The 116,815-nt window shown below is 49.7% G+C and overlaps 5 protein-coding genes, 1 long non-coding RNA gene and 2 other non-coding genes across 11 annotated transcripts; 4 read left to right on the top strand and 4 right to left on the bottom strand.

Annotated features, from left to right (window-relative positions):
- Nucleotides 1-9,200: 9,200 nt before the first annotated feature.
- On the top strand, nt 9,201-9,320 carry LOC129651952 (small nucleolar RNA SNORA26). Its single transcript, XR_008714441.1, has one exon. It is a non-coding gene; the product is annotated as a small nucleolar RNA SNORA26 (small nucleolar RNA).
- A 24,687-nt stretch (nt 9,321-34,007) lies between these two features.
- Nucleotides 34,008-36,596, top strand: EIF1 (eukaryotic translation initiation factor 1). Its single transcript, XM_055575890.1, has 4 exons — nt 34,008-34,203; nt 34,908-35,071; nt 35,216-35,317; nt 35,746-36,596. Exons 1-4 carry the CDS (start codon nt 34,173-34,175, stop codon nt 35,788-35,790), a joined length of 342 nt encoding a protein of 113 aa, XP_055431865.1. The 5' UTR covers nt 34,008-34,172; the 3' UTR covers nt 35,791-36,596.
- Nucleotides 36,597-41,240: 4,644 nt separating this feature from the next.
- LOC129648992 (uncharacterized) lies at nt 41,241-48,629 on the bottom strand. The gene is made up of 3 exons (XR_008712935.1): nt 48,488-48,629; nt 48,025-48,087; nt 41,241-41,919 (listed from the first exon to the last, which is right to left on the bottom strand). It is a non-coding gene; the product is annotated as an uncharacterized LOC129648992 (long non-coding RNA).
- A 4,600-nt stretch (nt 48,630-53,229) lies between these two features.
- Nucleotides 53,230-55,551, top strand: GAST (gastrin). Its single transcript, XM_055579912.1, has 3 exons — nt 53,230-53,282; nt 55,006-55,221; nt 55,365-55,551. Exons 2-3 carry the CDS (start codon nt 55,011-55,013, stop codon nt 55,466-55,468), a joined length of 315 nt encoding a protein of 104 aa, XP_055435887.1. The 5' UTR covers nt 53,230-53,282; nt 55,006-55,010; the 3' UTR covers nt 55,469-55,551.
- A 2,231-nt stretch (nt 55,552-57,782) lies between these two features.
- On the bottom strand, nt 57,783-58,667 carry LOC129651209 (cytosolic iron-sulfur assembly component 2A-like). The gene has a single exon (XM_055579911.1). The coding sequence runs from the start codon at nt 58,632-58,634 to the stop codon at nt 58,152-58,154; it is 483 nt and encodes a 160-aa protein (XP_055435886.1). The 5' UTR covers nt 58,635-58,667; the 3' UTR covers nt 57,783-58,151.
- A 5,049-nt stretch (nt 58,668-63,716) lies between these two features.
- Nucleotides 63,717-74,342, bottom strand: HAP1 (huntingtin associated protein 1). The gene is given in 15 exon segments (XM_055579613.1): nt 63,717-65,398; nt 66,640-67,013; nt 67,751-67,789; nt 68,084-68,193; nt 68,293-68,448; nt 68,723-68,797; nt 69,176-69,306; nt 70,588-70,654; nt 70,728-70,814; nt 71,200-71,373; nt 71,492-71,677; nt 71,997-72,076; nt 73,173-73,633; nt 73,961-74,138; nt 74,228-74,342. Coding segments are annotated over 15 exon segments (2,280 nt in total). The 3' UTR covers nt 63,717-65,351.
- A 15,363-nt stretch (nt 74,343-89,705) lies between these two features.
- On the bottom strand, nt 89,706-115,723 carry JUP (junction plakoglobin). Of its 4 annotated transcripts, none has more exons than XM_055575886.1 (15): nt 115,526-115,723; nt 103,388-103,603; nt 100,704-100,963; nt 100,231-100,469; nt 99,271-99,472; nt 98,296-98,440; nt 98,066-98,169; nt 95,962-96,300; nt 94,606-94,761; nt 94,278-94,397; nt 92,349-92,499; nt 92,121-92,242; nt 91,295-91,334; nt 90,847-91,012; nt 89,706-90,505 (listed from the first exon to the last, which is right to left on the bottom strand). In XM_055575886.1, the coding sequence occupies exons 2-14, from the start codon at nt 103,593-103,595 to the stop codon at nt 90,861-90,863; spliced, it is 2,238 nt and encodes a 745-aa protein (XP_055431861.1). In that variant the 5' UTR covers nt 103,596-103,603; nt 115,526-115,723; the 3' UTR covers nt 89,706-90,505; nt 90,847-90,860. The 4 variants fall into 4 exon arrangements, with proteins under 4 accessions (XP_055431861.1, XP_055431862.1, XP_055431864.1 ...); XM_055575887.1 differs by having other exon boundaries at nt 103,388-103,600; XM_055575889.1 differs by lacking the exon at nt 115,526-115,723 and adding an exon at nt 115,442-115,459.
- On the top strand, nt 91,891-91,963 carry TRNAG-UCC (transfer RNA glycine (anticodon UCC)). Its single transcript has one exon. It is a non-coding gene; the product is annotated as a tRNA-Gly (tRNA).
- Nucleotides 115,724-116,815: the final 1,092 nt, after the last annotated feature.

The raw sequence follows: 116,815 nt of genomic DNA, 5'->3' as shown, positions 1-116,815 counted from the left end.
GCAGACACCTTCTGGGGGCCCTGACCCAGGCTCTGGACGCTCCCCTGCCCCGGAAACCCAAAACCTAGGCCTTTGCTTTGGATAAACACATGAGCTAATGCCCATCTAATCCAGACCTGCCCTCCAAAGCCTGAAGTTTGCAAAACAGAGAAAAGAGGCTTGTTCATGCAAGTGTGCCAGCTGCTGGGTGCTGGGCTGGGAGGTGGAGGACATACACACAGGGCTGACCTAGCTGGAGGCAGAGGGTCCTGGGCAGGGATACCCCCTAGGTTGGAGGGGGAGCCTCACTCAGATGCCCCAGGGATAGGGTCCGGGGTGAGGACGGTGCAGGGGGCTGGGGCCCCAGGGAGTGGAGGCCCCCAACAGCAGCTGCTCTGCTTTGCTGCTGGCGCAAAGAATCCCAAAGAAGCCAGACCTCTGCCCACTTAGGAAGCTGGATCTCAGGATTTGACTGAAAGTCCTCCTGATCTTTTAAATGTAGAAACTATTCCAAAATAACATTCTGGGCAGATCAAACACAGCATGGATGTGAGAGAGTTCCAGGGGCCTGAAGGACAATAGAACCCAATGGCCTCCTTGACCAAGGAGTCCACTGAGGCCCAGAGAGGGAATGGGCCTGCAGACAAGAATCAAGGTGGGCCAAACCCAGGCCCCTGACTCTCCCAAGCTCACCCTGGCGCCCCCAGCCACCTCCCAGGGAACCCCAGGAACAGCAGCACAGACCTTCCCACCACTCACCTCCCCCACCACACAGGCCCCATGCCCCTGAGGGGGAGGAGCTGTGTCCCTCACTAACCACCCCCCAGCCGGCCTTGGCGCCCTGCCCTGCTGGGTCCCAAGGTATCCCATACTCTTCAGACCTCAGAGCTGCAGAATTGTTCTCCCACCTATAGACAAGGGAAACTGAAGCCAGAGAGGCCAGACCACTGCCCGGGTTTCCTCAATGACAAGTCCCAGGCAGTAGGGAGGGGGCTCTATGCCAGCCTGCAGGAACCTGTAACTTGGGCCCCACTGGGAGGGCTGACTTGCAGGGTGGGGAGAGCAGGAGTGAGTCAGAGGCAGAGCTAGGCAGGTTCAGAGCAGCCCGAGCACAGGGCCAAGTCCAGAGAAATCAGAGACTCCCTGTGCCTGAAACGGGGGTTCCCCAGGGGCCCGGACACCCTGAAAGTCAGGGGTGAACATACCAGACGAGAGCAGGTGCCAACCTCGGCTAGTGGGAGCAGCAGCAAGTGGGTTGCTGAGGACCCAGAATGTCAGCGGCCCCCCACACCAGAGACCCCTCTCTCCCTTGTGGCACTTTCTGCCCTCCCCACCCTTAGCCCACTTCTAACCCTGGGCCACAGCCAGGTGTGTTAACGCTGGACTTCTTGGGGGGCAGCAGTAAGAAGAAACACCCCACACACACATTGTCTGGTGCCCTAGGGCCTCGGAGGTCACCCCAAGGACGATGAGGAGTCACGTTCATGCCGAGATGTTCAGCGCTTGCTCTGTGCAGGTCCCAGGCCGGGAGACACGGATGCATGGCCATGGGCCTGATGTCAGGGAGCCCCAGCCCACAGGGAGAGTGGAAACCAAAACCCCACAGAGCAGCCAGGGCCTTATCAGCTGCCAATGGGAAGAGGAGCATTCCTAGGCTAATATGCACAAGATTCTTCTAGACATTCAGTCTGGTCTTTTTCAACTTAATGTACAGAAAAAAAAATGCACATACAGAGCAGTTCATAAAATAATCCCTCCATGTGGTATTATTACACATTAAAATTACCTTGTTAATATATAAAATGCAAAGAGAACTCAATGAAAACTTTCTTTTCTTAAAGACATGTAAAAAGCAAAGTTCAAGGATTTAGAATGCTAGACATCCCAAAATACAGACTCTCTTTAAAGGCTTTTTTTTCTTTTTTAATGTGGATCATTTTTTAAGTCCTTGTGGAATTTGTTACAATATCACTTCTGTTTTACCTTTTGGTTTTTTGGCCATGGAGCATGTGGGATCTTAGTTCCTCGACCAGGGATCGAACCCACACCCCCTGCATTGGAAGGTGAAGTCTTAACCCCTGAACCTCCAGGGAAGACCCTAGACATATTTTTAATATAAATGATCTGAGGGACAGACATAGTGTAGATGCTTGGTCCAAAAAGTGAACTTTTCTAAATTATATTATTGCCATACTTCTTACATGGTAAATGTAAAATAAATATTGAGTAAATCAGTAAAAATTAAAAAAAGTAAAGAAAGAAAGAAAAATGCATGTACAATCTCTGTGCAGCTCAGTGAATTTTCACAAAGTGAAACCAGCACCTGTATAACCAGCACCCAGATAACAAAACAATTTGAGCATCTCCCAGAGCCCCCCACCCTCCATCCCATGCTCTCTTCCAAGTACTAACCCCCTCACCCCGGGTAAGCATTACTAACAGCAGAGACTCATAGGACTGCTTTTGTGCTTCACATGATTGGGCTCATAATACAGCTCCTTCTATGTTTTCTTGCTCACTGCTGGAGAGAATCCTGCTGTCTGAACACACATGTGTGGGACTGTGACGGAGCATGGGAACGGGCATTCAAAGTGGGGGAACCTGGTGGGGAGGCAGGGCAAAGGTAAGGAGGTGAGAAACAGCCCTAGGGGAATTTGAGGGGGAGGACAAAGGCAGGGAGGTGAGAAACAGCCCAGGCCCCAGGCTTGCTCCCACAGCAAGTGTCCAGAGCTTGGAGAAACTCACAGGCAACCCTTTCTGATCCAAAGAGGGTCAGTGCTTTATGCCAGACCTGCTCCTAGGATGTGCCTCAGCCAGGAGCTAGGCATGGGACTGCAGCCCAAGGCCTCCCCAGCACCCTGGCCCTGTGTCCTGTCCACTGCTCCAGATTCCAGCCTGCTCCAACCCCACCTACCCCCGCCCCCCACTCCTCCACTGTGTAATCTGCAAGACGAAAGGCACCAGAGACAAGGTAATCACATGCAAGTAAAATGTAAATGAACGAGACTCCCTGTATCTACCTGGACAGTGGCCAACAGGAGTGAGAGCCAGACCTCCAAACTCCAAGTGGACAGACCAACCCCTACCACTGACTCAGTCTTCCCACTAGCTCCTGGGATACACAAGCCCCACCCCCAAACCTTTACCCCAGAGCTCCAGTCTCCTGCTCTTCCCTTCACCTCCTAACTCAACTCTGAGTCATGGGGCCTGCAGTATGGTGGCCCTGAGGTGGGCTCAGCCCCTGCCTTTCAGAACACAAACACAACCAAGAGCTGGCCTCAGGATGGCGATTCTCAGCCTTGAAATCACCTGGAGACTGGGGAACTCAGCAGTTCTGGGTATGGCCCGAGACTCTGCATTTCTGGCCAGCTCCCAGGGGACGCTGAAGCTCCTGGTCCCAAGACACACTGCAAATAGCCAGTAGCATAGAAGTGTGTGCCATGCTGTCCCCAGGAACACAAAGCGGGGCTCGGAGAAATGCAGGCAGGAGAGTAGTTAGAAGCAGCAGGCCAGGACCAAATCTCAGCCCTAACCTGACTCTCGGTGAGCACGTGTCTCCCCATCCCAGAGCTTGAGGTCCTGAGCCGAAAGGTGCCCATGTATAACAACTGACAGGACTTGCCTGGTGGTCCAGTGGTTAAGACTCCACACTTTCAATGCAGGGGACCAGGTTTGAGTCCTGGTCAGGGAACTAAAAGCTCATATACAGCAACTAGAGAAGCCGTATGCCCCCAAGAAAAGCCCACTCACTGCAACAAGGTCTAATAAACAGAACAACTGCCACCTCCCCACCAGGTTCCCAAGGCTTCAGTGAGACAGGACTTGTCCCTGAAGCCTGGCACATTGCAAGTGCTTGATAACTGGAGACATTAAAAAAAAAAAATCCAAGGTTGACTAGGAAAGTGTCCAGGAAAGCTTTTGGAGGTGAAGGAAATATTCTCTATGTTGATAGGGTGGTGGCCCCTTGGGTAAATGCATTTATCAAAACTCATTAACTCTGCACTTAAGATGGGTGAATACTTCAGTACCTCAATTAAAGTTGAATTTTTACAGAGAGCAATGAGATTGGGCCTTGTAAGGTGAAAAAGACAGAGATTTCATTAGGAGGAGGCAACTGCCCAGGTAGAGGCATGGAGGTGGGCAAAATGCAGCCACGGCCACGGGGAGGAGGAGAGGAGAGGGAGCCCCTTAACTGACCACTTCTGCGAGGGGTTTAGGAGACCCAGAGCCAAAACCAGGAGGAGAGTGTCCTGCCAAGTCCTCCCAGGGCTGCTGAGCACCCACTGTATGCCAGGCACTGGTGTGGGACTTTACCTAGATCAGGGGTCACCCTGCCCAAGAGCTAAGGATGGTTTTTTACATTCTTTAGTCTTTTTTTTTTTTTTTTTCAATAAAAGAACAACATATGAAAAGTGGATGAAATTCAAATTTTAATGTCCACAAGTATTTATTGGAACATGGCCACACCCATTTGTTCAAGAGTTACTTCACACTTGGAGACCAGAATTGAGTGATTATGGAAGAGACCAGATAGCCAGTAAAACCTAAAAAAAAGTTTGTTTCTTAAGCCTATAAGGTAGAGGTTGCTGCTGCTGCTGCTAAGTCACTTCAGTCGTGTCCGACTCTGTGCGACCCCATAGACGGGAGCCCACTAGGCTCCCCTGTCCCTGGGATTCTCCAGGCAAGAACACTGGAGTGGGTTGCCATTTCCTTCTCCAATACTGCACTATACGAAAGAGAAAGAATGAAGGTGCCACACAGCCTTCCTCCTTTGCTAAGGTTCTGACCTACGCCATCTCCAGGCAGGGCTGACCCCGTCTCCCTAGCCCTACTTAGTAAACCCGACCCTCCGCATCCGAGCACCCAGTAGAGCCTCAGCGCCCCTGCCGGCGGTCGGGGATGGGACGGAGCAAGTTGAGCCCCGACCCTTGTCGTCTACCGCCACCTGCTGGCCGTCTTTGGACGTGCATACAAGGGGTGGGGTCCGAGGGAGGGCGGGGCCGTGCGGACCCGTATGGCAACGAGCGAGGCCAGCCCGCAAACTCTTCCAGGCCGACTGAAGTCTTCAAACGTGTCCACTGACAACGTTTCAGGTCGTCCCTGATTATTTGATGGGTGAGAATACATATGGAAGTGCCCAGCAGGGTGTCCAGATGCTTAAAAACGTTAGGTGTTAATTGTGTCTTTGAGACTCGGGGATGGGGGACGGGCGTTGGGGGGAGGGGGGTGTGCCCTGAGCAAGGAACAAGAGCCGCAGCCAGAGGGTGGCTGGAAGATACTTGAAAGATCATCAACTGACCCAAATCTCCTGACCATGCATTGGGCTTTGCTTGCTTCTTTCATTCTTTCTTACCTTCATTCATTCCTCATTAATTCTTTCAAGAAACCTTTCTTGAGCACCAAAGGAGGCACCCCGCTGCACTGAGAACAAGACAGTGTTCTGTCAGGTATATCTGACAGTCCAGCGGGGACAAGTATTACCCGTTAATTTCTGTAAGGCATGCGCGCTAAGTGCTAAGTCACTTCAGTCGTGTCTGACTCTGCAACCCTATGGCTGTAGCCCACCAGGCTCCTCTGTCCAGGCAAGAATACTGGAGTGGGTTGCAATTTCCCCCTCCAGGAGATCATCCCAACCCAGGGACTGAACCTGCGTCTCTTGTGTCTCCTGCATTCGCAGGCATATTCTTTACTACTGAGCTACCTGGGAAAGATCAGTAAGGCATGAAGAGGCATATTTAGGGGGAATGGAGAAGCTTAAACCAGCAGAGCAGCACTCAGCGCATTGGGGAAGGCTTGGAACGGCCTGAAGGTGGGTGAGTTAGCCAGACAAGAGGCAGTGTGCATGTGCAAAGGCCCAGAGGTATGTGTGCCCAACAAGTTGCTGAAGGAAGGCCAGAAAGGCAGGAACACAGAGAACAGCCGGGAGAGGAGGCAAGACGAGGCTGGAGGGAGAAGGGAACCATGCCAGGCTGAACCTCCAATGCTGTGTGAATGCGCTGGGGGCTACCGGCAGCCCCTGCAAGGCCCACAAAGAGGCAAATCACTTCTGCTCCTCAGATTCACCCTTCCATGACTGGGCAGTTCTGATTGCTGCCAAGTCATTCATTCTGGGATGAATCAGCCAGCTGTATGCTCCCCTGCCCACAGGCTCCTGTCCTGCTCAGGCCATGCGTAGGTGGAGCCCCCAGAACAGCCTCTCACCCCCTCACATCCTCACTGGCTCTTCCCTGAGGGAGGCAGCCTCACAGGGCAGGTGGGGAAGGCTCCAGGTGCAAATCCCAGCTCATCCCCTTAAAGGCTGTGTGACTTTGGGCACCTTACCTAACCTCTCTGAACCTCAATTCTCTCCTCTCCCTGCTCACCTCGGAGTGGGCGCACTTACAGGAATGGAGGCAGGACGTGCTCCCCCTCCCGGACGCTCCCCCAGCGCCCCGGGCTGACCTGTGACACGGGTGGTTGGCGTTGGTCATCAGGGGACACTCCTTGTTTGCCACTTCACTCCCACTACAGTGCCTGCCACTCAGTGGGTGTGCAGTAGTGTGAACTGAATAAATAAATGAGTGAATGAATGATTACTGATTACAGGCAAACCCACAATTGCCACTTGGGACATAAGCCAGCACAATTACAAATGGTAACAATGCCCACAGCTCCCCAGCTTAGCCAGCAGTTACCCTCACTCCCATCACATCCAGGTGAGGGTTGTGGTGGTTGTTCAGTCACTTAGTCGTGTCCGACTCTTTGTGACCCCATGGACGGCAGCATGCCAGGCTTCACGTGCAGAGGCCCAGGAGACATCCATTAGGAAATCAGTCCTGAATATTCATTGGAAGGACTGACGCTGAAGCTGAAACCCCAATACTTCAGCCACCTGATGTGAAGAACTGACTGGAAAAGACCTTGATGCTGGGAAAGACTGAAGGCAGGAGAATGGGATGACAGAGGATGAGATGGTTGGATGGCATCCCCGACCCGATGGACATGAGTTTGAGCAAGCTCCGGGAGTTGGTGATGAACAGGGAAGCCTGGCGTGGTGCAGTCGCAGTCAGACACAACTGAGCGACTGACCCGAACTGAACTACGAAGCTGGAGGAAGCTCAAGGCTGGGCTCCGCGTGCTCGCGGCGCCCTCTGCTGGTCAGACCCGTCTTTGCGTGCCCCGGGAAGAGGTGGAAGGACACACAGTCCCTACCCAACCCAGCTCTCCCTGAGAACTGCTGGGGGTAATCTCGCCCCTTCACCACACAACTCCTCGCCCCAGGGAAGCCCCAGGCTGTCCCTGACCCTCTCCAGACATCTTTGCCCTTCCCCTCAGGCACACGCATTTCAGACATCCCTAAATTACACTGTCCTGCCCTTGCTTTCTCAGTTGGTCTCAGTGGTCAAATGTTGGAGCGGAAAGGACTCCGATCAGTTCAGTTCAGTTGCTCAGTCGTGTCCGACTCTTTGTGACCCCATGAATTGCAGCACGCCAGGCCTCCCTGTCCATCACCAACTCCCGGAGTTCACTCAAACTCATGTCCATCGAGTCAGTGATGCCATCCAGCCATCTCATCCATCCTCTGTCGTCCCCTTCTCCTCCTGCCCCCAATCCCTCCCAGCATCAGTCTTTTCCAATGAGTCCAATAATAAACAGCAATAGCAAATGAGGTCTTCCCTGGCTGTCCAGCAGTTAATACTCTGCCTTTCAATGTGGGGGAGGGGCGGCGGGGTGGGGGTGGGATCCCTGGTGGGGGAACTATGGTCCCACATGCCTAGAGTGCAGCCAAAAGTTTAAAATTAAAGTCCCCTCTCTGTTCCAACATCGCCCATTTTCTGGCACCTTGCCCCTCTTCTGGGCCACACAGAATCCCAGAAAAGCGGAGACTGTGGTGACTGTCAGATAATTAGTGCAATCATCATTTCACCTTCCGAAAAATTGGGGCAAGGGGTCTGGGAGAGAGCCAAAAGTGGAGCCTCCGTGGGCATTTGCCGCGAGCTGGACTTTGTGATCAGTTCGTTCCTAGTACAGACACTTGCCCGAGGCCGCAGCGCAGAACTAGGACCAAACCTGCCACTCCCTCCCCGGTGCTCCTTCCATCCTACCCGGGTCTCCCTTGGAAAACGGACCTTGGGAGGGGGCGGTACAGGAAACCCACGCACACCCTCACTATAGGCCTCCCACCGGTGCCCCCACCCCAGAACAGACGCCCCCAGTCCTAGAGAGACTACTCTCCTCCACACACTTCGAGGGAACCGGGTTGGTTTTTAGGGCCTTGAGTGCAGGGAAGACCGGGGAGCATGGGAGGGGCGGGAGCCTCACCTGTTCTGAAGCCTGGTCTATGCTGCCATCTTGTGTCCATAGCAGGAAGTGCGCCCGTTCCGCCGCTCGGAGCAAGTTCCCGAGTAGACCGGGGTGAGCACTGCGCTCCATCTCTTCCAGACACAGGAAGGAACAAGGTACAGCCCATTCCTTTACAGTTCATTTGCAGCTTACAGTCTGGCCTCGTGGCCTCCAAGTGACGTGACCCAAAACTCAACTCAGCACCGAATACTCACCAAAATAGAAGGTCAGCAAAAGTTTCCAAAAGATAGAGAAGCATCAGGAAAGTGATGTTGAAGCTGGACAGGTAGGGGGCTTCCCTGGTGGCTCAGTTGGTAAAGAATCCACCTGCAGTGCGGGAGACCCAGGTTCAATCCCTGGGTTAGGAAGATCCCCGGGAGGAGGGCATGGCAACCCACTCCAGTATTCTTGCCTGGAGAATCCCCACAGACAGAGGAGCCTGGCGGGCTACGGTCCATGGGGTCACAGAGTCAAACACAACTGAGCGACTAAGCATAGCACAGCACAGGGACTTCCCTGGTGGCTCAGTGGTAAAGAATCGGCCTGCCAGTGCAAGAGCCATGGGTTCCATCCCTGGCGGATCCCACGTGCCACAAGGATTGAGCCTGTGCTCTAGAGCCCGGGAGCCTCAACTACTGAGCCCATGTGCCACAGCCACTGAAATTTGCGCACCTTAGGGCCACTGCAATGAGAAATCTACAAACCACAATTGGAGAGTGGACCCCGCTCACCGCAACTAGAGAAAGCCCAGGCAGCAACGAAGACCCAGTACAGCCAAAAAAATTATAAACAAACAAGAAAACTCTCTGAATTTAAAAAAAAAAAAAAAAAGAGGTGGGGTGGGCAGGTAGAACTGGAGGCAAGTGAAGATGAGAGAAGGCCCTCCACACCCTTTTCCTGTGCCCTTTTAAGGTTCGCAGTGCCTTAGGAGGCTAACACAGAAGGGTAAAGACAGTCTCCATAAAATCCAGAGAAGAGACTGTGAAACTCCTCTTTGGATCTCGGCTGGAGTCACAGCTGACGGGGAAAAAAAAAGAAGAAGAAGTAGTCACTCCAGGTAGAGAGACTAGCCTGAGCAAAGGCAGGGAGTCAGGAAAGCATCGTTTCTAAGGAATCCAGTTTGTCCCAAGACTAGGTCAGGGGTTAAGGCGTTAAGGGCAAGATCATGTGGGAGCCTAATGGGCAAGGCTGAGTTTGTACTTAAAACCTTACGCAGTGGTCTTCGAGCAAGGGCAAGCTCCAGCATGTATGTCTCCAGGAAAGAGCAGTATAACTGCAGAGGAGGGGACTGAACAGGACAACTGAAAATGGTTGAAGGACGTGCAGTGCTGAGGGTGGTACCCCTGAGAGCGCTGATGAGCCAGGGCCACCGGGAGAGATGAGGGCTTCAGCTTGAGTTGCTCTCCGTGAACATGTCCTTCATGCAACTAGGAATACTAAATCATTAAAAATGGAAGCAGTAGCAGTCACGCAGGAGACTACATAGTAAGCAAAGTACTTTAATTCATACATGCCTTTGACCAGTGTTTACTGAGCCTACTATGTGTCGGGCCCTGCGCTAAAGGGCTTGCAATCTATCAGTAACTGATGGTTGATTCCAGTGAAGGAGATGGGCATTAACAGCCCTGATAAATAGATAAAATACGTGGTGCCCTAGAAGGTGCTAACGGAAAAAAAAAGAGCAGTGATGCAGGAAAAGGAGTATGAGAGGACAGGGTGGAGGGCTGCAGCTTAAAACAGGGTGATCATGTGACTCCCCTAGTGGTCCACTGGCTAAAACGCAGGGGGCAGGGGTTCGATCCCTGGTCAGGGACTAGATCCCACGTGCCACAACTAAAAGATGTCACGTGCCACAGCTAAAAAGATACAGCATGCCGCAAGGAAGATGGAAGATCCTGCGTGCCACAACTGAGGCCTGGCACAGCAAAATAAATAATAATAATAAATAAAACAGCATGGCCGGGAAAGGCCTCTGTACAAAGGAGACATTTAAGCTAAATCTTGAGAGGAAGGAGAGCAGGAAATCTTTTGAAGAAATGTGATACAAATGGACTTATTTTCAAAACAGACTCACAGATATAAAACAAATTTATGGTTACCAAAGGGGAAAGGGGGTTGGAGGAGGGATGAACTAGGAGGTTGGAATTAACATACACACGCTACTGTATTTACCATAGATAAGCAACAAGGACATACTGCTTAGCACAGAGAACTCTACTCAATATTTTGTAATAATCTATAAGGAAAGAGAATCTGAAGAATTTATTTATATAACTGAATCACTGTGCTGTATACCTGAAACTAACAGATATTTTAAACCAACTATACTTCAATTTTTGAGAAGTTTTTTTTAAATTTACTTCTCCTTAAAAGGCCTATATCCCCCCTCCCTTCCCTTTTTCCTATTAAAATTATATTTAAATCTGACTTCTAAGCCACCTCGGGCTTCTCTGATAGCTCAGTTGGTAAAGAATCTGCCTGCAATACAGGAAACCCTGGTTCAATTCCTGGGTCAGGAAGATCCCCTGGCGAAGGGATAGGCTACCCACTCCAGTATTCTTGGGCTTCCCTTGTGACTCAGCTGGTAAAGAATCCGCCAATGCGGTAGATCTGGGTTCAATCCCTGGGTTGGGAAGATCCCCTGGAGAAAGGAAAGGCTACCCACTCCAGTATTCTGCCATGGAGAATTCCATGTACTACAGTCCATGGTACTTCCCTGGTGGCTCAGACGGTAAAGTGCCTACAATGCGGGAGACCTGGGTTCGATCCCTGGGTTGGGAAGATCCCCTGGAGAAGGAAATGGCAACCTACTCCAGTACTCTTGCCTGGAAAATCCCACGGACAGAGGATCTTGGTAGGCTACAGTTCATGGGGTCGCAAAGAGTTGGACACAACTAAGTGACTTCACTTCACTTCACTTCACATCTAAGCCACCATGAAGTCACTCATTTTTTTCCTGGTTACCTCCCCTGTATGCTGGAATTATACATGTTAATAAATATTTTGTTTTTCTCTTTTAATCTGTATTTTATTATAGGAATGTCAACCAGAAACTTAGAAGGACAGAGGGAAAATTATGTTTTCCTCCCCTACAAGACTTTGGGGAAGAAAGCCATGTGACTGTCTGGGGAGAAGCTTCCAGATCCCAAAGTGGGAGCATTTCTGGCATGTTATAGCCCAGCAAGGGGGCTGGGGTGGCTAGAGTGGAGGGCCGAGGGTCGTGGAGTTGATATGAGCTGGGAGAGGTGATGGGGGTTGATACAGGCGGCCTCATAGAACATGTGAGGACCAACTTTTACTTTTGAGCAGAAGAGCATCGCAACGGGACTTCCATTTTAAGGAGCTTTCTCAGGCTGCTGTGTGGGGACCAGACACCAGGGATATGTGCACAGAGCCCAGAGTTTCCTAAAGACTGGATGTGGGGTGGGAGAGGAGAGACTAGTCAGGATGCTGTCTCCATGAGGATGGAGTTGCCATCAGCCAAGATAGGGTGTCTATGGCAGGGGTAATTTTGGTGGTGAGGGGAGATCTCAATCTAGGGCAGGCTGAGTTTGGGATGTTTATTAAACATCATAGGGAGAATAACAAGTGAATTAATTTCAATCCACTGGATAACCATGTGTGTGTGCATTTGTATATGTGTGTGTTTTATTTTGGGAAGATACGCAAACCATAAAATTTATTTTAATCATGTTTAAATATATTGTTTGATGGCATTAAATAGATTCATATTGTTGTTTTACAACTATCTTTCATCATCATTATCCTCATAACAATCCATCTCCAGTAACTTTCATCTTCCCAAACTGAAACTCTGTACCCATTAAAAAATAACTCCACATTCTCCCTTCCCCCGGCCCTGGCAACCGCCATTCTATTTCTACAAATTTGCCTATTCTGTGTACTTCATATACATGGAATCATCCAATATTTGTTCTTTTGTGTCTGGTCTATTTCATTTAGCATAATGTCTTCAAGGTTGATTCATGTTGTAACATGTCAGAATTTCATTCCTTTTTTAAGGCAGAGTAATATTCTATTATATAGATATTCCACATTTTGTTTATCCGTTCATCCACCAATGAACATTTGGGGTTTTTTCAGCTTTTGGCTAATTGTGAATAATGCTGCTATGAACACTGGTATACATCTGTTCGTGACTCTCCTTTTAACGCTTTTGGATTGGTACCCAGAAGTGGAATTATGAGTCATATGGTGAGTCTATGTTTAGCTTCTGCTAAGAGGAACTGCTACACTGTTTCCCAATCTTGTGTGATGTTTCCCACTTATCCACAGGAGGGACTGAGAATCAGAGAGGGGAAGGGACTTACAGGAGGTAGGGATCCCTGAGCCAAAGTTCTCTTGACTTCTGTGATTCTGACACCCCTACTAGAGAGAGACTCGGAAATAGAAACTCATGGAAGCTGAACTGAACCAAGGTGCAAACTTGGAAGCCATCTTCATAGAGCGGGTGGGGAACAAGTTTGCCGCAGAAGAGAGGAATGTGAGACCAAGAGAGCAGGAAGCAGGAGTTTGGGATGGGGCGTGAGTCCAAAGAAGGAAGGGGAGCTAGTAGAGAAAGCAAAGGGAGAGCTGCCCCTTAATACAATTCCAAGCCAGGCCCTCCAATCAGAGCTTACTAGCAGCTGTGTGACCTTGGGCAGGTTACTCACCCTTTCTAAGCCTTGGTCTCCCTGCCTATAAAATGGTGGTACTAAAAGTCCTTGCCCCATTGGGTTGATGTCACAACTAAATGTGATGAACCAGGATTTGTAAAGCCTGTGGCCAAGATATGAAAGAGTGTCACAGAGCCCAGGGAGAGAACAGTTAGAGAAGTCACTGGGAGAAAGGGGACAAGCCCGCCCTCAGAAGGGCTGCTGGAGGAAACATGAACCCATTTGTCTCTGGAGGGCAGTTTGGCAAAAACCTTAAAGATATGCTGATCTGTTCACCCAGAAAATCCACTTAGGGGAATTTATTCTCAGAAATCTTGAAAGACATGCAAGTTGAATTATCCGCAAGGATGTTGATCCAGTGCTGTTGATGAGAACAGAGGATTGGAGATGATGTCAATGTCCAAGTAAAGGAAACTGGTAGCATTATTTCTGCTTCATGCAGACAAAAATTACATAGCCACTAAAGATGCAGTTGATGTAGTTGTAGAATTAGAATTCTGTTTATCAGTCCAGAAAGAGGCTCATGTGCATACATATACATGTGTGGGCTTCCCTCGTAGCTCAGTGGTTAAAGAGTCTGACTGCAATGCAGGAGACTCGGGTTCAAGCCCTGGGTTGGGAAGATCCCCTGGAGAAGAAAATAGCAGCCCACTCCAGTATTCTTGCCTGGAGAATCCCATGGACAGAGGAGCCTGGCAGGCTACAGTCTATGGGGTCACAAGAGTCAAGACACAACTGAGCAACTAAGTATGCGCCTATATATATGTTACTATTTTATATATATATAAGGTTATTGTCTTATTTAACTTATATGCGGAGTGAAAGTGAGGTGAAAAGTGAAGTCGCTCAGTCGTGCCCGACTCTTTGTGACCCCATGGACAGTAGCCTGCACCAAGCTCCTTTGTCCATGGGATTTTCAAGGCAAGACTACTGGAGTGGGTTGCCATTTCCTTCTCTAGGGAATTTTCCCAACCCAGGGATTGAACCCAGGTCTCTCACATTGTAGACAGACAATTTACCATCTGAACCACCAGGGAAGTACAGAGTACATCATGTGAAATGCCAGGCTGGATGAATCACAAGCTGGAATCAAGACTGCAAGATTGCCAGGAGAAATAGTAACCTCAGATCTACAGATGATACCATTCTAATGGCAGAAAGTGAAGAAGAACTAAGGAGCCTCTTGATGAAGGTGAAAGAGGAGAGTGATAAAGCCGGCTGGGAAACTCAACATTCAAAAAAACTAAGATCATGGCAACCAGTCCCATCACTTCATGGCAAACAGAAGGGGAAAAAGTGAAAGCGACAGAGTTTCTTTCTTTTCTTGGGCTCCATAATCACTGCAGACAGTGATTGCAACCATGAAATTAAAAGATGCTTGCTCCTTGGAAGGAAAGCTATGACAAACCTAGACAGCACATTAAAAAGCAGTGACATCACTTTGGTGACAAAGGTCCATATAGTCAAAGCTATGGTTTTTCCAGTAGTCATGTATGGATGTGAGAGTTGGTCCATAAAGAAGGCTAGTTCAGTTCAGTTCAGTCCCTCAGTCGTGTCCGACTCTTTGCGACCCCAGGAATCGCAGCACGCCAGGCCTCCCTGTCCATCACGAACTCCCGGAGTTCACTCAGACTCACGTCCATCGAGTCAGTGATGCCATCCAGCCATCTCATCCTCTGTCATCCCCTTCTCCTCCTGCCCCCAATCCCTCCCAGCATCAGAGTCTTTTCCAATGAGTCAACTCTTCACATGACGTGGCCAAAGTACTGGAGTTTCAGCTTTACCATCATTCCTTCCAAAGAACACCCAGGGCTGAGCTCCTTTAGAATGGACTGGTTGGATCTCCTTGCAGTCCAAGGGACTCTCAAGAGTCTTCTCCAACACCACAGTTCAAAAGCATCAATTCTTTGGCCCTCAGCTTTTGTCACAGTCCAACTCTCACATCCATATTTGACTACTGGAAAAACCACAGCCTTGACTAGATGGACCTTTGTTGGCAAAGTAATGCCTCTGCTTTTGAATATGCTATCTAGGTTGGTCATAACTTTCCTTCCAAGGAGTAAGCGCCTTTTAATTTGATGGCTGCAGTCACCATCTGCAGTGATTTGGGAGCCCAAAAAAATAAAGTCTGACACTGGTTTCCACTGTTTCCCCATCTATTTGCCATGAAGTGATGGGACCAGTTGCCATGATCTTAGTTTTCTGAATGTTGAGCTTTAAGCAAACTTTTTCACTCTCCTCTTTCACTTTCATCAAGAGGCTTTTTAGTTCCTCTTCACTTTCTGCCATAAGGGTGGTGTCATCTGCATATCTGAGGTTATTGATATTTCTGCTGGCAATCTTGATTCCAGCTTGTGCTTCTTCCAGCCCAGTGTTTCTCATGATGTACTCTGCATAGAAGTTAAAGAAGGCTAAGCACTGAATAATTGATGCTTTCAAATTGTGGTGCTGGAGAAGACTCTTGAGAGTCCCTTGGATAGCAAGGAGATCAAACCAGTCAGTCCTAAAGGAAATCAACCCTGAATATTCTTTGGAAGGACTGATGCTAAAGCTGAAGCTCCAATACTTTGGCCACCTGATACAAAGTGTTAACTCATTGGAAAACAACACCCTGATGCTGGGAAAGTGTGAAGCAAAAGGAGAAGGAGGCAGCAGAGGATGAAATGGTTAGATAGATGGATGGTGATGGTAAGGATGACTGACTCAATGGACATGAATTTGAGCAAACTCCAGGAGATAGTGGAGGACAGAGGAGACTGGTGTGCTACAGCCCATGGCATCACAAAGAGTCAGACACAACTGAGCAACTGAACAACAAAAACTGTTTTATTACAGGAGTTTTTTAACATGCACCAAAGTAGAAAAAAATTATATAAAAGATCCCCATGCACCCACCACTCAAAGTTAACTACTGTGAATTCACAAACCACCTTCATTTATATCCCCACCCACCTCCTCCCTCCTCACTACATATTATTTCAAATAAATTCCAGGAATCATAGCATTTCACCCTTAAATATTTCAGTATGTAGCTAGCAGCTAAGGACGCTTTTTCTTTAACATAACCTCATACAATTATCACACCTAAAATAATTAATCAGTTCAGTTCAGTCACTCAGTCGTGTCCAACTCTTTGCGACCCCATGGATTGCAGCACAGCAGGCCTCCCTGTCCATCATCAACTCCTGGAGCTTGCTCAAACTCACGTCCATTGAGTCAGTGATGCCAACCAACCTCTCATCCTGTCGTCCCCTTCTCCTCCTGCCTTCAATCTTTCTCAGCATCAGGGTCTTTTCCAATGAGTCAGTTCTTCGAAGCAGGTGGCCAAAGTATTGGAGTTTTTGCTTCAGCATCAGTCCTTCCAATGAATATTCAGGGTTGATTTCCTTTAGGACTGACTGGTTTGATTTCCTTGCTGTCCAAGGGACTCTCAAGAGTCTTCTCCAACACCACAGTTCAAATGTATCAATTCTTCAGCACTCAGCTTTCTTTAAGGTCCAACTCTCACATCCATACATGACTACTGGAAAAGCCATAGCTTTGATTAGATGGACCTTTATTGGCAAAGTAATGTCTCTGCTTTTTAATATGCTGTCTAGGTTGGTCATAGCTTTTCTTTCAAGGAGCAAGTGTCTTTTCATTTCATGGCTGCAATCACCATCTGCAGTGACTTTGGAGCCCAAGAAAATAAAATCTCTCACTGTTTCCATTGTTTCCCCATCTATTTGCCATGAAGTGATGGGACCAGATGCCATGATCTTCATTTTTTGAATGTTGAGTTTCAAGTCAGCTTTTTCACTCTCCTCTTTCACTTTCATCAAGAGACTCTTTAGTTCCTCTTCACTTTCTTCCATAACAGTGGTATCATCTGCATATCTGAGGTTATTGATATTTCTTCCAGCAATCTTGATTCCAGCTTGTGCTTCATCCAGCCTGGCATCTCGCGTGTTATACTTTGCAATAAGTTAAATAAGCAGGGTGACAATATACAGCCTTGACGTACTCCTTTCCCAATTTGGAACCAGTCTGTTGTTCTAACTGTTGCTTCTTGACCTAAATTTTAATTATTAAAATAATTAATAATAATTCCTTAATAAAGAAACATGGTTTCTCTACTCACAAGACTTCTGACAATAAATGTGAGGATTTTCCATACCAAGCAATTCTGACACTAACTACCCATAGTTAGTACAGACCTCACAGATTAAAGGTTCAGTCCCCCTCTTCAGACATCAATCACAAGTGGTGGGTCCTAAGGGACCCACAGTTCTGTCCAACTCTGGTTACAAATTGGGGGTTCCCTCAACCTCCTCCTTGGGTTCGATAATTTTTTATAATGGCCCACAGAACTCAGGAAAACAGTTTACTACTCACTTACTCGTGTGTGTGTGTGTGTGTGTGTGTGTAAGTCACTTAGTTTGCAACACCATGGACTGTAGCCCACCAGGCTCCTCTGTCTGTGGAATCCTCCAGAAAAGAATACTGGAATGGGTAGCCATTCCCTTGTCCACGGGATCTTCCCAACCCAGGGGTCGACCCCGGGTCTCCCACAATGCAGGCAGATTCTTTACCATCTGAGCCACCAGGAAAGCCCTTACTATTACCGGTTAATTATACAGGATAGTATAACTGACAGAGATGAACAAACAGATGAAGAGGAATACAGAGCAAGGTGCAGAAGAGTCCCAAGTTCAGGGGCTTCTACTCCCAGGAATGAGTGCACCACCCTCCCAACACATGGGGGTGTTCAGCAACCTGCACCCTGCTTCCTAAAGTTTTTATGAAACTTCCATTACATAGGCTTGATCGATTCAATCCTTTGGCCCCTGGTGACTAATTCCATCTCCAGCCCCTTCCCCTTCCCCAGAGGAGGCTAGAGAATGAGACTGAATGTTCAAACTGTCTAATCATGTGATTGGTTCCTCTGGCAACCAGCCCTCATCCGGAAGTTATCTAGGGCCCACAGCCGCCAGGCATCACATTAACAGACAAAAAGACACTTATTGCTCCAAAGACTTGAGTCTTAGAAGCTCCTGTGTCAGGAACCAGGGACCAAGACCAAACATTCTAATAAAAAAATTATTCTAGCACCCCTATCATTCAGGAAATTACAAGGATTTTAGGAGCTCTGTGTCAGGAACTAGGAGCAGAAACCAAATATATATTTATTTCATCACAGTACCACACAACATAATAGAATATCTGGTCAAGGACTTCCCTGGCACTCCAGCAGTTAAGACTCCACACTTCCAATCGTAGGTCCGATCCCTAGTCAGGGAACTAAGATCCCACAAGCCACCTGGTGCAGTCAAAAAAATAAATAAATAAAAGAAATCTGGTCAGTGTTTAAATTTCTCTCTAAAGAATCCACCTGCCAATGCAGGAGGTGTAAGAGACAAGGGTTCAATCCCTGGGTTGGGAAGATCCACTGGAGAAGGGCATGGCAATCCACTCCAGTATTCTTGCCTGGAGAATCCAATGGACAGAGGAGCCTGGCAGGCTACAGTCCATGAGGTCTCAAAGAGTTGGACACAACTGAAGTGGCTTCAGCAATACGTGAACCGTGAACTTCCAGATGTTCAAGCTGGTTTTAGAAAAGGCAGAGGAACCAGAGATCAAATTGCCAACATCTGCTGGATCATCAAAAAAGCAAGAGAGCTCCAGAAAAACATCTATTTCTGCTTTAATGACTATGCCAAAGCCTTTGACTGGGTGGATCACAATAAACTGTGGAAAATTCTGAAAGAGATGGGAATACCAGACCACCTGACCTGCCTCTTGAGAAACCTATATGCAGGTCAGGAAGCAATAATTAGAACTAGACATGGAACAACAGACTGGTTCCAAACAGGAAAAGGAGAACGTCAAGGCTGTATATTGTCACCTGCTTATTTAACTTCTATGCAGAGTACATCATGAGAAACACTTGGCTGGAAGAAGCACAAGCTGGAATCAAGATTGCCAGCAGAAATATCAATAACCTCAGATATGCAGATGACACCACCCTTATGGCAGAAAGTGAAGAGGAACTAAAAAGCCTCTTGATGAAAGTGAAAGAGGAGAGTGAAAAAGTTGGCTTAAAGCTCAACATTCAGAAAACTAAGATCATGGCAACTGGTCCCATCACTTCATGGCAAATAGATGGGGAAACAGTGGAAACAGTGTCAGACTTTATTTTTTTGGGCTCCCAAATCACTGCAGATGGTGACTGCAGCCATGAAATTAAAAGGCGCTTACTCCTTGGAAGGAAAGTTATGACCAACCTAGATAGCATATCCAAAAGCAGAGATATTACTTTGCCAACAAAGGTCCATCTAGTCAAGGCTGTGGTTTTTCCAGTAGTCAAATATGGATGTGAGAGTTGGACTGTGACAAAAGCTGAGGGCCAAAGAATTGATGCTTTTGAACTGTGGTGTTGGAGAAGACTCTTGAGAGTCCCTTGGACTGCAAGGAGATCCAACCAGTCCATTCTGAAGGAGATCAGTCCTGGGTGTTCTTTGGAAGGAATGATGGTAAAGCTGAAACTCCAGTACTTTGGCCACGTCATGTGAAGAGTTGACTCATTGGAAAAGACTCTGATGCTGGGAGGGATTGGGGGCAGGAGGAGAAGGGGATGACAGAGGATGAGATGGCTGGATGGCATCACTGACTCGATGGACGTGAGTCTGAGTGAACTCCGGGAGTTCGTGATGGACAGGGAGGCCTGGCATGCTGCGATTCATGGAGTCACAAAGAGTCGGACATGACTGAGCAACTGAACTGAACTGAACTGAACTTAAGTGACTTAGCACACACGATTATAAATGATACTTTTTTTTCTTTTGAATTTGGGATCCATATAAGGTACACACAAAACAACTGGTTGTATATATCTTAAGTCTTTCAAATGATAGGAACCTCCTCCCTGTATTTTCTTTCCGCTCCCAATGAAAGTGTTGTAGAAAAGATGATTTGTCCTGTAGATCCAGACTGTTGGTCAACCCGATAGCCAGTGTCTTATCTTTGCTGATTGCATTCTCATGGTATAATTTAACATGTCTTGCTGTTCTCTGTGTTGCTTGAAACTTGCTAGTTTGACCTAAAGTCTTGATCAGATTTAAGGTTGTCTGCTTCTCAGCAGGGACAATTTATAGGTGGTGCAGGAGAAATGTGTTTCTCTGTTGGCAACTTTAGCAACTGTAGATGATCAATGCCCAGATCTATTCATTCATTCATTAAGAGCTGAAAAATGGCAACAGTCTAATTGTATCATTCCTTTGTTTCGTAAGTAATTTTACTTATTTAGGTTGGCTGTGCTAGGTCTTCGTTGCTGCCTGGGTTTTTCTCTAATTCCGGTGAGTGGGGGCCACTCTCTAGTTGTGGTGTTCGAGCTTCTCATTGCACTGGCTTCTCCTGTTGGGGAGCACAGGCTCTGGGGTGTGAGGGCTTCAGTAGTTGAGCTCCCGGGCTGCAGAGCGCAGGCTCAACAGCTGTTGAACATGGGCTTAGTTGCCCCACAGGATGTGGGATCTTCCCAGACCAGGGATTCAACTCGTGTCTCCTGCATTAGCATGTGGATTCTTTACCACTGAGCCACCAGGGAAGCCTGCCTTCTTCACTTATTACCTAGACTACTTCTATAAAGAGAATTACATCCCTCCCCTACATCTACAATCAGTTTCCACACCAAAGACACAGTTCTTCCACGAAAGGCAAGTTCACAAAGTAATGATTTTCTAACATCCTCCAAAGGTGACTACTAAGGATTTTCTTTAATCATTACAAACTTGTGAATTTAAATATATCTAAAATGTACATATTCGATATGCTTTCATCTATTGCATTTATTGGGCTTCCCTGGTAGCTCAGTGGTAAAGAATCTGCCTGCAATGCAGGAAACTCGGATTCAATCCTTGGTTTGGGAACATCTCCTGAAGGAAGGCATGGCAACACACTCCAGTATTCTGGAGAATTCCATGGACAGAGGAGCCTGGTGGGCTACAGTCCCTGGGGTCACAAAGAGTCAGACACAACTGAAGCAACTAAGTAGCAACAACAGCATTGCATTTATTATTCTTATAATTATGTAAAATATAAACATGGTTCCCAAATCAAATGTCCAAAACAAGATAAAGTCAAGGAAATCCAGTTTCTATTAATATTCCCATCCTCTCTACTCTATATCCTATTTTCCTTTATGTCACCTTTTTTTTTTTTTTAGGATCAATGAACACACACATCCTTTTTCTTACTAAGACTAGGGTACCTCCTTCTCTATTATATGACAAAAACAAGTTATAAAAGAGTTTGTACAATTTTAATTTGTTTTTAATTGTTTTTACATGTATTGTAAAAACAAATATTGTTTTTAAACAAACAAATATATTGTTTTTAAATGTATAATAATAGGGAAAAAAAACACATCTTTGATGTTTCTAACTGTATTCTGCTCTCTAGGAGCCCTGCAATCCCACATGCCCTTTGCTTTGCCAAGTGGAGCTAGGTCTTAACTGCACTCATGTCAAGCATGGGGCAGAGCTGAATTGCAAGATCAAGGGGGCAGGAGTTTAAGGCCTGGAACTGGGAATGGCTCAAAGTGGGAGATGAAGGAGCCAGAAAGAGCTGCATAAGACAGGCCAAGAGGGGCCTGCACAAGCTGACTTTTGAGCTAGACTGTCCTCACTCACTTTTGTCAAGGGTCACGGGGTAAAACTTACATCGTTCACTAGTGTTTTAAGTAAGAATGGATTCTTTGGGGCAGATCTGAAGCTATGTCAAAGGCGTGAAGAAAATAACAGGGCCCAAGGCAGAGGGACACTCAGAGCAGTGGACAAATTCATAAAAACCCATGCAAACAGATGGAAATGTGCCAAGAAGGATCCTGGTCATCCCCAGGTAGTAACTGATTTAACAGGTGTTTTAAGAGTGGGGGTCATTTTTCTACTTTTTAAATTTGTATGCAATAAGAATATGTTATTTTATAATTCAGGGGGAAATCATCTTTATTTTAAAACAAAATATTTTAAAACAAATTTTAAAAATTTTTTTTAATATTTTAAAACAAAACATAGAGATGCTCAAAGAAATGAAGGAAATGGGTTCATTCAAGGGCCACCACCCTGCCCTGGGCAAGGGTTCTATGCCTCCCCCAGCCCTGGGAAGAGAAGCCAGAAGTGACTTCAGGGAGTCTGTGGGGGGCATAGCCAGGGCAGCTGTACCCTCACAGTTAAGGAAACAGTTTCAGAACTTGAATGCAGCCCTGCAACTTACCAGCTGTGGGCTTGCAGAAATACTTCCAGCCTTCTAATTTAGGCATCAGTTCACTTCAGTCACTCAGTCGTGTCCAACTCTTTGGAACCCCATGGAATGTGGCACACCAGGCTTCCCTGGTCATCACCAACTCCCAGAGCTTACTCAAACTCATGTCCATTGAGTCGATGATGCCATCCAACTATCTCATCCTCTGTCATCCCCTTCTCCTCCTGCCTTCAGTCATTCCTAGCATCAGGGTCTTTTCCAATGAGTCAGTTCTTCAATGAATATTCAGGACTGATTTCCGTTAGGATGGACTGGTTGGATCTCCTTGCTGTCCAAGGGGCTCTCAAGAGTCTTCTTCAACACCATAGTTCAAAAGCATCAATTCTTTGGTGCTCAACTTTCTTTATAGTCCAACTTTCACATCCATACATTCAGCATACTCATCTATAAAAGAGAAGAGCTATTCCCACTGGGTGAGATGTTGGGAGGATTGAACGAGACAGCAAATATAAAGTGCTTAATGCCATGCCCATCCCTTGGAAGCAGATAGTAAATATTTCTGCAATGAGCCATGACCTCCCTGTAAAGTAACCAAAGTGCCACAGTTTCTCCCATGCAGATGCTCAGGCCAGTCTTGAAGCAAACCCAAAACCTCACTCTCCCCTAAAGAAAGCCCTCTCCTCAGCCAATGAGCAATCACTATTTTACCAAGGATTTGCTCCTGCAGTAAGGAGGGGCAGGTGGGACACACACCATGGACAAAGTGTTCCTCCCAAAGGCCACCTGAGACCCATCGGTTCTCCCAGCCCCTCCCTCTCCACCTGTCCTCATCGAACGCATGGCCCCCGGCCTTGATGGTGCACTTACTCCTTCCCTGGGGTTTCATCCTCAGCCCAGCATCTCAACTCAATGAGCTTCCTCCACCTGTCCCCTAAGGTCCCTCATGGCTCTGAAATTGCTCTCCTTAGAAGGTTAACTGGGGGTTATAGATTTAAGCCAGTGGGTTTTTCCTGATACATATAGGAAAGAACACTGAGGTTCAGAGAGATTATGCAAGTCATCTCGTATTAGGGAAGAACAAATCTGATCCCATACTGGATCTATTTCTTTCAGTTTACCACCTACTTCTACTTCATTGACTACGTTAAACCTTTGACTGTGTGGATCATAACAAACTGTGAAAAATTCTTAAAGAGCTCAGAATACCAGACCGCCTTCCCTGCCTCCTGACAAATCTGTATACAGGTCAAGAAGCAACAGTTAGAACCGGACATGAAACAACAGACTGGTTTCAAATTGGGAAAGGAGTACATCAAGGCTGTATATTGTCACCCTGCTTATTTAACTTATATGCAGAGTATAACATGAGAAATGCCGAGCTGGATTAAGCACAAGCTGGAATCAAGATTGCTGGGAGAAATATCAATAACCTTAGATATGCAGATGACACCACCCTTATGGCAGAAAGTGAAGAGGAACTAAAAAGCCTCTTGATGAAAGTGAAAGAGGAAAGTGAAACAGCTAGCTTGAAACTCAACATTCAAAAAACGAAGATCATGGCATCTGGTCCCATCACTTCATGGCAAACGGAAGGGGACAATGGAAACAGGGAGAAACTTTATTTTCTTGGGCTCCAAAATCACTGAAGATGGTGACTGACAGCCAAGATGCTTACTCCTTGGAAGAAAAGCTATGACCAACCTAGACAGCATAGTAAAAAGCAGAAACATCACTTTGTCAACAGAGGTCCATATAGTCAAAGCTATGGTTTTTCCAGTAGTCATGTATGGATGAGAGACTTGGACCTTAAAGAAAGCTGAGTGCTGAAGAATTGATAATTTTGAACTGTGGTATTGGAGAAGGCTCTTGAGAGTCCCTTGGACAGCAAGGAGATCAAACCAGTCAGTCCTAAAGGAAATCAACCCTGAATATTCATTGGAAGGACTGATGCTGAAGCTGAAGCTCCAACACTTTGGCCACCTGATGCAAAGAACTGATTCACTGAAAAAGACCCTGATGCTGGGAAAGATTGAAGGCAGGAGGAGAAGGGGATGACAGAGGATGAGATGGTTGGATGGCATCACCTACTTGATGGACATGAATTTGAGCAAGCTCCAGGAGTTGGTGATGGACAGGGAAGTTTGGCATGCTGCAGTCCATGGGGCCACAAAGAGTTGGACACGACTGAGTGACTGAACTGACCCTTTGTATTCTATTGCTTTTGCTACAAGAATGCTGCCTATAGCCTGAAATATACAGAATAGTCCATTCTCAAAGCTCTGACCTTTAAAGGTATAACAATTTCCCACTCATATAGAAATAAAAAGTTTCAGAACAGAGAATAACATTTGTCTTATTGAAGGTTTACAGAAACTTCAAAACCTGACCTACACAGACAGCTGCAGGAACAAAGAATTCTGGCAACAAGAAGTCTGCAGCAACTAACCACACCCTTTTGAACATAAGCCTGGATTCTAATTCCAGGAAGATGGTACTTTGGGACACTTGTCCACCATCTTTTCAGTCTGCAGGCTTTCCAAATAAAGTCGCTATTCCTTGTGCCAGCAACTGGTCTCTTGATTTATTAGCCTGTTGTGTAGTGAGCAGCATGACCTTGGACTTGGTAACAGTCTGAAGATACAGAATAGACAGGTAGCAGGACAGCCTTTCAAATGGTCCCTTGATTCAAACCCCTAATCTTGGGACTTCCCTGGTGGCTGAGTGGTGGAGAGTCTGCCTGCCAATGCAGGAGACGTGGATCTGATCCCTGATCCAGGAAGAGCCCATATGCTGCAGAGCAACTGAGCTCGTGCACCACGACTATTGAGCCTGCCCTCTAGAGCCTGTGCTCTGCAAAAAGAGAAGCCACCACAATGAGAAGCCGGAGCAGCGCAACTAGAGCGTGGCCCTCGATCACCACAACTAGAGAAACGGTCTTACAGCACAGCCGAAGATAAAAATAAATAAAAATTTAAAACAACAACAATCTTGTCAGCAGGGCCTCCTGTAGGGACTGAAATGATTCCCCTAGGTTTGGGCTGCAATGCAGGAAGCTCTCAGGTCCTCAGGAACATCTGGGAAGAAAGAAAGGAACACACTCACATGTACACACTCACACTCAGATACCCATCCACAGGCACACACCAATAGCATGCACATGCACTCTCACCCCATTTATTCACATACACACACGCACACACACATATACACACATCATCCCACTCATCTCTAAACCACAACTGAACTCTGGAGATTCCCCTGACCCCTCGGGGACAGGCATGTGCCCAGCACAATCCTGGTCAAAGTAGGAGTTCAGACACTGTTTAAAGAAAGGAATTAAGGGTCAAAAAAGTTTTTTAACGTCAGTTATGTGCTGTGATATTTGCCCTGTCCACAGAAGTACTGGCCACCCAGACTCAGTCTTCAAGCATGAAGTAACATTCCCCCCTCACCAAGACCTGGGGTTGCACTCCCAGGCACTAGCCCCATCAAGGAAGTGACTAACCCCCTTAACAAGGGCAGAATCATCCAAGACTTCACCTGGAAACCTGGCCCCTCTGATGGCCGTGCTGCCCAGCAAGAAGAGGGTCACCGCCACCCAGGCCAGCGATCTTGTCCAAACCCAGGTGCCTTACCTACAAAAGAGCTAATGCCACCTGCTTTAATCCTGTGAGACAGGAGTGGGAAACACTCAGGACAGCACCTAGTGGGTCGTGAGTGCTCAGTAATTGTTAGTTTCACAAATTAAAAAATGTATTGCCCAAGAATGAACACTAATGTAAACCATGGACTCCGGGTGATTGTGCTGTGTAGCTTCATTGATTATAACAAATGTACCCCTCTAGTGGGAATGTCGATAGCGGAGAAGACAGCCATGCCTGCCTGGGGGCAGAAGGGAATTCTCTGCACCTTCCTCTCAATTTTACTATAAACCTGAAACTGTGATAAAGAATAAAGTTTTTTTTCTACTTATTTCCTAGAATTCCTCTCAGGAAGAGTGTTTTTAGGGGTTAAGAGGACAGCATCTAAGCTATTTGGGACAAAAGACAAGGCCAATGCCCCCCAGTCCCCTGGGGCATGGTCAGGTGGCCATGAAAACAGTGAAAGTGTTAGTCACTCAGTGTCTGACTCTTTATGACCCCATGGACTGTAACCCGCCAGGCTCCTCTGTCCACGGGATTCTCCAGGCAAGAATACTGGAGTGGGTTGCCATTCCCTTCTCCAGGGGAATCTTCCCAACCCAGAGACTGAACCTGGGTCTCCCACACTGCAGGCAGATTCCTTGCTGTCTGAACCACCAGGGAAGCCCTCAGGTGGCCATACTTGGTCACTAACTGGTGGAAGTGTCAGCTTGGGCTGAGCTTGGGTGTGAGACAAAAGGAGAGACCTTCACCTTCCGGGTGATAGAACCCTCAGCCCTGCCCAGGAGGAGACCCAGTTTGGACTTGGGGAAGGAAAAGATCCGTGACTGACTCTTTTCACATGACTGTCCCTGAGCTGTTTTCTAAACTGGGAGCAGGAAGCAATTGGTCAGCTCATCAGAGAAAATTGAGGAGGGACTAGAAGACCAGGAGAGAAGTCTGATGTTGGTAAGGAGAAAGCTGGGGGGAACAGCCAACTGTATGAGTATGGATTTGCCACTTGCTGGGCCAAGGAACCCTATCTTGAGTCTGGAATCACCTAGAGCAGTACTTTCCAGGAGCAATATAATGCATGCTACCCATGTAACTTTAAATTTCCTAATAATCACATTTTAAAAACAGAAACAGGTGAAATTAATGATCTATTTAACACAATATATCCAAAATATTATTATTTCAATAAGTACTCATATAAAAGTTACTGAGATATTTTACATTTTTTTCAGCTAAGTTTTAAAAACTCCATGTATGTTTTACATTTAACAGCACATTAAGTATAAAATGGAGATGCATTCAGACTGGTCCTGTTTCCAGGGTTCACAAGCCACAAGTGGGCCCCCACATGGCCCTTCGAGAGTTGGATTTAACTGTGGGAAGGTGAGTGGGTGCAGAGGAGAACAAAGGCCACCCAGAGAGGCGTGGTTCCTCCAGATGACCCGGCCTCAAGGCCAAGCTGCACAGGAGCTGAGTGCCTGGGGTAGGGTACAGAGGTGTGGAGTCATGTGACTTAGTTCAGGGGACATCCAGCTGTGCCCTGTCAACTCTCTCTGTGTTTCTTCCCCAGGATCTTAAGTACAAGCCACCCACTCTCTCCCAGTTGGTAGGAGAGATCGTCTCACATCCATAGGAAGGACTTGAAGTCCAAGGAAGACTTGCTGCTGGGTGAACACAGAGGTTTTCCTAAAGATGGTTCTTATGTGAATTACATTAATTTTTTTTTGTATACATGTGGTCCCATGGGATCTTAGTTCTCCAACCAGGGATCAAACACACGCCCCCTGCATTGGTGCATTGGAAGTGCAGAGTCTTAACCACTGAACTGGCAGGGAAATCCCTACATTAGCTTTTTAAAAAATAAAAGGACAGACTGCCAGACATACCCGTGCGGTTCTCCCAGAGAGAGGCCAGATCTGAACTGATTTCCACACCACACCTCTGATGGTGTTTACTCCATCTGAAATGTCCACATACACACTGCCCTGCCCATGCCAGGGGACTCCTACTGCCACACTCAGGACACACCACCTTGTGTGCACCTGTGCCTGGCACTTCCTCCCTTCTGCCTGGGTCCCTGGCTCTTTGGGGGCATCTTCCGAACCCTGGCAGGCTGTGAACTCTCTGACAATGGGCACCAGGCCAGGCTACACTTAATCCTCCCCACAAGCAAGTCTGCAGTTGGCCTGCCCAGGGAACAGGAGCCAGGGACTCTGGCCTGTAACTCCCTCCCTAAGCAAAGCTGCCTCCCCTCATCCCATCCCATCCTCTGCAGGATCCCAGGGGAGGGGGAAGGAGCAGAAGGCAGGATGGGGAAGGCAGATGCTCTACCAGCAAAGAAGTGAGCAGGAGTCCCTGGCAAGGGACGTAGTTCGGGGGACTATGAGAGGAAACGTGACAAGAAGAAAGCCTGGCGGGACTTCTCTGGTGGTCCAGTGGTTAAGAACCAGCCTTCCAGTGTAGGGGACATGGGTTCAATCGCTGGTTGGGAAACTGAGACCCCACATGCCTAGTGGCAACTAAGCCCATACACAACAACTACTGACCCGTGTGCCTAGAGCCCGTGCTCCAGCAACAAGAGAAGCCACTACAGTGAGACGTCCCCGCACCGCAACAAACAGCAGCCCCCACTCACCGCAACTAGAGAAAGCCTGCAAGCAAAAAGCAATGAAGACCCCGCGCAGCCAAAAATAATAAATAAATAAAACACTTTTTAAAAATAAATTTTAAAAAAAGATCCAGCGCAGCCAAAAAGAAGAAGAAAACAGCCTGGCAGTGGGGCAGGGGGAGGGGGGTGGTGTGGGGTAGGTGGGAGAAGCGGGCCGGTTGGTTGGAGAGTAGTAAAGCATACTAGGCTCCAGGAATTTTTACCACCAGTCTCAAGATCGAGATCGTTTCCAATACCCCATAAAGGGTCCCTTGTGTCACTTCCCAGTACCCAACCCTGGGTGCAGGGAGGCTGAAGAGATGATCGAGGAAACGCACATCTCACAACAACCCCGTGCAATCTAGGTAGTCAGAGCCACAGCAAGCCCAGGTCTGCCTCCTTTTCCAAGTAACAAGAACAGCAGACTTCATTCACTGAGGAAGGGTGAGGGGGCATGATTCCCAACGTGTACATACATAACCGGTAGCTCCCAAATAAGGAAAGCAAGAAAGAGAGCATTTATTTGACTTTCAATCAAGTTAAATCCTGTGCCAGTTATCCCACCAGCTGCTCAGAAATCCGACCTGGGGTGTGACGGGGCCTCCAGTGATCCCTGGGGTTCCCTCTAGGTCAGAGTTTTCTTTAGCACCAGAGCTACAGGGAAGTCCGTTGGACCAGATCAACCATCTACCCTGGTTACCATGGAGACACCTATTTCCCCAGAAGATGTGATCCTTTCCTGGTGGGAGAGTCTGCTGCTTGCATGCCAAGTTCAGAGCCCTGGGGAAACTTAATCGAGGCTGAGGGTCCCCAGGTGTCCCACACAGCCATGCCCTTGCCACATTCCGAGCTCACCCCGGAGAGATGCCCATGTCTGCCTCATTCTGAGGAGCTCGCTCGCTCTTTCTCCCTTCTTTGGTGAGAATCTGGTATAATCTACTTAGTGATTTAATAATGTAACATTTTTACCCTGTCATATATATTCTCTTTGCTGCTGCTGCTGCTAAGTCACTTCAGTCATGTCCGACTCTGTGTGACCCCATAGACGGCAGCCCGTCAGGCTCCCCCGTCCCTGGGATCCTCCAGGCAAGAACACTGGAGTGGGTTGCCATTTCCTTCTCCAATGCATGAAAAGTGAAAAGTGAAAGTGAAGTCACTCAGTCGTGTCTGACTCTCAGCAACCCTATGGACTGCAGCCTACCAGGCTCCTCCATCCATGGGATTTTCCAGGCAAGAGTACTGGAGTGGGGTGCCATTAATCCCCTCAAAAACTTAAGAGAAAAGGTATGAGTATCCCTCTGTACAGATAGAAAAAAATGGACGCTGGGAGACTGAGTCACACAGGCAGGAAGAGGTAGAGGTGATACTCAGATTCAGGTAGCCCATGCTCCATGTCCTGCCAGGACTCAAAACTACAAGCACGGTAATAAATCAGCCAGTATTGTCAGCAGGCACAGACGTCACTTTCAGACAAATTCATCCTGGCTCCATCAGTACTCCACAAGCTCTCCGGGCTGGAAGCAATCTCCACACTGGACAGTGGATTCTTATAGACCTCTCCTTGGAAATGTCCCCAGCAGGGAGCACAGAGCTATGGACTGTAGACCTGGCAAAGGTCTTAGAAATTCCTGAGTCCTCCTTCTGGGGGATACAATGGAGTCCCTAAGAGGCGAGCAGGGCCTAGAAAGTTGGTAGTAACCAAGAACTTGGTGTCCTACCTGCTCCAGGCTTGGCCTCTGAACTGCAGCCTGCCCAGAGCGAAGCCTGTGTGTGTTTGTGGCAATAACTATTTACAGTGAACTGGACATCAGGCCCCTGCAAGAAGAGCTAGGGAACGTGCTTATCTAGGGCCACCCTCCCTGCCCTGCACCAGCAGGCCAGATCCAGCAGCTCCCCATGGAGCCCAGCCTCTGAGAAGAACTTTTCTCAATGCTTCACCCCAGGACTCTCTAAAAGGGCAGCAGAGGCTACAGCCTGGAGCCAGGGGTCAGTCATCCCTACCACTGAGTACATGTGAGACAGGCCGGGACCTGGGACCCTTTGCTGAAGTGCTTGCTCCTGGACAAATGTAGCCTCAAGCAACAAAACACAAAGAAACTCTAAGGAACTAAAAATAACTGTGTAAAAAATAATAAAATAACTGAATGCAAGTACAATTGGGGCAAATTATGGACAAAAAGATACAAAAAGACCAAAAACCTAACTGCCACTTCTGAAGAGCTGGGAGCAAAAGCAGGGTAGTGCTCAAGGCCCGGCACACACCACCACCAATGAAGGGGGCAAACCGCCTAAGCCTCCCATCTGGCCCAACCCATGGATATGCCGCTACCCTCTGTCCACACAAAGAACCAACTCACCCCTCCTCGGGGAGCAAAGAAGAGAACTTGTTGCTTGTTTTTGCTCTCCCATGCTGCAGCAGGGGCCCCAATAAAGCCTTGCCTAGATTTTTCATCTGGCCTCTTATCAATTTCTACTGAGGGCCAAGAACCCTGATCAGTGACACCTACAATGCCTGTTTGTTCGACAATCACTGAGCACCCACTGTGTGCAGGCACCTACTGTGCATACACAGAAAAGGAGACAGGCATGTACCCTGCTCCTCTGAACTCACAGTCTAGCAGGGACATAAATGAGGGAACAGGAAGAGCCGGATCATGGGCATGCCACCTGTGCCATTACACAGAGACCCATACTCAGGAAAGCCCTGTGCTTGGCTTTGCTGGCACTGTCTTGAAATTCTGAACCGTTTTGGAACAAAAAGCCTCACGCTGTCATTTTGCACTGGGCTCAGCAATTTATGTAGCCAGTTCAAGGAACAGGCAAGCAAAATGCACTGGCTAATGCCAGATAGAGGAAGTGGGGGCACAGAGTAAACTCCCTGCTGAGTCCTAGAGAATGAGTGGGAGACACCAAACAGAGAAGTAGAGGGAAGAAAAGGGAAGGGACCACATGTACAGACCCTGAGATAAGAAAGTTCAGGTGCCTCATAGAACACTGTAGAATGTGGGGCGTGATGATACACCATGAGGCGAAAGGGGAACTAAGACCAACAAAAGTCAAGATAATCTTGATGAAAAACAAAACAGGGGTGCATGCTATTGGACACAAAGACTTTTTGTAAAACTCCAATAATTGAGAGATTGTGGCTTGGGGATAAATAGACCAGTGAAACAGACGAGAGTCCAAAAATGAATCCATGCATAAATGGAAATACGATGATGACAGAGAAGGCAGCACAAATCAGGTATTAGTCAACAAACGTTGCTGGGACAATTGGCTATCCACAAAGGGAAAAATACTAGAGCCCTGTCTCACACCACACACACACAAAATTCCAAGTGGGTTAAAGACCTAAATGTGAAAAGGCAAAGCTTTAAAACTTTTGGGGAAAAAAGAAACAGAATCTATCTTTATAAACTGGAGGCAGAGAAACAATTTCTTCTTTATAACATAGAAAGGATGGAAAAGATCAGCTGGACCACATTGCTACTTTAAAATTTCATATTACAAAATATACATGCCCACTGAGGAGGCCAGTTCTGACTCTTTCACTTTCTTTCCCGAAACCCCTTTCAAGCAGAGCCGTATCTCTGAGTAGAGGTTCCCAGGTGGGGGAAGGTTGTGTTCTTAGCTTCTCAGACTGGGATGGGTGTGAGACTGCAACACCCTTGACTTCTTGCCATGGTAACCCAACTCCTGACTTCAAGAAAGCCAAATTATTATTTAAAAGATTACTTAGTAAATATGGAATCAAAAAACCTATCAAGCACACCCAGCTTTTCCTCCCCCGGGGCTTTCCATGTTCTGGACTCTCATCTTGCCCCACAGTGGACTCTTTCCCACCCTCAAGCTGCAAGGAGATCCCACCAGTCCATTCTAAAGGAGCTCAGCCCTGGGTGTTCTTTGGAAGGAATGATGCTAAACTGAAACTCCAGTACTTTGGCCACCTCATGCGAAGAGTTGACTCATTGAAAAAGACTCTGATGCTGGGAGGGATTGGGGGCAGGAGGAGAAGGGGATGACAGAGGATGAGATGGCTGGATGGCATCACTGACTCGATGGACGTGAGTCTGAGTGAACTCCGGGAGTTGGTGATGGACAGGGAGGCCTGGCGTGCTGCAATTCATGGGGTCACAGAGTCGGACATGACTGAGCGACTGAACTGAACTGAACTGAAGCATCAACTGGGATGTCACCTCCTCAGAGGCCTTCTGAAGCCCTTGTCACTCTCTCATGTCACCTAATTCTTTCTTGGCACCTGTCACAATCTGTCATCTTATTTGTTTATTGTCTCTCTCCCCCCCACTAGACTCCACGGAGCTGAGCATCAAGAGACATATACCGGCGGCCCTTGGAACTAGCACACATTTTATTTGGCTTGCACAGTTTTCCCCAAAATTAAATTTATTGGCAATCTTTAGAAATCAAGAGATTTTATATAAACATCTGAATTTCCAAGTTGTCATGAAGACGATCTAGCACAACAGGGTAGAGGTGTCTGGCGGTGCGCCTCTGGTTTTCACCCCCTGGCCCCTGCCACACCCCATTACATCACACTTGGCTGTCTGCACTCCTTTATCTTACCTGTCTGACCTCTGGCCGCCTTTAGAGTCTAAAACCTCGCTATGTCCCCCTGCAATTATGAACATTTCAATTAATAAGCTGAAAGTGCAAAAAAGGTTGACCTTTTTTTCTTTTTTGGTCCCCGGGCGGTGGGGAGTTGGAGACGGTGGGATGCAGGTTCTTATATCTCTGACAGGATCCAACCTGGGCCCCCTGCATTGAGAACAGTGCAGTCTTAACCACTAGACCTCAAGGGAAGTTCCAGGTTGACTGTTTTGAAGGCAATAATTCAACGAAGCTCTGGGAAAGGTCAACCCCACACAATTTGTATGACACCAAGGACCCCCTTCTAAGTGCGTGAATTCTTCTTGGCCCCCAGAACCAACGTTACTCTCCCTTGAACTCCTACTGATGATCTGAACATTCTTTCCTTGGACGATATCTAAGTAATAAGGTTTTGGTTACACTACTGTACATTAACGTGCCGCCCTAAATCCGTCAAAGAGTAAATCTGTAAAGGAGGGAATTGGGTGGGTTCATACATAGTGGGAATTTGTCGTGTTTGGGACGGTCAGTATCTAAATCCTAAGGAGTGCCAAATCTACCCCCACGAAAAGACAGCCCGGCAACAGGGTCAAGAAGGCAGAACCCTCCAGATCATAGTACGCAGGCGTGACCGAAACCTCCGCCAGTTGTCTGCGCCGCTGTCACCCTCCTCCAGCACTGCGCAGGCGCTTAGACAGACCAACCTTTCCCTCCCCCTTCCATCTCTCCCCTAGTCGAGAGGACGCCCTCCCGCAGCACATAGTTCCTGCGCAAGCGCCGTCTCGCGTCCCTGCCCGAAGGCCAATTGGAAGCGGCGGCGGCTGGGCGCAGGGGGCACAACGCCGTGGGTGGGGCCTGGACGTGAGGGCAGCGCGCTGGCGTCACAGGGGCGGCTATATAAGTGAATACAGGCGCCGCCCCTCCGCCCCAGTCACTGAGCCGCCGCCGAGGACTCAGCAGCCTCCCCCTTGAGCCCCCTCGCTTCCCGACGCTCCGTCCCCCCTGCCCGCCTTCTCCCGCCGCCGCCTTCCGCAGGCCGTTTCCACCGAGGAAAAGGAATCGTATCGTATGTCCGCTATCCAGAACCTCCACTCTTTCGGTAAGTCCCAGAAAGTCCCGAGGGGAGGAAGGCCCCGGTGGGGCGCCCCGGCCTCCAACAGGGCCGAGAAAGCTGCTAAACGTTGTAGGTCTTCGTAAACTTGGGCGGAGGGGAACTGTCTTGGCCCGCGGGCTGTAGGGCTGCGGCCTGGGCCTTAGAGTTGGCCCCTGAGCGCGACCGGAAGGAGCGGGCGGGAGGTCAGCCCTTGGGCGGGCTTCGCGTCTCGGGTGGCGCATTTACTAATGGCTCCCGGGCCTCTTCGGGCCACACCCGCCCCTCCCGCCACCCCTGCGTCACGTCCGGTACGTCACCGCCGTTGTCACGGTGTCGGGAGGGAGAGGCGGCGCCAGCCTAAGTGACACCCGCGCGCGCCAATGGGGCGGGAAGTGTGGCCCCGCCTTAGAGCTCGGGTTCCGGCCGGTTGCATCAGCTGGGTGGGGCGCCGCCGGCCTACCCTGGCTCCCCCGACACGTGATCGGCTTCCCAGGGCGGGCCTGGGGCAGGAAGCCCAGGCTTTCTCCCAGGCTGGGAAAGCTGGCCGTCCCGGACTGACCTGTTCGAGGAGAGCCAACAAAGAACATGTCTGATCCGACCAAGCCCTGACGATTTTAGTATCAGTTTCTGCACGCAGAAGAGATCCAGTGGAAGGGTGGCAGTGGCATCTGAGCTCAACATCACTAAACGAGCTTGACCTTTCTTCCCAGACCCCTTTGCTGATGCAAGTAAGGGTGATGATCTGCTTCCTGCTGGCACTGAGGATTATATCCATATAAGAATTCAACAGAGAAACGGCAGGAAGACCCTTACTACTGTCCAAGGGATCGCTGATGATTACGATAAAAAGAAACTAGTGAAGGCGTTTAAGAAGGTAGGTTTTTAATGAGATTTTAGGAAAGTCGTATTTACCCTGCTTCCATGGAGCTGCTGAGTTGTATTACTTACTGAAAAGGGTTATTAATGGCATTCAACCTGTTGCTTGGCCTGACTTGTTTTACTTGTGTTGTTCTTGCAGAAATTTGCCTGCAATGGTACTGTAATTGAGCATCCAGAATATGGAGAAGTAATTCAGCTACAGGGTGACCAGCGCAAGAACATATGCCAGTTCCTGGTAGAGGTGAGTTCTGTTGCTTTTTGTTGGTACATTTGTGCCTCTTCCCAGGTTAACTAATCTCAGATCTGCCTGGTCTATTCAGTTTCTTCTAGGGACATAGAAATTTGCTTTATAAGGCTAAGCCAAACAGTTTTTGAAGTTCATAGTGTATTTCTGGAAAGGAGGGATTTGTCCACCTTAAAGTTTACTAGCTTGGATCTAGTTTAAGGATGTTGTGCACATAGACACTAAAACAGGGTGTCTGGTTGGCTATTAAGTGGCAAAATCTTATTGCACCACTGATACTAAACTGAGTGTACCCTGAGTCCAGTGCATCTTGGCTCTGGGACTTTCCTTGGCCAAGTGTAGAAGTAGGAAGAGAGGATTGTTGTCATCAGAAATGGAGGCTTTAACTCTGCTCCCTCTTAAAACTGCCCTTTTTTCCTTTGCAGATTGGACTGGCTAAGGACGACCAGCTGAAGGTTCATGGGTTTTAAGTGCTTTTGGCTCACTGAAGCTTAAGTGAGGATTTCCTTGCAATGAGTAGAATTTCCCTTCTGTCCCTTGTCACAAGTTTAAAAACCTCACAGCTTGTATAATGTAACCATTTGGGGTCTGCTTTTAACTTGGACTAGTGTAACTCCTTCATGCAATAAACTGAAAAGAGCCATGCTGTCTAGTCTTGAAGTCCCTCATTTAAACAGAGGTCAAGCAGTAGGCGCCTGGCAGTGTCCAGCCTGAAACAAAGCAATAACAGTGATGTTTCAGCCAAGTCCAGAGCCCCGAGATCACAGATGGCAATGTCTGGCCAGAAGCTCCTCGGCATTCCCTCTGCAAAGTTCCCTGCCCTGAGAAAGTGTCACCACCTGAACAGTCCCCGATGAAGCGGAGAGCGGAGGATGGGTGCGGCAGCTGTGCTGCTAGAGGGTGCTTCGGTGGTCAGGGAAGGGTCCCGTGACGTCTCCAGCGTGACTGAGTGGGCAGAGCTTAGAGCAGCCACCCTCCAGCAAGGTGACAGGACATCGGCTCGCCACCAAGGTCTTCATGACCAGACATGTCCTGGCTAATTGATGTCCAAACTAGAATGTGAGGCCAACCTTCTATCAGTTAAACTTTTGACAAGGGAACAAATTTCAAACCAATGTTATCAGTCACGTAGCTGTAGAGCTTGCAACTTACTAGCAACAGCTGCCCAATGCCTTGTGAAGTAAACTGGTTTTTTGGTTTTTTTCCCCCCTCTTCAGTTTTAATGTTATGTAATGTATTTAAACCCTTATTTAAATAAAACTTGTTTTCAGAAACATTTGATTTGTAGATTCTGTTTAATATATAATCAATCTTGTGCGTGTGGAGGAACCACAGAAATGGCAAGAGAGGGTACATCTGGACCCACAGCTCCTTAACTGGGGCCTGACCCTATTAGCCAAGAAAAAGTAGTGAGCTTGTCCCTCCAAGCACACTCCCCACCCCGCCTTGTTAGCCGTTGTGTAAACACTCGGTCAGCGCTCTGTTGTCTCAGTCAGTGTCCTGAAAAGACCTGCTGAGAATGGTCATGAAAAGTCAACTCTTGTCTACTTAGTCACCAGACCATCTTGTTAGCCTCCTGGATGTATGGTGAATTGGTGTAGAGGCCACCTTGGAACCATGACAGTGAATGTGTCTGTGGAACCAACGTGACTTGGGTGGATCTCGGGAGATAACAGCATAATTGCATCTATTTGACGCTTAAGAGAAATGAGATGTGGAAATTTGCAAGGCTAGTAGGTGCTAACATGTTTTCTAGGACCCAGGGCTCCACTGCTCTTCCCACCAGATGACCTAAATGTTTTACAGAGGTTGCCTGTTCAGTATATGCAAGGAATCATGGGACTCAAGATTCAGGCTAGTCAGGCAGACACCCTGTGCTCGAATGCTGGCCCCAGATACGAGTGTGAGACTAGCATACAGCCACACAGCTTGTGACACGAGGCACGGTCCAGGCCACCAGTGGCTTGGCCAAAGAGCTGCAGCATCTCAGGATTAGGAAATCTCAACCACCAGCCCCATCCAGACCCTATAAGGCTAGGGAAGGCTCCATAAAGGTGTCATCTGAAGCAGGGCATTCCAGGCAAGGAGGAGTCAAGACCCAGATGTGACGACCCAAAGTGTGTGAGGAAGCCACAGTAGGACCATTTAACTGGAACAAAGCCCGTGCGTAGACCCTGACGCAGTACTTACTATATGTCAGGCTGGTGTTAAGTGACTCATTTAACAGTGGGGACTCAGTCCCATGGTGGGAAAGAGGGAATTGGAGAAGAGGGCTGGGTGGAAGGTTGGAATAAGAGCTGTGTGGCCTGAGCCAAAAGCCAAGGCTTTTTGATACTAATATGCAAAAGAATCAAGAGTAAAGAATGTCTCCCAGGGATATTGCTGGTGTTCCAGTAGTTAATAGTCCCTCCCACTGCAGGGAAGCACAAGTTGATCCCCTTTCAGGGAACTGAGATCCTGCATGCTGTGTGGCCCAGCCCCAAAAGTGAGTGATTAACAAGATGGTTAATGAAATTTATGGCCAAAAAGTCTCCCAGCTCTGCTCCTTGGTTCCTCTCTCCCACCCCCAGTTACTTCTCTGCCTCCTCTTTCCCCTCTCCCATCTCCTGCCCACTCCCAGGCATCAGCCCCCAGTGCCTACCCTCTGAAACAGGGACAAAGACTACAGACTGGTCAGCTAAAATGAAAGCCTGTTGTATTTTTAATCTATAAATAGGTCAAAGAAACCCAGTATATTCCAGAACAAACATTGTACCAGAAGGTTCTCAAATTGACCTTCCTTGTTTACTAACCTGGGTAGTTCCTCCTTGTGGCATCAGGGTCAAAAACTTTACTATTAATCTGAAAAAGAATGTATGTATAACCGAACCACTATACTGTACACCTGAAACTTAGACATTGTAAATCAACTACAATAAAAGATTTTTTAAAAGGAATTAAATTTTTAAATCGATGTAGGAAAAGAATCTGAAAAAGGTTGAATATATGTATATGTGTAACTGAATCACTATGTCTATACCTGAAATGAGCACATTGTCAATCAACTATACTCCGATAAGGTTTTTTTAAAAAGGAAACAACAGAAACAACACTTTACTATTGACTGTTCACCATTACTTTGAAATTAAGAGCTCCCTAATTTTAGCTTTTAAGGAGATAAGACATTATTTCAAAATTAGCTCATAAACTGAGGCTTCGGCAGTTTCTTCTCTTATCTCCAATTTAGATTGATAAAATGCATTGTTCTTGGGAGAACCTATTGAAAATTCAGATTCTAAGCCTCTCCCAGGATAGTTTGGCTGTATTGGGTATTAGCTAAACATTGCCCAGGTCCCAGATACTTTTCAAGGGCCTAAAAAAAGGTCTAAGAACTGAAGGGAAAATGTATTGACTCCAAAACTGCAAAATCATAATGATTAACTGTTTAACACTAAAAGGTAACATCGTCAGTACCTACAATGTAATTCCTCTGTGGGCTTCCCAGGTGGCGCTAGTGGTAAAGAATCTGCCTGCCAGTGCACGTAGATTTAAGAGATGAGGGCTCAATCCCTGGGTCAGGAAGATCTCCCTGGAGGAGGGCACAGCAACCCACTCCAGGATCCTTGCCTGGAGAACCCCATGGGCAGAGGAGACTGGCAGGCTACAGTCCATAGGGTCACAGAGTAGGACAGGACTGAAATGATTTAGCATGCATGCATGGAAGCATAATAAAGGTTCTCATGAAAGAATGATTTTTAAAGGAGTCCACGTGGCACCAGTGGTAAAGAACTCGCCTTGCGGGTAGAATCTGCAGGAGACATGGGTTCGATCCCTGAATTAGGAAGATCCCCTGAAGAAGGAAATGGCAACCCACTTCGGTGTTCTTGCCTGAAAAATTCCAGGGACAGAGGAGTCTGGGAGGCTATGGTCCATGGGATTGCAAAGAGTTGGACAGACTGAGCAAGTAGGCACCAGGCAGATTGTAAAATTTATAAACATCTTTTTTTTAATGTTACAGAAATACCTCCACCTCAAAAGTTACAAAAATATTATTTTAATATCAACAAAAAGTTTACAGAAAATGTATGTCTGTTTGGCCTATGGGTACCTTTATTCATTTGGTATGAGGTGTGATGGAGCCTCTGAGGATGTTACAGAAGCCTACAAACGCCAGGAAATGGCCCTGCCTTTAGGTCCAGAGATTCTGATCCAGAAGCTCTGATAGGGGGCCCAAGGACTGGCCTTTTAACCAGCATCAGCCAATTCCTATTGGGAGAGCCACAAACTCCACTTGAGGAAGCACTGCTGTGGCTAATGGGAAGCTATTGAGGAACCTGAGAAACATGTATGCAGGTTAGAAGAAGCACAGTTAGAACCACAAATGGCACAATGGACTGGTTCAGATTGGGAAAGGAGTTCGTCAAGGCTGTATATTGTCACCTTGCTTATTTAACTTATATGCAGAGTACATCATGCGAAATGCCAGGCTGGATGAAGCACAAGCTAGAATCAAGATTGCCAAGAGAAATATCAATAACCTCAGATATGCAGATAACACCACCCTAATGGCAGAAAGCAAAGAACTAAAGAGTCTCTTGATGAAAGTGAAAGAGGAGAGTGAAAAAGCTGGTTTAAAACTCAACATTCAAAAAACTAAGATGATGGCATCTGGTCCCATCACTTCATGGCAAACAGATGAGGAAAGAAATGGAGACAGCAACAGACTTTATTTTCTTGGGCATCCAAAATGCAGATGGCGACTGCAGCCATGAAATTAAAAGATGCTTGCCCTTGGAAGAAAAGCTATGACAAACCTAGGCAGCATATTAAAAAGCAGAAACATCACTTTGCTGACAGAGGTCCATATAGTCAAAGCTATGGTTTTTCCAGTAGTCATGTACGGATGTGAGAGTTGGACCATAAACAAGGCTGAGTGCCAACGAATAGATGCTTTCGAACTGCAATGCTGGAGAAGACTCTTGAGAGTCCCTTGGACAGCAAGGAGATCTTACCAGTCAATCCTAAAAGAAATCAACCGTGAATATTCATTGGAAGGACTGATGCTGAAGCTGAAGCTCCAGTACTTTGATCACCTGATGCTAAGAGCCAACTCATTGGAAAAGACCCTGATGCTAGGAAAGATTGAAGGCAGGAGGAGAATAGGACAACAGAGGATGAGATGGTTGGATGGCATCACCGACTCAATGGACATGAATTTGAGCAAACTCCAGGAGACGGTGAAGGACAGAGAAGTCTGGCATGATGCAAATGGGGTCACAAAGAGTTGGGTATGACTGAGCGACTGAACAACAACAATTGAGGAACTTTGAGCAGAAGAGAGACATCATCAGAGCTAAACTTGAGGGCAAATCAAGAATATTTTACTTCAGATGGTTGAAAAGGGGGTGACCAAGGATTACCAGCAGCTGAGAAACCAAACCCTCAGAGTTTGTGTATGATGTACATGAGTGCATTTTCTTCATAGCTTTGATCAGATTCTTTTAAAGGAAGCCATTACCCAAAATGGTGAAAATCACTGGCCCATGATTTCTTTCTAAGGCTTGCAAAGCCCCAGGGATTATCAAAGGTTTTCCAGGCACATCCCTACAAGCAGTAACAGTGCCTATTTCAATATCGATTTTTAAATTAATGACTATTTCAAATATTTAAAAATAACTCTAAAACTGAGTGTAGTTTGAGCAGAAGGCGTGCACAGCGGCCAGACTGCACGGCGCTCAGAAGCTCGTGTGACTCACTCACTCCACAGTCACTATCACCAGCCATCCTCCAGCCGTAGTCATCTGGTTGGTTGCGAGGTTCAAATTGCCATTAATCTTTTAGACCTTCCTTTATGGTTAATTTATACCCAGAATGGACAACTGGTTGAAAACAGGAAGCATAGGGAGCACAGAGGTTGAAAAATGCTAATGTGGGAACGTGGATGCGATAGTCATTCTGTTCAGGTGTCAAGTCATTGATTCTCACTCCATTTCTGTGACAGAGTAGAAAACAAACACAAGAGCAAATCAGGGGCTGGGAGATTGCAACTTCCTTAGTTCTGTGGTCCACTGTGGAAACAGAACTAAAGACCCAGTGCTCAGCATCATCTGGGAGCTTGTTAGACATGCAGAATTTCAAGCCCACTTCAGACTTACTAAAGGCAAAGAATCTGCCTGCAATGCAGGGGACCCCGGTTCGATTCCAGGGTCAGGAAGATCCCCTGGAGAAGGGATAGGCTACCCACTCCAGTATTCTTGGCTTCCCTTGTGGCTCAGATAGTAAATAATTTGTCTGGAATGTGGGAGACCTGGATTTGATCCCTGGGTTGGGAAGATCCCCTGGAGAAGAGAAAGGCTACCCACTCCAGTATCCTGGCCTGGAGAATTCCATGGATTGTGTATAGTGCATGGGGTCACAAAGAACTGGACATGACTGAGCGACTTTCAGACTTATTAAGTCCATCTTCATTTTTACAGTCTTCATTAACAGAGTTTAAGAAGCACCGGTTTGGACCATAAAAGTAGCAGCCTTCAGGGATTTCCCTGGTGGTCCTGTGGTTAGGACTCCACACTTTCACTGATGGAGATATGGGTTTGATCCTTGGTCTGGGAATGAAGATCCTGTGAGTTGCATGCCAAAAAAAAAAAAAAAAAAGATTTCCCCAATTAAAATTAGCAGATTTCATAGATTGATCTGCAAGCTAGTTAAGCAAAGACAGTAACATATGAATTTAAATATTTTTATAAGTGCATTTTCCATTGCAGTTTTAGATCTGCATTGAAATGCACAAAAACAAACAGTGGAAGAATGGAAAGCCACAGTTTTGAGCTGAATACGGACTGATTAGTATCTCGGCACTAGCTGAGCGGTCAGGAACCTGGCTGTCATAGCAGTCAACTGGGGACTCTCCAGTGGTACCAAGCCTGAGCTCAGCCCTCAGCCTCACGCCAGAGTCCCTGGGGTGGCCCATGAGTGGTGATGAGCTCCCCATTCACCACCACTGAACCCTACCAAGCCTGCAGCTCCCACTCATCGGATTAAGGATGTACAAACAATGTTGCAGCAGAAAATACAGTGATGACTATATCAAATTTGGCTTTTCACGTATTAGGACCAAAGACAGCCCCCATCTCAGGTGCTGTTTGTTTGTTTGTTGTTGTTTCTTGGCCACACAGCATGTGGGACCTTCCCAACCGGGGACGGAACCCGTGTCCCCTGCACTGGCAGGCGAACTCTAAACTACTGAACCAGCAGGGAAGCCCTACACTGGGACTTTCTTCTTGTGGATTTCAATTGTAGACATTTGAAATTGCATTTGATAAAGCCCTGTGATTTGCAGATCGACATATCAGACTGACATGGGAGCTTTTCAGAAATGCAGAATCGCAGGCCCCCTATGAGACCAACTGAATTGGAATCGACATCCTAATAAGCGCCCCAGGGGGTGTCATACGCATTAAAAGTTGAGAAGCACTGTTAGGAAACCCATTTATGAAGCCTCTACACACTCTACACACTGCTTTTGAAACAACACAAATGCCCCTGCCCCCCAAATTAAGAATTGTTGAACTTCTGGTGGCGCAGTGAATAGGAATCCTCCTGCCAATACAGGGGACACAGGTTCAACCCCTGGTCTGGGAAGATTCCACATGCTGTGGGACAGCTAAGCCCGTGCACCACAACTACTCTACTGAACCCCAGCTCCAGAGCCCGGGCAGTGACTACTAAGTGCCTAAACTACTGAAGCTCAGGCACCTAGAGTCCGTGCTCCACAATGGAGAACCCATCACAATGAGAAGTCCATGCAACGCAACAGAGAGCAGCCCCCACTTTCTGCAATTAAAGAAAGTCCTTACACAGTAACAAAGACCCAGAGCAGCCAAAGATAGCTTGTTTTCAATTAAAGGGCATTCATTTTTCTTAAATTATCAAGAATCATTGCATTTCAGTCCAGGTTTCCACAAGACTTTTGACAAAGGGGCCAAGACAATTCAAGAAGGAAGAATGTAGTCTTTTCAATAAATGTGCCAGGACCGTTGGATCTCCACAGGCAGAAAATGAAGCTGGACCCCTACTTTTCACCACATGCAAAAATTAACTCAAAGTGCATCATAGACCTAAATATAAGAGCTAAAAAGATAGAACTTTTCAGAGAAAATAGAAGACCTTCATGACCTTAAATTAGGCAAAGCTTTCTTAGATATGATAGCAAAACTGCAAGTGACAAAAGGAAAAAGTAGATTAATTGGACTTCATCAAATTTTCAACCTTTTGTGCTTCCAAGGATACTGTCAAGACAGTGAAAAGACAACCCACCAAATGGGGGGAAATATTTACAAATTATATCTGATAAAGGACTTGGATTTAGAATATATAAGAACTCTTACAAAGCAGTTTTTTTAAAAAGACAGAACACTGAAAAATGGGTAGAGGATCTGAACAGACATTCCTCCAAAGAAGATATACAAATGACCAGTACACTCGTGAAAGATGTTCAGTGTCGTGAGCCATCAGGGAAACGCAAATCAAAACCACTAATGTGAACAGATAACTAACGAGAACCTACTGTATAGCACACGGGACTCAGTGCTCCGTGGTGACCTAAATGGGAAGGAAATCCAAAAAAAGAGAGGACACGTGTAAATATGTAACTGATTCACTTTGCTGTGCAGCAGAAACTAACACAACATTGTAAAGCAACTATACTCCAATAAAAATTAAAAACATGATTTGAGATTCCACTCACAATCTGTAGAATGGCTACTGCCAAAAAGACAAATAATAACCATTTTTGGTGGAGAATGGGGGAAAATGAGAACCCTCATACATTGCTGGTGGGAATGTAAAATGGTATGGCCTCTGAAAGTAATAGTCTGTCACTGCCTAAAAAAATTAAACAGATTTATCCAGTGATCCAGCCATTCCACTCCTAGATATATACCCAAGAGAACTGAAGACATATAGTCACCTAATACCTCGTATATAAAGATTCCTAACAGCATTGTTCACAACTGACAAAAAGTGGAAACAACCCAACTGGCCATTTGATCATGTGAACTGATGAATGAATAAATAAAATGTAATAGATCCATCGGAGAAGGCAATGGCACCCCACTCCAGTGTTCTTGCCTGGAGAATCCCAGGGACGGAGGAGCCTGGTGGGCTGCCTCCTATGGGGTCACACAGAGTCGGACACGACTGAAGTGACTTAACAGCAGCAGCAGCAGATCCATACAAAGGAATATAATTTGGGGAAAAAAACAACAAAGTACCGATGCATGCCGTAACATGAGTAAATCTTGAAAACCTAATGCTAAATGAAGTAAGCCAGACACAAGAGGCCATATTTTGTATGATCCCATTTATATGAAATGCCCAGTCATATCGAGACAGAAAGTCAATGAGTAGTTGCCAGGAGAGAGGAGGAATGAGGAGGGACTGCAAAGGGAGTAAGGGTTTTCCACTTGGGGTGATGAAAATGGTATTAAATAATGGTAACATTTGGGCAACTTTGTGAATATCATGAAAGCCCCTGGAAGGTATACTTTAAAAGACTGAATGGTGTGATGTGTGAACTATCTCTCAGAAAACAGGTTATATGGTTGGTGGGATTTGTTTTGTTTTGTTTGGCCACACCTCGAGGAATGTGGGATCTAGTTCCCTGCCCAGGGATCGAACCCGTGTGCCCTGAGGTGGGAGTGAGCAGTCTGAACCACTGCACTGCCAGGGAGGTCCCCTGTACTTTTTAAATTGCATCCTTTCAAAGTTCGGTGGGCAGATGATGAACAGGGATTTTGCCCTTACCACATGGCGGCACACCACTTTGGCTGGTGAATGAAAATATCCTCTGCCCTCTGCCAGGGATAATATTAGAATGAGGTGAGTTTATAAGAGCAGGAGAACTTCAATACAGCCTGAAGAACCACATTGCCCCCTCGACCTTCCCTGAAATAGCTTTTCACAGAAGTCAAGTGAGGTCACAGGTGAAACCAGCCATCAAAACCTCCCATTTCTCCTTAGCCCTGCTGTCTGTCCATCTAACCAACCTCACACTGGCTCAGTAAATAGTAGAGTGAAGGGAAGAGACACCTTGCCATACAGGCAGCAGGAAAGCAGCAAGGAAAGACTTGAATTTCAGCCTTATGAAATCAAACTGCTAAGTTCAAGTCTCAGTGATGAGCCCCGTGTCCTGGGTAAATCACTGTGTTGGGTTTGGGATGGACTTGATTGATTTGACTTTACCCTACTTACCAAGCTGTTAGTGGTTTGGATGGTAAAGAATCTGCCCACAATGCAGGAGACTAGGGTTTGATCCCTGGGTCAGCCCCTGGAGCAGGAAATGGTAACCCATTCCAGTATTCTTGCCTGGAGAATTTAATGGACAGAGGAGCCTGGCAGGCTACAGTCCATGGGGTTACAAAGAGTCGGACACCATTGAATGACTAACACACACACACACAAGCTGTTATCCTTTCACCAATGCTGGCAGATGACACAAGACTCCTGGGTCAGAGACGAATAACCTTATTACTTATAACCCAGCGAGCAGCACAATTTGCATCCATTCCCTCGCGCCTTGAGTTCCTCCGTTGGTGACACAGCAGGGACCCAGGTGGATGATTTGTGGGCAGTAGTTGCCGCTGAGGAACACTGAGCTTGGGGAATCTCCCTTCCCATTGGGAGATAAAGAGCTACATCCTTCAAGGCTATTCACTCTAAACACAACCCTGAGACATGGCCCAGGTGAAGAAGTGGTCCTGAGCTTGCATGCTTGGCATCCTCAGCAAGAACATTCAGAGATGCTCAAGATCCACGATGGACTGTTTCATCACTTCTCGTAAGAATCACCAGCCTCTCCATGCCTTCGTTTTCTCGGCTATAAACTAGGGGCAAGACAGTCACCCTCCTCGTAGGGTGGTGGTGAGGATTAGAAGACATAAAGCACACACAGTACCTACCCTGGAGGCCTGACCATAGAAGTGTTCCTTAACTTTTAATCCCATCGTTTTGGGAAGGAAGAGGAGAAAATGTGTTGTAAATGTCAGAAGGCTTTCTATGGAGGAGAACGTCAAGCTCCAGGGGGATAGACGAGGTTTCCCTGCTTACTTCCCTCCCCACTGCCAGCTACCTGTGGAACCTTCAGCCAGAGCATCTTACTGTTTCCCCTTCAAGAGAAAAGGCAAGAAGGCCCTCTCAATCAACATTGCGTCCTCGGGGTCAGTACAGTGCCTGGCACGAAGGGAGAACTTAGAAAAATTTTGTTGAATAAATAGATGAATGAATGAATGGAAAAGTGAAGGCATAAAGACTCTAAGCAGACAGGAGGGCCTGGGATGAAGGACCCTGGTGGGGGTTGACGTTGAACAGGACTATGCACCCCCCAGTATGGAGAGGAGAAAAGGATGGAAGGCAGACTTGAACAACCTCGGTCACGGTAGAGAGAAGGGGCTGACATCAGATGACCCTGAGAGTGAAGGGAAAGAGATGCGTCACAAGGTTGCCAGGCAACAGTGCAGCTGCAGCATATTAACCTGAAATCGAATCAACTGGCCAGTTTCAGGAACTTTCCTGTTGACAATGTGAAAGAGATAGGAACTGAGGAAGGGGTGATGGCATCCTCTGCCAGGAACTGGGGACCAGCCCGGTGAGCTCTGAAGCAGGACCAGGGCAGCAATCTGGAGCATCACACACAACTGAATTGACCAACCACGTGGCCTGGACTGGGGAGGAAAGTGAGGCCAGGAAGGGTAGGTGGTTTGCGAGGACTCAAACAGGAGAGGAACTGGGGGTCCAGCAATGGTAGATTCAGCAGGAGCCAGGCTTAAGGAGAGAGGGTGGAACAGAGGTTGTGAGCAAGCAGAGGCAGCGGTACCCAGAGACCAAAAAGAGATTAGGTTCACAGCTCAGCCTCCTCACCTCCTTCATGTGGGACCGGGGCAAACAGGTCAACCTGGCTGACCATCTCTAAAATGCACCTGTGTACAGAGTCCTCTCACGGGTACTTTCAGAATTATTTTCCCACTTAAAACCACTATCGGGAATTCTCTGGCGGTCCAGTGGTTAGGACTCAGAGCTTTCACTACTGGGGGCCCTGGTTCAATCCCTGGTTGGAGAACTAAGATCCTGCAAGCTGCGAGACATGGCCAAGTAAATAAAACCACCACCTGACATTGCTAAACAAAACACTTGCTAATATTTTATTATTAAAAAATTCAAACACACAAAAAGTTGGATTTTAATGTGAACATTCATACACCCATCACCTAGATTCTATAATTTATATTTTGCTGTTCTTGATCTCATATCTATCCAGCTGTCTATCTTGTTTTTTCATGCATTTCAAAATAAATGCACAGTACACTTTGCTCTAAGCACTTCATTAACTAGAGTTCAGCATTTGCAATAGTTTTTTAAAATAAAATTGGCACACTATGAAATGCACAAATCGTAAGTATGCACTCAATGAATTTTGACCAAAATATGAGTTCAGTGGGTTTTGACTGTAAACAGGGTTCCAGGCTTGATTTTGTGTATTAAGTGAGGTAATATGCTCTTTTTCAGCAGGGGAGGCATTCATGTTAAGATATGGGAGGCAAAACAGGCCCCAGGGTGGAGGCCAGGATGTGACCAGGGCTGCGGGAGGCAGAAAAGGTGGGTAGAACTGAGGAGCTGGTGTGAGGCCTGCCTGCAGGAGGAGGCACAAACCTGCAGGGGAGGAAACTCACCAGGGACAAGGAGGGAATGGATATTCTGGGAGTCAGCCAGATGCCACCACACTGAGATTAAGCCTGTGGAAATGAAAGCACCAATGGTAAAAATAGCAGCTCTTACTTAGAACTAGGGGCTTCCCCAGTGCCTCAGCAATAAGGAATCCGTCTACAGTGCAGGATATAAAGAAACGCGGGTTGGATCCCTGGATCGGGAAGATCTCCTGGAGGAGGAAATGGCAACCCACTCCAGTATTCTTGCCTGGGAAATCTCACGAACAGAGGAGCCTGATGGGCTACAGTCCATGGGGGTCGTAAAGAGTCAGACAGTACTTAGTGACCGAACAACAACAGCTTAGAATTTGCCATGGGTCAGAGACCAAGTGAAGGCCACGGGCATCTCTTTTAACCCTCACCACTACCCTCCATGTAAGTAAGCCCCCTGCCCCCCCGCTAGCATCCCCTCAAGTCTGTGTCTCACCTTAGATGGCATCTAGGAAGGGCCACAGCTGGGACTCAAGCTCAGGGTCAGAGCCGCCTTACCCCATCCTTTCTTTCAACAAATGCCAGTCCTCCACACAGGCTCCCACCTGGGCCTCACCCCAGCTTCTGATGTCAGAGGACCCGGCTGCAGCCTAGTGTGGGAGATAGGTTTACAGCTCCCCAGGTGATCCTAAGATGAAGTGTGGGCTGAGCACAGTACGGGCCCAGGTGGGCATCAGGTGAGAAGGCGAGGGACTGCCCTGGTGTCCAGTGGTTAGGACTCCAATGGCTAGGTTAGGACTTCTGGTGGCTTGAGTTCAATCCCTGGTTGGGGAACTATATGATCCTGCATGCCGCATGGTCCGGCCAAAAAAAATAGGCTCCTTGCCATAGCCTTAAGACTAGTCCATGGGCTTCCCTTGTGGCTCAGCAGCAAGGAATCCGCCTGTGAATGCAGATGACACAGGTTCAATCCCTGATCCAGAAGGATCCCACGTGCCTCGGAGAAACTAAGAGCCTGTGCCACAACCAGTGAGTCTGTGCTCTAGAGCCCGGGACCCGCAGCTACTGAAGCCCAGGCGCCTAGAGCCGGCGCTCTGCAACTAAAGAGGCCACCGCAGTGAGAAGCGCACCATAGCCAGAGAAAAGACCGCACAGCAACCAAGACCCAGCGCGGCTATAAAAATAAATAAATTAACTAAAGTATTTTTAAGAAAAGCCTAGCCCTGCTCTCCTCTTCCCCTTCGTGAGTGTCAAATTCCTTCCTCCTGCCCAGCCTTTCTGAAGGTGAGAGGCAAGGCCAGGGAGCAAAGGCAGAGGGTAAAGCTCAGCCCGAGCATCATGTGGGCTGTCTTCTCTTGGTCCTGCTACCTCACGACCCTCAGACAGCAAGTGAGGCCAGAAGTCATGAACCCACGTCCCCCTCCCCAGCCCCTGCCCTGGGAGGGACAGGGGATGGCCCAGTGGACACGAATGGCACCCAGGTGTCACTGCTTGTCCCAGCACCTTCACACCCTCCAAGGCCCCATCACCTGAGGCGGGTGACTGAGTCATCATCAATCTCTCCTTTTTTTTTTTTAATATCAATAACCGATTAGGAAGACAAACATGGCCTCCCAGACAGCAGCTCATCAGAGATTCCCCAAGGCCGGTCCTGGCAGGTGGAAGTGTAGTTGGGGGCGCTGGAGAGAGGTTGGGGGGACGTTGCCCTGGAGAGTCTCCCCCACCAGGGAGGCTTCTCCCCTTGATGGGGAACCATCGTTATGGTCTGCTTTGTGTGTCCCCCTCCCCAAGAATCTAAACTCCACCAAAGTCATGAGGTCAATGATACCTCATATTCCCGGGGCCTCATCCAGACCCTGGTTTTCAGCACACACTCAGTAACTGAAAGGAAAATGGACTAGAACAGCCAAAAGCTTTGAGGAATATCTCTCTCTTAATTGTGTCGGGAAAATCACCCACCAACTCACGCAGAGCCTGTTCTCACTGACAGAAACCTTCAAAAGCCTGGAACCCCTCGGACTCACTGTCTAGTGTTGTCGTGATAAATGAACAGAAGCTCAGAAGCTTGAAACAACACAAATTCAATCCCCCACAGTTCTGCAGATCAGGAGTCCAGGTACAGCGTGGCCCGCTGGGCCAAAACAAGGTGTCACCAGGGCCTCTTTCCTTTCTGGAGGGGCCAGGAATAAATCCGAGTTCAAGTTCATCTGAGTTGTTGGCCGAGTTCAATTCTTTGCGGCTGTCGAGGCTGAGGTCCCTGTTCCTTGCTAGAGGTCAGCAGGGACCACTTAGGTCCTTAAGGCCACCTGCATCCTCGTCTCATCCTCCCTCCATCGTCCAACCAGCAAGGGCTGGTCCTTCACACTCTTCAACTTTTTTGCTTCATCCTTCAGCCACATCACTTCTGCTTCCAGCTGAGGAATGCTTTCTGCTTTTAAGGGCTCATCTGATTAAACGGGGCTCTCTCCAATCATCCAGGATGAACTTCCTATTTTAAAGGCAGTAATCTTAATCACATGCGCAATGTCTCTTTTGCCACATCTTCTCAGGTCCCAGAGATTGGGGTTGTGGGCCTCTTTGGGAAACCATTATTCTACCCACCACATCCCCACTGGGAGGAGAAAGATCCCAAAACTAGGAAGATAGAGACCTGAGTTTCAGGCCTAGCTTTCCTTGATCAGTCGTGTAAACTCAGGACAGAGATTGCTTCACTTGTCTGAGCCTCAGTTTCTTCATCTGTAGAATGGGGACATGCTCACACTTATATCCAAGGATTATGGAGAAGAGCAACTACGTTCATTCTCACAGAGGATTTAGTGCCTGCACTCTGCACGGTTGTTAAAGTGAGGACAGGGGAGGGGGCTGGGCCCCAGGTTCTGGGACCTGCTCCTCAACTTGGTAGACCCAGAAATTGGATTTTCTGGTGTTATAGAGCCAGGATTCCACACCTGACCTCACAAATTCCAAAGCCCTCTGCACACCAGTTGGTGCCGGCCTCTGAGAGGCCCAGCCTCCACAGCCTCCCTCCCTGCCTCCTCTTTCAATAGCAACTCAGGGCAGGCGTCCCTCTGAACCATGGCAAGCAGGAGGAAAAACCCTGGATTCAAAGACAGTGCTTTTTAGGAATGACGTTCTTCAGTCCTTGGAAGGGAAGAAGCTACCCTGTGTATGCAAGATCTTATCACATTCGCCCTTCTCTGCAGCCGTGTGAGATAAGAATGAGTGATAACCACTTCACAGATAAGGCTACCTGAGGCCAGAGAGGCTAAGGGGAGAAGATGCAAACAGATTAGATGCCCACATTGTTCTATGCCCTGTGCTTTAGGTGTATCTTCTTCAAGACTCCTCTCTAAATTATTTCCTTCATTTCCAGGGGGAGAAAACAGCTCAGAGCGAGGGAGCCATCTGCCCAAAGCTGGAAGAGGGCAGTGCCAGGAAACCCTTCCCTTTGCCATAGGACAAACTCCCCTTGTGAGAACATGCAGTTTCTGTGATTGCGAGACCCCCACCTGACCCCCGCATGCCAGTGAGCGCCTGCTAGCAGTAGCCCTCCACCATCACCTGTTGAATGAGAGTACTGGCTTCTATTCTGTGCAGTGGCCACCCCTCCAGGCCAGAATACTGGAGTGGGTAGCCTTTCCCTTCTCCAGAGGATCTTCCCAACCCAGGGATCAAACCCAGGTCTCCCACATTGAGGGAGGATTCTTTACCAACTGAGCCACAAAGGAAGCCCGTTGAATGAGAGTAGTGGCTTCTATCCTGTGCAGTGGCCACCCCTCCAGCAACCAGCCTACAGAACAGCCAAGGGAGCATAACCCCCTCCTCAGCAGAAATCAAGTCTCAGTTCCTGTACAACCAGGGCTCTGATGAAAGCTTATAATTTCCCGTTACCATAGCAATGCGAACATCTCTATTCCCCTAGGATGTGAGCAGAGCTGCTCCCCACCCCACCTTTTCTCCCAAGCCCCCTCAAAGTCCCTTCCATCTCTGAGATTCTGTGATTCAATTAATTATCAACAATGTCTGCCCCATTTTTGTCATTTTCATGCAATCCATCTGCTGAGTCACTGAGTCCTGCTCCGGATGAGACTGGTTATTTATCAGAACATTTGGGTACTGGTTGCCATGGACACCTCACAGCCTTCTTCTCTCATCACCTATTCATTCTCAGCAAGGCTGGCTGTGAGCGTGGGTACCACAGCCCCTCATACAGGACCCAAGGGACATCAAAACTCCCCCAGACAGGGAGGGGGCCTGTTGACGCATGAACAAAAGCAAAATCTCTAGTCTCAATTGTGGAAAAATCGAACACAGCCTAGAGCTAGTTACATCCATCCAAACCAGGTCAATGCAGCAGTTTATCAAATAAGTCAACTAAACATACCATTCGATTTTCTGGTTTTCTGGCAAACGCTTTAGTCTGTTTGTTAACCACTTTAAGATATATTTTCATATTGAAAGGTGCAGATTAATATCTCACTTTGAAAACAAAATGAGGGAGGGAGCCTGGAAGTGTACGAGCCTCAGGGAACTGGCTGGGGGCAGGGTGGGGGTAGGAAGGAGTAGGGAAGGAGGGGCAGACTTGAGAGATGATGGGGAGCCCCAAGCTAAATCCAGCTCAGTGCAGAGAGCATCAAGGGCATGGGAGGGGGGACACTCAGGATTTTCCAGGTAAATCAGGTGAAGGGGCTTCAGAGGCAACCAGGATGCAGCCACCAGGCAGAGAGAGGGGGCCATCAGCCCATGGCCCATTGCTCCTGATAACTGTGACATATCTGTTTGCAGAGCCTGACAGGGGGCAGGGGATCGATACCTCACTCCACACGCACACACTCCCTGTTCTTCAAACATCAGCCTGTCGTGAAACACGCTTTCTCTGAATCTAAGGTCATTTGGTTCATCCAAATGGGATGTGGTCCAAGGGATGATCAGCAGGTGTCTGACCCTAAGGACACGGCAGGGGACTCTATCCCTGACCCCAGGGTGTCTGTCTCCCACCTGCCCTCATGTCCAACTGAAAAACTTGCCCGCACCCTGCTCCTTCCCCTCACCGTGAAGGTCAGCTCCCCTTCTCTTCCCCCACATCCGGATGACGATTGAGGACACAGTGGGGCGGGGGTAAGGTACCTGTGCCCACCCCCATTGCTCTGCAGTGGGGAGCCTCCCCTCCTTGGGAGGGGAGGGTTTGGGAGGGGCCTTGAGGGTTTATAAGTCAGGGCTGGAACACCCAGCAGAGCAGAGGAGTGAGGCTCCAGGCCATCAGCAGCGTCACCCACCTCCCAGCTCTGCAGGTGAGAGCACCCAGGAAGGGCGGGGAGAGGCTGGGACGAGGGTTGATGGGACCCCTGCCCTCATCAAGTTACCAGGCTCACGTCTCAGTGTCTCCAGGGCTGGGACCCTTCCTTTAGCCCAGAGCTGGGTTAGGTCTCAGCTCTAGGATCCACCCTGGCATCCCAACCCTTGCCTTTGAGCTGCCCCACTCCCTCAGCCAGGGCCCTGCCCTGACTCTCTGACTCCATGCTCACCCCAGCCCTGAAGGGGTTAGGATGAAGGTTATCCTTCCATCTCTCAGGTAAGAAAACTGAGGCCAGAAGGAGATGTGACTGGCCCAAAGTCATACAAATTGGACAGGATTGGAAGTGGAACTCATCTCAAGCTCTTTCATAGACCAGCACTGCCTCATGGAACTTTCCATGACGGTGGTAATGTTCCATAGCCTCACTGTGAGGTTCAGTACTGGCCAGCCACATGTGCACTAGCAATATGGCTAATGTGTGAGGGAGGAATTTTTTTAATATTTATTCTCATTTGTTTATTTGACTGCCCCAGGTGTTAGTTCAGGCATGCGAGCTTTTAGTTTCAGGATGTGAGATCTAGTTCCCTGACCAGGGATCAAACTTGGGCCCAGTGCGTTGTGAACTCAGAGTTATAGCCACTGGACCACCAGGGGAGTCCCAAGGAATTTTTAATTTTGCATTAATTTAAATGTAAAGAGCCACGTGTGCCTGGAGGCTGCCATATTGGACAGCATTGCTCTAGAGCATGGATTTTTCAACTTTGTTTCTTTAGCAGAAGAACCCTTTCTCTCCCAAAGGAAATTTAACAGAGAAAACAGATGAAAGAACTATTTCATGTATACAAATGTGTTCTTTGAAGGCAATATTTTTATCATTTGCTTTCAATAAAGCCAATCAGAACAATGAGGCTGAAAGAACATGAAACTGTTGAATCCTCAGAATAGAATTTTAGATTTGTTTGAGCATCCATTTTATCTTTGTATTCTGGTTTTCCCAAACTTGGCTTACCTTGATACAGAGCTACAAATGGTGACAGTTTCAGGGTCTTTTTTTTTCAACTGGTAGATTGTAATCAGAGGAGACGTGCATGCTAAGTCACTTTGGTCATGTCCGACTTTTTGCGACCCCATGGACTGTAACCCACCAGGCTCCTCTGACCATGGTGGTTCTCCAGGCAAGAATACTGGAGTGGGTAGCCGTGCCCTCCTCCAGGGGATCTTCCTGACCCAGGGATCGAACCCGTGTCTCTTATGTCTCCTGCGTTGGCAGACGAGATCTTTACCACTAGCATAACCTGGAAAGAATCAGAGGATAGTCCTTAGTTAAGTGAAAACGGCAGGAGAAACTTCCCTACCACAGTGTGACCCCACCATGAGGTGAAGTTGCTGTGGGCTTCAAAGAGATGCTGCGTGCATCCCCTCCATATTACCATTTAAAAGTTCACTTAAATCGCAAGACTTAAACATTGTAGAGCCACTCACATGGCCTTAAATTCTACAAAACAGTTTGGAAAGCCTTGCTCTGAGTTATAAATTCCTTGCCTTTAAAAAAGGCAAAGCTTGAGATTGGAGGATCAGGAGGGGAGATGGTAGGACCAGGAGGAACAGTCCACAAGCCCATGCAGAATTGCCGACCTGTCAGCAGGGTGGAGGGTCCACCCTGCCTCTGGGTGCCTGGACAACCCCACCTTTAAGCTCAGTCCCTCTCTCCTTTGCAGACAAGATGCAGCGACTGTGTGCACATGTGCTGATCTTGGTGCTGGCTCTGGCCGCCTTCTGCGAAGCTTCTTGGAAGCCCCACTCCCAGCTGCAAGATGCGCCCATCGCTCCAGGGGCCAATAGGGGCCAGGAGCCGCTCAGGATGAATGGGCTGGGCCCAGCCTCGCACCCCCGGAGGCAGCTGGGGCTTCAGGATACGCCACACATGGTCGCAGGTAGGAGCTGCTGACAACCGTCCCTGCTTGCCTTGCCCTGCCTGGTTTGGCCAAGGCGCCCCCAGGCTGGCCCTGGCCATGGTCTCCAGAGCCTTGATGTCCTTTCCCCCATCATCACCTCCTCTCCCACCTCTGACCCTCAGACCTGTCCAAGAAGCGGGGGCCATGGGTGGAGGAAGAGGAAGCAGCATATGGATGGATGGACTTCGGCCGCCGCAGTGCTGAGGAAGGAGACCAACATCCCTGAGAACCAAGCTTTGGAGCCCAGTCACCTCCCAGCCCAGCCCAGCCCCATGAAACACACATCAAAATAAACTAGCTTCCAATGGATCAAGTTGTGTCAAGTGTCACAGGGCCGGGGATGCAGGTTGGGGCAGGGCTGAGCTGGGAAGGACGGTTGAGTACTACTCCAGGGGCAGAGACCATGGCTATGTCTCCTCCGTGTCCCCAGAGCCTAACATGGAACAAGACTCTATAGCGCGGGGACTTCCCTGGTGGTCCAGTGGTTAAGACTCCGCGCTTCCAGTGCAAGGGAGATGTGGGTTCAATCCCTGGTTGTGGAACTTAGATCCCACAGGCAACGCAGCCCAAAAACAAACAAAACAAAAAACCACTCTATATTGTGTTTGGGAGAATAGACAGCAGTGTCACAACCAGAGTGAGCTTTCTAAAAGAGAAATCAAATCACGCCACTCCAGTCAACCCTCCAGCGCTTCCCATTGCAATTAGAATACAACCTAGGCTCGTTGGGACTTCCCGGGCAGTCCTGTGGTTAAGACTCTGTGCTTCCACTGCTGCTGCTGCTGCTGCTGCTAAGTCGCTTCAGTCGTGTCCGACTCTGTGCGACCCCATAGACGGCAGCCCACCAGGCTCCCCCGTCCCTGGGATTCTCCAGGCAAGAACACTGGAGTGGGTTGCCATTTCCTTCTCCAATGCATGAAACTGAAAAGTGAAAGTGAAGTCGCTGAGTCTTGTCCGACTCTTAGCGACCCCACGGACTGCAGCCCACCAGGCTCCTCCGTCCATGGGATTTTCCAGGCAAGAGTGCTGGAGTGGGGTGCCATTGCCTTGGTGCAGGGGACACAAATTCAATCCTGGGTTGGGGAACTAAGATCCTGTATGCTGAGTGGTCCAGCCAAAAAAAGAAACCTAGGCTCCTTGGCAAAACCTTCAGATCTAGCCCTGCGGTCTTCATCCCCCTCATGGATGCCAAATTTCCTTCCTCCCGCCTCTTCCTTTCTGCCACTCAAACACACCAGGTTCTCTCCTGCTCCGAACCTTTGTTCTCGCTGTTCCCTGTGCCTGGAATGCTTTTCCCTGGGCATGAACATGCCTGGCTCCTCTTTTTCTCCTGGGTCTTGGTTGAAAGGCCTTTTCCCAAGAGGGTGCCCTTTCTGCTCCTCACACTTCACACGCAGCCTCCAGTAGTCGCTAATCATAGCGTAGTATTGTCTGCGGAGCGCATTTCACAATCTGTAGTTGTTTTGTTTCCAGTTTATTGTCTGCCTCCTCAGTTAGAAGGGAAACTCTGTAAGGATGGGGACCATATGTCCTTCTTCCCTGCTGTATCCCAGTGCCAGAACAGGAGGTACCCCATAAATATTTATCACATGGATAGGCAAGCGCTGGCACACACACTTGGCATTTCACCCATATTCCCTTACTGCCCTTATGCCTGTCACAGCATCCTGCTATTGGAACTTGCTACTCTCCACCTGAGGGTTTTGGCAGTGTAAACCAGCATGGAAATTCTGGGGAGTTAGTGCTTCTGGAAGCATCTCTCAGTCAATGACAGATCGAAAGTTGGAGGATAAATGCCCCACCTCTGGGACTTCACTGACAGTCCAGTGGTTAAGACTTCACCTTCCTGTGTAAGGTTACAGGTTCAGTCCCTGGTGGGGGAGCTGGGATCCCACATGCCTTGTGGCCAAGAAACCAAAACAGAGGCAATATTGTAACAAACTCAATAAAGACTTCAAAAATGGTCCACATCAAAAAAAAAAAATCTTTAAAAAGAAATGCCCCAGCTCCCTCACCACTAGGGTGGTTAATTCTGAAATGTATACTACTCTCTCTTGCAGAGATCCTCAGCAGGACTCAGCCCCAGTTATCCGTAACAGTAACCTGATCAGCAGTGTCCTTTCTTGGCTCCCTTCCCTTCCCTTCCCTGTCTCATATCCTCAGGCTGTTCCTGGTGTTTCTTGAGATGACCACTCAAATAAATACTTGCTCTCAAATCCTTATCTCCCAGTCTGCATCCGGGGGGACTCATCCCAAGACAGTGGGTACTAGGGGAGTTGTAGGAAGCAAACCCTTGTGATGAGATTCTGAGATTGGGTCCCACACCAGTCAGACTCCATTGCTGTGTTAAGTCGGGTGCTCGTAACTCCTGAAACGTCCACAGTCATCTGTGGGTTTTCTCATCTTACATCACAACTCCATTCTAGTGAGCCTGCCTCTCTGAGCCTTTTGACCCCTTCCTCAATACTCTGCTGAGGCAATTCAGGAGTCTTCAGCTCAATTGCTTTAGACTGTTGGTTTTTTTTGTTTGTTTGTTTGTTTTTTGTACAAGAATCATCTTTGTTTTATTTATTTTACAGAGTAATGGTTTAAATTGAATACATTTGGGCACAGTAAATATTTTGACATGAAAAGCATCAGAATGGGCATCAGAAAAATATCAACTCATCTTACACACAATAACTAGAAAATATTTTTGTCTGATCATTTAAGGGTTACAAATCCTGAGAATGTTAGACATTGAACAAACTAGGTACTACCTGATAATTAAATCTTGCTTGGAAATCATCGTTTAAAAAAATGTTTTGAGGTACAAATCACCTATGTATTAAACATGAATCTTTTACATTTTACAAAGACTTTGAACAAATATATCAAATGATTATACATCAGTGGCTCTAAAACAGCTATCAGTCAGGTTCCAGGACACACTGTTCCACGATCTCCTGTAAGTTGGGGTTCTCCATGGCAGCTGCCACTCGCTCTTTGTCGTTTATCTGCTTGTTGATATCTTCCTCTGTTGAGTGGGTTCCTTCAGAAATGTAGATTTCCAACTTATGTTTAAACGGTAAACACCGCTGAAGTTTTACTCTTAAGCACAGCCCAATAAGAGTCGCCAAAGAGCAATGAGGTACTGTTGGCGTGAACCTTATAATAACCAAATAGTCGTCTTCATTTATCTCCTGAACCTCCACACAACTTTCCGTTACCACTTCCAGTTCTTCTAAAGTATTGGGCTTCTCTGGGTCCCGGATGGTTTGAATCAAATCATAAACTTCTAGCGCTTTCTCTTCCATGATCCAGGGCTGCCGGGCAGCTCCCCGCTCAGAGAGGCCCGAGAGCCACAGGAATCTGCTCAGCGTCCAAGAGAGCAGTCCGGACACCCGCTCCATCCTTACGTTCCGCCATCCCTGGCGACTGTCCCCTAGACTGTTGTTTTGTCTGAGCTTCAAGGAGTCATTCCCAGTAAGGCATTAGGCTTCAAGTGTCTTTGCCAGGAAATTAAATCCTGAGTCATAAGAGAGCACCCTTGACGCTTATATCGATAAACTCTCCCCTGGGAATCCCCTGGTGATCCAGTGGTCAAGACACGGTGCTTTCACTGCTGTGGTCCAGGTTCGATCCCTGGTGGGGACACTAAGATCCCACAAGCCACATGGCACAGCCAAAATAAAGTAAAATAAACTTTCCCCTGGTGGCTCAGATGGTAAAGAATCTGCCTGTAATTCAGGAGACCGGGGTCTGATCCCTGGGTTGGGAAGGTCCCCTGGAGAAGAAAATGGCAACCTACTCCAATATTCTTGCCTGGGAAATCCCATGGACAGAGGAACCTGGCAGGCTACAGTCCACGAGGTCACAAAGAGTCAGACACGATTGAGCAACTAACACTTTCACACTCCCCTAGCCAATCGTTCTACCATTCTGGAGTTCATCCTCCTGGATCTACCAACCTCAACAATCCACTCCATGTATCTTGTCCTGGTTCCTGCTGCTACATGCTATTCAGGTTATTCAGGTCGTGCAGCATTTGGGGATGAACAATCCCTTTCTTCTGTTATGTGGGGCAGTACTTGTCCACATTCTAGGACCTGACGTTAGCTTTTGATTTAGAAGCCCTTAAGGGAGGCAAATGCAAAACTCAAGAAGCATCATCATAGGAGGCATCAGCCTCAAGGAAGCCTTTGCACTCTCCAGGTAAAGGTAAGCTGCTCCTGTTTGACAAGACAGAGGTACTTCTTCCACCCCAGAGAATTCCTGGAAACCTGGATTTCAAGATTCTTTTACTTTTTTATTTAATTGAAGTATTGTTTATTGATACTGTTGTGTTCACTTCTAGTGTACAGCAAAATTATTCAATTATACACATGTACACATATCCTTTTTCATTGTGGTTTATTACAAGATATTTAACTTATATGCAGAGTACATCATGAGAAATGCTGGGCTGGAAGAAGCACAAGCTGGAATCAAGATTGCCAGCAGAAATATCAATAACCTCAGATATGCATATGATACCACCCTTATGGCAGAAAGTGAAGAGGAACTAAAAAGTCTCTTGATGCAAGTGAAAGAGGAGAGTGAAAAAGTTGGCTTAAAGCTCAACATTCAGAAAACTAAGATCATGGCATCTGGTCCCATCACTTCATGGGAAGTAGATGGGGAAACAGTGGAAACAGTGTCAGACTTTATTGCTTTGGGCTCCAAAATCACTGCAGATGGTGACTGCAGCCATGAAATTAAAAGGCACTTACTCCTTGGAAGGAAAGTTATGACCAACCTAGATAGCATATTAAAAAGCAGAGATATTACTTTGCCAACAAAGGTCCATCTAGTCAAGGCTATGGTTTTTCAGTGGTCATGTATGGATGTGAGAGTTGGACTGTGAAGAAAGCTGAGGGCCAAAGAATTGATGCTTTTGAACTGTGGTGTTGGAGAAGACTCTTGAGAGTCCCTTGGACTGCAAGGAGATCCAACCAGTCCAGCCTAAAGGAGATCAGCCCTGGGTGTTCATTGGAAGGACTGATGCTGAGGCTGAAACTCCAATACTTTGGCCACCTCATGCGAAGCGTTGACTCATTAGAAAAGACTCTGATGCTGGGAGGGATTGGGGGCAGGAGGTGAAGGGGATGACAGAGGATGAGATGGCTGGATGGCATCACCGACTTGATCGATGCACATGAGTTTGGGTGAACTCTGGGAGTTGGTGACAGACAGGGAGGCCTGGCGTGCTGCGATTCATGGGGTCGCAAAGAGTCAGACACGACTGAGTGACTGAACTGAACTGAACTGATTGAATATACTTCCCTGTGCTATCCAGGCCCTCGTTGTTTATGTATGTTTTATATAGTAGATGGCGCACTGGTAAAGAAGCCGCCTGCCAGTGCAGGAGACACAAGAGACATGGGTTCCATCCCTGGGTCAGGAAGATCTCCTAGAATAAGGGAAATGACAACGCATCCCAGTATCCTTGCCTAGGAAATTCCATGGACAGAGGAGCCTGGCGGGCACAGGCCATGGGGTTGCAAAGAGTTGGACACGACTGAGCACACACATGCACACACAGACAGCGTGTATCTGCTCGGCCCAAACTCCTAATTTATCCCAACCCTTTTCCCCTTTGATAACTGTAAGTTGTTGTTGTTGTTGTTTTTTAATGAGGTAGGGGATTGATTTATTTGGGCCTCACTGTGGGGCTTTCAGGATCCTAGTGGGGCTTGTGATCAGGGACCAAACCTGGGACATGGCACTGAGAGCGCTGAGTCCTAACCACTGGGAATCCCCCATAAGTCTGTTTTCTGTGTCTGTGAGTCTGTTTCTATCTTGTAGATAGGTTCATTTGTGTCATATTTTAGATTCCACATGAAGTGATATCATATGGTATTTGATTTTCTCTTTCTGACTTCTTTCACTTAATAATCTCTAGGACTCATCCACTTTGTTGCAAATGGCATTGTTTCATTCCTTTTTATAGCTGAGTAATAGTCCATTGTATATACGTATCACATATTCTTTATCCTTTCATCAGTTGATGGACATTTATGTTGCTTCCCTGTCTTGGCTGTTGTAAATAGTGCAGCTGTGAACACAGCATGTGTCTTTTGAAATTAGAGTTTTCTCTTGATACATGCCCAGTTTTCTCTTGATACATTGCTGGATAGTATGGCAACTCTATTTTTAGCTTTTTAAGGAACCTCCAAAAGGTTGGAATTAAAGGTGCCATTAAGGCACTAACTTGGGGATGTACCCTGGAGGGTGGGATGCAGAATGTACTTCGAATCATAGATTCTTCAACAGTCCTGTATCTCTGACCGCTAGAACACATGAAGCCAGGAACCCAAGCAGAAAGTGGCCCCATGACCACTGCCCCTCACTGCCAGGCAACCACCTCAGAAATTTGTACTTCCTCTCCCCATGATTCTGGACACTTTGGGACTAGAAATCCTGGTTCCTGGGGGGAAATGCTTCCACAGGGAAAATAGTAAAGATTCTCCTAAATCTAAAGTTACAGGGGCTTGCAATAAAAAGCATGAAATAATGCCGTCTGCAGTAACATGGATGGACCTAGAGAGTCATACTAAGTGAAGTAAGCCAGACAGAGAAGGAGAAATATCTTACGGGCATCCCTTATATGTGTAATCTAAAAAGAAATTATACAAATGAATTTACAAAACAGAAACAGACTCACCGACTTAGAGAAGGAGCTTATGGTTGTGTGGGGCTGCGGGGAGGAAAATGAGGGGAAGAGATAATTAAGGAGTTTGGGATAGACATGCACACACTGCTATATTTAAAATAGATAACCAACAATGATCTACTGTATAGCACATGGAACTCTGCTCAATGTTATGTGGCAGAGTGGATGGGAGGGGAGTTGGGGGGATAATGGATACATGTATATGTATGGCTGAGTCCCTGCATTGTTCACCTGAAACTATCACAACATTGTTTGTTAATTGGCTATATGCCAGTATAAGATAAAAAGGTTTTCAAAATAAATTAAAAAGTTACAGGGGCTTGGGAATTCCCTGGCAGCCCAGGGGGTTAGAACTCCATACTTCTAAAGCAGGGGGCCCATGTTTGATCCCTGGTCAGAGAACGAAGACCCTGCAAGCTACACAGCACAACCAAAAACAGAAATAAAGAAAAAAAATTTTAAATTATAGGGATTTCCTGCATTTTGGGCTCTTCATGCCATTAGACTATCAGGCAAAAGTCAAGTACTAGCCAGGGTTACCAGCCCTGATTAACACAAGGAGCTAACATCACTGCCTCATAGTGGGGGCAGGAAGGAGTATTTAGGGTCTGGCGCTGAGAGGATTCACTGAGCTGTGTCTTGGAGCTTCCTGCCTGGTGAGAACCATAAACATGCAGTTGCTCCAACAATAGCCTGACCAGGGCCAATGACCTAGTGTTCAGACCTCTCAGGAATGAAGATGTAGATTACTTCAACCAGGAAAGCAACCTGGACCAGCTGAAGTGCCGGCCAAAGGAGAAGGGTGGTAGAGGAAGGAGATGAGAAATATCATTTAGGGATTCAGGATTAATTGCAGCACTGGGGACCACAGCTTATACCACTCATCTTCCAGATGTAATTCTTCTTTATAAGATACTGTGAAAAAAAAAAAAAAAAAAAAAGATACTGTGATCAGCCACCAACTTAAACAAGCAATGCCAGGCCAGAGTGAATTCCACATGGGGCTTGAGTGCATCTGAGAGGCACAAGATCTGGACTGTAGTAGACCCTGTCAGTGATCTGCCCGCACCCTCAGCACTTGCCATTCTAGCACACGCTGACCATGGTCCATGACAAACACAGCTAGTTTCTGCCAAAGGGCTTTTCCCCAGCACATGTGCTGAGAGACCAGAGCACCAGAGAGTTAATGCCCCCAGGAGCAGCCCTCAGCCAATGATGACTGAGTCTTGGCGGATGCCTGCCATAGTTTCCATGCCCCTAGAATGGGATAACTGAAATGGGTTCTAGAACGCTGTTGCCAACTTTAATATACATGTGCATTACCTGGGGACCTCGTCAACATGCAGATTCTGACAATATAGGCATGGTGTGGGACCCGAGATTCTGCATTTCTGATTAACTTCCAGGAGATGTTAATGATGCTGGTCCCAGAGGACACTCAAAGCTGCAACAGGCTGCTCTTCCTCCAGGGTTCCCCAGTATGACTGAGCCTCCATTTTTTTGGCAGCGCTGCACAGCCAGTGTGATTTTGGTTCCCAAAACAGGGCTCGAATCCATGCCCCCTGCAGTGGAAGTTTGGAGTCTTAATCCCTGGACCACCAGGTAAGTACCATCATTAGCTCCCTTCTGTTCTCAATTTCCTACTCTGCCCCAAGAGGGCTTCCTGGGATCATCTTCTAAATAAACAACTTGTTTTTTTTCTTCATGATTAAAATCCTTATTATCAGTGCTCTGGAAACACCTTCACTGAAAATGAGAACATGACTAAACCTCTCTGAGAACTGAGCTGTTGCTTTCCAAAATGATAAACTCGAAACTGGAAATTGAACATTTCAAGCCAGACTCGTTACCAAATTTCTGGGACTCTGACCTCACCTTGTTTTCTGCCTCTCTCTGCTTCCATGTTTGAGAATCCTGCCTTGGCAAGAATCAGTCCAAGTTTGAGAATCCTGCCCTGGCAAGAATCAGCCTAACAGCCTCCTTTAATGGAAGAAACGACTCGTTTTCACATGCCATTCTGGGGGACCTCTACCTAAGACAGAGGTGACTCTCCTTGCTTCACCCTTCACAGCTGGGCACCAGGGCAGGATCCCAGGAGCAGAAGGGATCAGGGAAGGAGGGCTGTCTAACTCAGGCTCTGAAGACCCAAGGGCTTGCGTTCAAAGCTCTACAAGCAGCGGTTGAACTCTTTTTAATTTTTATTTATTTTTGGCTGTGCTGAGTCCTTGCTGCCACGCAGGCTTCTCTCTAGTTGTGGCGATCAGGGGCTACTCTCTGCTTATGGTGCACAAGTTTCTCCCATTGCAGAGCACGGGCTCTAGGGCACATGGGCTTCAGTAGTTGCAGCTCCCAGGCTCTAGAGCACAGGCTCAACAGCTGTGATGCACAGGCTTAGCTGCCCCTCAGCATGTGAGATTTTCCCAGATCAGGGATCAAACCTGTGTCTCCCACCTTGGCAGGCAGATTCTTTACCACTGAGCCACCAGCAAAGGCCCTGTTTGACCCTCGGGAGGGTAACTTTACCTGCCTGGACGTCAGCTTCATCACCTGACGATCATTTATCATATCACCCATGCCAGAGGATTTGTGGCTATAATTATGTATTTAATCAAAGCCCCCAGCACATCATTCAACACTAGAGCCCATCCTCTCTCCACAGCTTTGCCCCACCAAAGTGCATGAACACACGCACACGCATGCACACACACCCATGCACATGCACACACACCCACGTGCACTCCCTGAGAAAGACGGCAGAGGCTGGGCCAGGCAGCACACAGGTCCTTTATTTCCTGTACCAGCACATACACAGACTGACAAGCAGCAGGAGCGGGAGAAGCACTGTGGGGATCGGGGCAGACAGCAGCAGGGTCCTGGGCCCCAACTCCACTGCCTAGAAGTAAAGAGGGGGAGAGGGAAAAAACCTAGAACAAGGAAACAAGGAGCACTGAGGAGATGTGGGTGGGTGACAGGGCCTTGGGAGGGGGCCTGGATACTCACAGGTCACAGGTGGGAGGAGAGGAGATGGGGTGGGGAGGCCCCCACCAGGCAGAGGGAGTCCTCACCCACACAGACAGACACTTCCGGTTACAAAGAGTAATTGGGAACTGGGAAGAAAGAGCCAAGAACAAGAGATCCAGCTGGGTCTGGTAGCTGGTAGGGCCTCCCCCTGGGTTTCTTCACCCCCAGAGCCACCACGTGACCCAGGTCCAGCAGCCACGGCTTTTGCACCAGCTGCAGAATAAGGGCCGGGGTTCCTTCAGCCTCTCCCAGAAGAGGCTTGAGGCTTGGGCCCTCAAGTTCCAGTCCAGGCTTGTCTGGGGTGAGCTGGTGACAGATCAGGGGTCCTGCTTTGGAGCATGGGAAGAGGGGTCTGGGGAGAGTGGGGCTTGGCCAGGCAGCAGAAGGAAGGGCCTCAGGCAGTCTGTGGGGCCTCTGCAGGCTGCTGGGGAACAGCAAAGCCTGGAAGAGAAGGGAGTGGATGTGAACTGGAGGCCTGAGGACCACAGGCTTGGCCTGGGCAGCACGCAGGGGCTGGACCTGCTCAGCTACATCAGAAAGAGACAGAAGCTGTTGATAGTTATGCAGGCTGTCTACTGCCCAGCCATAGTGGTCACCATTCAGTGTACAACCTGCACAACCGTACGGGCCAACCCTGATGAGGCCACCCAGCAGTGAGCAAAGGGCCATCCGAGTCAGGGCAGTCCAGATAGAATGATGAGGCTGCCGACAGGTTATAAACTTCACAGCAGACCCAGCAGGCCAAGAAGGCACAGAGACCAGGTTAGAGAGGAGGGATGGGTAAGGGGAGGCATTATGGCATAGCAGTGAAGAAAAGAGCTTCAGTGACCTCGAACAAATCACTCTGCTCTCTGAACCTCAGTTTCTCACCAAATGGGGATAATACTACCTACAGGGGTGTGAGGATTAAAGAAGGTAATTTGAGTCATTAAATCATCTTTGATTATTTCCGTGAGCTCCTCAAGGCAGGGTTCTCACAGCCCAGGACATAGCCTGTGCTCAGTAGATGCCGCACCAACCTCTGGGGCTTCCAGCTGGGGAGAGGAGACCCTTACTGGACCCACCTTGTAGGAGACCCTAGCACACCTTCAGACTCAGCCAGGGGATCGTTCCGACTGTGGCCCTTGCTGGCAGAGGCCTTAATCCCAATTGCCTGGGGGGGTCCAAGAAGGGCCCCCTTCCTCCTAGGCTTTCGGAGTATGGCTGGCCATTTCCTCCTCCAACCTCCGTAAGTCCTGGTTTGGCACCCCGGGTTCCAGAATCCCACCCCCCATGTTTGTTTTGGGCTTCTGCTGCCACTGCTGCAGGGTTGGGGGGCCTTGGGAATCGGGGAGGTAGGGTGGAGTACAGGGGAAGGGAGCAGGCAGAGACAGGAAGCTGAGGCACAGCAGGAGGCTGCAGCCCAAGCCCTGACCCCCAGCCCAACCCCAGGACCAGAGGGTGGAGAACTAGAATCCTATGCAAATCCCATGAAAATAAGCATCAGGACCACAGTTTCCACTGTTGGAGACCTGAGAAGTCTATGTAAATGATATGCAAAGTCCATGCAAATCAGCATGCTAGGTGGGCCTGGGCTGGGGTAAGTGAGCCTTTGAAGGGATCACCTACCCTCACCTTTCATCAGCTTGATGATCTGCAGCTTGTCAGGCTGGCCAGAGGGAGGCCCCCACGGGAACACTCACCTTTCTGGAGCATCTTCTGCCTCAGCTGCCGCCTGAAATGGGCATCCTGCCAGTTGGCCAGCTGCTGGAGGACATACTTTATGTCCAGGCGCGAGGGGCCCAAGCCGCTGGCCTCCAGGGCTGAGGTCACCACGTTCATCTGAGTTGCTTCATCCACCTCCAGCTCCAGATCCTCCCAGGCCTCAGCTTCCTCAGACACCAGTTCCGCCTCTTCTGTTACCCTCTCCTCAGCTGGCACTGCCTCTTCTATGGCCCCCAGCTGCTCCTCGGGCACTAACTCTTCCACAGGCACAAAATCCTCCACCGGCATCAGCCCCTCCCCAGCCTCGAGCCCCTGCTCCTGTGCTCACTCCTCTCTGTAGCGAAGCTCATATCTGGGCAGGCAGACAGGAAAGTCTTTTCCTACCCCCTCTAAGCCAGAGCCTCCCCCTTCATCTGCAGCCCGGGGCTCCAGCCACCAGGGCTCCCACTCAACCCCAGGCTCTACACAGACCCTGATGATTACTCCCAAGTTCTGTCCCAGCCAGGGGAGGAGGCAGCTGGGTACAAGCCTCAAGGCCTCAAACACCCAGCCCATGGCCCTGGCAAAAAGAAGAACGGTCACCAACACTGCACAAGCCCTCCCTTCCCCCAGTAACTTCACCCTGCTTCATCGAACAGACTAGCAATAACATCTCCTCTGCCCCCCTCCTTCATTATTCAACTTTCATAACCCATCCCAGGTCTAGTTGCCATAGGAACAAATCCATTTTAGTAAGGCTCAGACAGGTCAAGTGACTTGTCCAAGGACACACAGCCAGTAAAGGGCTCAAGCTGGGACTTAGTCCCAGCATTCCTGGCTCCTAGGCCAGCACCCATTTGCCTCTTAGGCACTGGTTGGGAGAAGCAAAGGCTTCAGTACCTGCTTGGAGAGGCCTCTAATCAGAGGGCCACCCATGGGGCAAGATTTGAAGGCAAAGGGTTAGAGAGTATCCCTCCCAGTACATCTCAGCCCAGTCAGCCAGAGAGCCAGAACTTCTCCGGGGCTGCAGGATCACAAAGCCAGTGGCAGGGGGTTGTCTGGATGCTTAAAAGTGAGAGCAAGTGAAGAGGGAGACCCTGGTCGGCTTACCCCAGGTCTGATGTCTCCTCTGGAGTCACTTCATAATTCCTTCAAAAGAGAAAAGGGCCTTTGGTGTCCCAAGGCAATGGGAAGCTGAAAGTGTGAAATCCCTGGGGACCCACGGTGCAGAAAAATCCCAGGGAGAAGTGACAGACCCAGAACATGGACACAGAGGACTGGTGTTGAGTGGAAGGGCCGGGGACCGATGAGGCAGGAGGAAAGACACCACGGCGGGGGAGGAGGGTGATCGAGCAAACCCCTCCCATTACCAGAAAGGCTGCTGCTGACCAGGTAGGCAAGAGTGAGTGTGGGGCAGGCAAGGGACTGGGGCCCAGTGCGCACCTTTCCATAAAAAACACAGGGTCTGAGATAATTCTCCTTATAGACATTCTGAGCTCCTCAGTCAGGGTCTCCTGGAAATCAGGAAGAGATGGGGGACATTACCAGAAGGTCTCAGCAGAAGACCCCACACACACACCTCCAGGCCCAGGAAGGAACTGCAGATAGACACAGGGCGCACAGAGGTAACAGGCAGGAGCCGGGGGCCTCACCAGAAGTACAGTGTATGTGTAGTGGGTGACGGAGCCAGTGGATGCCGGGGCCTGCTGGCGAAGGGTCTTCACCTCCTCCTGGGCTTCCATCAGCATGTCCCCACACTCTGAGTACTTCTCCTGCAGGTCCTGCAGCTGGGAACCCGCCCACAGGCTCTGATGGGACCCAGGCGCACCCAGCCCGGACGCCTTGCCCACTCTCTCCCAAAGGGGCCGGGAAGCCTGGGCAAAGAGGCAACGGGCCCAGACTCTAGACCCATATAATGACACTACTGGACTCTACTCCATTCAGGCCCCAACTGAACTGCTACCTGCCAGGCCCTGTGCCAGAGCCTGAGTATGTGGAAAGGACAGCGTCAGCCCCTGTTCGAGGAGCTGGTTAGACTCAGGCAGCCACCCAAGGGTCCTGGGAGCTCGGGGGAAGCCTCACCTCATCCTGGAGCTTCATCTGGATTTCTTTCTCCGAAGCCAGCTGCTTCTGCAACTTCTCAGTCTCAGCCCCATACTGGAAGGACCCAAGGCCAGTGAACCCCCTCCCCAGGTCTCCCCACACCCCTGCAGCCCCTGCTGCTAGCAAGTCTCCCCAGACACATCAGTGAGTGTCAGCAGCTCTTTAAAACAGAAGTCACAAGGGACAAGGCCAAAGAAGGTGGAGTCACGTGGCCTGTTTCCTGGGAACACCCTGTGTCTCTCTTTAGGCTCAGCCCCCAACTTGGGACAAGGGGACAGGACGAGAGGCTCCCTGATGTCTCCTCCAACTCTGACTCTGACACAAGAGAGAGGCCTCTGAGCTGAGTCTCCTGGGGTGGGGGCAGAGAGAAGGGGGCATGGGTTCCAGGGGGCTATGACAGGAGGAGGAAGCCCCACATATGTCCCGACTCACCGACTGGCAGCACCGCTGTAGCTTTGTGACCTGGACCTGCAGCTGGGCGACCTCCCTCCGCTGCTGTTCATAGTTCTCCATCCTGAGCGCCAGCACCTCTGACAGCTTGGCCATCTGCTGGCTGGCCTCCGCTGGGGAGGAGTGGGGCAAGGTCAGCGCTGGCTCCCCGAGGCCCTCAGTCTCCCAGATGTCCCTGTCTGCCTGCACCCCGCCAGGTACCCAAGGCTCCATGGGGCTTAACATCCCTCACTCGGGTCTTCTTTTCAATAAATGTTTACTGGCTGACACAGAGCAGGGTGCTGGGCAAGCGGTCAGCAAGACCGGCCCCAGCCCACACTGAGCTCAAGGTGAGTGTGGAGACTGAGGGAAAAACAAATCACAACAGTGCAAATTATGAACTAAGGTGCAGCGAGTGTAAAGAATGCATCCAGGGTCCCAGCCGCCACACCCAGTCCAGCCTGGCAAGATCTATGGAGCTAGGACCTCCACAGGGCAAGGAGGTCTCACCAGGCAGAAGCGGCAACAGGGCCCAGGCAGAGTGTGGAGGGGCCCAGAGGGAACCACCGGACACCAGGAAAGAGTGCTGGAGCGGTGGGCAGCGCCCGGATGACTAGGGCTGGGGTAGGGAGGATGGGGTTTATCCTTTGGCCAATAGGGAGTTACTTGGGCGGTTTAGGCAGAGGACCAATAGTCTGGCTTTAGAAAACTCCTTTGGGCTGTGTGCAGAAGGGCCTGGAAGAGCAGGAATGGAGGCAGAGAGACCATGTAACATGTGGCCAGCGCTAGAGGTAACTGGGATGGGGAAGAGGAAGGAGACTTGAGCCTTTCCTAGGAGGCAGAAGCAACAGAATGTGAGGACTCCTACTCCAGAGGCCTGGGACCAGGGGGTCATTCAGGGAACCTGAGGGAAGGAAGGCCAGATTTGGGGTGAGGGCAACTGCACCTCACTCCAGCTGTTGTTCAGCTGTTGCCACCTCGAGTCTCTGTCTCCCCACCTAGGCCTGAACTCCTCGGGGACAAACACTATGTCTCACTCATCGTCATAACCACATGGTCCAGGCACAGCCCCTGCCTAATACAGTGCCTGGGGGGATGGGGGGCCTGGTCTCTGGCAACTCATGGCCCCCTCCCTTGCGCTCCCCAAATAACAAGAGGAGGCAGGCTTAAGGGAGCCCCAGAGTGCCTGTATAGCTCTTAACTGTTTGCACAAAGCACTTTCTCAACTGTAACCCCTGGAGAGGTCAGCAGGGCCAAGAAGACTAAGTCCCATTCTAAAGATGAAGGTTCAGAGAGGTCAACAAACTTGTCCAAGCTCACACAGCTAGGAAGTGTCAGAGCTGTGACTTGAAGTCCTGGGTTCTTCCCTCTGCGCCTTGGGACAAGCCCCTACCCCAAGTTACAAGTTCACGTACAAAACTGCTCCACACAATCCAGGATGAATATCTGTTCCTCTTCCTCAAGGTCGTCAAGTTGAGAGACCTGGAGTGAGAAAGGAAGGGGCCGGGGAGTCTACACCCTCTGCCCAGGAGCACGCCCTCTGCCCCATCCTCACCTCCTCTCGAAGCTGCTCATTCTCCTCCTCCAGTAGCCGCAGCTGCTCCTGCAGGGCCTCCAGCTGCGGGCAGTGGTGCGACTCCGACTCCGTCACAGGAGTCCTAGCAGAGGGAGTGACGGAAGTCAGGGTGCACAGGCTTGGGGAACCCAGGTCCCAACCCACCCAGGGCTTCCCCACCCCCTACCCCACCCTCACCAATCCCAGGCTGATGCAGTGGCTTCAGTTAGCCCCAGCAACCCCACTGGCAGACACATGGCGTTCCTGTTTCCAAACAAGGAAACTGAAGCTCAGAGAAGGGACCGCCCCGGTGCAAAGGCCGGACACTCATGGGGAATTCCCTGGCGGTCCAGCGGTTAGGATGCAGCATTTTCACTGCTGTGGCCTGGGCTCAATCTCTGGTCCAGGAACTGAGATCCTGAAAGCCATAACGCATGGGGAAAACTGAAGCAAAAAAAAAAGGGCAGGACACTCACAGCTCTGAGGCTTCACAGGGATGCTCAGGCCTCTGCTCTTCTTCTTCGTCCCCCTCCTCCTCTTCCTCTTCTTCCTCTTCCTCTTCATCTTCATCCTCCTCCTCATTAGAGTCTGAGTACAGCTGAAGGAGGTCATCCCGCAGGCTCACCTGCTGTCTGAGATGTAAAATCTGGCAGGGGAAGAGGAGCCCAGGGTCAGGTGTGGGCAGAGGCAAGCACAGACCCTGGCACAGTGGGTTGGCAGCAGGCCTGAGATTCACCCCTCCCTGCTCCTCCCCACCCAGGTACCTCCTCCTTGACCGAGTCCAGCATGGCTTCCAGCTTGCTGTTCTCCAATAGAACACTGTTTTGTTTCACCAGGGACTGGCCAATGCAGGCTGCCGTGTTCAGGTCCTAGTCTCTCTACAGAAGGACCCCCATCCATTGGGGAATAGGGTTCCTGGCTGCTGGGGTCTCCCAGACACGTGGGAGAAGCTAGGGGCCAGAGGGAAGCAAGTCCACTCGGGGAAATCCCCTCCATCCCCTAGTTCTCCAAGGAACCAGACAAGAGCTTACCATGAACCCACTGTGGGACCTGACTCAGTTTCCCCCTATGGAAAAAGAGATCAGACCGGATGGTGCTAAGAGCTCTCTAGCCTGAACATTCCACATCTACCTGTCTTCCACAAGAGGGACCTCCAGCTTGGCCCCCAGAGAGATAGCCAGGCAGGAAGACGCCTACCCATACAGACATAGTGAAAACGGGAGCCTGGCTGAGACTGGGGCTGGCCCAGGTAGGGCGGGCAACACGCACCTCCTCCAGCAAACTTAACATCATTTTGACCTCTTCTTGGGTGATCTTCTTGACGGGCGGACGTAGGTCAAGACACAGCACTGCAAGAAAAAGTGGGCAGCCGAGTCAGGAAAAAGGGAGCATATAATACTCGGCACCGTAGCATTCGGGGCTTCCCTGGTGGCTCAGCGGTAAAGAATCCACCTACAATGCAAGCGACCCGGGTTCAATCCCTGGGTCGGGAAGATCTCCTGGAGAAGCGAAAGGCAACCCACTCCAGTATTGATGCCTGGAGAATCCCATGGACAGAGGAGCCTGGCAGGCTACAGTCCATAGGGTCGCAAAGAGTCGGACACGACTGAAGCGACTGAGCACGCACGCACCTTACTGTTCTCTGCCCTCAACAGCAAGGGTCAGCAAAGAGGATGAAGATGGAAATCCCTTTCTGCCGCCAATATTCTCTCCATACCCCGCGTAATCAGCACTCCCTTCCCTGCTCCCAGGGCCAACTAGACTCAATTTTTCCCCCTTGGGGGAAAGGTACTAAGAGATACTGTGATCACAGTCCTACAGTCCCTGGAACCTAGGAGATTGGAGGTGACCAGCGGAAGTTCAGCACCGACTGACTCAACTTCCCTTACCCAGGGGGCAGCCCTGGCCAGCTCACTGGAGCCTCATGGGTCACAAAAACAGACGCAGTCACTCATGCCTGTTGCGCGAGGCGAGGAGGAGGAGAGGCAGAGTCTGTCTGAGGCTCCGCCCACCCCCAAGATTGTTTTTTGGGGGAAACCGGATCTTGATCCCGGCATTGGCAAAACCCCCCGCTCTGTCCACCCACCTCCGGGTCGCTGGTGCCACGGACCAGCGCAGGCTCCGAGGGCACCCGGCAGCGCCTAAACGCAGCCCCCCGCCCCTCCCCTGGCACTGCGGTAGCCTTGCGAGGGGGCACTGAGAGTGCGCAGGTCTGCCGCAGCAACAGGCGCGAAGAGGGGGCCCCGGGGCCCGAGAAGTCTGGGAACGAGAGAAGCGGGGAAGGATACGGGGAAGACGAGCCCCGAGAGGCGCCGCAGACCTTGACTTCGCTAGGGTGGGCGGAGGGGTGGGACTGAGTGCCAGCGGACGCCTGGATCCGACGGGGCCTCCTCCTCCCTGCTGCTACCCTAGTCCGACTGGTCCTCCACCGGGGACCAAGTTTACCTTCCTCCAGCTCCCGAATAAAGGCGGCGCGCTCGGGGTCGGACACCCCAGGCCGCTGGCCGATGTAGGCAGCTGGTGTCTTAAAGATGCTCGTCGCCTTTCCAGTCCCCAAGCCAGTGGCTCAGGGACCAAAGGGCGGCCCTTGGAATATGAAGCCAGTCCGCGACGCATCCCAGTTGTTGCGTACGGACTGGGCATTCCCCTGGACGGCCGAGAATGCGGGTGCGCGCTGGGTTCCAGCCTGCGATCCAGCCACGGAGGCCCGGCGAGCCCCGGCTGAGGGTCCCGAGACGGCTGTGGAACCGGATCCTGCTCTCTGTCCGGCCGCGGGTGCTTGCGCAGAGGCGGGTTCAGGCACGGCAAAGGGCTCCAGAGCCGGATTGGTAGCGGATAGAGGAGCTGTGGCTACTGCCGCCGGATCCCCAGGTCCCAGCTGGTGCCGGCAGAACCCGGCCCCGACACTTCAGGGCGCATGTTGAGTCCCCTGTTGACTCGCGCAGCTGGGGCTTTATAACCTGTGTCTGGATGCGCGCCCGCGGGGCCGTACCACGCGCGGGAGGGGGCGACCGAGGAGCAAATGGTGGTGCCCGGGGCGAGGGAACGCGCGGCGGGACGAGTTTATGGGGGCGGGCCAGAGCACAAAAAGTAAGAGAAGAGCGAGGAGAAGAGGCGAGTGGATGTTCCAGCTGTTTCCGCGGACTTCGGCTCCGAGTACTGGGCTTTTCTCCCCTCTCCGACTCCGGAGAATGGTTTTACCCAAAGCCTCAGCTTGCCGGGGATTCGGGTACCCGGACTTGGAGGTCTTTAACCGGGGGACAGCCCCTAGTTCCGCTCCAGCGAAGGCTTTTCGGCTACCTTCCCGGGAGCTAATCTCTGAGTTGAGTCTTTCCCCCGTTGATTGGGGGATAAATCCAAACTCCAGTACGGTCTCCACGCGCTGCCAGGTCTGGCGCGTCACACTCTGATCTTGGCGCTAACACACCAGGTGCACCAGCCGCTTGACAACCTTCTTTCTTATTTCTTAAGTCGTCTTATAGCCTTTCCTCGTGCCTTACCTCCGCCCTCATTCACTTTGCCCACTCTGGCAAACACCCATTCTTCCGGGAGATCCCACTTAGGTGTCTCCGCATAAAAACTCCTCCGACCCGGTCCTCCTCGGCCCCGGAGCATCCTTTATGCGATGGCCGCAATGGTCACGCTGTGTCTGGCTCCAAAACAAGACCTGCGCTCAGCACAGGGAGCGTGTCCCTCAGAGCGCAGCGCAGGACGGGTCCCTGTGGGGGTCTCTGTAAACCCTGAATGAACTGTGGAGCAACAGAGGAGTTCAGAGTCCATTTCTGTGCCATTGGACTGAAGGAACCTACAGACCAAAAAAGATGGCTACATCACTGATTCTTTTAAAGCCTCGGGATCATTCTTGGTGCCCCAATTTCCTTCTCTTCAATACTGTCAGTCACCAAATCCTGGTTAATTTCCCTCCTAATGTGCCGCCTCCTTTTCAGCCCTCCTGTTGATGCCTGATTCTCTCCTTATTCTCTCTTCTAAATTGTAATCCTATGCTCCCATCCACCCCACCCCCATCCACATGAATCCATCTCTAATCTAACCCACCCCTCTCAGTCACACCCCTATCCAAGCTAAGAATTATTCAAGGAGCCCTTTTCCTACAGCCACCACTCAAAGCCAGAGCCCAGGACAGAGACTGTGCCCAAGGCCTGGGCCTGGGACAGAGCCTCCTAGTGCTGACAGCATGAGCCAGGTATCTATGACACAGCCTGGAACAAGAGGCGCAACCCAGAAAGGAGGGTCAGAGTGTCCCACTCCATCCCTCCCGCTCCCCCTGGCAACCACAAGCCTGTTCTCTATGCCTGGGAGTCTATTTTTGTTCCGTAAATAGGTTCATTTGTGCCATATTTTCGGAGAAGGCAATGGCACCCCACTCCAGTACTCTTGCCTGGAAAATCCCATGGACGGAGGAGCCTGGTAGGCTGCAGTCCACGGGTCGCGTTGGACACGACTGAGCGACTCCACTTTCACTTTTCACTTTCATGCATTGGAGAAGGAAATGGCAACCTACTCCAGTGTTCTTGCCTGGAGAGTCCCAGGGACGAGGGAGCCTGGTGAGCTGCCGTGTATGGGGTCGCACAGAGTCGGACACGACTGAAGCAACTTAGCAGCAGCAGCAGTGCCATATTTTGAATTCCACATATGAGTAATATCAATGGTATTTTCTCTTTCTCTGTGACTTCACTTAGTGTAATAATCTCTAGGTCCATCTATGTTGCTGTAAATGGCATTTTTCATTTTTATGGCTGAGTAATATTCCATTATATACACACCACATCCTCTTTATCCATTCATCTGTTGGTGGACATTTAACTTGTTTCCGTGTTTTGGCTATTGTAAATAGTGCTTTTATGAACATTGCCTGTATCTTAATTAAATCTTGCTTTTAAGGAATTCTCTGGCAGTCCAGTGGTTAGGATTCAGCACTTTTATTACCAGGTAATGGGTTCAATCCCTGGTCAGGGGACTAAAATCCCACAAGCCCCACAGTGCAGTCAAGAAATAAACAAAATCTTACTTTTAAAGTAATAATACCCAGACACACATCACCCCCTGAAAACTCCCTGTCCTCTACGATGAGTGCTGAAAATCAGTTTCTGGCATCTGTCCTACTTTGTTACCCAAAGTATTCCAATCTTACATGGTTTTACTATCATCTTGGCCAGCAGGAGTCCAACTTTTTGGCAACACATTCACTCCTGTTTGGGGCTCCCATCTCACCCATCTGCACCTCTGCCATCCCCCGTCATCACCTCCACTTGGCCATGCAGGATTTCTCCTGACTCTTGGAACCTGTCATGCATTCATTCATTCACTCAACAAATCTTCACTGAGCTCCTGCCAAGGGCATGGTTCTATTCTAGGAACTGGGGATACAGCGATGAGCAAAATAAGTCCCTACCCTCAGGAGCTTCCACTCCAGGAAAACAGACGAGGTAACACTATCTATGCAACCAATCCATCCTAAAGGAGATCAGTCCTGTGTGTTCATTGGAAGGACTGATGTTGAAGCTGAAACTCCAATATTTTGGCCACCTGATGTGAAGAGCTGACTCATTTGAAAAGACCCTGATGCTGGGAAAGGTTGAGGGCAGGAGAGGAAGGGGACAACAGAAGATAAGATGGTTGGATGGCTTCACCGACTCAATGGACATGGGTTTGGGTGGACTCCGGGAGTTGGTGATGGACAGGGAGGCCTGGCGTGCTGCGGTTCATGGGGTTGCAAAGAGTCAGACACGACTGAGCGACTGAACTGAACTATCTTGAACTGAACACTAACTATAATATCACATGATGAGCCACCTATGATATCCTCTGGTGGTAAGCATTGTGGAAGAGAAAAAGAGCCAAATAAGTAGAAAGAGGAACAGATGCTACTGTTTCAGAAAGGGTGTTCTGGGAAGGCTTCATTTGGAAGGTAACATTTGGACAGAGACCAAAGTGAATTAAGCAAGTAAGCCCCACCTATAGTCAATCCTAAAGGAAATCAGTCTTGAATATTCATTTGAAGGACTGACGCTGAAGCTGAAGCTCCAATACTTTGGCCACCTGATGCAAAGAACTGATTCATTGGAAAAGACCCTGATGCTGGGAAAGATTGAAAGCAGGAGGAGAAAGGGATGACAGAGGATGAGATGGTTGGATGGCATCACCAACTCAATGGACACAAGTTTGAGCAAGCTCCAGGAGTTGGTGATAGACAGGGAAGCATGACATGCTGCAGTCCATTGGGTGACAGAGTCAGATATGACTGAGAAACTGAACTGAACTGATATGGGGGAAGAGCTGTTCAGGCATGGGAAAAGTAAGAACAAAGACCTCAAGAGTCGTGCATGCTTGGATGCTCCTGGGATAAGACACCACCAAAGATTTTCCAGTGGGAGAGCAACATGGTCTTACTTACATTCATAAAAAGATTACTTTGGCTGCTGAGTAAAGCAGGGATTCTGGAGCAATGCTGTCCAATAGAAATTGAATGAGAGCCATAAACACAAACCACAGATGTAATTTTATCATATTCTTTTCCATTGTGATTAATCATAGTGCGTTGAATATAGTTCCCTATGCTATGCAGTAGGACTTTGTTGTGTATCCATCCTATATATAATAGTTTGCATCCGGTGTTATTTGCTCAGTCATGTCCAACTTTTTGAGACCCCATGGACTGTAGCCCACCAGGCCCCTCTGTCCATGGAATTCTCCAGGCAAGAATAATGGAGTGGGTTGCCATTTCCTTTTCTAGGGGATCTTCTCAACCCTGGGATCAAACCTGGGTTTCCTGCATTGCAGGCGGATTCTTTACCATCTGAGCCACCAGGGGAGCCCCAAGATTGCATCTACTAACCCCAAACTCCTCAATCCATCCCTCCCCTACGCCCTAGCCCTTGGCAACCACAAATCTGTTCTCTATGTCCATGAGTTTGTTTTGTTTCTTCACACACGTAAGTTTAAATATTCTAGCAGCTGTATTTTAAAAGCTTACTTTTTAAGCCAAAAAACCGGCAAAATTAGTTTTAATAATATATTTTATTTAACCTAAAATATTAATCTCCAAAATATTACTTAAACATGTAATCAACACAATTATTAATGAGATTACATTTTTATAGTAAATCCAGTGTGACTATAACCTTACAACAAATCTCAATTTGGACTAGCATTCATTCTTGTCTTTATTTCCCTAAATGCAATCTGTCTTTTTTTCCTACATGCTTTAAAATGTCTTCTCTTCACCACTGGCTTTCAGCAACTTGATTATGATGTATTCTGGTGGGGTTTTCTTTTATTCTCCTTGGGCTTCACTGAGCTTCTTAGATTTGTGGATGTATAGCTTTCATCAGAATTTGGACACTTTTCAACTTTTATTTCTTTAAATATTTTTTCTAAGTCTCTCTTCTAGAATTTCAATTCTAGTGGTATGTTAGACCCCTTGACAGTAACCACAGGGCACTGAGGCTCTGTTCTTTGTCTTCTTCTTTCAGCATTTTTCTCTCTGTCCTTCAGTTTCCACTGTTTCTATTGGTTTATCTTCAAGTTCACTGATCTTCTTTAAGAAACAAAAACAATTTTTTTTCTTGTGATGAGAACTCTTAGGATTTAGTCTCGTACTGATTTTCATATATAACATGCAGCAGTGTTAATTATATTTATCATGTTATATGTTACATCCTTGATACTTCTATCTTTTGACTGCCTTCTCCCACTTCCCCCTTCCCCTGCCCCCCACCTCTGGTAGCCACAAATCTATTTGTTTTTCAAGTAAAATTGACCTACAACACTATGTTAATTCCTGTTGTACAACAGTGACTCAATATTCCTCTACATTTCAAAATGATCACCATGGGAATTCCCTGGTGGCCTAGTGGTTAGGATTCCAGGATTTCACTGCCTTGGCCCAGGGTCAGTCCCTGGTCAGGGAGGGAACTGAGATCCCGCAACCCCCATGATGTGCATCACAGCAAACTGTGGAAAATTCTTCAAGAGCTGGGCATACCAGACCACCTGACCTGCCTCCAGAGAAATCTGTATGCAGGTCAAGAAGCAACAGTTAGAACCATACATGGCATACATGTTCAAAATTGGGAAACAAGTACGTCAAGGCTATATATTGTCACCCTGTTTATTTAACTTATATGCAGAATACATCATGCGAAATGCCAGGCTGGATGAAGCACAAGTTGAAATCAAGATTGCTGGGATAAATATCAATAATCTCAGATATGCAGATGATTCCACCCTAATGGCAGAAAGGGAAGAGGAACTAAAGAGCCTCTTGATGAAGGTGAAAGAAGAGAGTGAAAAACCTGGCTTAAAACTCAACATTCAAAAAACTCAGATCATGGCATCCAGTCCCATCACTTCATGGCAAATAGATGGGAAAACAATGGAAACAGTGGCAGACTTTATTTTCTTGGGCTCCAAAATCACTTTGGACAGTGACTGGAGCCATGAAATTAAAAGATGCTTGCTCCGAAAAGCTATGAAAAACCTAGACAGCATATTAAAAAGCAGAAACATCACTTTGCCCACAAAGGTCTGTATAGTCAGAGCTATGGTTTTTCCAGTAGTCATGTATGGATGTGAGAGTTGGACCATAAAGAAGGCTGAGTACTGAAGAATTTATGCCTTTAAACTGTGGTATTGGAGAAGGCTTAAGAGTCCCTTGTACAGCAAGAAGTGCAAACCAGTCAATCCTAAAAGAAATCAACCTTGAATATTCACTAGAAGGACTGATGCTGAAGCTGAAGCTCCAATACTTTGGCCATCTGATGCAAAGAGCCAATTCATTGGAAAAGACCCTGATGCTGGGAAAGATTGAGGGCAGGAGAAGGGGACAACAGAGGATGAGGCGGTTAGATGGCATGACCAGCTCGGTGGACATGAGTTTGAGCAGACTCCAAGAGATGGCAAAGGACAGGGAAGCCTGGTGTGCTGCAGTCCATGGGGTCACAAAGAGCTGGACTTGACTGAGCAACTAAGCTATATATATATATATATATATATATATATATATATATATATCTCCATTCTTGGGTTTTTTATTTTTTCAAAATTTATTTTTAATTGAAGGACATCTGGTTTTTTTAATTACTTATTTACTTATTTGACTTTGTTGTGGCACATGGGCTCTTCCATCTTCGTTGTGACATGCAGAAACTTTTAGCTGTGGCATGTGGGATCCAGCTCCCTGACCAGGGATTGAACCCAGGCCCCCTGCATTGGGAGTGCAGAGTCTTAGTCACTGGAAACACCAGGGAAGTCCCTATCCATTCATCTGTTGATGGAACATTTTGCTTCCATATCTTGGCCACTGTAAATAATGCTATTATGAACACAGGGGTACATAAAGCATGTGTGTTTTTCCTATGGTTTGTCAGCAAAAAGTTTTATTAATATTTCTGAAGTATAGTTGACTTTACAATGTTGTGTTAGATTCTGGTGTACACCAAAGTTGTTCAGTTTTATATATATATATTTATATATATATATATGCTTTTTCATGTTCTTTAATTATACATTATTACAATATACTGAATATAGTTCCCTGTGCTATACAGCAGGACCTTGTTGTTTATCTATTTTATATACAGTAGTTTGATTCTGCTAATGTATGGATGTGAGAGTTGGACTGTGAAGAAAGCTGAGCGCCGAAGAATTGATGCTTTTGAACTGTGGTGTTGGAGAAGACTCTTGAGAGTCCCTTGGACTGCACGGAGATCCAACCAGTCCATTCTGAAGGAGATCAGCCCTGGGATTTCTTTGGAAGGAATGATACTAAAGCTGAAACTCCAGTACTTTGGTCACCTCATTCGAAGAGTTGACTCATTGGAAAAGACTCTGATGCTGGGAGGGATTGGGGGCAGGAGGAGAAGGGGACGACAGAGGATGAGATGGCTGGATGGCATCACTGACTCGATGGACGTGAGTCTCAGTGAACTCCAGGAGTTGGTGATGGACAGGGAGGCCTGGCGTGCTGCGATTCATGGGGTCGCAAAGAGTTGGACACGACTGAACGACTGAACTGAACTGAATCCCAAACTCCTAATTTACACCCTCTTTGATAACCTTCAGTTTGTTTTCTATGTCTATGTGTCTGTTACTATTTTGTAAATAGCTCCATTTGTGTCTCTTTCTTTTCTTTTTTTTTTTTTTTTTTTTTTTACCGCACCGCAAGGCATGTGGGATCTCAGTTCCCCAGATCTGTGCCTCCTGCAGTGGAAGCATGGAGTCTTAACCACTGAACTGCCAGAAAAGTCCTTATTTAAAAAAAAAAAGATTTATTTTTAGCTGTGCTGGGTCTCAGTTGTTGCACAGGCTGTATTCTAGTTGCAGTGCTCAGGATTCTCATTGCGGGGGCTCCTCCTGTTGAGGAGCGCGGGCTCCAGGGCCTGTGGGCTTCAGTAATTGCAGCACGCAGGCTCAGCAGTTGCGGCACACCGGCTTAGTTGCCTCTCTGCATGTGGGATCTTTCTGCACCAGGGACTGAACACATGTCTCCTGCATTGACATAGATTCTTTACCAGCAAGTCACCAGGGAAGCTCCCTATTTTTCTTCACTTGTGTCATATTTTGTGTGCTCAGTCGCTCAGTCTTGTCTGACTCTGCGGACAAGACTCAGCATAGACTGTTGCCCACCAGACTCCCCTGTCCATGGGATTCTCTTGGCAAGAATTCTGGAGCGGGTTGTGATTTCCTACTCCAGGGGATCTTCCTGACCCAGGGATCAAACCCATGTCTCTTGCATCTCCTGCATTGGCAGGCAGATTCTTTACCACTGAGCCACCTGGGAAGTCATGTTTTAGATTGTACACGTGTATGCTTAGTTGCTCGGTAGCGTCCAACTCTGCGACCCCGTGGACTGCAACCCATCAGGCTCCTCTGTCCATGGAGATTCTCCAGGCAAGAATACTGGAGTATTCTTGGAGTGGGTTGCCATGCCCTCCTCCAGGGGATCTTCCCAACCCAGAGATTGAGCCCAGGCCTCCTGCACTGCAGGTCGATTTTTCACCAGCTGAGCTACCAGGGAAGCCCGTAAGTGATATCATTTGATATTTGTCTTTGTCAGCAGAAAGTTTTAAGACACAACCGAACCCCAAGGGCTTGCTGTGGATGGGGAGGCTGGAGAACACCAGGAGGTGACCGTGACCCAACATCAGCACAGCCCAGACTTCACAAGGTTGCAGTTCCTGGACCGTGTTACTGAGACATCTCTGCAGGTCCCATACCAAGCACAGAACAGGACTACAGTAGGGATCTGTTCAATTTCTACTGAATAGATGTTTTCTGAATTGAATCATCCCTGACCTGAGCCACTGGGAGGTTTGGGGTGAAGAAGAAAGAAGTAGGATGGAGAGGACAGAGATGAAGGGTACCCAGCAAGCTCCCAGGTGACAGCACGGTCTAGGTCCAGACACTGGTGCCTGGCAACTCTCACTGTGACCACCAGAGGGCAGTGCCAGTCCACATACCACCATTCCCCACCCCCAGCTCCCTCCCCCTGCAGGTTCATCATGGCCCCACAAAAGAGGCAGTGCAGGAATGGTGACTCCATTTTTCAGATGGAAAAATCAGGGCTCAGACCCCCAGTCCCTCTGCAGTAAGCACTGTGGCCTGCCACTTAATGCTTGGGTCAACCAGATTAGCCAGGCGTACTCCCCACCACAGACATGAACTTGGGGCACAGATACTCTGATCCCCACCCTTGGGCAGCACCCACTCAGCTCAGGCCACCTCCCCTGACCTGAACCTGGATAGCCACCTGGGACAGGGTTCCCTATAGAAAGAACCCCTGAGGGTCAGTGCAGGGACGGGGCAGGGCCAGGCACCAGGCCTAGCGTCTGCAACAGAGAGGAGAGCAGGATGGAGGGGGGCCCTGGACTCGGGAAAGCAGAGACCCTCACCCTCACCCCGACCCCAACTCTTGCTCCTTTCCTGTGGGCCTCGGGGAGCCCTCCCTCACCTGGCCCCACTTCCCAACCACCACTAGCACTTCCCCAAGTATAACCTCGCCCCCCACTCCTCCACCCCTCAGAGTCCCCTTTCCCTTACTCCTCCTCCCAGGACCCTGGCCAGACTCCAGGACACTGAGCCCTCCGAGCACTCCCCTGATCTGGGGCGAGGACATGGGGATTCTCTGGGGGCCTGAGTCCCTCAGCCATTGTCCTCTGTTGTACAGGACAGGGAAGGGAGAGAAGCAAGGAGAGAGAAGAGAGGGGAAGTACCTGGGGTGATGATTGGAATGCGGTTCGGGGGCTCCAGAGGGGATGGGCAGGACCCTGGGCAGAGAGCCATTTCCTCCACTCTGGGCCCCACCAGGCTGTCTGCCACAGGGGAAGGGAAGAGGTTCTTGTACCCTTAGAATACCCAGCACCCACACAGACTGCAGATTGGCTCTTCTAAGGTTGGCTCCCTCCTCTAAGAAGCCCTCCATGTTCCCAGACCAGGAGGTCTCCTTCTGCCCTCTCCTGGCATCCTGGCCCACCACACTCACAGTTCACCATCTAAGACTGACTGATGAGATGATTATTTAAAAAATAATGAGTCGACTTCCTTGGTGACCCAGTGGCTAGGACTCTGCACTCCCAATGCAGGGGGCCTGGGTTCGATCCCTGGTCAGGGAGCTAGATCCCACATGCTGCAAGACCCAGAGCAGCCAAAACAATGAGGGCAGTGTCTGTTTCACCCATTTCAGTATCCTCAGGACTCTAATTAGAGTAGATACTCTGTATTTGTTGAATGAGCACGTGATGGACTCTCTGGGCGAGTCTTGGCTGTTGGGGGGCAGTGTCCCCGCCAAAATCCACAGAGAGCTGACTTGCCCAGGCAGGGTGGGAGCCAAGGTTCTGGACTTCTAGACCAGTGGTCCCCTAGACAGTAGTCTGTGCCCTTCTAGAAAAGTCTCCCTCCAGACGTCTGCTCAAAGATCATCTTTATCACCCCACCCTCAGCTCCCAACCCCACTTCTTGTTCTGGTTATGCCCTCTGGGGTCCCCGGAACGAGGCTGCACTGCCCAGTGCCCTGGGCCCATCTGACAGATCTTCCGTCACTGTGCTCTTCCCCAGGCTCCCCATCCTTCAGCCAGGTGTGAACCCCATCCCTCCTGATTTTATTGGGGCCCCCAAGCCAGCCAGGGGTTACCAGTGGGGCCATGGCGTCAATGCACACCCTGGTTCCGGGTCCCAATCTTGGAGGAAAAGTGCCTTAGGATTAAGAGTCAGGTGTCCTGAATTCAGATCCCACCCTGGCGCTCAAACAGCTGTGTTGCCTTTGGCACGTTTCCTAACCTCTCTGAGTCTCAGGGGCCGCCCCTTGTACGATTTACCTTCGTTTTTATACACCTCGCAGGACTGTGGGGACTGAGATTATTTAGTAAATCACTTCGCACTTGAGGGCTCATACCTGCTGTTGTTAATATTAGTTAAAACAACAGAATTATGGGCAGGTCGCTGGAATGTCTCTGGCCTCAAAAATAAAATGAGAGGCAGATCTCCAACCTCAAAGCTGCTGTGAGAGATCACCCAGCACAGGGTCTGGCACGAAGGAAAAACTAAATTATTATGACCGACCCTCCAAGAATGACCCCGAGACAGAACCTCACCCTCCAGGTGGGGTCGCTGCTGCCTTCCTGTTAAAACCTCAGGAGCAGGATTTTCCTGGTGGTTCAATGGCTAAGACTCCATGCTGGCAATGCAGGGGACCCACGTTCAATCCCTGGTCAGGGAACTAGATCCCGCATGTCACAATGACAATTAAAGATCCTGTGTGCTGACCCAGCACAGCCAAATAAATAAATTAAAAACAAAAAAACAAAAAAAACTCAGCAGCTCTCACACCCCATCTTATCCGGTAACCAATTCACACACTTTGGCCAGATGCATAAGGCCTTCTGCTGTTTGACTTTTGCCTGGCTTTCCACCCTGTTTCTCACTATACCACCCCTTCCTCTCATGGGCCGGACACATCAACCACTGTTATCTCTTGAACTCCCCACCCAGCTTCCTGTGTTGGTGTCTTTGCTGTTCCCGTTGCCAGGAATGCTGGAGCCTCCCAGTGAGGCCCAGCAAACATCTCCTCCGTACACAAAATGAGGTTCAATTGTCTCCCACTTCCTCTCAGGCTCCTGGACCCACCCAGACTCCTAAGCATGTCCTCACTTCCATGCTGTCTTACTGGCCTTGGTTTATAGTCCATCTTCCCCCTGGAAGACAAGAACATTGGCATCTCTACCCCCAGTGCCTTGAACAAAGCCGGGCAAAGAGCCAGCCCTTAGGAAGTAGTAGGCTTCCCTGGTGGCTCAGTTGGTAAAGAATCTTCGGGCAATGTGGGAGACGTGAGTTTGATCCTTGGGTCATGAAGATGCCCTGGAAATGGGGATGGCTAGAGGCTAAAGCATCTGCCTGCAATGCAGGAGACCTGGGTTCGATCCCTGGGTTGGGAAGATCCCCTGGAGAAGGAAATGGCAACCCACTCCAGTATTCTTGCCTGGAGAATCCCATGGACGGAGGAGCCTGGTGGGCTACAGTCTACGGGGTCGCAAAGAGTCGGACACAACTGAGCAACTTCACTTCACTTTACTTTCACTTTACCAACTCCAGTATCCTTGCCTGGAGAATTCCATGGACAGAGGAGCCTGGCAAACTGGGCTAAAGTGGGATCCATGGGATCGCAGAGTCGGACAGGACTAAGTGACTAACACTTTCACTTTAGGAAGTAGTTAGTGACTGAATGAATGACCCATGAGTCTAACCAATGCAGTAGCACCGTATTCTTCCAGAGACATTATACTTCTATCAGTACAGACTGTGTATGTGTGTGTGTTAGTCACTCAGTCATGTCCGACTCTTTACAACCCCATGGACTGTAGCCCAGCAGGCTCCTCTATGGAATTCTCCAGGCAAGAATACTGGAGAGGGTTGCCATACCCTTCTCCAGAGGAATCTTCTTGACCCAGGGATCAAACCCAGGTCTCCTGCATTAGCAGGCAGATTCTTTACCACCTCAGCTACCAGGAAAGCGCAGTGCAGACTAAGACAGCATTTTTAGTCATTTTCCAAAGCTCATTATACTAACAATTTATTGTGAAGTTGGGGCTCAACTGAATTTCTCAAATCCGTCCAACACTTACTGAGTGTAGCTGAATTTCCCAATGTTTCTTATATGTGCACAGATGTTTTTAAAGTATAGGATTTAGGATTCCATCTAATTACTTCCTATATAGCTATTTTATCTTATCTACTGTATCTTTTAAGCCAATTTATATGCTGTAGAGATGAGGACATGTAGAAATGTTTTTCAAATGTTTAATGTAAGACTCCCTTTAATAATTTATTTTTCATAACAATTTTTAATTGACAGACTTTAAGAGCCATTTTAAAGATAAGAACTTGTTTTTAAGATACATTTTAACAACTTGATATTAAAATCCCATGTTGAATTTTGCCCCTTTATCCTGACTCATCACCATTTCTGGGGGAGGGCTTGGTTCAGCCACCTAGCAAGTGAACCTCACTTGTCATAGATATGTCTGTCTACATTGGTATTGTTGATAGCAAGGTAGAGATATTGAGTGTGTGGGTGGCAGAGACCTTCCTCCAGCTCTCCAGATGGACAGGATCATGGTCATACTCTTTGGATGTGGCTCAATCAAGTCTGCCCACCTCCCCTAAACCTGTGTTTCCTTCTGATCTGCTACTAGCCTTTCGTTGAAACCCAGACACTCAGCTCTTCTGCTGGTTTCCCTGCCAAACTCACCTAACAGGCAGCAGCTGGTCCAGACACTCATTCCCAGTTGCAGCAGACATGATTGGTGGTCTACCCTAGGTCTTCTATATCCCCCTTCTTACCAGCAGAAACCTGATTTTTTTATCAAGGAGGCAATGTGTGCAGCTGAAATATTCTATTTCCCAGCTTCCCTTGTAGAAAGAGATAGTTGTCATGTGACAGTGTCCAGCCACATCCAGATATGACCCTGGAGAGGACATCTTTTCTGGAAAAGGAAAAGGCAATGCCTCTCTAGAAAAAAAGCCCTTTCCCCTTCTTCCTGCTGGAATTGTTGTGCCTTCTCATTGCATCCTCATGTTCAGGAAGTGGAGCAGGCAATACCCCCATTTTACAGAGGATATTGAAGTTCAGAGAAGCAAACTGACTTTCTCAAAGTCGTGGGGCTCAGACTGCTCCTATGTGAAAACTGAAGCAGCAGCCAATTCATTCCATTACTAACTTGTCTTGTTTCCCTTTTTGGCCAGGCTGCCAGGAAGCTCAGCACCTAATGAGGAAGCTCAATCACGGCTGGTATGGACTCTTAACACATGTGCTGTGCCACCCCGTCCTTCCCCTGTCCTCATTGCCTGTCTTGAGACTTGAATGAGCGATCCTTTCTTATAAGTCATCTTGAAGCCTCTTTAGGAAAGACAGGAGGTGGGAGACAGAGTTATCTTTCACAGCCTCCCCAGATCTTCTCTCCACTCTGCTCTGGGCGGAGGGGCACATCACGAAGACAACAGTGATGGGCTCTCCGGTTTCTGATTGGGTTTGGCAAACAGGGCACACCAGTAGGAAGCAGTGAGGTCACAGTCTTCCCTTATTAGGCGTCTCCTCTGTAGGGCTGTTCCCAAGAAGCACTCCTTCCCTTCCTGCTTGAGGGTAGAGGAGCTGGGGTCTCCATAATTAGCCCAGGGCACTACCCTCTCCCTTCTTGGTTCGTATACTGTCCACACCTTTGTAAACTGTCCCTTTGTCAAATTCTCAAATAACCTAAACTGAGTGTTTCCTATCAGGGCCATCCTATGGGCTGAATGTCTGTGTTGCCACCACTAAATTCATCTGTTGAAGTTCTAGCCCCTAGTGTGATGGTATTTGGACATGGGGTCTTTGGGAGTAACTAGGTTTACATGAGGTCACAGGGTGGGGCCCTCATGATGGGATTAGTGCCCTTAAAAGAAGAGGGCTCCTTGGAAGGAAAGCCATGACAAACCTAGTCCACGTGTGCATGCAAGCAAACTCTCTTCAGTTGTGTCCAACTCTTTGCTACCCCATGGACTGTAGCCCATCAGGCTCCTCTATCTATGGGATTCTCCAGGCAAGAATACTGGAGTTGCCATGCCCTCCTTCAGGGGATCCTCCCGACCTGGGGTTGAACCCAAGTCTCCTGAGGATTCTGTATTGCAAGTGGATTCTTTACCACTGAGCCACTGGGGAAGCCCTATGACAAACCTAGACAGAGAATTAAAAAGCAGAGACATCACTTTGCCAACAAAGGTCTGTATAGTCAAAGCTATGTTTTTTTTCAGTAATCATGTATGAATGTGAGAGTTGGACCATAAAGAAAGCTAAGCACCAAAGAACTGATGCTTTCAAATGGGGGTTCTGGAGAAGACTCTTGAGAATCCCTCGGCCTGTAAGATCAAACCAATCAGTCCTAAAGGAAATCAACCCTGACTATTCATTGGAAGGACTTATGCTAAGGCTGAAGCTCCAATACTTTGGCCACCTGATGCGAAGAGCCAACTCACTGGAAAAGACCCTGATGCTAGGAAAGATTGAGGGCAGGAGGAGAAGTCGGCAACAGAGGATGAGATGGTTGGATGGCATTACCGACTCAATGGACATGAGTTTGAGCAAACTCCAGGAGAAAGTGAAGGACAGGGAAGCCTGGCGTGCTATATATAGTCTTCGGGGTCAGACATGACTTAGCAACTGAACGACAACAACGAAGAAGAGGGAGGGAATCTCTCTCCATGAGTGGGCATCAAGGAAAGGCCATGTGAGCACACAGCAAGAAGGTGGTGTCTGTCTGGAAGCCAAGAAGTGCACTCTCACCAGACATGGCATCTACTGGCACCTTGATCTTGGACTTGCAGCCTCCAGAACTGTGAGAAATAAATATCCATGGTTTAAGCCACGAGTCTATGGTATTTTGTTACAGCAACCCAGCAGACCAGACAGGCCTTGAACACAGAGTATGAGAAAGTGCACTGATCTTTCAAGAAACACCTTCTTGTGGGAATTCCCTGATGGTCCAGTGGTTAGGACTCCTCACTTTCACTCCCAAGGTTCAATCCCTGGTTGTGGAACTAAGATCCCACAAGTTGCACAGTGTAGCAAAAAAAAAAAAAAAAAACCTCTTGTGGTCCCTAAAAATTCTGTTCTCCCTCCCATTTCATCTCAGTGGAGATCGGCTCAGTGTTTCATCACCTCTCGCCTGCACCTCACAGCCTCGTCCTAATTGGGTTCCCTGCTTTGTCCCCAATACCTCTGTGCCACTGCTCCTCCACCAACAAGGCCACGGCCTCCCTGCACTGCCCGAGCTCCAGGCAGGTGTAGACGTGAAATAGATGTGGCGACAGCAGGCCCCCAGGGGCCCATGTGTGTCATACTCAGCCCACTCCAGGAAGGAGAATCTGGGGACATGAGTGCAGGACCATCACATAAGCTGTCACTTACACTGCGATGGGTAAAATGAGAGCAGAGGGCCAAGATCCAGAGTCAAGAAACAGCTTGGAAGATGCTGGCTGCAGGAACAGGGGAGGGGAGGCGGGCAGGGGCTGGGCCGGGCCCACCACAGACCAGAAAGGAACCTGGCCTCCAAGCCATAGGCCACATGGAGTGTTCTGCCCAGGAGAAATCAGCCAGTGATCATTAAGGCTGCACGGGGAAGGGGAAGAGCAGGCTGCAGACTGAGAGGCCAGCAAGGAGGTTCCCCATTGAAGAGACAAATATGGCCTGGTGTCCTCCAAAGGGGGGACTCACCTCTAGTCAGCTCTTCACCCCTCCTGAGGTTTTGAGTTATATGTATTAATTAAATCAACTCCAGCTCGTGGATGCTCCTTTCTCTCCGCTTCTCCCCACCCCCAGCCTTTTCTACACACGAGGTGGCCATAGACACTCAGGGTCCAGCCATGGAGGAGGTACCAGGCTAAGGGAGCTCCGTCCCTGTCGTTCCTCTCCCTCAAACAAACTCCATCAGATCAGTGTGTTAGTTTTATTTTCTTTGCTTTGGTCTATACAAAAAAAACCAATAACCAAAAACATAAAGCGATCATAATAAAACTCTGCTGGGACCTCCCCCAGCCCCCAACACCTGTGTGCAGGAGGTGGTGGTGGGGAGTTTGAAACAGGAAGAGGAAGAGAAAGCCCCTCACCGCACACCAGAGGGGTCAGCCAAGAGCACTTCTCAGGGGTCAGCTAGGGTAGTTGTGTGGGCGGGAGGAAGGTTCGAGGGCGCTGTCCCCAAGCTCCCCTAGGAGAGGCCAAAGCCAACTGAGTGTCCCGGGGAGGGAGCAGGCAGTGTCCTGAAGCAGGAACAATCTCTCCGTGTCTCCACCCCATCTTCCCAGACGATCCCTGAACTTTCCAAGACAAGCTTTGGATTCTGGGCCTTTTGGCCTTGAACCTGGGGCCTGAAGATCCCGGGGACTCAGCACAGTTGGAGTTCAGTGATCAAATCAGAAGCCAGAGCTGTGGGGCCCAAGCCACTGGAGATGGGCAGCCTGGGAGGAGAGGGGAGCTTCGGGGGGGGACAAGGTGGGTGCCTCGAGTCTAAAGTTTTAGTGCCAGGGCCTCAGGGGTGGGAACGGGTTATCGGGCCCTGGACCCACGGCCCAGAATAGAAAAGCAGGAGCAGATCACCATCCCAAGAAAGACCCCACAGAGAACCTCTGGAGGCACGGGGCTCCGCAGGAAGTTGCAGCCCTGCTGCCCGGATTCAGGCACTTGGCTATCTGGCCCCATCACCTGCACGGAGAACTTCTCAGATGGGGAACTGCACCTGGGGGGGTGGGGGGAAGCAGACATAGACAGAGGGTTAGGCCAGGTCCGTGGCCCCTGGGAGCTCGTGCCACTCCTGTGTCACCCGCCCACCATCCACAGAAGGGGCAGGAACTCGCTGCCCGGAGCAAAGATAATAGAACAAGGCAGGCAAGGCATGCCTTCCCTGGGACAGCTTAGCACCCAGAGGCCCCACGCTTGCTCCCTCCTAAAGGAGCCAGGGTTTCAGGGAAAGCCTGAGAGGCCTCCCGTGAGAAGGAGGTCCTAAGGGAAGGGAAGCCCAAGTCTCAGCAGCCCATAGTGGGAGAGAGAGCTGCAAAGCAGGGGGAGGGGGCGCCATACTCGGGTCCGGGCAGCTAGGCCAGCATGTGGTCTGCAGTTGGGTAGGGGGGCCTGAGGCCGTCGCTGTAGGCGTCGATGGGATAGTCCCCATCCATGTCCATGTGCATCTCCAGTGGGTCCATGGGCACGTCGCTCGAGTACATGGGGCGGTAGGTGGCGTCCATGTCTGGCGAGGAGAAGGGTCTCAGGCTATTCTGCGAGGGTCTGGACAGCCCTCAGCCACACCTTCCACCCTTTCCTGCCCCAGTGGGCGGGACCCCCCCACCCCCACTTAGGGACCTGGACTCCAAGTCAGGGACCTGGCCAGGAGCTGGTGTGAACACTACGGTGACTGTCCTGGTCCTTTGGTCCTGGGGACAAAAAGCTGCTCCCTCGCTCACATACACCCACAAAGGACGCCCCTGTGCCCCAGCACTCCAGGGTCCTGAGCAACTCTGCACCCACTTACCATCAGCATAGGGTTCATTCATGGGGATCATGCTCTGGGCCTGAGGACAGAGACAGAGAGAAACATTAGGGGAGAGGGGAAGGGAGGAAACACAGGCTCTGGACTGGGGTGGGGGAGGTGGGGAGAGAAGAGCAGCAAGAGATGTTTCTCTAGAGGAGCCAAGGAGGTCTTCCCTGGTGGTCCAGTGGCTAAGACACTTACAATGCAAGGGGCACGGGTTTGATCCCTGGTCAGGGAACTAAGACCTCACATGCTGTGCAACCAAAAAACAACAGATAAAGAGGGGCCAAAGGAAAAGCGAAGACCCCTTGGAGGCACCTGCAGAATTAGAGCAGCCCTGGGGAGGGGAGTGGCAGGGAGAGGACTAGAGAATGGGTGTCAGGAGCAGCCCCACGCAGGATCAGGGCAGCCGTCAGCCTGGAACAGCACCCTTGTGCAAGTTAGGGAAAGGCACTCCTGCCCCAACACTTTATATCAGTTTGAACATAAAACTTCCATTTTGTAGGTCAAAAACAGTAGACGGTCCAACCTATTACTTTCATCTGCTGGGAACTGTCATAAATGATTCAATTATAAAATTAAAATCTATTGGGAATTCCCTGGCAATCCAGTGGTTAGGACTCTGCATTTCCACTGCAGGGGGCCCAGGTTCAAACCCTGGTCGGGGAACTAGGATTCCCCCATTCGGCATATTAAAAAAAAAAATTAAAATCTATGAAGCTGACAAGATGGTAACACCCCACACACACACCCCCGACAAAGTGCTGTCCTTGTGCAGTACGCAACTTGCACAGCCAGACGCTGCGACCCAACCCAGGATACTCACAGCCTCCCAGGCGGCAGGGTCGTGCTTGAAGAGGGAGTTAGTGAGCTCCACAGACACCCGTTTGCGGTAATCTGGGTTCTTGTCCTCGGAGATGCGGAACAAGACGGCAGCGGCGTAGGTGGCTGAGCAGGGAAAAGGACAGGCCAGGCAGGTCAGGTGCTTGCCTCCACCTCCCCCAGCCTCCCTCCTCACCCTGCTCGCCCCCTTGCGCCTAGCCCAGCCCCTCACCGGTGCCCTCATTGCGCGAGTGCAGTAGCTCCATAAGTGGGGCCGACGCGCCCTCCGCATCAATGGCATCCGCCGCCTCCTTGTCCTGGGCCAGCTCGCACAGCACCCCGGCGGCCACGCGCTGGATGTTCTCCACCGAGGAGTAGAGGAGCTGGGGAGAGGGGCGCGGGGTGGGCGTGAGGCGAGCCAGCAACACACCTCACCACCCTGCCAATCTCCGCCTCCCAGTTTTGGATATAACTCAAGCTCATGGTAAAAAGTGTGAAAAGTCTAAGTAAGATCTAAAGAAAGGAAACGCAGGGCATTCCCTGGTGATCCAGTGGTTAAGACTCTGTTTTCAATACCAGGGCGTGGGTGCAATCCCTCCTTGGGGAACTAAGACTCCATAAGCCTTGAGGTAAGGCCAAAAGATTTTTTAAAAATTCATTTAATTTAAAAAAACCGCCACAACCCTCTACTCAGACACAGCTTCTTTCCATTGGATTTTCATCACAGTCATAAACACATATTTGATTCTTTTTTTTAAGACTATTTTTGATGTGGACCATTTTTTTTTTTAATTTGTTACAATATTGTTTGTTTTATGTTTTGTTGTGTTTTGTTTTGACCTCAAGGCGCGTAGAATCTTAGCTCCCCAACCAGGGATCAAACCTGTACCCCCTGCACTGGAAGGCGAGGTCTTGACCAATGGACCACCAGAGAAGTCCCTGATTCCTGTTTTTTAATCAGACTCTGTAGCATAAAGCATTTCCCCATATTATTCAGTAACTTTTCCTTAAAAATCTATGAGTTCAGGGACTTCCCCAGTGGTCCAGTGGCTAAGACTCTGCTATCCCATTACAGGGGGGCCTGGGTTTGATCCCTGTTCAGGGAACTAACTGCCAGCCTGAGAAGAAAAATGGCCAAAAAACAAACAATATTTATGAGTTCATACTGGTACTCAAGAGAGAAGGAGAATGCTACAAAGCAAAACAACAATGGAAATTAAAAAACCTTATCCATCACAAGTGGGAGTAGCACAAATTCCTTACTCTGAACATTAATAATTAAAGGAAAAAAATTCAAAAACTGAAAATTCTTCAACACCATTGTCTATGTCCACATGATATAGTGGACCATTCTTTTTTTAACCATTCTCTTATCACTGGGCAGTTAATTTTCAATTATTGTTAGTAACAGTGCAATCGTCAGCTGCACATATACATTTATGCCACATTTTAAATTACATTATGTTATTTCATAGAGAGTCCCAGACCTGTACTACTTGATCAAAGAATACCAATATTTTCAAGGCTGTCTATACACACCACAAAGTTGCTTCCTGGAGAGGTTTCACCACCTTATCTTCCTACCAGCAGGGTATAAGACTGCCCATTTTATTGCATCTTCACCAGCACAAAGCACTCCCATTTTTTTTTCTTTGCCAATTTGATAGTGGAAAATGGGCTCTCCCTGTGGGATAGGCTTCATTTCTTTTAAACTCCTGGGGTTGATAGAGCACTGTTTGTTTATGAACCACCTGGGAGTTACATGTGCCTCTCTGTAGATAACTACTGAGGTTTACTATTAATGAGCCTTTTATATGAAAGATATTAAACTCTTGTCTGTTGCGAGGCTTGCAAATATTTTTCCAGTTTGCTGTTTACTTTTTAATGGTTTTAGGCTATTTCTGACATTAAAACCTTAATGTTGTTTCTGACATTAAGAATACTTGCTGTTTTCGTTTGTGGACTCTTCACCTCTGAGCTTGGAAAGCCTTTCCCATGCTGGAGTTTGCTAAGTGATCACGTCTGGTGTGGCCACTTTTCTCCAAATGCTTCCAAAGACCTCTTGATGCTTGGCCCAGACTGCCTCAAACATTCCCGTTTCAGCAGTGGGGTAAAGCAAGGGTTGGGGGAAACCTCTCCTGCCCACCTGCCCCAGACTCACCTGCACAAACAGGGGGATGGTGTTGAGTCGGAAGATCTCCATGCGGTTCATGGGATCCCGGGCAAGGATGTGCAGGGCTCCAGTGCAGCCTTCCACAATCTCCTCCATCCTCACACCGTCCTGCACGAGAAGAGCCACTGGGGTATAGCAACAGTGAGCCTAGGGAGTGGTCACCCCCTTCCAGGACACTGGCAAACCTCACTGGTCCTTGGAGTTTGCCTCAGTGGCAACTTGCCCCCCTAGTCACACGCTCATGTGCGCACACGTTCACACAGAGGGCAGCCAGACTCTCAGAGCGGGCGGTCACAGGCCCCAGCAGCTCACTTACCGTGTAGGGCTGCTGTGTGCCAGCAGCCACGTGGCGCTGGGCATCCTGGTGGGCCTTGACTAGCAGTTGGACAAGGCGGGGAATGACCGCTGCCTCCTGCAGTGGGGCATGGTTGGCTGGGCACAGGGCCAGATTCCTGATCAGGCCAATGGTTGCCTGGCAAGAAAAAGGGCACCCGTCAAGGGCATTTCCTGGACATCTGGAGGATCCCACTTCTCCAGCATTATCTCCTCCTTCCCCCTGGTCTCTTCTCCCCCAGGCCAGCCGTGGATGTGCTGGAAGGTCTCCAGAGAATGATGCTTCTCCCAGCCCATGCCCCTTATTCCATATGATCTTGTTGTTCCTCGTGTCAGACTCTTAATAGCCCTTTCTAAAATGATACTCCATTCCAGAATATTCCACCAGCCCCCATGCCTTGACCCTCACCCCTGTTCCCTCTCTCTTAACGCTCCCTCACGGACAACATAGTCTTGCTTTTCTGATGATTGCCAAACTCTGATTATCAGGGAGTCCTCGCTAGGGTTGACCCGAAAGCCTCCTGCATTGGTGACGCTCACAATGTAATCCAGCTGGAGCAGTGGGATCTGGAACGAGGTCTCTGCCCCAGGCTCCCACCCTGCCAGCTGGCTCTGGTGCCCTCTGACAAGACCCCGTCTATAGTCGCTCCCTCACTCTGGCACCAGGTGTCACACACCTACAGCTCTGCCCTGGCTCACCCTCCCCTCCCCTGTCTGTGACAGGGAACTGACACATCTGTCCTCTACCCAGGCAGCCTCCAGGTTCCCTGGCTCCCAATGGCAGACACCAAGTGTCACCAGAACCCTCTCTACCCTTTGTCTCTTTAGCATCCTTCCTGAGTTTGAGCAGGACACATGACACAGTACTGACACCCTTCCATCCACGCGTGGCCAAAGGAACAAGTTCCTGAGTATGGGCTGAAGTGGTCTCACTTTCTGGTCGCTGCCAGCCCTTCAGGGCTTCTCCACTTCTCAGGCGCTAGAATGCATGGATGAGGTGACCTCACCCATCCATTCATATGAGGACGACTTTGTGCGTCCAGACCCTCTAGCATAATGACTGTGCCCCGTGGACCACAGAAATCACCTGTGGACTCGTTAGACATGCAGAGTCTCAGGCCCACCCCACGCCTACCGAATCTGAGCCTGCAGTTGAATTGAGACCGCCCAGGATGGTCCTGTGCGCCTTCAACTCTGAAGCTCTATTCTAACTGATGGCCAAGCTACGAGATAGAAGGATTCTGGGTCTCAGGAGCAGAGACACCATGGACTGTGGAGGCTCTAATCCTGTCTTCGGAGCTCCTCTCCTCGCCTGGCCCCACCTGGCAGCAGGCAGTACCTTGACCAGTGGCCACTGGTTGGGCTGGTTGAGCAGCTTGACGATGGCTGGGATGCCATAGTTGAGACGCACGGAGTTCTGGGCCATCTCGGCCTCAGGGTGGCGGCTGGTGAGGTGGCGCAGGGCGCAGACGGCAGGCTCCGTGATGTCATCCTTGTCGCCCGCGCGCAGGATGGCGTGGATGAGCGCCTCCACACCACTGTTCTGTGTCACCAGCGTCTTGTTCTTGCTGTTGTTGCACGTCAGGTTGGACAGAGTGCCCGTGGCACAGGTGAGGACGTTGACGTCGTCCACGCTCAGCTGGTTCACCAGAATCTTCAGCACGCTCTCCAGGCCCTCCTGGGGTTGGGGAAAGCAGTGGAGAGTGAGGGAAAACCCCAAACGCAGGGGCTTCCCAAGTATGTCCAGGGGAGCGAGATGGCCTAAGTGGGGGTCTCCAGCCCATTCAGTACAGATTCCCTGGGCCCTGAGAATCTTCAATCCCGCAATCCTGCCAACACCCCGTGAGATGGCAGTTCTACCCATGGAGGATCTGGGGCTGAGAGAGGTTGAGGGCCTGGCCTACAGACTCACAGCTCATGGGCCAGATCTGAACCCAAGCTTATCTCTAAGTCCCATGCTCTCTTCTCCAGCCCCTCCGACTCCTCCTCTGGGTCCTCAGACCCAATAGGACTGGACTCAGGCCGAGGGAGGCCCCTAGGCCAGAATGAAGCTGTTAAGCCATGCTGCAGTGGCCCACGTGAACCACTTTTATATGCTTCTTCCCTTTCTGGGCCTTTGCTGCTGCACACTCAGTGGTGCCCAAGCCAAATCTGCCTTCAGGAAACATCCCTAAACCAGAAACCTCATTTCTCCCAGGGACAGCCATATGGGCCTTGTGGTAGAATATAAAAACCCCAGGCGCTGGGGACAGACAGTCCTGAGTTCAAATTCCAACTCTGCCGTCTACTAGCCATGACCAAGGCCATTTCTTAACTCCCTGAGCCTGTTTCTATTTCTTCTTTCTATGAAAAATTTCTTTTTTTTTTATTTTAATTTTTTCTTGGAGTACAGTTGAAAATATTCTTTTTTTAATTTTTATCTTATATTAGATATAGTTGAAATTTTTTTTAATATTTTTATTTTATATTGGATTATAGTTGATCAACAATGTTGTGTTAGTTTCAGTTGTACAGCAAGGTGATTCGGTTATATATACATGTATCTATTATTTTTCAAATTCTTTTCCCATTTAGGTCATTACAGAGTACTGAGCAGGGTGCCCTGTGCTATACAATAGGTCCCTGTTGGTTATCTATTTTAAATATATCAGTGTGCACATGTCAATCCCAAACTCCCAATCTATCCCTGCCCCCCAATTTTCACCCTAGTAACTATAAATTCATTCTCTTAGTTTGTGAGTCTGTTTCTGTTTTACAAATCAGTTCGTTTGTATCATTTTTTTGAGGCTGCATGTAAGTGATGTCATATAATATTTGTCTTTCTCTGTCCAACTTACTTCACTTAGTATAACAACAACCTCTAGGTCAATCCATGTTGCTGCAAATGGCATTATTTCATTCTTTTTCATGACTGAGTAATATTCCATTGTATATATGTACCACTTGAGCCGTTGTTTCTTCAGCTAACAACGAGCCCCACACTCTACCTCCAGGTACTGAAAGGGGTAAAGAAGTCAGTGTCCCAAGTGCTTAACTGAGCCTAGAACATTGATGTAATTCTTAGCAATGACAGACAGGTCTAAAGGAGGAACCAGAAGACTTGTCCTGAAACTGCATTTTTCCTTAAGTTTTTTTTAGCCACCAGGGCCCCCAAGCCATCGCCTGCACACTACTGCTCCCTGCCCAACGTCTAGGGCATAACCGCTCCTCTGGTACCAGCTGAACCCCAGCCTGGAGCCATCAGCTCCTTTCCTCTAGTCCTCTTCCGAAACCCCTGAGAGGGATTAGAGCCTTTAGCTAAAGGGATGAAGGGCACTTCCAGCCTCAGCCACAGTGGAGCAAGATTTAGGGGCCTCAGGCTCCTGAGGTCAGACTCCTAGACAGGAGGCTGGATGCAGAAAGACAGCTGAGGAGGGGGACACAGGCCTGATCACCTCCCTCACCTGCTTGGTGGCCACATCCGAGAGGTTGCGCAGGGTCCACAGGCAGTTCTGCACGAGGCGGGGGCTGTTGCTCGTCAGGTGCTTGCCCAGGGCCTGCATCCCACCTGGGGTAGGAGATGAGCACATGTCAGCCACAGGGGAGCACGGCGGACTGAGCCTGGTGGCTGGCCAGGGGCCCCGCCCCCACCCACCAGGCTACATGGGCCATCCTCACGGGCTGCAGTACTCACCAGCCTCCACAATGGCAGGCTTGTTGCTGGGACATACGGACAGCACTTTGAGCACGCGGCTGGTGGTCCAGAGCAGCTTCTCATAACTGTAGTTGCGCATGATCTGGACGAGGGCCTGGGGTCCTCCATTGGCCAGGATGATGAGCTGTTGGGGGAGGGGGAAATGAGTGTGAGACAGATGGGGTCTCTGGCAAGGAACAAGGACGGAAGGGAGGGTAGGTGACACAGCTGTTATTACTGAGCTTCATCCAAAAACCTGAATAGCTTTTGTGACTATTAAATAAACCAAATATTGAAAAAAATGATAATACACAATGCTGGCAAGGATGAGGTGAGACTACTAACATACATTGCTGCTGATGGCATTGTAAGTAAGGCAATCCTTTTGGAAAGTACCTGGAAATTTTTGTAAAAGATTAGAAATATTAAAAATCCTTAACCCTACTGAAGAAAAAAATTCCTACTTTTTTGGAAAAGCTGTGTCTTGAATATGTTCATTATAGCATTGTTCATAAAAACTGAAGATCAGGAGCAACTTAAATGCCCTTCCTCAGGATAAAGTCTGGAGTCTCCATTTAATGAAATGTTATTTGCTCTTAGAAAGGGTGGTTTTGAGGACAGAGTAGCAAAAAAACAATAATAATAATTTTAATATCATACAGTAGTAGAAAACATGCCAAGTTGTAAATTATGACTACAACTGTATAAAAAATGCCCACAGGAAAGCACTGGAGGAAGCACATGGTTGTGTGAGGATCATTTTTTCTTTCCCTTATCCTCAAAATATTCAGTAGTATGATGAAACATTACATCAGAATTTACATATATACATTTAACCTAAAAAGAGGAAGGAAGCAGTGACCTGAAGCTGCAGTTGGATGGAGGGGGATGGCATGGGGGATGCAGGTCTTGGTTGGGGGCAGGAAGAACTGGAGGAAGCAAATGGTTGTGTGAGGACGATAGGGCTCAGCCCACCTTGCTCTCCTGGTTGCCATAGGCCAGGAGCTGCAGGCAGTCGGTGGTGATGGCCAGGAACTTGGGGTTGTTCTTGTTGAGCAGGGGCACCATCTTCTGCAGTCCGTCTGCCAGGCGCACTGCCATCTTGGCACCCTCCTGGTAGAGCAGCAGGTTGTGCAGCGTGGTGATGGCATAGAACAAGACCGACTCCACAGGGGAGCTGAGATGGGGGTAGAGGGTTCATGTGAGTCAGGTTCCAGGTAAATGTGGGTCACCTCCTGCAGGAAGCCTTCTCCAGTACTGACACCTCTATGGAAATACCTCTTTACTAAAATTTCATTGTCCCATGAGTCCAGTCTCATCTCTATGAACAGAGCACGCAGCACCTCTCCTCTCTCCACTGAGACCATGACTCCTCTTGCTCTGGACTCCCAGCTCGGTGCTAAGCATACCTGTCCCTACTGAGTTGGTCCCCTGGACACCTGAGTAACTGCCATGTGGAAGGCATCATGCTAGAAAGGCCTGCAAGCGACTCAGGAGTAAGATCAGTATCTCCGCCCTTAAGGAACTTGCAGCTGGGTATGGGGATCAGGAAAAAGGCTATTCAACATTGCAAGGCAGGGAAAGATAAAGGTGGCAAGGGATTTTGCACAGGCTGTTCCCTCTGCCTGGAATACTCTTCCCATCATCTACACCAGTCGAAGTCCACTCCTCTGTCAACCCCCTGCCATCAAAGTGAACAGCTTCTTGGAGCTCCACTGACCAATCTTGGGCACACCTTTGCCCTCATCTACACTGAGATGAGAAATAACCTGAGAGTTACCTGCCTGTCTCCCCTGCTAGGCTGTGAGCAGCTGAGCATCAGGACTGGGTGTAGTTCTGCACCTGGCACAGTAGGTGCTCAATAAATCTATGGAAGACCAGGGAAGTCTAAGGGAGGGGATGCCCCTGGCTCCTGCAGGGAGTAGGGGTGGGTACCTGAGCATGCGGACCAGGGCAGGGATGCCGCCAGACTTGAAGATGGCAAGCAGCCCCTCGCGGTGGTGGGAGAGGTTGTGCAGGATGCTGGTGGTGCAGCGGGCTGTGTCCAGGTCGCTGGTGTTCTGCATGGTGCGCACGACGGCTGCCACCAGCTGGGGCGAGCCCATCAGCGCCCGCCGAGACGCCTCCTTCTTTGACAGCTGGTTCACGATCATGGCCGCCTTGGTCACCACCACCTTGGGGGGTAAGGAGGAGGAGGGGAGGGAGTGAGCGGACGGGCCGAGACGGCTGCCATTGTGAGAAGGAAGGGCCAGGAGACACCTCCACAAAGCTCAGACAGACCCGGGTCAGACTTCCCACTGATGAAGCTCTGGAAATGACCTCTCTCCACCCCAGGCAGAGCCCTCTCCTACAGACCCCTGACTCTCCCGTCCCTGTCCTGCCTCCACCCTGGCCAGGCCCTCACAGACCGGGTCCTCATCATTGAGCAGCTTGGTGAGCTCAGGCAGGGCCCGGGTGGCCAGCTCAGCATCGTCCTGGTAGTTGATGAGATGTACGATGGCCGACTTGAGGAGCTGGGATGGCTCGGCCAGCCGCTGCAGGTTGGTGGTCTGCCCCTCCACCTGGGTGGTGAGCAGCAGCGAGCTGTCCTCTGCTGTCACACCCGGACACATGGCCTCCCGCACCCGCTTGGCTCTGGCGGTTGTGGACATCTGGTACTCCAGGTCACCTGGGGGCCAGCAAAGAGGGACTGAGTTGCAGGAAGCGGGCAGGGGGACACTGGGGAGCAGGCATCCCATTTGGGCTCTCTGGGCTGACTTCCAGTCCACCACTCACAGTTCTGCCTTTAACCAGTGACCTTGAGGAGGTCATCACCACCTCAGGTCATCAGCGATAAAATGGGGCACCTCCTGTTCTGTTCATCACAGGGAATTCTTATGAGAATTAAGTGACATAATAGGTGTGAACTGTTCTTAAAAGAAAGGATGCGTGTGCCTGGCACATATCACTAAAAATAAGGTCAGAGTTTATTATTATTAAAAGGAATAGTTAACATTTTTTGAGTACAGGCATACCTAAAAGATATTATGGTTATATAATGTATAATATATAAAAGATATGTAGTTCCCTACCACTACAATGAAGAAGTGAATATTGCAGTAAAGTGAGTCATGAATTTTTTGGTTGCCTACTGCATGTAAAACTTATGTTTACACTATTTATAGTATCTTGTGTGCGATAGCATTGTGTCTAAAAAATGTACATATCTTAATTTTAAAATATTTTATTGCCAAAAAATGATGACCATCATCTGAGTCTTCAACAAGTCATAGCAGCATTATCAAAGATCACTGATCACAGATTACCATCACAAAGAGAATCATCATGAAAATGTTTGAAATATTGCAAGAATTACTAAAATGTGATACAGAGACATGAAGTAAGCAAATGCTGCTGGGAAAATGGCGCATATAGACTTGATCCATGCAGTTATCACAAATCTTCAATTTGTAAAAAAAAAAATTTGTGTCTATACTTTTTTAAAGGTCTTTTGGCCATGCTGCACAGCATGTGGGATCTCAGCTCACCAATCAGGGATTGAACCCGTGTCACCTGCATTGGCAGCACAGAGCCTTAACCACTGGACCACCAGGGAAGTCCTATGCCTATACTTATTGTGTGCCCAGCAGTGAATTAACTGCAGTCCTTATATTTTTCTCATTTAATCTTACAACCCTACAAGGCAAGGACTATTATTATCTCCACTTTACAGATGGGAAAACTGAGACACAGAGAGGTTATAAGAACCTGAGTTGGGACCGGAACCCAGACAGCCTGACTCCAGAACCCAACCCTGACTCTATGCCCCTCCCTTAACAATCAGGTAGGGGTAGGATGATACAACCTCTGTCTCTTTCCAACCCTGAGATCTCATGATTCTAATTACACCCTCAACCTCCCCAAAGGAGGCAATTCACCCATTATATGGTCAGCTAAATAGAGGCCCAGGGGCTTCCCCGGTGGCTTAGTGGCAAAGAATCTGCCTGTAACGCAGGAGATACAGGAAGATCCCCTGGAGAAGGGCATGGCAACCCACTCCAGTATTCTTGCCTGAAGAATTTCATGACCAAAGGAGCCTGGAGGGCTACGGTCCATAGGGGTCACAAAGAGTCGGACATGACTGAAGTGACTCAGCAGCAGCAGCAGCAAATAGAGGCCCAGAGGGTCACCCAATAGAATACAATGGATGACAGGGGAAGTTGGGACTGTGGGATTCACAAAACAGGAGAAGGGCTCTCAGTTCAGTCCAGGCTCCACCCCCTGGTAAGTCTGGAAGTCCCAGAGACAGGTACCCCAGCTTCCCAAGCAGCCCTGCCCTGGTGAGTGTCCCAAAGCCCAGAGGAGAGGGAGACAGAGGTTCCCCGCTCCCATTAGTTGGGAAGGAGGGGACATCCACATGGCTTTCCTGCCTTGATACTGCACTTTAGCAAGCAACGCAATGCCTGGCCCCGCCAAGCGGAGAGGCCTCTGCGTGCTGTCAGGAGGAGCTCCCCGGGGTGCAGAGGCTATGCACTGCAGTGGCCCGGGCTGCCATCACCTATTCTCCACCCTCCCCAGCTCCCAAGGCTCACCATACTGCACCATTCAGGGCCCTAGAGCCATCTGTGGGCTACAGATGGAACTGGACCCTCGTTTCCCCCAGAGAGGCAGGGCACCCTGGGCTGGCAGGCATCCCCACCCTGACCAAGCCCCAGAACTGGGCTCTGTCCCCGCTGTGTACTTGAGCAAAAGGACTGTGTCTTCCCCCAGCCTCTGGGTTCCCTGAGGGTAGCAGGGGTGCCTCCTCAGCACTCCGTACATTCGTGGAGGGCAAGGACCATGCCTCTTCCATCAGACTGGTGTGCAGGGTCTATGCCTCCCCTTCTTATTAGAGGTTCATGGGATGGGAATCTGCCTCCCTCCCAGATGGAGGGGCGCTGTGAAGATGCTGTGCCTCCTCCCTCAGACTGCTGAGTCTAAGCACCGGAGCTGGGCCTCCCATCAAAGACTGGGAGCCTCCTGAGGTCTGCCTCCTCTGACCCTCACCTCCCTCCAGGAGCCAGATGCTTTTCTGCTGGGATAGCCCCACAGAAGAGTCCCCAGGGGTCCTGACCTTGGCCCGGGGGCACCGACTGGGTGTAGGTGGTGGTCTTCTTGAGCGTGTACTGGCGCCCGCAGGCCTCGTCCTCCTCTATGAGGCCCTTGCTGCTGACCGAGGGCACACAGGTGTTGGCCCCCGAGTGGATGCCAGAGTCGTAGGTATATGTCTGCTGCCACTCAGTCACCTTGATGGGCTGTTCGATTAGGTTCATCACCTCCATGGTGGCTGCTGGGGACACAGAAGAAGGGCAGGAAATTAGCTGACCAGGTGGGACATCCCATCACTTGGCACGGCCCGCATCTCCAGCCTCTCCCCAGGCCCTGCCCATCACCTCTTCCCCCAACCATGGCCCCAAGGGCCCCAGTGGGCTGTGGAGGATGGTGGGAGGCACAAGGAACCAAACCCAGGGAGGACTGCCCAGGGTGGGACACCCGGTGTGAGTCCTGAGCTTGTATCTCTGACCTCCAGCCCAGGGTGGGATGAACCCCATGGGGACAGGTGCCTTAAAGGGCCAGATGCTCCAACCCAGCCCTGGGTTTATTGCAGTGAAAAGGAACAAAGAAAAATGAGTTTTTCTTTTCTTTCCTGAGAACAAAGAACATAAAGAGAAGAGTGAGCAGGCCAGATTACCCCTAGTTTTCACTTTAACTGTTCTTAATCAGGGAAGGACAGGGAAGCCTGGGGAGGTGCAGTCCACGGGGTCGCAGAGTCAGACACAACTTAGCGACTGAACAACAACAAACCTGTAGTCTAAGTTTGTTTTTTTGCCCCCTAACTCCACTTAAGCTATATTTTGTGCCTATCATCCTTTGATTTCATGCTAATTACATCCTGTATCTGGTGCTCACCTTCACAGCACTCTCTTCGCAGACCACACCTGGTAGTTTTCTCTCTTTTTGCATTACAGAAAGAAGGCCACACTACAATACACAAAAGACAATGGGCTCAACTCCTGGGCTTTGGGACTGGGACTGCCAGATCCAATTACCGGGCTACCTGATGCCAGCCTATGACTACTTTTGAAACAATGCAAGAAGAGGACGCAAAATCCTTATACGTTTGTTTCTCATCACCTACCCCTGACTGCGAGCCTTCATTTTATATAACCCTTCAGATTCCTTATGGAAGAAGGGGAAACAGTTCTTGAGGCACAAACCTACTGTGTTCTACCCCTCTGCCGGCTGAGGATTAAAGTTACCTTTCTATTTCCTCTAAGCTCTATCTCTGTATTTTTAAATTCAGGCTTCCCTGGTGGCTCAGAGATTAAAGCGTCTGCCTGCAATGCAGGAGACCTGGGTTCGATCCCTGGGTCAAGAAGATCTCCTGGAGAAGGAAGATCTCCTGGAGAAGGAAATGGCAACCCACTCCAGTATTCTTGCCTGGAGAATCCCATGGACGGAAGAGCCTGGTGGACTACAGTCCACGGAGTCGCAAAGAGTCAGACACAACTGAGTGACTTCACTTTCACTTCAGTGGGCAGAGAAAGCCAGATTTTGGCAGTAACGGGCTCACTCACCTTGCGGCCCACAGCCCCAAACCCCCAGGACAAGAGACATCACTCAGAGCCTCCAGCAACTTCTAGGGTCCCGAAGGCCCACCCCCATCCACTGGGACTCCTGGGAAGGGCTGCAAGGTGAGGCAAATACACCCCAGGCACTGGGTGGGAAACTGGGAAAGCGGGTGGGGCAGGGAAGCAGTCAGACAGGTTTCTCTAGGAGCCTCAGAGACTCCAGAATCTTCTGCATATGGGGCAGGATCAGGAGTGACCCCAGAGGCTCAGGCCTTAAGAACCCCATCTCTCTGGCACCCCAGCTCCTAGAAGCCTTCCCCAGAATTCTGAGTCCCACCAACCAGTTCAGACCTCAGCCACATACTCCCGGGCCATTCACAGCTCAGCTGAACCCCCATCCTCATCTGTAAAATGGGGCAGCACCACCTCCCACCACCAACCCAGCTGGGCACCTGGCCACACAGTAGGAGCTCAATGTCGGTGGCCATGCCTGGGTATCAGTATTCCCCCAGCGTGTGTTCTCTCCTCAGGGTGGAGCAGGCCTTAGGGGAGTCACTGCTACTATTCAGAAACCTGGGGACACTTGAGGGTCATGAATAGCTGGGCCTGACTCTGTACCAGCAAGGTGACTCCTACTTGGTCTGTCCAGCTCCCTTGTCTCGGGTGCTGACCTCCAGAGTCCAACAGCCAGGAAGAGGAATGAGAGAAGTTGCACCCCGGTGAGGGCCTGCCTGGTGCCTTTCAAGACAGCCAACATCCTCACAAGTGGGTTTCAAAGGACATGCTCTGCTTCCCAATTTACAGATGGGGAAACTGAGGCCCCACCGGGTGAGGGGGCACAGCAGAGAAATGACAGCCGGGACCAGGCATGGGTGTGAGTGACACCTGTCTGTGGTCTGTGCACACCCAGTGTGGCCTCAGATGGCAAGTAGACCCCAGGCTGGCCCACCCAGGGGGAGGTAGCACCCAGCACCTCAAACCCGTTGTCCCATTGCGTTGGAGACCAGTTGAGGACGAGGCTGCAGTGGCTGGTGAGCCTGGTCCGTTGCCGGGAACAAAGGTCACCACAGATACGTATTCCCAAACAGGCCCAGCGCCACCTCCCAGGAGGACGCCAATGATCCTTCAGGTTTCCCTGCCTTTTATGGTGACCCCTCCCCTCCCCTGCTTATAAGCACACCTGGAACAGGCAGAGGCAGGAGCCAGGCCCACTCCCTGGAGCTTCTTTCCTCTCCTCCCATCACCCCAAGTGACTCAGAGTTTCGGGCTGATAAACAGAAGCAGGCTCGGTGCCGCCAGATGTGCCCAGCTGCTATCCAGGCCGATGCAGCTATTGCAGGGGGAGCCCTCCCCCTCGCCCCTGCCCTAAGCACACGCTGCCCACCCAGCACTCCTGCCTTCCCTGGAGAGACAAGACAGAGAACACAGGAGAGTTTGGGAGGAGAAAGCCTGTCTCCGAGCAGCCCCCAGGGAGAAAATTCAGGCAGGAAGCCTTGGACATCCGAGCCCGGAGAAGGAAGATGAAACTGCGTCAGTAAAGACAGCTGCATTAACCCTGCGAAGGCTACTTTGCCGGGCAGACAGCTGAGCTGCCATCTGGCCGCCGAGCCTCAGCCAGATTTGCTGAGGACAAACTGGACATCTCCCTGTGGCTGATTCATGTTGATGTAGGGTAGAAAGCAACACGATATTGTAAAGCAATTATCCTCCAATGGAAAAAACAATCAAAAATAAAAAAAGATTTCAAACTAGCACTCAGAGGCAGAAGGAAGGCCCTGCTGGGTCTGAGTTCCAGGCCTGTGTGCCATGGATGCTGAATGGTACCAAATGATCTTTCTACATCTCTTGAGATGATTGTATAATTTTTCTTGTTTATTCTATAGTGAGTTATTAAAAAAATAAAACTGGGTATCTCCAGCCCTATCAGTAAAAACAGCCCATCTGAGCCAGAAAACACTGCTCCCAGTAGAGACCATCACCTACCCCTGGTGCTTCTCAGCCAAGTGAGAGATGTGGGCCTTGGCCAGAACCTAAGGAACAATCCACTCGCTGGCCCCAGATCCAAAGGGACCCTTGAGGTCAAGGCTAGCCATAAGAGAGGTGTTTCCTAGCAGGCCCCTCAGCACCCCAACCAGCCCAAGCCTGGAGCTAAGAGAAGCTGAGGGCTGGACAACTGCCTAGAATGAGACAGAGGCCTCACGGAGGTCAAAGGATCCACCATAGTGGAAGAATGGAGGCAGGGGCGTGTGTCTTAATTAGCAAATGAATCTCATGCTTCCTAGAAGCAACCCTGGTCAGCATTTGATTATTCCAGTTTCCAGATGAGGAAACAAGTGCCACGCTGAAAAATAGTGGTGCTCTGCTCAAGCTCAGGTCTGCCTCATTGCCAACCAGCCTCTTCCCCTGGTTCCTAACAGGGCATCTGGGGGAAGAGGGGAAACCCTGGAATCAGGGAAAGAATGCCAGGCACCTGCAGAGAGACCGGAGGCAGGGAGCTGAAGGGAGCGTAGGTGGAGCCAAGCACTGGCTGCTCCAAAATCAGGAGTCACAGGTTCTAGTCCCAGCTCTGCTGGCAACTTGCTGTGTGTCCTTGGGCAACAGCTTTCCCTCTCTGTGCTTCATCCACAGAAAGAGTGGCCTGGGTGATCTCAGAGGAACGTTGATATCTAAGATTCTAGGCATAAAAAGTCAGAGTTCCCATGACAGTCAAGAAAAGGCTGAGGGTGGGCAAGGTCAGAGGTAGAAAGCAGTTCAGAGAAGACACACCAGAACTCTTCATGAAGAAAGGATGGTGGAGGGAGTTACTCTCAGCACAGGAAAGATCTAAGTAAGACCTCAGGCAGGACTGTCAAGCAACCCCACCTCTTCTCACCTACTCCCCAGGAGAATCAGGGGAATTCTCTCACAAGAAACCAAAATGCTGGTTTTGCAGTTCCCAGGGTGGAGGAGGCCACACCCAGTTTAGTCTCACCCCTCTCTGCCCTGGATCTGGAGACCCACCACAATGCCCCTGGTCAGAGCCAGGGTGGAAGGAGGCGAGACAGACGTGGGCCCTGCCCAGGCACCCTGGCCGGAGACGGGCAGAGCCAGACACAGGGCGGGGCTCTGAACTGAATGGGGGCGCTTTGTTTAGCAGTGGTTCTATTGTTGGCAACACAGGAGGAAGAAGCCAGCTCAGAGATCACAGGATGGGATGGGGACCTCACAAGAGGCAGGAAGAGAAAACAGGGGCTCTGGAGAGGGGGTGCAAAGGACCCTTCCCCCACTGGTCCACACTGGCCAGGAATCTGCAAGCAAGCAATGAGGATGCTTTGGGGCACACTGCCCTCCACTCCTGCCTCCTCGTCTGCATGGCCAACCCAGTGGGCTGTCACCGGGCACTCTAAATCCAAGACTGTCCTGGCAGGGTGCAGCCCAGCTCTGAAATAAAAAAATAACTCCCAGGACTTCCCCAGGAGTTAGCACTCTGCGCTTCCACTGCAGGGGACACAGGTTCGATCCCTGGTTAGGGAACTAGATCCCATGTGCACTGCAGCATGGCCAAAAATATTTAAAAATTAAAAATAAATTTAAAAACTCCCACCAGAGCTACAGGCTCCTTCCCCTGCCAGCTGGGCTGGGCTGTATGACACCAAGTTTCAATCACACATCTGGAAATCGGAACAGGAATTGGTTGCCCGAGCGGTGTGCTGGGACCTGGCTCAGAAGCACTGCAACAGAGCAAGCAGGGCTTCCAGAAGGTCCTTGGGCCAGAGGTCAGACTCTGCAGATGCAGATCATGGGCTCAGGCAGTGACAGAGGAAGGGGACCGAGGACAGGGTGCAGTCAGGGGAAAGCTCCATCCAGCCCCACCTCACACTGGCCCTGTGCCCTTGGGCAAGTCATGTGATTTCCTGAAGTCTCATATTCCTCCTCTGTAAAGTGGAGACAGGGACTTCCCTGGCAGTCCAGAGGTTAGGAGTCCACACTTCTACTGCACAGGGAATGGGTTCAATCCCTGGACCGGGAACTAATATCCTACATGCTGAGTGGCACAGCCAAAAATAAAGTGGAGACAATCAAGACACTGCTTTCTTCAGACCACTGTTAAGTTGTCTGGATGGTACACAACCGTGACTGCAGAAGGCCTCTGTTGATAGGAACAACCCAGGCAAGTGTGCTTCCATTAGGAAAGCAAAGAAGTTGCAGAGGAGGCCAGCAAAGATGGGCCCAGTAAGGTAGCTGGCAGCCAGCCTGCTTTTTAGGACCCAATACCCCAGGGGCTTCCCAGGGGGGTGCTAGTGGTAAAGAACCTGTCTGCCAATGCAGGAGACACAGGTTCGATCCCTGAATCAGGAAGATCCCCTGCCGGAGGGCACGGCAACCAATCCAGTATTCTTGCTTGGAGAATCCTGTGGACAGAGGAGCCTGGTAGGCTACAGTCCATAGGGTCGCAGTTAGTCAGACACAACTAAAGCGACTTAGCATGCACGCACACCCAAGGTTAAGACCCAAGCTTCTCTTCCCTGACCTCTCAGATAAGGGCTAGGAGGGGAGTTGCCTCCTGGTCCTAGGCCAGAGCCCCTGGGGTTGGAGGACAGGGTATGGTTGCGGAGGATGAGTTATATCCAGATCCTGGGAGGGGAAGGGGCAGAAACAGTGCTGCCCCTCTCCCAGGTCACATGTGCTGTGGTCTGCAGTCGGGGGCGGGCAGGCCAGTCAGGCGTGGACATTCCCCACATAGCAGCCCCAGGGGAGAGGCTGGGCTCTGCAGGGTCACCAGCCCCCACCCTTCCTCACTCTGTCTCTGGCTCCTGCAGAGACTTGGCCGGCGGGCCCAAGCACAGTCGGAAACAGACTCTAGAAGTACAGAGATGTGACTACTTCCCTTGAGAGCCCTATCTCCCCCTAGTCAGGCTGGGGCTTCCCAGAGAGGCCACTCCCCTCAGACTAGTGGCTCCAGGAGAAACACCCCCACCCGGGGACAAGATTTCCTTGGCCAAAACTGTGGTCTCCCCCATCAGACTGGTCATTTCAAATGGGCAGAGACTGAAGTGGGCACCAGCCATGGCCAGGGCCCTAGGGACAGGAGAAGACACAGAAGCCCATCCTGAGCTTCCGGAGGAAACCCCTCACTTCCGGTTTGGAGGACAGCCCGAGCAGCGGCCCAGGCCTGGCTGGGGGTGGAGGAGGTTCAGGTCAGGCTGACCCAGCTGCTGTTTATTTTCTTCCTTCTGGGCTCCTGCCCAAAGCAAACAAACCAGGGTGGGAAAATGAAGGGGACTTGAAGGAGAGGGAAATGCCCGGCCAGGTGGCTGGACCCTGGGAACCTCCGGGCTCCCCTGGAGAGCACTCCAGCTGGAGATCCATTCCCTGCTGGGGGCCCTGGGTGGGCAAAAATCCCAAACCAGCAGAGACCCCAAACCAAGACTTCTGGGAATGGAAAAACGCTTTACCAGCCTCAGGAAACAACCGCTAAAGACTCACTTGTGTCAGTGACATATCTCAATACCCAAGTGCCTGCTGTCCCCACCCAACCATCCCAGGAGGGCCTGGGGAGCCCAACCCCAGCTTGTGTCCACTCCTCAGGCTGTGATTCCCCAGAGTTTCATTCTGCAGGGATTGCTGCCTGACCTCCTGGAAAAGCAAGTAAGATCCAACTGTTACTTCCCTGTTCAGCATTTGCTGGAGAAAACCAGGATTTGGGTAAAGGTTTGTTTAAAATTTGTTATTGTATACACAGCATGAGATCATCCAAGAGCAAGGCTGAGAAACAGGAGCATGCTAAAAAAAGAGAAGGGAAAGAAATGTTAGTAGTAGATGCCTCAAAGGATAGGATTATGGATGACTTTTTCTTCTCTCATAAACTTTCCTAAACTTTCCAACTATTTTGCAAAGTGAGCAGATATTACTTTTTCAATCAAACAGGAGGGGGAGTCATAGTGAGTACAACCTCCACTCACCCCCAAATAAGCAGTGTATTGACTGCCCAGCCTTGTCTCAGTTGTCCTCCATGCCTGCCACTTGCCAGAGACAAGAATCTGCTGTCCCCACAGTGAGGAAAGATAGCTGACCTATTAACCTACACTCCATAGGTCACAGAAAGCTGAGCTTCCTGCCCTGAGGGCCCCCAACAGCTGAGGTGCCAAGAGGCTGAGCAAAGGGGGAGTGGTCAGAGAGTTTTCTCTTTGGCCTGGCCAAAGAAGCTGCTGGAAATCAGGGCAGTCCATGCCTCCCAAGACCTCCACCAGATTCAACCATGTCCCAGGAGGCAAGCCTCATGGTGTCCCTTGCAGAGACACAAACCCTGATGAGTTGCCCTAGTCACACTGCTCTTTCTCTTCGCAGGGGTCAGTGGGTAAGTGGCTCATGGCTCCCTGCCCCTCTCGGAGCCAGGTCTCTCCTCCCAAAAGACACAAGACTAAAAGTTTCCCCAGCAGGGACCCACCAGACCTCAGAGTTGCCCCTAAACAGTAGTGATTCCTGCCTGCTCTCTTGGGGTAGGCTGGCCCTCCCCAACTCACATGGATGGGGCCCTGCTTCATTCCCTTCAGAGAAGAGTCAACTCTGAGCCTCCACTGGCATCTCCCTCTTACTTATCAACTCAAGACCTCATCTCTAACAGGTGGGAAGTCCTTCTTCCTGTCTAGCCTCCATTCCTTCCATAAGCATCCTGGGGACTTCCACGGTGGTGCAGTGGTTAAGACTCTGCCTTCCAATGCAGAGGGTGCGGGTTCAATCCCTGGTCAGGGAATTAAGACCCCCACGTGCCAAAAAGGTGAAAAAAAAAAAGGAAGAAAAAGAAATAGACTTGGGGAGGGAGGTGGGAGGGATGTTCAAGTAGGAGGGGACATGGGTAAACCTATGGCTGATTCATGTTGGTGTTTGGCAAAAACAAATGCAATACTGTAAAGCAATTATCCTTCAATTAAAAATAAATAATTTTTTTTAAAAAATATTAAAAAAAAAAAGAGTCCTGATCACTTCTGTATTCTGGGTGGGAGGTTGGGGGAGGTAAGGGTGGAAAACTGCGAGCCTGTCACCCTCTTTGTAGCAATCAGCCAGGACTGAGTTCATTCTCTTTCCTCGTCTGTCACATTAAGTCCCCTCAGTCTTCTCTTCTCCAGGATCAGTAATTCGCCATGCCTAGGGTCCCCTCCTGATCTCAAGTGATCTGGAAGTCCAAGGCTGATAGGCTCAGTACCCAGGCTGTACTGACACAGATAGAGGCCCATTTCCCAGGTCCATCCGGGTGTCAGGTGCCCAGTTGGCAGACGTGCCAGAGCCAGGCGGGTCTGAGGACAGGGACACCAGCCCCTCCCTCCAGGACCAAGGCTCTGCTGACCCCACCCTCATGACCAGAAAGGCCTTCTCAACAGCAGAAAATCTACTCCCAGCCCCCAGGGCTCCCAGCTCCAAAGCTGAGGACAGCCAACTTCCTGCCCAAGAGCAGCCTGGCAGCACTGACTGGTAGAGTCCAGTAGGACACCGGCCCAGTCCTAAATCTGACTCTCATTTCTCTCTACTCCCCAGGGAACAGGTCCCCCCCACCCCACCTCACCCCCGACCCCCCGACTTGCTTGGCACAGCTCCAGCCCCCAGCAAAGCAGACAACTCCCACTTCCTATACAGGGACAAGCCCAGAAAAGTCCGTGGTTCTGCCCAGCTCAAGCCGGGAGACAGCAGCAGCTTTGACCCCTGCCCTCCTCTCCCTGTCACAACCTCCTCCACACATCCGCCACAGCCCCTGGCCTTTGGGAAACAGCCCCCTCCAGAAAACCAAGCCATGGAGCAGGGAGGTTTCAGAAGGCTGGAGGCTGGGACATGAGTCACCCCTGACAAACCTGCCCCCACCTTCACCACCCACACACACCATCCTGGGCCCTTTTGAACTCTCATCTCCCCAGACTCCCAAGCAGAGACTCTTAAAAAAGCAATGGCAGAAAAATTCTTCCCAGAGCCTCAGTGGAGTGATACAGCAGGAAGAGCTCTGGGCTTGGAGCCAAAGGACCCAAATACCAGCTGTGGCCCTGCTCAGGTCTCGCTGTGCAACCTTGGACAGTTACTTAACTCCCTTGAGTTGAGTTTCCATTTCCTCACCTGTAGAATGGTGAACGATGCTTGCCTAGAGGGATGATTGTAAGGATTAAATGAGAACAATTAATGAAAGTGCTTGGAATTTGTAAGTAGTCCCTTGTCTTTTAAGTTACCATTTTTGCCCAGGAGATCACTGAGGTTCAGACAGGTGAAGTGACTACTCCAAAGGGAAATGAGTGACAGAGCTGGGAACCAAACCTAGCTCAAACCAAGTCTAAATCCCTATGCTCAGAACTGCCCCACTGTAACATGTCCAAATAACAGCTCTTCTGTACAGGAGTCAGCTGCCCCCATTTCATTCTAAGGTGGCTCTTTTCCCCAAGCACTCCCAAGCCAGGGAGAGAACCCCCTCACCTGTACCTGCCTAATCGATACCCTTTTATTCCCACACAATGCAGTCTCAAAGCCTCATCCTTGGCAGCCCAAACATAGGTTCCAGAGGAAATGGGGTGTAACTGGGGTTCGGGGTGGGACCGGGAGAAAGGAGGGAGAGGGATCCTGTCACTCTAGCTGAGGTTTGATCTAGCAAGAATTGACCACTCGGATCCTACCTTTCCCGCCTCTCCTTCCAGTCCAGTAAGTATTGCTCCTCCTAGCAATACTTCCGCACCTCAGTATTATCTTTTCATCGCAGCCACAAACCAGATTAGCTAAACTAATCATCTACCCAGCGTAATTACAACGCCTTCCCCTCCTCCACTTTGGCATAAAGAAGAGGGAAAACAGGTTATTTTGCCCAAACTACTTGCCCTTGTGACACCCACAGGAGCAAAAGCGGCATGGGACCCCCTGACCCAGGGCACTCCTGGGGGGCGGGGAGGGTTCTGACCTTCACCCCCACTCTCCCATCTACCCCCACGGTAGAGTTGTAGGGTAGGAAGGGTCTTCCCAAGCAAATCAGAGCAAGCAACCCTGATCCCCCGAATCTTCCCTTTATCCCAGGACTGAAGGAGAACCTAGCTCCTACATTCCCCACTCTGTTCCCCCAAGGAGGCCAGGGAAAGGGCTCTCAGGAAACTGGAGGAGGGGGCAGGCAGCGGCGGCGAAAGCAGCTCTGCCTGAAACCCTTCCTGCTGAAGCCTTCCTCCTTTCCCCTTCGAACTCTCTCAGGAAAGGGGGTGGGTGCAAAAACCTCCAGAAGGAATGTACCTTCGAAAACCTAGAAATCTAATGGAAATCCAGCCCCATCGCTCCGCTTTTCGGATCAGTCACCAGCCAGCTAAATGACGTGGGGGATGGGACAGAGAAAAAAAAGACCAGAGCAATCGCTCCCCCCACCCTCAGTCTGCAGGCCCGGCCCTGCCCCACCCCCATTCCTGGGGAGGGGGGCAGAGATCGGGAGCGAGCCTGTAGGGCAGGCCTCCTGCGAGGGGGTGTGGTGGTCCCCGGAGGCAGGAAGAGAAGGAAGAAGCTGTTTCCCCTTTGGCCCACCCACCGCCCCCCCTTACTCCGGCCCCCATCTCAGGCCCCAGGGGCCCAGCAAACAGGATGGAGGTGGGGGCAGGGTGGACGGGGTCACAACGCAGGCACTAGCCCAGGTTCAGCCTGGCCGACTGGGGGAGGGGACTTTGCTCCGGGAAGGACCCCTTAAGCCTGGGGGGAAGCCCCGGGCCAGGAGGCAGGCAAAGCCCCAGGGAAAGCTGCGGTGAATACTTCTTCCTGAAAAGTTTGTTTGAGGTGATATTTTCCTCCAAGAAGAGGACAGAGAGCAAGGGTAGTCCTGTTCCCATAACACTCTGGAAGCCTCAGCTGCGGTAACTGGGCGGGTGAATTCTCCAGGCGTGCACGACCCCTCCGCCCAGACCCCAGTTCTTGACGCGGGTGCCAGACACCGGCTGCACGGGGAAGCCGGGCCCAGCACCAATCCCACTGCCGTCCTATCCCGCCTCCGATGGCAGAGCTAAGAGCCCGGCACCCAGGGAGCGGAGCCGAGGGAGGCGCCGCAGGTACAGTCCCGACAGGGTTCGCAGAGCTGGAGGGCAGGGCCTCTGGACTCCTGTGCTCACCTGCTTGGCAGGTGGGGCCCGCGTCGCTGGCAAAATGTGCGCTCAGCCCCCCCAGAGTTGGGCAAACCGGGCGCAGACAATAGGGCCCCACCCAGGCCTGGGGGAGTAGAGAGGGAGGGAAAGCGAGGATGACGCGTGAGGTGGGGTGAGGGTGGCCCCAAAGAGACCAGCGGCAGCAAGTTTCCCAAACAGTAAATTCCTGACTACAGAGTGAGCGCTGGGAAGCAGGCCGAGCAGGTGAAAGTCTCCCCCGCAAGAGGCAGGGCCAGAGTCAGGGACGAGGCGTCGAGAGAGCTCCGCGGGCCCCGGGGGAGGCGCGATCCAGAGGCACCTGCCTTGACCCCTGCCCGCCCTCTCCCCGAGCCCCCAGTAGCGCTCCGCCCGAACCTCGCGCCCGGTTGGTAGCAGCGCCCAGGACCCCAGCGCGCCCCCTGCCGCCAGTGCAGGGTGGCGCTCCCTGGCTCCGGCTCTTACCTGCCCAGAGACGACGAGGATCGGCCTCTCGGCCTCGCTACCCTTCCCTCGCCCCAGCGATACCTGCCCCCCGATCGTCCGCACCTGCGTTTGGAGCCTGGCCGGGCTGGGTAGGGGTCGGGCCGGGATGGGAGCCGGCGCGGGCTGCGAACTGAGATCGGCGCGCTCGGGCGGCGGCTGCTCCAGACTCTGGCCAAGGCAGCAACTCAGTAACCGAACAAAAGGCGAAGGGACCTGACAGCCAAGCCACGCCTCTCGCCCCCTTGTAGCTCCGCCCCTAAGGGAGACGCCCACCCGCCGATGTGGGCTCACTGGCTGCCTCGCCAGACTGTCCCATCGAGGGGGTGGAGTCTCGCGTCCAGTCCCCTTTCACCGCCGCCTCTGTTTATCCGCTGACCATTGGCCTCAGGGACTGCCACTCGGCCCTAGGGACGGTCTCCAACTTGAGGTTCCATCCTAACTCCGTACCTATTGGCAGATTGAAGATTACTTCCTCCTGATTGGGCAAGGAACTGTCAGTAAGACTAAGGAAAGAACCAACGGGAGGGATGGGGTGTGTCTTGCCCCACCCTACCTCCGAGCAGGTAAGGCTGATTACTCTCCCCTTCCCCCTACCTGTCCAACAGGTGAGTCAGGGTGCGCCATGGGAAAGGACAGACGCCTTCACTGGCCAGCCAACTCAGCGTCAGGCACGATGCTTCTTTGAGCTTATTCACCCTTGCCACAAAGTGGTAATAACATACTAATATAGCATTTCATAGGCTTTTTTCTGGGTTGGGATTTTTATCTCCAAAGACGGTGTGCTTATGAGATTTAGAATTAGAGTCTGGATTTGACTTCTGCTCCTTAGTAGCTAGATAGTGTTAAGCAAGTTACTTGTCTTTCACCCTGTTTCTCCACATCTGTAAAATGGGTACATGAGCTGTCTCTCATGGGAGTGAAAGAAAGTTTGTGAAATCACTCGGACAACTGCTAAATCTTAGGATTAAATTAATTACATATATATTTAATTTTCATGACAATTCTGAAAATTTGTTAGGGCAACAAAATGACCATTTCAAAGATGAGGAAACTGCTTCAGAGAGATGACAAAACTAGAAAATGGCACATTCTAAACAAGAACCCATTTCCCTTCTAATTTCAAGGCCCACCAAACCACACGTTCTCCTGGTGGAATGATAGCATAGCCATAAAATGTCAAAGCAGAGGGGAGGGGCTGAGAAAAAAGCAAAAGCAAATATTCTGGGGAGAGACAGAAGAGCAATGATTTGTGATGAAGAGAAAGAAGCGGTGGGTTTGGAAGAAGTCAGGCAGCAGATCTAAAAGAGATCCGTACTGGCATAAAGAAATGAAGCGGCAGGCCCCTCAGTGGTG

The sequence above is a fragment of the Bubalus kerabau genome, chromosome 4 (assembly GCF_029407905.1).
Source record: "Bubalus kerabau isolate K-KA32 ecotype Philippines breed swamp buffalo chromosome 4, PCC_UOA_SB_1v2, whole genome shotgun sequence".
Taxonomy (NCBI): Eukaryota; Metazoa; Chordata; class Mammalia; order Artiodactyla; family Bovidae; genus Bubalus; species Bubalus kerabau.
This window is presented reverse-complemented; position numbering and strand designations above follow the sequence as displayed.

Excerpts from the sequence above, each read along its gene's own strand:
- JUP (XM_055575886.1), bottom strand. The coding sequence starts at position 103,595 with ATGGAGGTGATGAACCTAATCGAACAGCCCATCAAGGTGACTGAGTGG. Across the intron at positions 96,301-98,065 it reads CGGATGTGGCCACCAAGCAG|GAGGGCCTGGAGAGCGTGCT; the intron begins GTGAGGGAGGTG and ends CCCCAACCCCAG. Across the intron at positions 92,243-92,348 it reads CTCGCGCAATGAGGGCACCG|CCACCTACGCCGCTGCCGTC; the intron begins GTGAGGGGCTGG and ends TTCCCTGCTCAG.
- LOC129651209 (XM_055579911.1), bottom strand. The coding sequence starts at position 58,634 with ATGGAGCGGGTGTCCGGACTGCTCTCTTGGACGCTGAGCAGATTCCTG.
- EIF1 (XM_055575890.1), top strand. The coding sequence starts at position 34,173 with ATGTCCGCTATCCAGAACCTCCACTCTTTCG. Across the intron at positions 34,204-34,907 it reads CCAGAACCTCCACTCTTTCG|ACCCCTTTGCTGATGCAAGT; the intron begins GTAAGTCCCAGA and ends CTTTCTTCCCAG. Across the intron at positions 35,318-35,745 it reads TATGCCAGTTCCTGGTAGAG|ATTGGACTGGCTAAGGACGA; the intron begins GTGAGTTCTGTT and ends TTTCCTTTGCAG.
- GAST (XM_055579912.1), top strand. The coding sequence starts at position 55,011 with ATGCAGCGACTGTGTGCACATGTGCTGATCTTGGTGCTGGCTCTGGCC. Across the intron at positions 55,222-55,364 it reads TACGCCACACATGGTCGCAG|ACCTGTCCAAGAAGCGGGGG; the intron begins GTAGGAGCTGCT and ends TCTGACCCTCAG.